Raw genomic sequence first — 138102 nt, forward strand, 5'->3', positions numbered from 1 at the left:
AGGTACACCTCCAATTGACTCAAATGATGTCAATTAGCCTATCAGAAGCTTCTAAAGCCATGACATAATTTTCTGGAATTTTCCAAGCTGTTTACAGTCAACTTAGTGTATGTAAACTTCTGACCCACTGGAATTGTGATACAGTGAATTATAAGTGAAATAATCTGTCTGTAAACAATTGTTGGAAAAATGACTTGTGTCATGCACAAAGTAGATGTCCTAACTGACTTGCCAAAACTATAGTTTGTTAACAAGAAATTTGTGGAGTGGTTGAAAAACGAGTTTTAATGACTCCAACCTAAGTGTAAACTTCCGACTTCAACTGTAGCTAGGTTAGACAACCACATATCACAGTCATAGTAAGTACATTTTTCCTCAATAAAGTAGCTATCAGCAAAGTCAGCGCTAGTACGGGGTGAAAAAGTTAAGTGTGAGTGTAAGTTCACTGCTGTGGGATTATTTCTGACACTCTTTGAAGAGGTAGGGTTTCAGATGTTTTCGGAAGATGGGCAGGGACTGCTGTCCTAGTTTAGGGGGAAGCTGGTTCCACAATTGGGGTGCTAGGACAGAGAAGAGCTTGGACTGGGCTCAGTGGGAGCTTCCCCCCTTAGGGGTGGGAGGACAAAGATACTCGAGGTGGCGGGTTGGGATGTAGGGTTTGAGCATAACCTTAAGATAGGGCAGGGCAATTCCTCTTGCTGCTCCATATGTGTAACGGCTGTCGTCTGAAGAAGTGGACCAAGGTGCAGCGGAGTTTGTGTTCATTATTAGAATTTAATATAAACAACATGAACACTATACAAAACAAGAAAAGAGTGAACCGACAGCAAACAGTCCTGTCTGGAACAAAACACTGACAGAAACAATTACCCACAAACCCAAAGGAAAAACATGCTCCTTATGTGTGACTCCCAATCAGCAGCAACGAGCTTCAGCTGTGCCTGATTGGGAGCCACACACACACGGCCCAAAACAAAGAAATACAAAAACATAGAAAAAGGAACATAGAACGCCCACCCAATGTAACACCCTGGCCTAACCAAAATAAAGAACAAAAACCCCTCTCTATGGCCAGGGCGTTACAGTACCCCCCCCCAAAGGTGCGGACTCCGGCCGCAAAACCTGACTCTGAAGGGGAGGGTCCGGGTGGGCCTTCTTACGGCGGCGGCTCAGGTGCGGGACGTGGCCTCTGCTCCACCCTTGACGTCGCCCTCTTAGGTGGCGCACCTGGCCGCGCCGAAGGTCTGGTGGGCGACGCTGACTGCGCCCGGCTGGCGGGCGGCGATGGTTGCGCCCGGCTGGCGGGCGACCCTTGTTGCGCCCGGCTGGCGGCCGGCGATGGTTGCGCCCGGCTGGCGGGCGACCCTGGCTGCTCCGACGGCACTGACCCAGGATTCACCAGGCTGGGGAGACATGACAGAGGCCTGTCCCTAGGCGTAGGCACAGGACTCACCGGGCTGGCGGGCGTCCCTGGCCACTCCGGCAGTTCGGGGCAGTCTGGCCACTCCGGCAGTTCGGGGCAGTCTGGCCACTCCGGCAGTTCGGGGCAGTCTGGCCACTCCGGCAGTTCGGGGCAGTCTGGCCACTCCGGCAGTTCGGGGCAGTCTGGCCACTCCGGCAGTTCGGGGCAGTCTGGCCACTCCGGAAGTTCGGGGCAGTCTGGCCACTCCGGCAGTTCAGCGCAGTCTGACCTCTCTGGCGACTGTTGACTGGCGGGCAGCTCTGACGACTGTTGACTGGCGGGCAGCTCAGACGACTGTTGACTGGCGGGCAGCTCAGACGACTGTTGACTGGCGGGCAGCTCAGACGACTGTTGACTGGCGGGCAGCTCAGACGACTGTTGACTGGCGGGCAGCTCAGACGACTGTTGACTGGCGGGCAGCTCTGACGACTGTTGACCGGCGGCCAGCTCTGGTGATGGTTGACTGGCGGGCAGCTCTGACGACTGTTGACTGGCGGGCAGCTCTGACGACTGTTGACTGGCGGGCAGCTCTGACGACTGTTGACTGGCGGGCAGCTCCGACGACTGTTGACTGGCGGGCAGCTCTGACGACTGCTGACTGGCAGGGCTGGGGACACGCACCTTGGGCTTGGTGCGGGGAGCAGGGACGGGCCGGACAGGACTGTGGACACGCACCTTGGGCTTGGTGCGGGGAGCAGGGACGGACCGGACAGGACTGGGGACATGCACTGTGGACTTGGTGCGGGGAGCAGGGACGGGCCAGACAGGACTGTGAACATGCACTGGTGAACTGAAGCGTGGAGCCGGTTTTGCCACTCGTCCTGGCTGGATGCCCTTCCTAGCACGGCATGTGCTGGGCATGTCCACCGGACGCACCGGGCTGTGCGGACGCACTGGCGACACAGCGCGCAACTCCGCATCCCATGGCTCCTCCTCCAGATCTTCCTTCAGCAGGTCCTCAATAAACCACCTCATCTGCGCCTCCTCCTCTGCCGTCATCCCCCACGAGAGCAGTGGTCTGGGCTCCTCCTCTGCCCTTCCGGACCACCCCATTAGCCCCCCCAAAAAAATTTCTTGGGGGTGTCTTCCGGGCTTCCTCGACCGACGCCAGCGACCCCGTCTGCTGGCCGGCGTCTCCTCCATCGCCCGGACCTCCCTCTTCCGCTGCTTGGTCCCTTGGTGGTGGGTAATTCTGTAACGGCTGTCGTCTGAAGAAGTGGACCAAGGTGCAGCGGAGTTTGTGTTCATTATTAGAATTTAATATAAACAACATGAACACTATACAAAACAAGAAAAGAGTGAACCGACAGCAAACAGTCCTGTCTGGAACAAAACACTGACAGAAACAATTACCCACAAACCCAAAGGAAAAACATGCTCCTTATGTGTGACTCCCAATCAGCAGCAACGAGCTTCAGCTGTGCCTGATTGGGAGCCACACACACACGGCCCAAAACAAAGAAATACAAAAACATAGAAAAAGGAACATAGAACGCCCACCCAATGTAACACCCTGGCCTAACCAAAATAAAGAACAAAAACCCCTCTCTATGGCCAGGGCGTTACAATATGCAAGTACTGTGGTCTTGCCTATGTTAATGCAGATTAAACAACATTTTATCTGCATTAACATTCTACTTTTTCAAATTAATCTCAGTTTAAGGAACTGTATAGTGGCATTTCATGGCACCCTTTTTCACTGGGATATAAAAAAGAGGTAACATGCATGTAAAATCCATTTGTCATCCATCACCATTAGGAAAGGCAAAGAAATCACAAATGAAAAGAGACAAATGGTCATTGACTTTCATAAACCAGGCAATGGGTACAAAAAAATATTGTGCTTTCAGAAAGTATTCACACCCCTTTACTTTTTCCACATTTTGTTGTGTTACAGCCTGAATTTAAAATTGATTCAATTGAGATTGTGTGTCACTGGCCTACACAAAATACCCCATAATGTCAAAGTGGAATTATGTTTTTAGAAATGTTTACAAATTAATAAAAAATGAAAAGCTGAAATGTCTTGAGTCAATAAGTATTCAACCCCTTTCTTATGTTAAGCATAAATAAATTCAGGAATAAAAATGTGCATAACAAGTCATGTAAGAAGTTGTATGGACTCACTCTGTGTGCAATAATAGTGTTTAACATGATTTTTGAATGACTACCTCATCTCTGTACCCCACACATACAATTATCTGTAAGATCCCTCAGTCAAGCAATACATTTCAAGCACAGATTCAACCACAAAGACCAGGAAGGTTGCAAAGAAGGGCACCTATTGGTAGATCGGTAAAAAAAGACATTGAATATCCTTTTGAGCATGGTGAAGTTATTAATTACACTTTGGACGGTGTAACAATACACTCAGTCACTACAAAAATACAGGTGTCCTTCCTAACTCAGTTGCCGGAGAGGAAGGAAACTTCTCAAGGCTTTTACCATGAGGCCAATGGTGACTTGAAAGCAGTTACAGAGTTTAATGGCTGTGATAGGAGAAAACTGTGGATGGATCAACATCATTGTAGTTACTCCACAATACTAACCTAAATGACCGAGTGAAAAGAAGGAAGCCTGTAAAGAACAAAAAATATTCCAAAACATGCATCATGTTTGCAATAAGGCTCTAAAGTAAAACTGAAAAAAAATGTGGCATAGAAATTAACTTCATGTCCTGAATACAAAGCATTATGTTTTGGGCAATTCCAACACAACACATCTCTGAGTACTAATCTTCACATTTTAAAGCATGGTGGTGGCTGCATCATCTTATGGGTATGTTTTTCATCAGCAAGGACTAGGGAGTTTTTTTTTTATAAAACAAAACAGAATAGAGCTAAGCACAGGCAAAATCCTAGAGGAAAACCTGTTGAGTCTCCTTTCCAACAGACACTGTGAGACAAATTCAACTTTCAGCAGGACAATAACCTAAAACACAAGGCGAAATATACACTGGAGTTGCTTACCAAGACGACATTGAATGTTCCTGAGTGGCCTAGTTACAGTTTTGACTTAAATTGGCTTGAAAATCTATGGCGAGACTTGAAAATGGCTGCCTAGCAGTGATCAACAACCAACTTGACAGAGCTTGAAGAATTTTTAAAAGAATAATGTGCAAATATTGTGCAATCCAGGTGTGCAAAGGTCTTAGAGACTTACCCAGAAAGACTCACAGCTGTAATGGCTGCCAAAGATGATTCTAACATGTATTGACTCAGGGGTGTGAATACTTATGCAAATAAGATATGTCTGTATTTAATTTTTTATATATATTTGCTAAAATGTCAAAAAATATGTTAACTTTGTCATTATGGGGTATTGTGTGTAAAAATCTATTTAATCAATTTTGAATTCAGGTTGTAACACAACAAAATGTTGAATAAGTCAAGGGGTATGAATACTTTCTGAAGCCACTGTATACCACTTACCACAATTAGGGCAACAATTAAGTTTAAAACTACTGGAACAGTGGTGAACTTGTCTGGTATTGGACCCAAGTGTATCTTGTCCCCATGCACAGTGAGGAAGATGGTTCAGGAGGGAAAGAAATCTCCGAGAGCCACAGTTGGAGAATTACAGAACTTGGTCGCATTTTGGGGTTGCCAAGTCTCCAAATATACAATTAGACGCCACCTTCATGCCAATAGGCTATTTGGAAGGGCTGCCATAAAAACCCTTTATTGACACACATACACACACACACAAATGTGAACAACTGGAGTTTTCTAAACAGCATTGGTACTTGGATTGGAACTGGGTGCTATGGCCAGATGAGATGAAAACAGAGCTCTTTGGCCATGCCAAAGAAGAATGCATATGCAGGAAGAAATATGGTTGTAGATGTTTGATGTTAAGGGGCTGTTTTGTTTCCACTGGTCCTGGGGAATTTTTTAAGGTCAATGGCGTCATAAACTATACCAAGTACCCGGACATTTTAGCCAAAGAACCCGGTTGCCTCTGCCACGAGGCGAAACTTGGCCACAAGTGGATCTTCCAGCAAGACAATGACCCTAAGCACATATCAAAATCCACAAAGAAATTATTAATTGACCACAAAATCCACATTTTGCAATGGCCATCTCAGTCTCTGGACTTGAACACCAACCATGTGGTTTGAATTGAAGAGGGCAGTCCATAAGTGCAAACTGTTGGATATCAAAGATCTGGAAAGATTCTGTATGGAGGAATGGTCTAAGATTCCTCCCAATGTGTTCTTCAATCTCATGCAATTTTTTGGAGCATACAATATAGCTGAGTAGTCTTTTTTTGCTCATCTTTATCAAATGTGCCAATAATTTCAGATGCGACTGTAACTGGTCAGCCAGGTATTGCTGTTCCATTTTCAACATTACAGGGAGTCCTTCTAATAGGAAAGAGAAAAATGTCAGTATTTCTTGTATGTGGCCATGCCACAACTTTCCATTTCTGTTTGTGTGCTTTTTCTCAAATGTACCTAAACCCATTTAACACAACACTAAACATGAAAACATGAAAAGGCACATTCTAAAATCGAAATGTTTTATGAAGTCTGAGTGGTCAACAAAGCTGTCTATAAATGCAGTTCATATGTGTGGCAGTGCTTACATTTAGATAGCTATGCATGCTACATACATCCTATAATTTAAAGGTTAATGACAACCACATGTGTTTGGAAAGTAAGTGATAAAGATATGGCTGGCATGAGGCTAGTATTGAATAAGGTGATGTTGGGTGGTGCATTTGTGTGCATGTGCAAGGTGTGTACATTTTGGGTAGAGGGTTGTTTTCTTTTAGGTGTGTCTCTAAGTGTGAGTGAGGGAGTTATTAAGACAAATAAGGTCTCGAATTTCAACCCATGACCTCTTTGCAAATTCTATAACTACGCAAACTGAACCGCTAATGCTAATATGCTCCATTTTTAACTGGGCTTTATGTTACAGTCTGCGTCCTGCGCTACACAGGGCCTGATGGAAAACACAGGCAGGTCTGTGGATGTGGCTGCTCTGCTACCCATGGCTCTGTGCCCAGATCCCAGTATAGTGTTCCGTGGTTAGCAGAGAGGGAATATCCTGGAATGGTTACTAGATCTACAAAACACAATGGGCTGAGTTTAATGGTGTTGGATGGTTTTTCTGACTGAAAAATTTATTTATAGTGAGGAGAACCATGGACGGAGAGTGAGAGAAGTTGTTCTTATATAAAGAACCTTTCTCAAACCTTTCTTCTCTCACTCAGTTGCCAGTAGTGGGACATATACAGATTACCTTTGGTCTTCACTGAAATGTTTTAGATTAATTGCATCCTTTCATCCATTTGTGGTTTTTAAACTATTTGACATTGGCTGGCTCAAAGTCTCTGATCCGTTGCCAGTTTCTTTATATTTCTGTTGGTAGCTATTGGCTTCTTAATAGTGCTTTGGTGATTGACCAGTTCGTTCAAACACTGTTCTAAAGGAGCCACTGTTCTAATGGATGTTCTATGACCTACACACACCAAAAAAAATATATATAGTGCAAAATAAGGGTTCTTTGAATTTTAACCAAAGTGGATCCCTTTTTGGTGGTATATAGAACCTTTTTAATGGTTCTATAAAGAACCATAGTGAAAACTTTATGGAGAATAGTTATATAAAGAACCTTTCTCAATCTCAGAGGTTCTACAAAGAAGCTTTTGGATAACCATGCAAGTTTTTTTTATTCTGGTTAGGCATGTTATATTACTAAAATTCCATAGGTGTTATTATTGTGTTATTTGACAAGTTGGATCATGCATGCCAGCTCTGGAATACCTAGTGGTCCCTGAGGGGAGAATTGAGAACAACTGATTTAGTCAACAGTTCTCAATTGACACAAGGCCATACGTGAGTCTTTCACAAGACACCGTCATTGGCCATAGTCATAATTATCATGTAAAAACATAACACTAAGGTTAGATCAACTGGAATGACACTCTCACTCACGGTAAAACCACACCCCAAAATATTCAAATGAACTGCCGCCACTACATTTTAATTATCACAAAAAGATAAACGAACCCTTTCCTGAACCGCAAAGAACCATTAAAGGGCACAAACCCTTACCAAATAATCCTTGAGGAAACCTATGTTCTAAGTGTGTAACCCTGTTTTTTGTTTTTTTATTTATTCACCACAGGGTTGGACCTTGTTGCCAAGAAAGTGGACTGAACTCATTTGTGTGAAGTATATCTGTGTTTTGTAATTGCTGGCTGAGCAGCCGTTGACAAAGCAAAACAAAGAAGCTGCCAGTGACAGTCACTCACCCCTCAGCAAACATCCTGTTTCCTCTGAGCTTGTGAGACCTGCCCAATCATAAAAAAAACTATACAGACTATAATTGTTACTAATTATAGGACTTAGGAAATAATGTGGGTTAAGTGAGAGTGCTAACCTATTTCACAGTGCTGTGTTCTCTCACTCCAACTTTGTATAGACATCTAGAAATGCAGAGGGGCCAGCACGGGATCTTGAGAAACGCCTGCTCCTTTCCTGTTTACTCTCAGCGCTGCCACAGTTAGGCACGCATGCCTTAGTGAAGTGCATTGCCGTTTTTTGAGGAGCAGTCACTGTGTCTCCAGGAAATCGTTATTTTTCTGACTGACTGAGCTTGGCGACAGCCAGAATGATAGAAGCTGCTGTGTTATCTGGACTGGAGTGAGCGGCTGCTGAGACACCTGACCATCACAGTGGGCCCTGCCCTCATCATCAGCCTCTATCTGAGAGTTAATGGCTTTTGAAAGATGTCACTACCCAGCTGACTTATTTGAATCATAAATCACTCAGGGTGAATCCATTGAAAGAGAGCCCCTCCAACTTTTGAAAACAGTGCATAATGCCCAAAGAGAGCCTCCTCTGACGGGCTGAGTAATTTTCTCTCTGTATAGATGCATCCTATTTTTCTCTCTTCTTTGTTTTTCCTCAGACTTCTGTTTGTTTAAATAAACAATTCCTTACACTCTGACACTCTGGATCCTCATTGGTGTTGTTGCATCTTTTGTGTTGATCTGAATCTAAAACAGGAAAATGCATAATCTCTTCCACATCATATTGGGACAATTAGAGGAGAATAAATTGCAGAGCAAGATTTGAATTTACTCATACCACCCATCCCTCTTTTGTTCTCTGTTATCCCCCAAAAAGTGAGGAAAGACACATTCTTTGTGAGGACAAAGGGTTGATTCTGCTGCAGCAGAGCCGACAGTGAGGCCCAAGTCAGAGATGGGGCTGTGGGTCTACTGGGTGAAGGCCAGTGTGGTTGTGCTGCACTGGGACAACGCATTCCACCACTGCAGCACTGGGCTCTGGAGCCCTCTCAATGCCCTCTCTGTTTCTGTCACCTCAGAAATGACAAGAATGATGTCTCCTCTGGACCTGGCCTGTGGCCGTAGTGCTTCTGAATGTGAGAAGCAGGGGAGGGCTTTGAGAAAATATGAGAACGAAAGAGAGATGGGGAGGGGGGAGAGGACGTGCTAAAGTTGTTTCAAACATCTATTTCTGAACATTAAGGCGCCTATGAATATCTAAAAACCAAGTAATTTATGTTTTTTTGTTTGTAGGCCCCACTGCTTTGGCTTCTGTGCTGTAGGCCCTTCTTTAGTCCAGCAGCTCTGAGACACTGGTCTGCTTGTTTATTCAGGGGAGGCCCAGGGACCGAGGGTAGGTTGACATTTCCTTTCAGTGTGTCAAGAGAAAGACACATTCGTTTGCCAGGCACCCCATATTTCCTGTCTCACATTGCACTGTAACTGAGAGACACATTCCCTTTTTATTTATTATTATTAAATGTTATTTTTGAGCCTTTTTTTGTAATTATCTTTCTTATTAGAATTGTATTACACAGACAACAAAACAAAGTGCACCACACAGATAGAGTACAGGGAGTTAACACCTTCCCAATTTAAACCCCCCCTACTGTGCTCAGGCCAGACGCACCAGCCTGTATGCCTCTGCAATGTCACTGCTGACTTCTGTTGTAATAACACAGTATCTGTCGAATTGCAAGCGTTAACACACTATCAGTCTTAACGGTGCGCGTTAAGTGGGCTTATCTAAATATAATTTCTAAGGTAGCAGCAGCCTTTCAAAAGCAATTACATAATATTGAAATTATGTGTTCCCTCTATTGTAGACTGCTACAGCAGTTTTAGGTAATAGGTTTTCATCATGGTTCAAGATCTTGTAGTAAAAGAGAGTCAGTGCTCAGTGGACCAGGCCAGGGTAAGTTACATGCTGGGCAAGAGCCCCAGAGTATAGCTATCTAACAAAACATAACATAGGACAAAACTGTCCTATATATTCAATAGAATTAATCAAAGATGTAATAAAAACAACTGGTGTTATTGGTGTGAGCAATGGAACTTCCAAAGATATTGATGAAAGAAAGAAAGGTAAATTAAACTGAGCAACATTTTAAAGCAGTGGGTGGATTGCTCCACCTTGTGGAAAAGCCCTTCTAAAAGCCCCTCTTCAAAAGCAGCTTTAATACCTAATTGAGTTGAAGGGAGTAAACTCTAAAAGTTCAACGGCAAAAATGACTGATCTTCATGATCTTAGATCTGTATGGCCTGTTGAAATGGAAGATGTCCTCCAGCCTACTGATTGCTGGTTACATTTGAACTATGGTAGGCTTTCCTTTTTAACAACATTTGTTTAAAGTTAACCATACACTGTGTGCACAGGAATATCGATTTCCAAAGACCAAGGCCACTTTATTGCAGGAAATTAGCTTTAACGGTCGACTTTGGGCATGAAAACGGTCCAACTCCTCCACTTTCTCAATTTTCAAACAGAAAATGTTGCCCTTGCGTTAACCAGAGATACAGTATTTGGGTTGACCTGGCTTTAACCTAAAGTAGCAGGCTTAAAAGAAAACGCCTGAGAGGAGTACCACATCCGGTTTTCATCAGAAAAGGAAGCCTATGTTGAATTAGCTGTATCCCTGAAAACCGGATACATCCGGTTGTTGGAAACTTATCCTGGTTTGGGCATCTGGAATGATCAGGACAGTTGTGAACAATTGCTGATTGGTGGAATATGGGATGTGCAGGCAATTGTGAGGAGGCGGGACTGCAAAGTTGGGGAGGGGAGTGATACTGCGTCCCAGGTACAACACAACCAGCTTCTCAACGCAATAGCATAGCCATAGTGGAATAGTAGTTTACGTTTCTATGGACTCATTCATCCTTTTATGATTGATCAAAACAAAAAGCGGAATATCTGTCTGAGGAGTTTGCTTACAACACGATCAATCCTTGACAATGAGTGGTAAGTGGGAAATTAAGATTTCTTCTTGTCATGTTTATTTATTAATAATTTTTTTAAAGATGACATTACAGCATTTCTTACCTGACTTTTTCAGAAAAAGTTAGATGACTCAATCGGGGTGAAAAGTTGCGGCACTGAATGACACTTCGATCTCCTTATTGTCTTGTCAGTCACAGTTATTTTTAGTATTGTAAGCTCCGGTCAATTAATGTAGTAAATATTCATATTGCCAAGTAGTCTGAGGGGTGTTTATTTTTATTTTGAGATGTTGACACTGCTCTGGGAAAAAGTTGCTCTTGATAAAAAGTATCTCATGTTTTCTATTGACTACATGAGTAGCCTGCATGGGAAAAAGAGAGATGTCAGGAAAAGATTCCACAGGACACAGATGTGTCTTGACCTGTCTGTCTGTTAGCCTATATTTGAGCGAGGGGGGCGTGATTATGGAGCACTTACTTACCCCTCATTGTCGGTAAATAGCTAACTTTAATAAAACATATACTATGTTGCTTTAGACTTCTGCAGAAAAAAGGGGGTGTCAGCTATGACACGGCACCTTGAGTTGGAAAAAATCTATTTTTGTTATTGAACTACAGTAAGTGAAGTGGATTTACACCGGGTAGCGGAATTAGATCATGAGTCCCTGATCTGTACTACTAAACGTGTCGAGAGTCTCAATTGAATGTGTTTTTTCTTAGTCCAGGGAGTTGGCACAACTGCTCCTCAGTAGTTGAGGAGGTCTTTGTCTGCTATCACAGTAGGTTTTTAAGTGTGCGATATGAATCACACCAGTGTTTGCGTTCTTGAGCTCTGAGACAGATTTCATGTCGTCCCTATCATTGTTTACGACCCACCAACCAACCTTGTGCAACACCAGGAGAAACTTGAGTAAATCATTGGTGCAGTTAAATGCACCATCAAATGTGTTCATAGTACTGAAAGTTAATCCTACAGCCTGTTACACAGTGCATTCGGAAAGTATTCAGACCCCTTGACTTTTTCCACATTTTGTTACATTATAGCCTTATTCTAAAATCAATTAAATCGTTTTTTCCCCTCATCAATCTACACACAATACCCCATAATGACAAAGCAAAAACAGGTTTTTAGAAATTTTTTGCAAATGTATAAAAAAACTGAACTATCACATTTCCATAAGTATTCAGACCCTTTACTCAGTACTTTGTTGAAGCACCTTTGGCAGTGATTACAGCCTGGAGTCTTCTTGGGTATGATGCTACAAGCTTGGCACACCTGTATTTGGGGAGTTTCTCCCAGTCTTCTCTGGAGATCCTCTCAAGCTCTGTCAGGTTGGATGGGGAGCGTCGCTGCACAGCTATTTTCAGGTCTCTCCAGAGATGTTCGATCGGGGTTCAAGTCTGGGCTCTGGGTGGGCCACTCAAGGACATTCAGAGACTTCTCCCGAAGCCACTCCGGCGTTGTCTTGGCTGTGTGCTTAGGGTCGTTGTCCTGTTGGAAGGTGCACCTTCAACCCAATCTGAGGTCCTGAGCGCTCTGGAGCAGGTTTTCATCAAGGATCTCGCTATACTTGGCTTCATTTATCTTTTCCTCGATCCTGAATAGTCTTCCAGTCCCTGATGCTGAAAAACCCACAGCATGTTGGTGCCACCACCGTGCTTCACCGTAGGGATGGTGCCAGTTTTCCTCCAGTCGTGACACTTGGCATTCAGGCCAAAGAGTTTAATCTTGGTTTCATTAAACCAGAGAACCTAGTTTCTCATGGTCAGAGTCCTTTAGGTGCCTTTTGGCAAACTCCAAGCGGGCTGTCATATGCCTTTTACTGAGGAGTGGCTTCCATCTGGCCACTCTACCATAAATGCTGGATTGGTGGAGTGCTGCAGAGATGGTTGTCCTTCTGGAAGGTTTTCCCATCTCCACAGAGGATCTCTGGAGCTCTGTCAGGGTGACCATCGGGTTTTTGGTCACCCACCTGACCAAGGCCCTTCTCCCCCGATTGCTCAATTTAGCTGTGCGGCCAGCTCTAGGAAGAGTCTCGGTGACTCCGAACTTCTTCCATATAAGAATGATGGAGGTCACTGTGTTCTTGGGGACCTTCAATGCTACAGATTTGTTTTGGTACCCTTCCCCAGATCTGTGCCTCAACACAATCCTGTCTCGGAGCTCTAGGGACAATTCCTTCGACGTCATGGCTTGGTTTTTGCTCTGACATGCACTTTTAACTGTGGGACCTTATATAAACAGGTGTTTCTTTCCAAATAATGTCCAATCAATTGAATTTACCACAGGTGGACTCCAATCAAGTTGTAGAAACATCTCAAGGATGATCAATGGAAACAGGATGCACCTGAGCTCAATTTCGAGTCTCATAGCAAAGGGTCTGAATACTTACGTAAATAAGTGTTAGGTTCTTATTTTTCAGAGTAAATAACTCAAGGACATTAGATAAGCTTTAACCAAGTTTAATTCTTCCCAAAGGTTCTGTACAGCTTTAATTCAGACAACCCAACATTTCTCCCATCACAGATATATATAGATATATATATATATCCTACTTAAGACACTCCTCCACTCCTCCACTTCTCTCCAATCCTTACATCTTATGGTTCTACAGGAAAAGAGTAACAGGATACCAAACCCTTATTACTCCCCTCAGGGGATCTGACCTCACCTCCTGACCTCAACCCCATCTTCACCTAATCCACAGATGTCCATCTGTCTCCCCTACATCAACACGTTGCTCTCCTCCCATCCACCCAACACATTCCAAAGCCATCTGTCTTTCTACAGAGAACCATTAACTTTTGACATAAAACCCAGTCTCTTTCACTATTCTATGCTTCTTCTCTATCATTTATTTAATATCTCAATGTTCAAAATGTCTAGGTATTTCTGTTTTTAAGCAAACATTTCTAAAAACCAGTTTTTGCGTTGCATTATGGGGTATTGTGTGTAGATTGATGAGGAAAACAAATGATTTAATACATTTTAGAATAAGGCTATAACGTAACAAAATTTGGAAAAAGTCAAGTGGTCTGAATACTTTCTGAATGCTCTGTATGTTAAATGCAAAATAATCCCCTCCAGCTTTCCTTGGAGCACAGCCAGAAAAGCACCTACTTTTGCTCCTTCTCAAAATGCAGCAGACAATGCCCATAAACTGTATTATCAACATAGTTTGAGCCTGTTCTCTTTATAACACAGAATGTTGGCTACTCTTTCAAACCAGTCCTCTATTAACATGCTTCCTCTGTACCAGGCATCACAGTATGGGTGAAGGATTATGACACGGGACAAGAAGAGGGGCGGCCGGTGTCCCCGTTCTCTGAGGAGTGCTGTGAGGAGCTGTGGGACCGGGTGGAGGGGGTGAGGCACAAGCTGACCCGCATCCTGAACCCAGCCAAGCTCACCCCCTACCTGAGGCAGTGCAAGGTCATCGACGAGCAGGATGAGGATGAGGTCCTCAACTCCACCCAGTACCCACTACGTATCAGCAAGGCTGGTGAGAGAGAGGGAGGGAGGGAATGTGTGGGCGCGAAAAAGAGAGGGAGAATGAGAGAAAAATTATGGAAGGGAATGAGAAGAGTGTAAAAGGTACTGTTGAAGTCGGAAGTTTACATACACCTTAGCCAAATACATTTAGTTTTTAGTTTTTCACAATTCCTGACATTTAATCCTAGTAAAAATTCCCTGTCTTCGGTAGGTTAGGATCACCACTTTATTTTAAGAATGTGAAATGTCAGAATAATAGTAGAGAGAATAATTTATTTCAGCTTTTATTTCTTTCATCACATTCCCAGTGGGTCAGAAGTTTACATACACTCAATTAGTATTTGGTAGCATCGCCTTTAAATTGTTTAACTTGGGTCAAACGTTTCGGGTAGCCTTCCACAAGCTTCCCACAATAAGTTGGGTGAATTTTGGCCCATTCCTCCTGACAGAGCTGGTGTAACTGAGTTAGGTTTGTAGGCCTCCTTGCTCGCACACGCTTTTTCAGTTCTGCCCACAAATGTTCTATAGGATTGAGGTCAGGGCTTTGTGATGGCCACTCCAATACCTTGACTTTGTTGTCCTTAAGCCATTTTTCTACAACTTTGTAAGTATGCTTGGGGGTCATTGTCCATTTGGAAGACCCATTTGTGACCAAGCTTTAACTTCCTGACTGATGTCTTGAGATGTTGCTTCATTATATCCACATAATTTTCCGTTCTCGTGATGCCATCTATTTTGTGAAGTGCACCAGTCCCTCCTGCCGCAAAGCACCCCCACAACATGATGCTGCCACCTCAGTGCTACAAGGTTGGGATGGTGTTCTTCGGCTTGCAAGCCTCCCCCTTTTTCCTCCAAACATAATGATGGTCATTATGGCCAAACAGTTCTATTTTTGTTTCATCAGACCAGAGGACATTTCTCCAAAAAGTACAATCTTTGTCCCCATGTGCAGTTGCAAACCGTAGTCTGGCTTTTTTATGGCGGTTTTGGAGCAGTGGCTTCTTCCTTGCTGAGTGGCCTTTCAGGTTATGTCGATATAGGACTTGTTTTACTGTGGATATAGATACTTTTGTACCTGTTTCCTCCAGCATCTTCACAAGGTCCTTTGCTGTTGTTCTGGGATTGATTTGTACTTTTCGCACCAAAGTACATTCATCTCTATGAGACAGAACGTGTCTACTTCCTGAGCGGTATGACGGCTGCGTGGTCTCATGGTGTTGATACTTGAGTACTATTGTTTGTACAGATGAACGTGGTACCTTCAGGCATTTGGAAATTGCTCCCAAGGATGAACCAGACTTGTGGAGGTCTACAATTTATTTTCTGAGGTCTTGACTGATTTCTTTAGATTTTTCCATGATGTCAAGCAAAGAGGCACTTTGAAGCTAGGCCTTGAAATACATCTACAGGTTCACCTCCAATTGACTCAAATTATGTAAATTAGCCTATCAGAAGCTTCTAAAGCCATGACATAATTTTTGGGAATTTTCCAAGCTGTTTAAAGACACAGTCAATTTAGTGTATGTAAACTTCTGACCCACTGGAATTGTGATACAGTGAATTATAAGTGAAATAATTTGTCTGTAAACAATTGTTGGAAAAATGACTTGTGTCATGCACAAAGTAGATGTCCTAACCGACTAACTATAGTTTGTTAACAAGAAATTTGTGGAGTGGTTGAAAAAGGAGTTTTAATGACTCCAACCTAAGTGTATGTAAACTTCCGACTTCAACTGTAAGTGAGAGGAGACAGGGAGAGAGGAGGTAGGTCGGAGAGAATGAGGTAAGTAGGGGTTTGTGCCGTGTGAGAAAAAGGTGGTTAGAAAGGATAGCAAGAGGGGAGTGAGAGAGAGGGAGTGGAGACAGGTATAAGAAACGAAGCAGGAGATCAATATGAAAGGAATGAAGGGGTGGCCACTAGCTAGGTAAAGGAGAGGGAGAGATAAAGGAGGAGGTAGACAGATGGGGAGTGAAAAGGACGGGGAGACAGGAAGAAACAGAGAGATGAGGTTAGAGAGGAAAAGATGACAAAGGGATTACCTGGAACATGAGCAGCTTTCACACTTGTGTCAGTACAGTACTTACAGTGAGTGTCTCCATCTTCAGGATGTATTGTTGTCTTCATCTTATAAACTTTAATGATGTCCTAACTGTTTATCAGGACGTTTGATTGACATCCTGCATGGGCGGGGCCAGCGTGGCCTGCAGGCCTTCATGGAGTCTTTGGAGTTCTACCACCCCGAGCAATACACTCAGCTCACTGGACAACAGCCCACCCAGCGCTGCTCCATCATCTTGGGTAAGGATTTGTCCCCAAATATCCCCCTTCCACTCCTGTATGACCAGTGTTTCCCCATCCCCCATTTACCTCCACTGCTGTGTCCCCCCAGATGAGGAGGGTCCAGAGGGCCTGACTCAGTTCCTGCTGCTCGAGGTGCGTAAGCTGAGGGAGCAGCTGCGGGGGAGCCGCGTGTGTGAGCGTCGCCTGTCCCAGCGTTGCCGTGTGGCCGAGGAGGAGCGCAGCCGGGCTGAACGCAAGACACTGGACCTACGACATGACCGGCTGCAGATGGAGAGGTACACCACACAGAACCACACATTCAGGGCTTAAAGCACTGTGAGACAAATGACACTATGAGAAGCATTAAAGTTTGATTAATTGAACTTCACAGGTAAAACCACACAAACATCTGGTTGTTATCCACAGGGCCCAACAATGTGCACTACACCCAAAGTGAATGACAGTATTCAGACTGGAACTTGAAACATCGAGAATGATATACATAAACTACATTCATGATGAGCCATGGTCCATGGCTGTCATAAAACATTTTAATAGGGATGTACAGTTTCTATGTCCAGTGTACTAAGAGCTGGCTGAATGTGTCTCCCACAGGCTGCGTCAGGACTGGGAGGCAGGCAGCAGGGAGCTGGGCCGGCTGAAGGACAGGCACCTGGAACAGGCTGTGAAATACTCTCGTGCCCTGGAGGATCAGGCCAAGGCCTCCGCACGTGAGAGAGAGCTACTGGAACAGGTATAGAGAGGAGAGGGGGCCAAAGGGTCTGATGGGTTGTTGAGGAGAGGGAGGGTGACTGGGACAGAAGAAAGCAGCTGGAGAAAGACAAAAGGATGGGTGGAGGGTATCATTTTTTTTAAAGAGCTGTTGGGACATGCCTTTATAGGAAGCCTTTTCCCTGGTAGGATTCCCTTGTAATATTCTTACTCAACCTTTTCTACAGATGGAGCAGCTGAAGACCAGACTGATGGAGGCAGAGAAAGAGACTGATGGTAGCCCTGCCTCTACGGCGCCAGTCAGAAGGAACAGTAGTGTCACCCATCGCACGAACGGCACCCCCGCTGTTCCGGAGAGGAGTGAGAAGCCACTACAGCACATTGACATTCAGAAGTCAGGTCACATTGAAACACAGGTGAGAGCCACCACTCAGAGGGAATCTGATTCACCCTCTGAGTTTCTGATGTTTTCCCGCTCCGACGGTGCTGCTCTAACTCTTGTGTTGTTCCATTTTGACCTCAGGCTCTGTTGGACATCCTGAAGCAGGACCGCAGGGAGGCAGCAGAGCAGAGACACGAGCTGTGTGGCAACATCGTCAGACTACAGGGAGAGCTGGAGAGCTCTGAGGATTTCAGGGACAAGGTGATAGCAGAGAAAAAGCCTATTCACACCATTCTGTCCCGTGATTCACTCTCAGAAGTCACTGAGCTGGTGACAGTTTTTCAAGTTGTCTTTGTTAAGGTTTCATAAAGTGTTAAAACATGCCTCTTGTATATCAACACAATTGTATTATTCTGTCTTTGATGGTATGGTGTGTTGTGTTGTGAAGCTGGAGTCTCAGTGTGAGCAGCTGCAGCTGAAGGTGAGGACTCTCCAGCTGGACTGGAAGACGGAACAGAAAAGGAGCATTTCCTACTTCAACCAGATTATGGAGCTGGAGAAGGAGAGGGACCAGGTCAGTAGGTCTGAGTAGGGATATGGGTTAGAATAAAGTAATCAATGTATGGTTAGGTTTTTGTTTCTGTTGGTTTAAATAGTCCATGGCTGTTTGGACACTGAATGCACATGCACATGCAGTTTGAGGCCTTTTTGCTGGATAATATAAGGCCATTCTCTGAATAGTTGCCCCATTACTCACCGTAATACATCATTTTTGTCTAGTCATACAGGGGTTTCCACTACTCAGTATCTCCCCCACTCTGTGTCTGTCTGTCTCCTCATAACTTATCTCTCTGGCACGTTCTCTCCTCCTCCCTCTGATACTGTATATCCTTCAGGCTCTGCGCAGTCGAGACAGCCTGCAGTTGGAGTATACTGACTGCCTATTGGACAAGAACCACCTGCGTAAACGCATCGCAGAGCTTCAGGCCAATCTAGAGCAGCAGCAGAGAGAGCTGGAGAAAGAGAAGGACAGGAGCAGGGAGCAGAGTTCTCCCTGTATGCACTGTGTGAGTCTCAGCTACTGTATGTACACACATTCTGTGTACACACTTTTGATTATACTTGCACAACACAAGTGTGTTTTCCCTATTCTGTCAGACATACAGTTTCACACACAAATTACAGTGTGGACCTGTTAGCCTTCTCCTGTACTCTTCTAATGTGATTATCTCTCTGTCCCTCTCCTAGTCTCACCTGTCTCTGTGCAGCGAGGACCAGTGCTATGGGCCCTGCTGCTCCCTAGACCTCAGCCCTCTGCCCAACGGCACTCACCAGCTGCTCTGCAAGGTCAGAGTTCACCGCCATCTTATCATCTTCATTGGCAGCAGCTAGAATATTAGCAACATTATAGTGTTACCATCAACAGCAGCCACAACATTTATCTCTTCATAATCATGTAATAAATAGTCCTTGAGGAGTATGGCAGTGTTGCTGTCCAACCCGTCTTTTCATTTGACTCATTCACAGAGTTGTACTTAAGTAGGTACCATTGAGCTGATCTCCATAATAATAATGATAATTTTACTTGGCATGGTTATTCATGGTCTACTTACAGAGAATATTATTTTTAGATCAGGGTGAAGCAACTCCTGTGTGCTAATTAGGTTGCATTGTTGTTTTGCATAGAGTTATCAAATCAAATGTATTTATATAGCCCTTCTTACATCAGCTGATATCTCAAAGTGCTGTACAGAAACCCAGCCTAAAACCCCAAACAGCAAGCAATGCAGGTGTAGAAGCACGGTGGCTAGGAAAAACTCCCTAGAAAGGCCAAAACCTAGGAAGAAACCTAGAGAGGAACCAGGCTATGAGGGGTGGCCAGTCCTCTTCTGGCTGTGCCGGGTGGAGATTATAACAGCACATGGCCTAGATGTTCAAATGTTCATAAATGACCAGCATTATCAAATAATAATAATCATAGTAGTTGTCGAGGGTGCAACAAGTCAGTAACACAAGAGTAAGTGTCAGTTGGCTTTTTCATAGCCGATCTTTGAGAGTATCTCTACCGCTCCTGCTGTCTCTAGAGAGTTGAAAACAGCAGGTCTGGGACAGGTAGCACGTCTGGTGAATAGGTCAGGGTTCCAGCAGGTCTGGGACAACAGGTCTGGGACAGGTAGCACGTCCGGTGAACAGGTCAGGGTTCCATAGCTGCAGGCAGAACAGTTGGAACTGGAACAGCAGCACGGCCAGGTGAACTGGGGACAGCAAGGAGTCATCAAGCCAGGTAGTCCTGAGGCATGGTCCTAGGGCTCACGTCCTCTGAGAGAAAGAAAGAAAGAAAGAAAGAAAGAGAAAGAGAGAATTAGAGAGAGCATATTTAAATTCACACAGGACACCGGAAAAGACAAGAGAAATACTCCAGATGTGACAGACTGACCCTAGCCCCCCGACACATAAACTACTGCAGCATAAATACTGGAGGCTGAGACAGGAGGGGTCAGGAGACACTGTGGCCCCATCCGATGAAACCCCCGGACAGGGCCAAACAGATATGATGTTTTATGTATTGTTTATTTATATATGTATTTTTATGTATTGTTTATTAAACTTTTGTTTATTACCTACTTCACTTCTTTGGCAATGTTAACATGTTTCCCATGCCAATAAAGCCCCTTGAATTGAATTGATGTTGCCAGAGAGGAATTTGTGTAACTGTCAGCATGTTGGTACCTGTAGGATACCTTTCAGTGAACAGATGTTGATGATGTCTCTATTTTCATTTCTGTGTCACAGTCTCCCTCTACAGGCCAAACCCATGACCACTCCGAAGGTAAGCCTATATTTCAATTCAAATCAAATCAAATGTTATTTGTCATATGCACCGAATACAACAGACCTTCCAGTAAAATGCTTACTACATGCCCTTAACTAACAATAAGGTTTTAAGAAAAATACCAACAAAAATAAGAAATAAAAGTAACAAATAATTAAAGAGCAGCAGTAAAATAACAATAGTGAGGCTATATACAGGGGGTAGAGTTGAGATGAATGCAGTGTTTCCCAACCAGGGGTACTTGGCCTATCCACAGGGGGTACTTGAGAAGACTCATGAGACCATAGACTTACTGGTAAATGCACACGAGGGGGTACTTTAAGGGTACTCTGGGCAGAGCAAAATATACTTGGTGGATGAGTAACGGAAAAAGGTTGGAAACCAGTGGATTAGGGGATTGGGGTTTTGCAAGGATAGCATTGAAGAAAAGAGCATTCCTGAGTTAATCCCTCTTTTTTCATGTTTGCTTTATTTATTCTAAATTTTTACATCACTGTAGCTGATGAAGGATAAACCTTGTATTTGAACTACTGTTTGAATAAGACATGGTAGAAATAGGCATGGCCAAAACAAATGTTTTTATTTGTACAACTTTGATGAGAGAGGATAGGCTTAGACTTCTAAATACTTTATTTTGTCTGCAGGTTCCCGCTCAAACTCAGAGGAGAATCTCTTGACACCAGTGAGTTGTTACATTACTCCACAACACTTTGTGACATGCCGACATATCAAAGCATCATGTCTCATCTTGTGTTCATCTATATTATATTAACAAATGTATTTTTCTCACTGAACAGTGTAGCTGTGAATACACACAGTATATGTGGATTATTGAATAATTAATCAACTTTTGAATAGGTTTAAATTGTGGGCCTGCATCGATACTTTAGTCATTCTCTATTTCACTCTTTGTTTGTGTCCTGTGTGTTTTACAGACAGTGGACAGTGAGAGGGATGTTAACAGGCTCTCCATCTTCCCCTTCCCTCCCTGTATGAACTCCATCAACCGCAGGGTCAACATAGAGTATGTCATACCCATAGAATTAGGAATTAGAGTTATTATTAATTTAATAGGATATCTATGGTCATACCATAGCAGATCAACTTTTAGATTATTCTCTAATATGGAGATATCACTCTCTTAAATCCCATGTTATGCTGTAAATGCATTTAAAACTAAATAAATGATGATGAAAACTCCTCTATCGTGATCTTATCCCTTTACAGGTTTGACCTGGACTCCTGGGGCAGTGACGAGAATGAGAACCTCACAGGTTTGGTTTAGTTCAGTACATCCCCTCCTGTCTAAGTCTGTAGCTACCTGTAACCCCTGCTAAGTATAGATGTGTGTAGTGATGTCTCATTATGTTGTATTTCAGGAGTCCAGAGTGAGGTCTCCCTGTCGAACTCCTGTAGCTCCCTGCATTCTCACCTCTTCCCCCCTGACCTCGTCAACCTGCCCCCTGTCCCACCTCACAAACCCAACTACAGCAGTCTCTGGTATGTCTCCATCTCTGTGCTGCCTACATCAGGACAGCTAATCCAACGTAGTGTAGGTACACTTGCTAACCCATTATGGTGTGAGATATAATCTTAACTGTATACTGATAAGTGTAATTACCATCTTTCTTTCCACTTCCTCTTTCAGTTTCGAGCCCCTGTCCCCCGTACCTAGTCCCCCCACCATGCCCAAAAGAGGAAGAGGCAGCCTGGCAGATGACATCACCATCATTGGGGGCAACCGCACAGGCATCTTTGTTAGCAGCGTCAGAGCTGGTTCTCCTGCTGAGCAGTGTGGTCTGAAGGAGGGCAGTGAGTTACTGGAGGTGAGAAACAAAGGCATACAGACAGATGGACAGGCAAACAGGTAGTAGAAAAACATCCACACAGGTCTGAGTATAACTGTCTCTCTCCTCCCTGCCCAGCTGGAGAAGGTTCTGTTTGGTGGGGGCAGTGTGCTGATGGGCCAGTGCACTGGAGAGGTGGCCCACTTCTCTCTGCAGTGGTGGACAGAGCCCTCTTCTCTCAAACACCAGACCAACACAGGGGGTGAAGTTCTGAGACAGCTTTTACAGTTGTTTTCCTTGACTGATGTGCTTTTTCAGTACAGTACACCTTTATAGTATATGGTCTTGGCCTTTATCCAGGCGTCAGACTGTTTATAGAACCAAAAAAGATAAAAGAATAGTGTGTGTAACTAACTGCCCACCCCTTTTCCTCTTCTCAGCCTACTCCAAGTTATGTGCCCAGCTCAATTCTCCTACCTTCTACGGTGCTGACTCCTTCTACATGCGCGTCAACCTGGACCTGGACCCTCATAGCGACCTGCCCTGTCTGGGGGTGCGCTGTGATGACATAATACACGTCACTGACACCCGTTACAATGGGAAGTACCAGTGGCGCTGCACCCTGGTGAACCCCCGCACAGCCAAGCCCCTGCAGGCGGGGGTCATGCCCAATTACAACCGGTAAGGGAGAGGTGCCATGTACTGTAATAATACCTTTGTGACAGAGTTCAAATGAACGGGTTATATAATGTAAGACATTTTAATAAGCATGAGAAGAAGATTAAACGTTCCATTCATCTATAACAGACAGTTGTGCAAATGTTTAGCTTTGTTAGACTGCACTCACAGACCGCACGGGACACGTAGTGATAAATGTGTGTCCCTCTAAATCTTTCTCTATCTCAGAGCCCAGCAACTGTTATTGGTGAGGTTACGTACCATAGCCCTGGAGCAGAAGGATTTCAAAAAAAAAGTAAGACTCCTCTTGTCCCTACTGTGTGTGAATCTCTGGTAACCAAGGGTAACCACACTACTGATTCCTCCATTCCTCACTGTAGGTATCCAAGAAGGGCTCCGAGCGTGTGCGATTGGTCAAGGCTGTGTCCCCCAGCTGTCGTGGGATTGGTTCCACCCCACAGGTCCTTTACACACTCAGCAACCGTAAGCTCCTCCCATATGACTTTATTGATATTTTTGTTTGTCCTTTGAAGACTATAGTAAGATAAAAAATGCATGAACCTAAATGTGTGTGTGTGTGTGTGTGTGTGTGTCTTTGCTCAGGTCATGAGGAGCACCTGATTCCTTACAGTATGGTCCAGCCAATACAGGTCAAGACCAAACGGCCTGTCATCTTCTCCCCCTCCTTGCTCTCTCGCGGCCTCATAGAGAGACTGCTTCAGCCAGCAGAGTCTGGACTGGACTTCAACACCTGCCAACCAGGTACACACACACACATGCAGACACACATGGTTATTTACATAGTGTCACTACACACTCAAATTTCAGAAGCACTAGTTGCATGCTTGTTGTCCTTGCATGATCGGCTGTGTTTTAAAGTAATTACTTGTAGATATGTTGTCTCTCTACCGCTTCTCATGGAGTGATGTATTTCAGAGCCAATCCAGGCCACAGAGAGAAATGATAAGAGTGTTTTCCTGCTAGATGCTTCCACCCCAGAGCAGGCTCTTGGAATCAGTCTGCAGTCTATTCAGGATGTAATAAGCCAGGTATACACTCTTTCATTCATTCATTCATTCTCTCTCTCACACACACACACAAACAAACAAACACTTCCCATGGGGCAAAAACTGGTTGTGTCAATTTGTATTTTTTATTTAACCTTTATTTAACTCGGCAAGTCAGTCAAGAATAAATTCTTATTTACAATGACGGCCTACCCCGGCCAAACACTCCTCTAACCCGGACGACGCTGGGCCAATTGTGCACCACCCTATGGGACTCCCGATCACCGCCAGTTGTTATACAGCCTGTAATCTAACCAGGGTCTGTAGTGACGCCTCTAGCACTGAGATGCAGTGCCTTAGACCGCTGCGCCACTTGGGAGCCTCAAAATGTTGCTTCCACGCTATTTCAACAAGAAAATGTTATGTAATGATGTTTAATCGACGTGGGAAACTGAATGGATTTCAAAAAAAGTCATCAACGTAAGGGAATTTTGTATTTTTTTCATCAAACATTTAACCTAAATCCAATGATATGGTGAAATGTTTTTGTTGATTTCACATTGAATTCATGATAGTTGACAACTACACCTAATGTAAATCAAAACTAGAGGTTGAACTGTCTGTGCCCAGTGGGTTACCTTTCCCATATAGGTTTCTGTGTCTTGTCTCTCAGGACAAGCACTGTCTGTTGGAGCTGGGCCTGAGTAGTGTGGAGGGCCTTCTGAGGCAGGGGGTCTACCCTATCGTCATTAATATCCGACCCAAGAACAAAAAACACAAGAAGCTAAAGTAGGTGCCTGACTGACTATCTGTATTTGTGTGTATTTACAATACACTTTTAGATCATAAGTTATTCTATTTTTGTAGTTGTATGTTCTCTAATCCAATTTATAAACAGTAGTTACAAAGTCTATCTATTTCGCCCCATTTACAGGAAGTTGCTGACCAGGCGAGGGGAGGATGGCGTGATGGAAGAGGTGTGTCAGGCGGACGAGCAGCAGCTGGAGACCCTGTCCCTGCTCTACCACACTTTGGAACCCAGCACCTGGAGCTGCACCGAGGATCTGCTTCTCGCCATACGCAATGTCATCCACAGCCAGCAGAAGGCACTGCTGTGGGTTGAGTTGGAAAGGCTACAATAGATCCCAATGTTTTCACCCAGTTTTATTGTTTAACTAAGCTAAATTTGATATAATTAAAGATACATTTCACACACACCCATTTAGAAACCTAGTTCTACCACAGTAAATATGAAGTTTCATGCTCATATGATGAATTAAACCTTACAAGCTCAGTAGTAACGTGTCTTTATGTTTTAATGTTGTATTTCTTGTCTACCTATGCTAAACATCAGCATTAAACAACCTTCATTAGTTAACAGAGCATCTTTTTTAATGATTGAATAATTCATAATAATACATGGAATTTGTATAGCGCTTTTCTAACACCCAAAGACATTAATATTAGTAGTTGGGGTTTGCCTACATTTGCCTTTGGCCACTAGTCACAATACAATAGCTTTTGAAAAACTTATGACTGCTTTATGGTTAGGAAAAACTTTGGCCTTTAGAATGTTGCTTTCAAGACAACTGGAAACTCGGGCAAAAAACGAGAGCTTAAAGGCGCTGCATTGTCTATACGTCATCTGCATTGACAATACAGTATTTACTGCGATGCGGCCTCCGCAGAAGTCAGAGCAAACATATTTTTTGCAGAGCAGCCCAGAGCTGTTGTGAAGGCAGTTGTCAAGAAAGTGTGTTTGTGTATATCTAGGACTGCCCCCCCTCCCATCTACTGTCAACCAACCAACCCTCCACTCAATTTGACCTCTGCATGCCTCTGGAGACTCCGCAATTGCGTCACAGCATCCTTACGGCGCCTCAGACCACATTTTCGGATTAAGCGTGGTGATACGGCAGAGGTATAATAATGCCGAGGTCAAAACATGACGTCAGTGATTTTAAGGCTGGAAAGTCGGAGCTCTAGAAAGAGGCACGAGTTCACGAGATGGAATTCCGAGTTGGATGACCGTTCAAATCTATTTTTCCGAGTTCCCAGTTGGTTCCAACGGACTGAAGTGGGAAGTAGGAGATTTCCGAGTTACTAGTTATTTTGAACACCGCATAAGTCAATACATTTTTCATTCATGTTGACGTTTTTGTTAAAGATATTTTAGTCGCGCGATTTTGCATTTGACTATGATATTTGGTGCAGTATTTCTCAAGTGACTTGCCGAGTTTCTCTTTGAGACCGCACATCATTGAAGTATCCCTACTGTTGACCAATCGCCGACGAGGGGGCGTAGACTTCATCGACCGACTTCCGCCCGAACTGCTGAAAAAAAACATGCCGAAGTCCAAAACAAATAAAAACGTCACAAAATGTAATCAAAATATATACACGAACGGTTCCGTCTGGGATGCATGCGGACGCCACTAGGCAACAAAAGAGAAAAACAACAACATGCTGGAAATGTTACATAACAAGAGGGTATAAATAAGCAGTCAAATGAGGCTGGGATGTTGAGGTCAGTCTTATGATACAGATAATACATTGTGTTCTGGAAAAGGTATGACGAAGAGAAGAGGGGGGATGCATTGATTATACTTATTATTATCTCATTCAGGTGCTGACTGTAAACCAAAAATGAGAACGGACTAGGTTATTGATGAGTTTTTGTTTCGCAATATCTAAGTTCACTGAGTTATGGTAGAGGTTGTTCAGTTTCCACTGTCTAGTTATGGTTCTGTACTGTTGCTTTGGCTTACAACTTTTTCTACCAAACTTGAGAAGTGTCATCTCTGATAACACTCTGGCTAATTGGATGTAAATGACGTCACGCTTGGGCGAGAATACGGCCCCTTGCTGCAGAGTGCAGATATCCATTCAGCCCCCCTCCCTCTGGTCAACAACACAAGCTGCACAGAGAAGCAAAATGGCCGATAGTAAACTAACCGACCTCACAGCGCTTTGCAACCACCAAGAGGTTATGCATGTGTAGTTTACAGCAAAAACTACATTCGTACGAAAGGATATACGTTAACTGAATTTCTCGATTGTTAACATTTCGCCTTTTGGTGATGTTATTTCTTATTTGGTTTAGCCTTGAACAACCGTTAGATTGCTAAACTAGCATTAGCTAAATCGGTTTCGAAGAATTTCACAAAGTACTTTATGTTTGTGATTCCTGAGGTGAGTAACTAAAACATTATTTCACACGATGTAACGTTAAGTTGTTCATTACAATGTTGTAAAATGTGTGTGCTATTTTTGTTTATCCATGTTAAGTTATAAGCGACAGCTAGCTAACGCCAGTCAGCTAAGTTAGCTACAGAGAACGTCACTGAAGTTTTATCGTAGCTTCTTTGGCCTTGTCAGTCACTTCAGTCCAAAAACGACAGTTGATTGTACAGACAAGTCATGCTATGAAGCAGTATTGCCTAGTGTGTGTGTGTGTGTGTGTGTGTGTGTGTGTATATATGCATGAATAATTTGAGAAACGCAATCAATTCAGTTAACATTGCTATTAACTATTTTCGATTACCACGGAGTACTCAGCTAATCAACAGTATATATGTGTGGATGATATGTATGGATATTTTTTTTTAACTATGTATGGAGCTTAACTATGGGAGCTGATTAGCAAGCCGGCAGCTGTACGTCGTGTTCCCTACTAGGCTTTACCGTTTGAGCGGCAGTTAACGAAGTCAAAGTTGCTCGCACGAAAGCGCTATCTTACTGCTAGTTAATGTCGATACTATTTTGACAATTTAGCTAGATAGGTTAACAAACGTTTGTGTCGTTGCGTGACTTTGTTCTCGCGGAGTCTGTTTCGTCCGTTTTTTCAAGTTTACCGTCACCGGGTGTCCAGCTTGGGGCTACTCTGTACTCGAGCTCGAGGCTGAAATAGGCCTTCGCAAACGTCAGCGTGATACCACCAGGCAAGCGTCTGCTAGCTGATTTGTATTAAGTGGCACTAGCTAGCATAATGTAACGTTAGCTATTATGGGAATTGTTTTTCATTAAATGCCGCGTATAGATCCACATAACAGTTTAACTAGTCAAATAGTTCTAGTAAAAACGAACATTAGATTGCTTGCTAGCTTGTTATTAATCTGACCATTTTGAGCGGCTTAATTTGACTGCTGTCCTTAAATTGTATTTACAGACTAGACTACTACTTCGCAATTTGGACAAGCTATGGGAGGCCAAAATGCCTCCCATAGCGCAAATTTGCTTTGTTTACGTTTCCCATACATACAATCAAAAGACCCCACATTTTCAGCTTACTAGCGTTTTCAGTGGAGGGCTTTTGTAAAGCTGAGTCAAACAGGGGGACTAAAACTAAATGCCACCCCGGTGATACCTGACCCATCTAGCCAACTAGCTCGCTCTATCCTGCACACACTCACCTTCTCGCCATCTCTACTAGCTCGCTAGGCCTTGATCTACGTGATAATTAAATATTTCTACCAGCAAACGGGTTCTTTTATCTACCAGTCAGGTACTGCCCAGTCTTACATTTCCTCTCTGTTGATGTGTGTTACATGTTGTTTGGAGTTGTAATCGTTTGCTTGAAAATGAATAATTCAGGATGTCTACCACAGATTGTTGTCAAGGTTGTCTGCTTAATACTATAGTTCTGACAACATTTACTAATTGTGTAAGAGTTCATTTTAATAAACTGTTGATAAAACGTTTTTAGGCAAGTCGCAGCAAATGTATGTAACTTGATGTTGATGCCTATCGCCCATTATCAATGCCCACATCCATTTAAATGTGTCCAGATAGGAGAATCAGGAAAGGGAACAGCAGTTCATGGAAGACAAGAAAAAGAAGAAAGAGGATAAAAAGAAAGGGGAATCTTCCCAGAAGGTATATAATATCCACTTTTCATCTGGAAATTAGGCCTACATAATTCAGAGTGCTCTGAAATGTTCCTCAAAACAGAATTGTCTGGTGTTTGATCCAGTTTCATGGCCCATTGAAAGTCAGAGCCACACTGTTCCGGCTGTGTTTTAATTGTAGTCGTGACAGCAATAATGATTTACTTGGCCTGCGCACCATAGTTGCTTGTGGTATTAGCACTTGACATTCGTTACAATAACGTGTTGGCTGTTTCATGGCACTGACGGTCTTCTATACTTTCAGGTGACTGAACAAAAAGTCAAAGGTACGTTTATTTATTTTTTTCCCAATTTTTATTTTTTTGTTGTCATGTATATACAGTACCAGTCAAAAGTTTGGACACACCTACTCATTCAAGAGTTTTTATTTATTTTTCTAAGTTGTAGAATAATAGTGAAGACGTCAAAACTCTGAAATAACTCATGGAATCATTTAGTAATCAAAGTGTTAAACAAATCAGAATATCATTTATATTTTAGATTCTTCAAAGTAACCACCCTTTGCCTCTGACAGCTTTCCACACTTGACATTCTCTCAACCAGCTTCACCTGAAATGCTTTTCCAACAGTCTTGAAGAAGTTCCCACATATGCTAAGCACTTGTTGGCTGCTTTTTCTTCACTCTGCGGACCAACTCATCCCAAACCATCCCAATTGGGTTGAGGTCAGGTGATTGTGGAGGCCAGGTCATCTGATGCAGCTCTCCGTCTTGGTCAAATAGCCCTTACACAGCCTGGAGGTGTGTTTTGGGTCATTGTCCTGTTAAAAAACAAAAGATAGTCCCACTAAGTGCAAACCAGATGGGATTGTGTATTGCTGTGGTAGCCATGCTGGTTAAGTGTGCCTTGAATTCGAAATAAATCAATGTCCCCAGCAAAGCACCATCACATCACCACCTCCATGATGCACAGTGGGACCCATGCATGGGGAGATCATCCGTTCACCTACTCTGCGTCTCACGAAGCCACGGCAGTTGGAACCAAAAATCTCAAATTTGGACTCCAGACCAAAGGGCAGATTTCCACCGGTCTAATGTCTATTGCTCATGTTTCTTGGCCCAAGCAAGTCTCTTCTTCGTATTGGTGTCCTTTAGTAGTGTTTAAAAAAAAAAAAAAAAAAAAACTATATATATTAATTATTATTTAACTAGGCAAGCCAGTTAAGAACAAATTCTTATTTACAATGACTGCCTAACCCGGACGACACTGGGCCAATTGTGCGCCGGTTTCTTTGCAGCAATTCGACCATGAAGGCCGGATTCACACAGTCTCCTCCTATTTGGGCTGCAATCTGAAGTACAGTTAACTCGAATGAAATTATTCTCTGCAGCAGAGGTAACGCTGGCAGTCCTCAATAGAGCCAGTTTCATCATAGCGCTTGATGGTTTTTGACTGCACTTAAACGTTCTTAATGTTCCTTATTGACTGATCATGTCTTAAAGTAACAGTGGACTGTCATTTCTCTTTGCTTATTTGAACTGTTCTTGCCATAATATGGACTTGGTCTTTTACCAAATAGCCTTATCTTCTGTATACCACCCCTACCTTGTCACAACACAACTGATTGGCTCAAATGTATTAAGAAGGAAAGAAATTCGACAAAATAACTTTTAACAGGGCACACCTATTAATTCCAGGTCACTACCTCATGAAGCTGGTTGAGAGAATTCCATGATGATAGCTTTGCGCAAAGGGTGGCTACTTTGGCGTCAGGTAGCCTAGTGGTTAGAGCGTTGGACTAGTAACCGGAAGGTTGCAAAATTGAATCCCCAGGCTGACAAGGTAAAAATCTGTTGTTCTGCCCCTGAACAAGGCAGTTAACCCACTGTTCCTAGGCTGTCATTGAAAATAAGAATTTGTTCTTCACTGACTTGCCTAGTTAAATAAAGGTTTTAAAAAAAAAAAAACTTAAATTATATAATTTTTATATTGGAGATTCTATTTTTTTGTTTCTACTGATTCCATGTGTTCATAGTTTTGATGTCTTCACTGTTATTCTACAATGTAGATAATAGTAAAAAATAAAGAAAAACCCTGGAATGAGTAGGTGTGTCCATACTTTTGACTGGTACTGTACATCTGTAATACCCCTTCGTTTCATCAAACAAGATAATGATGAGAGTGGAAATAGCCAAGTTTATATTATGTTACATAACATTATGATTAGGAAGCATTCCAGCTTTGACTTTATTGACTTGTTTCATTTTCCTTAAGTGCCAGAATCAACCAAGGCCAGCTTCACGCAGTCACTAGCCACTCCTGGCTCTGTGTCTCCCAGCCCTGGCCCCACTCCACCATTGTCCCCCTGCCCTGCAGCTGGGTTCGCTGTTCCTCCGGGCGGGAACAATGCAAACCGGGCGGCTGTGGCCAACGGACAGCCCCCCACCGCAACTCAGCGCTATATGCCCAGAGAGGTGCCCCCACGATTCCGCTGCCAGCAGGACCACAAAGTGCTTCTGAAGAGGGGCCAGCCACCACTGTCCTGCATGCTGCTGGGGGGAGGCAGCGGTAGGGGAGACGCACCCCCTCTTTCACAGGGAGATGCCCCCAATGCAACCACATCTGGATCCACAGGTGGGTCAACATTGAAAGGAAAGGATGTGGTTTGGATCTGAAGTCAGCAGCAAAATGAATATTCGTCCAAGTGTAATTAACATGCTGTTTTAACCTTCTTAACATGGTCCTCAAGTTAACAAAGTATGTTTGCTCATTATCTACAGATACCAATCCGGGTTCACCTTCTCCTTCACCCCCTCACTCCTCACCCTCATCTTCAGTCGCTGCTTTTTCAACTTATGCAAATTCCACATGGGGGGTGGGCTCTGGCAGCCAGCCCCCTTCTCAGGGCTGGGAGAAGGTGATAGTGGATGGGAGTGACCTTGAAGAGTGGCCCAGCATTGTGGGTGGGGATAGAGTGGGTACCGATGGAGCAGAGCTGGATGGCCCCAACAACAGCAGTGCCTCACGGACTGACAAATGCACCCAACAGCATCTGAGGACAGGAGGAGCAAGAGCTGGGAGTTCAGACAGTCCCTGCCCACCCCACTCTTCCCCCTCGTCACTCACTGAATGTGTCCTGTCTGGTGTCGTGTGGGGCTCTTCCAGTCAGCCTGGAATTGGAGTGGCCGCAGCAGCAACAGCAGAGGGGCCAGTGCTCAACAATTCCAAAGTCTCCTTTCTTCCTGGGACTCAGGAGAGCCCTCTTAGTGTGAACAGTGGGATTCCTGGTGCCAACTTCAACCCTAATGCCAACCCTTCAGCCTGGCCTGCCCTTGTGCAGGATGGAACGACAGGGGTTGGTGCAGCTACCACCGAAGCTGTGCCCTCATCCATCACAACATCCTTTTCTGCCAGTGCCACCCATACTCATCCACTCTCCTCTGTGAATCAAGCTAGCCATCAGCACCAACTCCATGAAATGCCTGCCAGGGATGGAGAACATCTCCATGGGGACTGGGGGGGCTTGGGGCCGGAGCTTGGAGAAGGACCAAATCAAGGAGGCAGAGACCTTGTGGACAGTGGGGTTGTTGGAGGGAGCGGGCATCTCTCTGCCTCGTCATCCTCCTCCACAACCTCTTCCTCTTCATGGGGAGCCTTGCATCCCCCCTCCTCTAACCTCAACACAGGTGCCTCTAAGACTGTCGGGTGGGACAGAGTAGGGGGAGATGCAGCTCAGGGGGAGGAGGCAAATGTGTGGGGCTTTGGCAGCCAAGGTGAGAAAGCTGGGTTGGCAGGAGATGAGGAATGGGTCAGGGGAAATGATGTTAGCTCAAATACCCCAGTGGTATCTCAGGGAGCATGGGATGGGGCTACAGAGGAGGTTTGGGGCGGTACACAGGGGTCGACAGATGTCAGGGGTTCCAGCAACCCAGCAATAGGAAGTAGCGGTGGAGGCGAGAGCAGCAGCAGCAGTGGAGGTAGCGGAGGTGGTGGTGGTGGCATATCCCAGGATTCTGCCTCACCAACATTTGCTACTATGACAACAGCTTGGGACAATCAGAAAGAGGTTGATGCTGTGGGGGAATGGGCAGGTCAAGGTGGCAGAGGAAGTGGAGACCCCTCATCCTCCAGTGGAGGAGGGTCCAGGGCTGGGAGTCACAATCGGCACCAGGAGCATTCCCGCCACCGCTCCAGCAACCCACCCCCCAACCCTGAAGTGGCCTTACAGAGCATGCTCAGCCGGTCGGACCTGGATCCCAGGGTGCTGTCCAACACCGGATGGGGGCAGACCCAGGTACAGCAGAATGTGGCCTGGGACCTGGATACAGGAGCAGCCAGTCAAAATGAGGGACGCAGTTCCCCTGCATTTCCATCTCAAGCCGTTAATTCTACTGGTCAGGCATCTACTTACCCCGCAAGCAACAGCACAATGACTACTGATCCATCTGCTGGGGCCCATATGCCTACTATGAACACTGGTCCTGGCCCTGTACCTTCAAAGGGTGGCTGGGATGACGAGTCAAATTGTGCTCCACCATCCAACATGCGGAATTCTGCTGCCTCCAGGATGCCAGTGGAAGATATTGATGGCAGCCAGGGAAAGACGAGTGGAGCCTGGGGCGACGTCAGTACTTCAGAGAGCCATGGCAAAGGCTGGGGCAGTGAGGAGCAGGAGGGGAGAGACCGCAGAGGGGGCGGAGGAAGTAACTGGAGAGATTTCGGGGAACAGGGTGGCGGAAGAGGGAGTGGCTGGGGAGGTGGTCAGGAGGAGAAGGGGACTGCAGGGGGTTGGAAAGAGATGGGTAGGGAGGGAGGTGGATGGGGACAAAGAGGGGGAGGCAACTGGGCGCAGCGTGAACCCAAGACAGTCAGTGGAGGCTGGGGGGAAGGGAGGGGCAGAGGTGAAGTCAACACGGACAAGGGATCTTGGGGTAACATAGATGAGGGAGGCCCACAGAGGAGTTGGGGAAGTGGAGGTGACATGGGCGGCAAACCGCACCAGGACTGGTGCATGAAACCGCATTCACCACAGATACCAAACAGCCAAGCGGCAACATTGAAAGCCCCAAATCAACAGCAACATCAATCACAGACCCAACAGCCACCAGGAGGCTTGGGCAGGTCAGGAGGTCCTCCTACCCAGAATCAGAACCAAAACTCGGGCTGGACTGCTGGCCCCATCCCTCAGATCCCTGTTGGGCCTGCTGAGGCCCCCGAGCCCAGCGGGTGGGAGGAGCCCTCCCCTCAGTCCATCAGCCGCAAGATGGAGATTGACGATGGCACTTCAGCCTGGGGCGATCCCACCTGCTACAACAGCAAGAATGTGAACCTGTGGGATAAAAACAGTGCCCCCTCTGGTCAGCCACCGCCACTTCAAGGCCAAACTCAACAGGGTCCACCTACATCCATACAACAGCCACCACCAAGGAGACAGCTTGCGATCCCAGCTAACCGGGACTCAAACCCTGGCAATGCACCTGGAATGGGTAAGCTATGCCCGATTTATTCCTTCGAAGGCCAACAACTTGCATTTCTGGCAGATTCTTTAATCCGATCTTCTCTGTATTACCAGGCCCAGGTATGTGGGGAGGGGGTGGCAACCTCGTTGGACAATCTGTGGATAATGGCACTGCTTCCTGGGGGCAGACTTCTGATGCACCATCTGGCTGGGGAGACCCAGATAACTCAAGCAAAGCTGCTGGTTGGGGAAACCCCTCATCTAAATCTGGTAAGACACTTCGAGTTTTCATTGTAAGGCAAATGTGTTGGTTGTTACTCTTTAGGACATTGCATGACAAATTTTTGCATGTCCCATAGGTTCAAAGTCGGTGCAAGAGAGCTGGGGCAAAGGAGAGGGCCCGGTTCCAGCCTCTCGACACTCCAGTTGGGATGAGGAGGAGGACGTTGGTGGAGTTTGGAACAGCACAGGCTCACAGACCAGCAGCAACTACAACTCTGGTGGCTGGGGGCAAGGCCCTGGGGGAAAGAGAGGCAACATCAAGGTATTTTTGTGATTAGGGTCTGCTTGCTCAATTTTGTTTTTATATCCTAAACTGTTGAACTATGAAAGACATCTTTCTTATTGAGAGATTATGTTTAGCTACATTGCAGGTTTCTGTTTGTTCCCTAAAGGGTGGAGGTGGAGACAACTGGATGAACCCAATGACACGACAATTCCAAAATATGGGACTCATGGTAAGCCCTATTAATTATGTCTCAGAAGAAAGGATGGTGACAATGCATTTTCTGTTGAAGGGTAGGTAGCATAAACGTAACCACATGTAAAATATGGATTTGCATTAGAATACTCATCAAAAGTCCCAATACAAAGTTGCACCTCACTTTTCAATTTTTCGAGTTATTACATAAAACTGATCAGAATGCCGGAAAAAATATTTGCGGGGTGTGACATATATTGGAGGACCCGGCAAGCCAGTCTATTCCCTATAATGCAAGCCCTCTGCCAATTGGCTACATAGCTTTATTCAAGCCTGTCTCGAAATACAACACTGCCCCTTTAAGACAAATAAGCTCTTTACCTGACTCGTCTTTTAAAGTTGTCTAGAAATGTACATGTTTTGTGCTATTGTAGGAAGCAATGACTCCCCTATTACTGACTACAAATTATCTATAACTGGGCTAATAACTTACTAACTAGCAAAGGACCTCCCGAGTGGCGCAGCGGTCTAAGGCACTTCATCTCAGTGCACGAGGCTTCACTACAGTCCCTGGCTTGAATCTAGGCTGTATCACATTCGGCCATGATTGGGAGTCCCATAGGGGTGTTTGGCCGGGGTAGGCCATCATTGTAAATAAGAGTTGGTTCTTAACTGACTTACCTAGTTAAATAAAGGATAAAAAAATATTAACAAAAATGTCCACGTGACTACATGAGTACCCTTACCTTACTCCTCCTCTGGTGATGTAGAGGTTAATCCAGGCCCTGCAGTGCCTAGCTCCACTCCTATTCCCCAGGCCCTCATTTGTTGACTTCTGCAACCGTAAAAGCCTTGGTTTCATGCATGTTAACATTAGAAGCCTCCTTCCTAAGTTTGTTTTATTCACTGCTTTAGCACACTCTGCAACCCAGATGTCCTAGCTGTGTCTGAATCCTGGCTTAGGAAGGCCACCAAAAACCCTGAAATTTCCATCCCTAACTATAACATTTTCTGACAAGATAGAACTATCTTACTATCCAGGTCTGTGCCCAAACAATTTGAGCTTCTACTTTTTTTAAATTCACCTACTGCCCCCAGCTGTGCCCTGGACACCATATGTGAATTGATTTCCCACCATCTATCTTCAGAGCTCGTGTTATTAGGTGACCTAAACTGGGACATGCTTAACACCCCGGCCATCCTACAACCTAAGCTTGATACCCTAAATCTTACATATATCAATGAACCTACCAGGTACAACCCCAAATCTGTAAACACAGGCACCCTTATAGATATTTTCCTTACCAACCTGCCCTCCAAATACACCTCTGCTGTCTTCAACCAGGATCTCAGCGATCACTGCCTCATTGCTTGCGTCTGTAATGGGTCTGCGGTCAAACGATCACCCCTCATCACTGTCAAACGCTCCCGAAAACACTTCAGCGAGCAGGCCTTTCTAATCGTCCTGGCCCGGGTATCCTGGAAGGCTATTGACCTCATTCCGTCAGTAGAAGATGCCTGGTTATTCTTTAAAAGTGCTTTTCTCACAATCTTAAATAAGCATGCCCCATTCAAAAAATTTAGAACCAGGAACCGATATAGCCTGTGGTTCACTCCAGATCTGACTGCTCTTGACCAGCACGAAAACATCCTGTGGCGTACGGCATTAGCATCAAATAGCCCCGCGATATGCAACTTTTCAGGGAAGTTAGGAACCATTATACACAATCAGTTAGGAAAGCAAAGGCTAGCTTTTTCAAACAGAAATTTGCATCCTGCAGCACAAACTCCAAAAAGTTCTGGAACACTGTAAAGTCCATGGAGAATTAGAGCACCTCCTCCCAGCTGCCCACTGCACTAAGGCTAGGTAACACTGTCACCGATATATCCACAATAATTGAGAATTTCAATGAGCATTTTTCTACGGCTGGCCATGCTTTCCACCTGGCCACCCCTACCCTGGTCAACACCCCTGCACCACCCACAGCAACTTGCCCAAGCCTCCCCCATTTCTCCGTCACCCAAATCCAGATAGCTGATGTTCTGAAAGAGCTGCAAAATCTGGACCCCTACAAATCAGCCGGGCTAGACAACCTGGACCCTCTTTAAAATTATCATCCGCAATTGTTGCAACCTCTATTACTAGCCTGTTAAACCTCTCTTTCGTATCATCTGAGATCCCCAAAGTTTGGAAATCTGCTGCGGTCATCCCCTCTTCAAAGGGGGAGGCACTCTAGACCCAAACTGCAAAAGACCTATCAATCTGGTTTCCGAGCTGGTCATGGGTGCACCTCAGCCACGCTCAAGGTCCTAAAAGATATCATAACCACCATCAATAAAAGACAATACTGTGCAGCTGTATTCATCGACCTGGCCAAGGCTTTCGACTCTGTCAATCACCACATTCTTATCGGCAGACTCAACAGCCTTGGTTTCTCAAATGACCTCCTTGCCTGGTTCACCAACTACTTCTCAGAGTTCAGTGTGTCAAATCGGAGGCCCTGTTGTCCGAACCTCTGGCAGTCTCTATGGGGGTGCCACAGGGTTCAATTCTCGGGCCTACTCTTTTCTCTGTATACATCAAAGATGTCGCTCTTGCTGCTGTTGATTCTCTGATCCACCTCTACGCAAACGACACCATTCTGTATACTTCTGGACCTTCTTTGGACACTGTGTTAACTAACCTCCAGACGAGCTTCAATGCCGTACAACTCTCATTCTGTGGCTTCCACATGCTCTTAAATGCAAGTAAAACTAAATGCATGCTCTTCAACCGATCGCTGCCCGCCCGACCGACCAGCATCACTACTCTGGACAGTTCTGACTTAGAATATGTGGATAACTACAAATACCTAGGTGTCTGGTTAGACTGTAAACTCTCCTTCCAGACTCACATTAAGCATCTCCAGTCCAAAATTAAATCTAGAATCGGCTTCCTATTTCGCAACAAAGCATCCTTCACTCATGCTGCCAAACATACCCTCGTAAAACTGACTATCCTACCGATCCTTGACTTCGGCGATGTCATTTACAAAATAGCCTCCAACACTCTACTCTGCAAATTGGATGCAGTCTATCACAGTGCCATCCGTTTTGTCACCAGAGCCCCATATACTACCCACCACTGCGACCTGTATGCTCTTGGTGGCTGGCCCTCGCTTCATATTCGTCGCCAAACCCACTGACTCCAGGTCATCTATAAGTCTATGCTAGGTAAAGCCCCGCCTTATCTCAGCTCACTGGTCACCATAGCAGCACCCACCCGTAGCATGCGCTCCAGCAGGTATATTTCACTGGTCACTCCCAAAGCCAATTCCTCATTTGGCCGCCTTTCCTTCCAGTTCTTTGCTGCCAATGACTGGAACGAATTGCAAAAAGCTGGAGACCCATATTTCCCTCACTAACTTTAAGCACCAGCTGTCAGAGCAGCTCACATATCATTGCACCTGTACATAGCCCATCTGTAAATATCCCATCCAACTACCTCATCCCCATACTGTTATTTATTTTTTTGTTCCTTTGCACCCTAGTATTTCTACTTGCACATTCATCTTTTGCACATCTATCGCTCCAGTGTTTAATTGCTAAATTGTAATTATTTTGCCACTATGGCCTATTTATTGCTTACCTCCCTTACCTCATTTGCACACACTGTATATAGACTTTAACTCTATTGTATTATTGACTGTATGCTTGTTTATTCCATGTGTAACTCTGTGTTGTGTCGCTTTGCTTTATCTCAGCCAGGTCGCAGTTGTAAATGAGAACTTGTTCTCAACTAGCCTACCTGGTTAAATAAAGGTGAAATAAAGAACATGCAGCTCTCGCTTTGATCTCAAACCAACCCCATTTGCTCATGACCGCTCATGCTGTAAACACAGTCCAGTTCAAAGTAAATGGCACAGATCCATATATGGCAATGGTCTATTTGCATATAGAGCTACTGCAGCTCTGATATGTTTATGCCGCACCGGACTGTGTAGCGTACGGGCTGAGTAGTGAGTGTCAATGCAATAGAATTTTACTCCGATGCGTTCTGCCTACATAAACATTTCTTGCGTAGTTATTGTTTCGGTATGCTACATTGAAAGTGGCTAATATTGCATTGATTCAATCACAATTGCCACAGTAAAGGGATACGTTGATGGTGTTAACAAGAAACTCTAGAACAGTGGTCACCAACCTTTTCTGAGTCAAAATGTAAGCTGAGATCTACTGCTCATATTTTTTTTTTTACCTAGCTAAAACAACCTATGCAACATTAACCAGTTGAAAACAGTACTGTAGCGATCAGGTTTGTGCAGTAGGCTATAAGCCCAATACGTTATCACCACATATTAGCTTTGCTTGAATTGCCCTGCCAATGCATTTTTGTTCAGGCCATTTAAAAAAATATATATATTTATTTTTCAAAGTTTGAGGTAGGCTATATGATCACACTGGTAATAGAGCCATTGTTGTATTACTTGTGAGACATAGCTGCGTGAGCATACATTTAAATAATTCGTTTTTTATTTTACTGTTCTTATGGGGCCGGCATCTGATGTTCAGTCTCAGCGGAGGGAGGGAGCAGCATACAGAGACTGCCTCTTAACACCCCTCCGTTCTCCCTTTCCTTCACTGACCAAAAAGGGACACGGTCTTCCAGCTGATTGCAAAACTCGAGTTGCACCGCATTATTGCACAAATTCATGTTACTCCTATGAACAGAGAAAGGGAAATATTCCTCTATTAAAATGACCCAAGCCGCTATTAATAACGCAACTCTCTATAGATACTTCCCTACTCATTCATTACTGCTGCAGTGCATGTTGTAGCACTGAGTGCAAATGGGATGAACTCTCATTTCATGATATTTCTGTGCAGCAGTCCCGGGGAGCTGTGTGGAATGCGTGCAGTTTAGAGGGACCATTGGTTAGCACTGCTTGAGTCAGCCAGTTGCTGTCCACACCTAACTTACAGCTACATTAAAGTAAACCAAATTTTGGCAACAATTTACGGCTGAGTTAGCTACCAAAGTCAAAGAGCCAAGGAGAGGACTTCAGAGGGAGAGTCTGCATGCTAATCCAATAGTGCGGTAAATCCACATTGAATTTGCATGGTTTATCTCATCACTGCTGACACTCGATGTACCAGTAGGAAATCGAGCAGAGATGGTCAACTGGATTTAGTCGCGGGGGCGATTTTTCTTTTTTTTCTTCTTCTTTTTTTCTTGAGTGGACGATCTGGGGGGCCGGAACATAATTACAAATAATTTGTAGACTGCAAATTATCCACGATAAGCCCAAACCGATATGTTTGACTAAAACAACAATTTCAAACCTTGCTTACATTTTTATACAATCACATGTCTTTTTATAATGCTTGGGAATACTTGGAACAGATTTCCAAAATTAAAAATCACTGAACTTATTTATTGTTTTTTTTATGTCCAACAATGAACCATTAAAAAAAAATATATATATATATATTTTGCACACAGAACTTGGTCCAAATAAGGCCACCAGTTGGGGAACCCTGAAATACAGCTTGCAGGCTTCACAAATAACGCTCGGCACAACACCTGGTTTCATTCCAAATCCTGCCTTCCACTGGTTATACTAAGCCATTGAAGTCCTCCGGGATGAAATGAGCACTGCATACAGTAGATGTGCGCACGGTTTCCATACTCCACCAAACACACAGGAGTAGAGGCGTTGCAGCTTTTGGCATTAATTTAAATGGTTTCTTATTAGTGGATGCACATAGTATCTCACCATGATTTGGAATGTAATTACATGCTAGCTTGGCTAGTAGCTAACGTTAGCCAACTGGAACTAGCTAGGTAGCATAGATTCTCAAGATGATGTTCTGAAGATGTTTTAAAAAATGGTAAAACATAACCGTGTTTGTAGTAATGGTTAACCAGATCATGACTACTAAGTCTTTGATCACTCTGTAAAAACTCAAGCTTCCGACTCTTTTAATAGGGCGAGGACTTGAGTCTTGATAAAAAGTTGGAAGGAGATAAGAGAGGGATGAACGACTACAGCGGTGAAATGCGGAGAGGAGGAAGAGGTGGCGGAGGCTACCGTATGCCCAGTTCCAAAGACATTGGGCCTGGAGACATGGGGCCTTACAGTGACAAGGTAAGAGAGTCATACTCCTGTCAAAGGGTTCAAGGTGTCCTTGAAGCTGTGCTAAGCAGTGTTTGCATGGTCTGTCGATTGGCCTAGGTGGAGGAGGCTAGATATGTTGACCCTATCATTAGCTAGCCAGCTAACATCAACTAGATTTTTTTGTCAACTAACTTTATAGATATTTTCCTTTTATCAGCTCTCACTGTTCCTTTATAATTTCATATTTAACTGTACTCTTCTGTATATCGTTCCAGATGGGTGGTCATGGTTTATTTGGTGGCAGCGGTGGGATGCCTCAGTCTCGGGGAATGCGCCAGTCTGGGATGCATCCCATGAACCCCTCCCAAGGGTTACGCGGACAAGTCCCTCATCAATTCTTGTCTGCGCAGGTACGTTGCTTGTGTTGTTCCACGTTGTGTATGAGCAGGTGCTCCAAAAGTCAATACCAATATACACTGCTCAAAAAAATAAAGGGAACACTTAAACAACACATCCTAGATCTGAATGAAAGAAATAATCTTATGAAATACTTTTTTCTTTACATAGTTGAATGTGCTGACAACAAAATCACACAAAAATAATCAATGGAAATCGAATTTATCAACCCATGGAGGTCTGGATTTGGAGTCACACTCAAAATTAAAGTGGAAAACCACACTACAGGCTGATCCAACTTTGATGTAATGTCCTTAAAACAAGTCAAAATGAGGCTCAGTAGTGTGTGTGGCCTCCACGTGCCTGTATGACCTCCCTACAACGCCTGGGCATGCTCCTGATGAGGTGGCGGATGGTCTCCTGAGGGATCTCCTCCCAGACCTGGACTAAAGCATCCGCCAACTCCTGGACAGTCTGTGGTGCAACGTGGCGTTGGTGGATGGAGCAAGACATGATGTCCCAGATGTGCTCAATTGGATTCAGGTCTGGGGAACGGGAGGGCCAGTCCATAGCATCAATGCCTTCCTCTTGCAGGAACTGCTGACACACTCCAGCCACATGAGGTCTAGCATTGTCTTGCATTAGGAGGAACCCAGGGCCAACCGCACCAGCATATGGTCTCACAAGGGGTCTGAGGATCTCATCTCGGTACCTAATGGCAGTCAGGCTACCTCTGGCGAGCACATGGAGGGCTGTGCGGCCCCCCAAAGAAATGCCACCCTACACCATGACTGACCCACCGCCAAACCGGTCATGCTGGAGGATGTTGCAGGCAGCAGAACGTTCTCCACGGCGTCTCCAGTGTGAACCTGCTTTCATCTGTGAAGAGCACAGGGCGCCAGTGGCGAATTTGCCAATCTTGGTGTTCTCTGGCAAATGCCAAACGTCCTGCACAGTGTTGGGCTGTAAGCACAACCCCCACCTGTGGACATCGGGCCCTCATACCACCCTTATGGAGTCTGTTTCTGACCGTTTGAGCAGACACATGCACATTTGTGGCCTGCTGGAGGTCATTTTGCAGGGCTCTGGCAGTGCTCCTCCTTGCACAAAGGCGGAGGTAGCGGTCCTGCTGCTGGGTTGTTGCCCTCCTACGGCCTCCTCCACATCTCCTGATGTACTGGCCTGTCTCCTGGTAGCGCCTCCATGCTCTGGACACTACACTGACACACAGCAAACCTTCTTGCCACAGCTCGCATTGATGTGCCATCCTGGATGAGCTGCACTACCTGAGCCACTTGTGTGGGTTGTAAACTCCGTCTCATGTTATCACTAGAGTGAAAGCACCGCCAGCATTCAAAAGTGACCAAAACATCAGCCAGGAAGCATAGGAACTGAGAAGTGGTCTGTGGTCTCCACCTGCAGAACCACTCCTTTATTGGGAGTGTCTTGCTTATTGCCTATAATTTCCACCTGTTGTCTATTCCATTTGCACAACAGCATGTGAAATTTATTGTCAATCAGTGTTGCTTCCTAAGTGGACAGTTTGATTTCACAGAAGTGTGATTGACTTGGAGTTACATTGTGTTGTTTAAGTGTTCCCTTTATTTTTTTGAGCAGTATATTTTTTAGCTTGTCTTTAGATTACCATTTTGGAATGTTGGCCAGGTTGTCTAAGAGAACTCTACATTCTATATCCAGAGAGCATTTTTTTTCTTTCTCCAGTGTCCACAATGCTAATACACATGGTGATGCTTTTTTCACGTCACAGGTGCCGGGCCCCATGCTAAAGCAGATACCCTCTCCTGGCAGCAGTGTTGGCGGAGTAGGTGTTGGAGGAGGGGTGTTCCCACCTCAGCTCTCACCACAGCAACTTGCCGTGCTTAGTAACATTTACCCTCATGTGCAGCAATTCCACCTGGTAAATATCGTCTCCGCCTCGGTGTTGTGGTTCAGGCCGTCTGAACCATTTATCACAATTTTCTAAATTGCTCAGTAATTCAAATAATCTTGTATTGATTGGATATCAAGTAATTGCAACTGTAAAACTGCTACTACACTAGCTCTCTCAGTGGAATAGAATAGTAAAACTACTTTGTGCCTGCCAACTCCATACCTTCCTCCACCCCCCCCCCCCCCCCTTTCCAGGCTTGTCAGCTCCTTCTGCAGCAGCAACAGCAGCAGCAGCTCCTGCAGAACCAGAGGAAGTTGCCTCAGCCTATACGCCAGCAGACTGATCCACAGCAGGTACTGAACGTCCCATAGTAGTGTAGTGCCTTATCACTATACCTATAGCAGTTCAGACTAATTTAAATATTAGATGCAATAGTTGTGCTAGACTTTCAGTATGTAGTAGCTTTCTAGCCAGCTTGTCTTTAGTCTCTTGATGCAGTGTTTGTTTATGTACATATTTTTCTATCTTTTCTCTTACCCTATGTCTCCATAGCTGGCTAGAATCATGGCTATTCTGCAACAACAGAGACAGCAACAACAGGGCGTGGTAGGCGGAGGCAGTGGGAGCTCCAAACTGTCCCCATCTCTTGGAGGGGCACCAAAACAGCCGATGGCAGACTTGATGCCCCACCCTGGTATGGGTGGGCCCTTGTCAGATCTTCATGCCAAAACACAGGGGATGTACTCTGGTAAGTTGCTTAGGTTTGGTCTTCGTTATTATCTCTCTGACGCATCTCAGTCCAATCTGTCAGTTTAGAGCAGTCTACTCAGTATGACGTCAAAGGCACACCATTACTAAATCATATCCAACTAATTTGTGTAAACAGTAGCTCGTATATCACTGTTGCCGTGACGAAAGTCTTTCATTTAAATCACCTAGCAGCTATTCCGTGATGTTCGATTTCAGGGGATTACACTGGCCCAAGTTTTATCAACACAGCCATCTTTGCTCATGACTGCATTGAATTAACCATCTGACCATGTTTTTTTCTGGTATCTCAGGTCTTGCTCCCGGAGGCAATCTGTCTGGGCTGGAGCTGGGCTCCATGGTGGGGGGGGTGAAGGATGGAGGAGGAGGAGGAGGGCAGCAGTCCCGCTTCAAATGGATGATGGAGGGTCACTCTCCGGCCCCCTCCCCCCCAGATACAGCCCATCACAAGAATGGTGAGTCATTAAAATCCAGTTTCTTGCTAATGACATGAATGATCATACCTATATAAAGCCATAAAAGGAAAAGCCATGTCAAACTGACAAATTATTTGTATTTCTGTTTTTGTCTTGTGTGCTATTGCAGGTCCTTTACCCATGCCCATGAAAGTTCGAGAGGGCTCCCCATATTCACAGTATGAGTTGCTCGGGGTTGATGGTTTGGGAATGCCCCCTCAGGGCCCTTCTGACAACTGGCACCGTACCCCTGGAAGCAAGATGGGCACCATGACTGGGACATCCAGCTGGCCCCCAGGTAAGTTGCTTTCAGTACCCCAAGTGCCTAATGCACAATTTTGAAATGCACATATGAAAGGCGGCAAAACATGTCAATATTGCCAGGCTCAGTAGTCTTCCCTGTGGTTTCTGCGGTGACAGAGTTCCAGCCTGGAGTGCCCTGGAAAGGCATCCAGAGTGCCGACCCGGAGTCGGACCCGTACATGACCCCTGGCAGTGTGCTGGGCTCCCATGGACCCTCCAGCCTCAGTGACTCTGACCACCAGTTACTGCGAGACAATACAGGTACTCACTGTTTAATCACTGCTTCTGTATAAGTATTGAATGAGATTAAACCTATTGGCACACCTTGGGCTGTTGCAGTGACCATATTACTGGCGGTCACGAGGGCAGTCAAACTGCCTGGTGGGAAAAGCATCCTCCATTCGCTATTTAAGTGCATAGATGACATTTAAAAAAATCCCGCTGCCCCTGTTTTGGTACAGGTGCACGACAATGGTCCGTTCTAAATCAAAACAAATTTCACAAAAATATATTATTTTGTATATGTAAAAATAAGATTAAATCAAGAATGGTCTGATGGGGGACAATTAGGGTTGCAAAGGGTCTATAAATGTACAGACATTTTCCATGGGAAGTTGAGCCCTGGAATTTTGGAATTGTGCTTAAATTCATCAAAAAAGTTAGCTTATAACAGTGAACCTTTTTTTTGTAGGATACATATAAGGCAATTGTAGGTCTTGTGGCATGTTTTGGTTAAACTATCCCCAATTCAATGAAATTGCAACCCTCTGCATGCACAGTGCATTCTTCCATCACATGTACAGCTGATTCTCAAGAACTTGCAACTACACTGTCCGAGCCAAGGACTACATGCTTTCTGGTAAGTTTTCATTACAGTACTGGGTGGGGTGAATATATTTTATGACATAAATTATTTTTTTAGTAGGTAGTAGCCTAGAGCAAAGTGTTTAAATAATTTCTAACTTGTTAACAATTTCTGCTAGTTAGTTTTTGCTTCCATGTGGGTTTTAGTTTGCTTGAGCCTGCTAACTGTGGAGTGTTAATTCATCTGTTTCCATACATGTTTCATTTTAAAACATTTATCTTACAAAGGAGTTGTTTAATCTAACTGCTTAACTATTTATCTGTACATGGAATTGTATTTGTTTTTATTTACTCCTTTTTTCCCTGATCTTCACAGGAAAATGCCACGGGCACTATCTGTGTGGAGACATTTCACTGCAGCTAATGTAGAAGGAAAAGCTGTCTACATTTGCAAATACTGTGCCAAATCATATGTGAAGAATGCAACAAAGATGCAGAATAATCTGGCCAAGTGCATAAAGTTTGCTCACAACAAGCAACCTCTGACAAAAGTACCTCTACTTCTATTCGAGGTGAAAATGATGAATCAGACACCTTATCGATAGCAACAGCTCATGGTCCTCCTGGAATCAGAAGTTTTTTTGACTCAATGGATGAACGTAGTCAGAGAAATGCTGATGAATGTCTTGCTCGAGCTGTGTATGCAACTGGTTCACCTTTGATGCTCACAGGCAATGTGTATTGGAAGAGATTTCTGAATGTTCTTCGCCCAGCATACACCCCTCCAACCAGACATGCTTTATCTACTCATTTGCTAGATGCAGAGTTCAAGTGAAGGTCAAGCAAATCATAGAGAAAGCAGACTGTATTGCAATCATCTCTGATGGGTGGTCGAATGTTTGTGGGCAAGGAATAATTAATTAACTACCTATCTCCACCCCTCAAACAGTATTCTACAAGAGCATAGACACAAGGGACAACAGACACACCGGTCTCTACATTGCAGATGAGCTGAAGGCAGTCATCAATGACTTTGGAACACAAGGTATTTGCACTGGTGACCGACAATGCGACGAACATGAAGCATGCCTGTTCTAAAGTGGATGAGTCTTAACCTCACATCACACCCATTGCCTGTGCTGCTAATGCATCGAATCTGCTCCTCAAGGACATCATGGCACTGAAAACAATGGATACACTCTACAAGAGAGCCAAGGAAATGGTTAGGTATGTGAAGGGTCATCAAGTTATAGCAGCAATCTACCTCACCAAGCAAAGGGAGAAGAATAAGAGCACCACATTGAAGCTGCCCAGCAACACCCGTTGGGGAGGTGTCATCATGTTTGACTGTCTCCTGGAGGGGAAGGAGTCTCCAAGAAATGGCCATATCACAGTCTGCCGATATGGACAGCACCATCAAGAGGATCCTCCTGGATTATGTATTTTGGGAGAGAGTGGTAAGCAGCCTGAAACTCCTGAAACCTATAGCAGTAGCCATTGCGTGGATTGAGGGAGACAATGCCATCCTGTCTGATGTTCGGACTCTGATTGCAGATGTATGAGAAAAAATAGGTACTGCCCTGCCCACTTCACTGTTTCTCCAAGCAGAGGAAACAGCAGTTCTGTAATACATCTAAAAGCGTGAAGACTTCTGCCAGAAGCCCATACACGCCGCAGCATACATGTTGGAGCCCAAGTATGCTGGCAAGAGCATCCGGTCTGGTGCAGAGATCAACAAGGCCTATGGTGTCATCACTACCGTGGCTCGCCACCTTGGTCTGGATGAGGGAAAGGTTCTTGGCAGTCTGACGAAGTACACTTCCAAGCAAGGGCTTTGGGATGGAGATGCAATATGGCAGTCGTGCCAACATATCTCATCAGCCACCTGGTGGAAGGGACTTTGTGGATCTGAGGCTCTTTCCCCTGTTGCCTCCACCATCCTCCAAATCCTACCAATATTAGCCTCCTCAGAGCGCAACTGGTCCTTGTTTGGGAACATGCACACCAAAGCACGCAACAGGCTGACCAATACAATAGTTGAAAAATTGGTGGCCATCCGGGCAAATTTGAGCCTTTTTGAGCCTGACAATGAGCCATCCTCAAGGTTGGAAAGTGACAGTGAAGATGAGGCCTCAGTCTGTTCAAGAGGTGGACATTGAGGAGGTCCAGGGAGAAGACATGGAAGACAACCAAAGCTTTAGTTTCTAGACTATCATTTTACAGATGTATGTTGAAAATGTTTTTGGGAGATGCGATGGATCATTCAATAGTCCCTTTTGTTGTTCAGTGAAAACATCCCATGTGAAGAGTCAATTCATTGAATTAAACTTCAATTCGTAACTAAACATTTGTATTTCTATTGAAAGGATTTAATCATTTACAATTGTCTACTTATGATAAGGTAAGGTTTGTTTCTGTCTACATATGATATGGTAAATATATCCAATTAAAAAAAGTGTCATGTCTTTGGCATCATTAGATTGAAGACTGTTATTTTATCCAATCAATTCTCTGTAATTATTATTACAGAGTTAAACTAATCATGGTGCGACGGGGGGGGGTGGCCCAGGGCTCGTCAGGAATGCGCACAATGGTAGCTTGTAGGCTATGTGTGGAAGCCAGGAGATGCTATATGTGTTCTTTAGTTAACGGTCAATTACTGTGAGACCGACAGTTACTTGATTGTAAGTCACCGGCTGACCAAGTTTCATGACCGCCACGGGCACACCATATGTTGTATTGCAGTATTTCTTGACACATCCTATCTCTGTTGCAGGGCCAAACCCCTCCCTCAACACCTTGCTGCCTTCACCAGGTGCCTGGCCCTACAGTGCCTCAGACAACCCCCTTGGCAATGCACACAGCACAGGTAGTGACATTCTCTAATATATGAACAGCTTTAAGGTCTAGTCTAATATGTGAGAGAATGAGCTGCTAACCAAAGCTCTGTAAATTGATGATATATTGAAATTAGCTGTTTCCCTTGGTCATTTATTTTGGTGTGTTGAAAGTTGTGCTTGTTTCCTCAGCAAAGTACTCTGAGTACAAACCCAGCTGGCCCCCAGAGCCCATCGGACACAATAAGCCGTGGAAGACCAGTCGCGTCAGTTCCCAGCTGCCACGCCCCCCTCCTGGACTGACCAGTCAGAAACAGGCCTCGACTTCCCTATGGGGCAGCGGAGCCCCGCGTTTGACCAGGGGCTGGGGAGAGGGCGGGGGCAGTCAAGATTCAAGATTTGGGACAGGTAATATTATATACCTGGATCAACCCTGTAGCGATTTTAACTTTTTCCTGGCCAACTTGATACAAAACCATTTATAGCTGTTGGGTTTTCAGAACTCATTGTAGTAAGATATTTATTAGATACTGGCTTTACAACAGAAAAAAGATTGAAAGACTACCCTTTGTTTCTGACTGCCCTCTTTCTCTCCGTAGTCTCAGCGTGGAATGATGGTGTGGCCTCCAGAGGCAGCTGCTGGCTACTGCTCAGCAACCTCACCCCTCAGGTACAGATGGAGAGAATTGATAAAGATGATAGCACTAGCACCAATGAGCAGGGAGGGAATGAACAGAAGGATGGGGTGGGGGGAGAGGGCCTAGGGATTATGTTGTGGGTGATTTGGAATTTTATGTTTTCTGACCCATCGATGTCATGTGTGACCCAAGTGTAATTGGATTGTGAAGTTGGCTGATCCATTTAATCAATTAAGGATTGCATGAATGACATTGGCATGAAAGGGTTGTTAAGGGAAAAACAATGGGGAAATGTTTAATTCTACTGCCCACCCTTTTAGTCTCACACTTCCCCACCGCAGACACACTGGTATCCCACTAAGTTTTCTGTTCTCCTACAGATTGACGGTTCCACACTACGGACTATCTGTATGCAGCACGGCCCCCTACTGACCTTTCACCTCGGCTTGACCCAGGGCAGCGCCCTGATTCGTTACAGCACACGTCAGGAAGCAGCCAAGGCCCAGGGTGCACTGCACATGTAGGCTACTATCCCTCTACACACTAACAAACACTGTGCTGCTGCCAAGTGTAATGCTAAATGCCTGTAATGAAATACTTACAAATTTGCCCTAATGTTAGCTCCATGCAACATGTTTTTTATTTTACCATTATTTAAGATTATAATGCTGAATTGGAGCCATTCAGTTAGTACAATTTCTACTACTTCACCTGTTTTACTAAAGGACACTGACATATTTTGTTTTCTCCAGGTGTGTTCTGGGGAACACCACAATCCTGGCGGAGTTTGTGAGTGAGGAGGAGGTGGCTCGCTATTTTGTACATTCCCAGGTTGGAGGTGTGGAGGGGGCCAGCCCAGGGGCAGGGGCGGCCCAGGGCTCGTCAGGAACGCACACAGCGGTGGGCAACAGCGGAGGGGGCTCCCCGGGGAGTGAACGAGCAGGAAACAATTTGGGTGGAAACAGCGGTGGAGGAGGGATTCTGGGTAGTGTGGGGCCTTCCAGCTCCGGCTGGCAAAGTTTGGACGGTACGGGCAGCTCTCCAGAGGCCACCTCAGCCCAAGGTCCTGGGCTTGGTATTTTTGCTCAGTGGAGCGCCAACGGGGCTGGGAAGGGGGTAGGGGGTGGGGTGGGACGGGTAGAGGCAGGGAGGTCTGGGCTCTGGGGTGGTGTGACCCCAGGTTACTCCAGCAGCACCTTGTGGGGTGCACCCCAAATGGAGGACAGGCACCAAATGGGCAGCCCAGCTGCCCTGTTGCCTGGTGACCTGCTGGGAGGAGGGGCTGACTCCATCTGACACCTTCACATAAGTATATATTTAGACACACTGACACGACATACACTGGGAAACGCACACAAATACATATATAAATTACTAAATATAACCACGTAAACACATAACCACGTAAGCAGAAATGTGAGACATGCTTACACACATTCTCATGGCCAGACTTAAGCTATTATATAAACAAATGCAGGGACTGTTAGACGTGTAAGGCCTTTTTCCACAGATGAAGATTTCAACTGCTAGACTTGAACCTGAAAAATGAGTCTGTCGGTCTGAGAGACTGGCTGGATTGCATTGTGCTTAGTAGGTGATTTGATGACGGACTTATACACATGCACACACCAAATACAAACTAGCCTTCGGACAGATGGGCACTGTAACAGCATTACTCGCGTCATATAGGAAAACTACGTGATGCAGGACAACCTGCAGTTTCCATTCATGTCCCTTATGGAGACTGAATCAAAACATGTGCAAACACACTGCTCTGATTGATGACAACTGTATCTTATTGTGTATGTTAGTTTCTGTTTTGTATGGTTGTTTTTATTTTGAACAGTGGAATACTGAAATGTAATTGTTCCTTTCAAATGCTGACCTCCTACTGTTGTTTTTCTCTCAATCACGTTTGTTACTGTTACTATGATAATTGTTGAAACTCTGGCAGTATGAGGCAACATTGCATTTCTCAGAGTGGGATACTGTGTGTGGAATACTCTGTGTGTGTGTGTGTGTGTGTGTGTGTGTGTGAGAATGAGACCAAGTGATAAACCCCTGTGTGAATGTGAGGATAATGTAGTGTGCATGTTACTGCCTGTCATGATTAGTGTGCGAGGCTGCTTACAGAAGGTCTAAAAATATGTTTTGAGTGCATTCGGTATACTGCTGACTGTGTTCAAGAACATTGGCACTAATGCTTTTTTTTTTCTCTCATTTTAAGATTATTTTTTTTGCAGACTTTTTTTTTTTTATTGTCCGAACTGCAATAATAAAACTTTTAATGACACAAAGAGCTGAAGGCATATGTATTGAGAAAAAGGACATGCCAAATCTTATCAAACTGTGGAGTGGTGGGGGGTTGTTTACAAGACACAGAAAAGAGTTACCGTGCGTTTATATGTTTTGTTGTGTATCGTTTTAAATTAAGACAGGCTTTAACACTCCTGTTCAGTGTTTCGTTTTGAGATTTTACAAAGAAATGTATTTAAACAGAACAAGATTACTAATAAAGATGAAAGTATTGGCTTCAACTTGTCTTGTGGTCATTGAGAATTGTCCATCTATACAGAATGGCCTTTTATCCTCAGGTGTCCCAACACCGTTCACACACGGGTTCCTGTGTCCACTCCACGTCACACACACTCAAATAATCCGGTGTCCATCTGCTATGCCATTTTAACCAATCCTATTTACTGTACAAGCCATACAGCCTGTAAGAAGCATGCGCTTCTCCAGCGATCTATCATTTGCGGTGCAATTAGTATGACAGTATTGAGTATTTAAATCCTGTATGTGAAAAACCAGAGATGGGCAACAAAAAAAAATTGAACTCGTGGCTGCAGTGGCTAGCAGGTCTGAATACCAACATCCATAGCCAGATGTGCAGTCAGAGCTGGCCCGAGCCAATTGGGGAACTTTGTTGGGCACCCCACCTTGCGAACAAAACATTTTGCCATGGGCCAGTGAATAGATTTTGCAATTTTATAACACAGTTCCTGCAATTTTACCAATTTTGTCATAGAGTGGAGAGAAATGTTTGTAGTTTTGAACGTGAGAGTGATTTTGTTAATCAATGGGGTAATCGGTAATTTGACCATGATTACTACAAGTTTAGATGGCTGGCTAGACTAATTTACCAATCTAAAAAATGTTAGCTGATTAATTGGACTAATTGAGTGACTGTCAGTAACTGACGTAACAACAAAAAATGTGATGCACTACCAAATTTGGAAATTGCATCATGTGTTCTACTATTCTGACTTTCAACATCAAGTTTAGACCCCAACTGAGTTCCACAAAAGGGGGGGCTGCCAGTTGCCCATCACTGTGCAAAACCATCAGGGTCTAGAGGTACCTTATGGGGACCTCCGCTGTTCTTTCACTTCTGCTGCTTGTGTCCAAACTCCAGGGTGCAGGACTATGGAGAACCCTTTGGTAATGTGCATGAGGACAAATGTCTGGATGGAATCTTCACTATCTCTAAACCAGAACCATTGCTATTTGTTATGATGGCTCTTGTCTTCACTCTATTATCCTTCATAACAATGTTCATAAGAATCGAATCATCCTGCAAAGGCCTATTCTCTGAATAACTGAACAAAAGCCAACTCTCTATGGTTGTGTTTACACAAGCAGCCCAATTCTGATCTGTTCATATCAGCTCTTTTTCAGCACTGATCTGATTGGTCAAAAGACCAATTAGTGAGAGAAATATCAGAATTGGGCTGCCTGTGTAAATGCAGCCTATTTTAACTAATTCAGTTGCATCTATTTTCTGAAGCTGCCTATTCCTCAAATGTGTAACATTTAAGAATGTCTACAGTTGTAGCTGTTCTATTTCTTTAAGGCAATCCGGGTACTTCTGACATCATCGATGTTGTCAATGGTGCGTTGCAAGTAACTAGAGGGGGAGACAGAACTCTGATAGAGACGGCCATTCGTATTGAAGCTTCACAGGGACTATAGCCGATGCAAAAGGAAAATTGTGGTATGAGAGCCACCAGAATCCGTTCCCATCCTTCGCTGCCCGGGGCCCAGTCTGACTGACAACCTTCGGATCAGCACCGCCACTGAACCACCTCTCTAATAAACCTAATATCGTGTGAGTAGTGTACTGGGGAACCGACGAAACCAGGGGGGACAGGGAACTTGATTCGACCGAACCGGAGTCTTGTATTCAGAGCGTCGCAGAGGGGGAGGGGGCGAATAGAGATGGCTATCACTGGAGACCATAGGGTAGGTACCCCAGTGTAAGGGTGCGGCTAGAATAAAGTCAAAATGTTACATGATCGTATACACTGTCAACTATTTGTGAAGCTTTATGGTATTTAAAATGGTGTGAATGACTGGTACATGGTTGAAGCGGCAAGCGTATTCTCGGGCTACTTACTAGCTATGCACAACCACTGCTGTATACGGTCAGTTGGTGTTGTCACAGTAGCAACCTTTTGTTTGAAGTGTACGGTAGATGTTGTTGTTTATTATTATTATTATTATTATTATTATTATTATTGTAACCAGTTCGACTTTTGAGTGATCGTAAATGTCACAACTATTCAACCTAGTTGAGATGCTTCCCTTTTGATTGTTACCAACGCAGCGACAGCTTTCTAAAAGGTGACGTAAGAAGATGTTTAGTTGGGTTGATGATACTCAAAACCGTAAAAGGATTTTGTCCATGCAAATGTTACATTTCACGTTGCCGTACCTAGCAAATACATTAACACTAGGTGAAATAGACTGCCATTATGTAGGCCTAGTTGTATTTTTTCTGAAAAAATTCTCTCTTCATGTGGTTTTGAAATCCTCCTAGCTTTTTGTTCCTCTTAAAGCGAACGCATTGTAATTCTATGTAGGTTACAGGCCCATACTGATGAAATGATTCAAGTCAGTAAATACTCTGTAGGGTTTCGTGGTAATGGTTGACTATTGCAATACATGATGCCGGAGTGTACGGTTTACACTGTAGTTACCGGGTCCTGATCGTTTCCTACCAAAATATAAAGCCTGGCTCTGAACTGTGATCTATTGATAAAACCTCTCACATGACCCAGTAGGATTAATCAACTGCTAAATAATTATCACAAGTCCCATGTTACAAACTGAATATCCAGCGGTAGACCATTGTGATTTTCTGCACTGTGACACACAATATTTGATAGTATTCCATAGCTGAATGTCATGCAAAGAGCAATGTCTGATATAAAGCAATGTCACTATTTCTGACAAAGCAATTCATCTATGGTGTTTAATACATGGGCCCTGATTAATGTTAGGCCTGAGCTGGGTCTCTACAGTTGAAACCCTCGTGTTGTAATGAAACCTAACCCTTTATTAACCCTAATCCATCTACTACCATCACATCTGTATTTCTGTCTGTCACCTGATGCCTCTTCTGACAACACTACAGGCAATGGGAAGAACCTCATGCCAATTTTTTGGAATCATTTCCGGAAATATATTTGGTCCCCCTTGGTAGTTTAAATATGCACAACTAGTCCTGCACAATTGATGACTTTTTCCATTCCCGAATTGGTATGCCCATTGCCACACAAAACGGAGTTTGTCCGAGAATGTTTCTTCTCGTTCTTCCTCATTCTGCTCTGTCATGAGCTACTTGCATTTCCAAAGTATTATGTTGAGAGGAAGTAGACCTGTAATCATGGTGAGGTATAATGTGGTCAGTGTTGTAGGATGGGCTAATCATAGGAAAAACATGACAAGTCATACACATACAATGAAAAGCTCTATAGTAGTTTAGTAATGAGAACTGACAGAATCATGCTTCCCATCTGTCTGTACTAAAAAAAAGCTTTTCTTAGGCCACCTAAATTGGTGTGGCGCTCTATAAATGATGCCTCATCCTTCTCCAGGTCTTGCTCTAAAGTTCATTGCACAGATTCCTTTCTGGGCTTTGACACACATACAGCCCACGCAGCAGCGCCTTTGCAGTGGCTGCAGAATATGGCGTGGTTGAGGGTGCTAAATAAGTGATGATCCTACTCCACTGTCACGTGCAGTTTGGCTCAGAAGACTCACTTCCTTCCCTCCCTCGTGTCTGCCAATTTCTACTATCCAGGCCCCAGCTGACTCTGGAGAGCTCTCCCGGGCCCTTCCAGGCAGATATGTTGTTGCTCTTTCTCTTGTCTCTCTTTCAGGCCTCATCTTCCATATTGCCCTCTGTATTTCCCACTTTCTCTGTACCACCTCTCCTCAGCAGCCCTACAAATGTAATTGTGTAGCCGATTGCTGGAATCCAGACAGCTGTCTGCTTATCAACCCGCTCAAGCTACACCCTCACTCAATTCATTTAGTTGTTTGCCGTTAATGGCCATCCTTTATTGGAATGTGCAAAATGACCATTGTAAGACGGCCTACCGCTGGTTCAGGAAGAAATGTTCCATTAGTCAAAGTTTGCCTTCGATTCGAGGTCTAGTGAATTATGTTGGATTTGCATCATTTCTGTTTCTTTTCATTTGCAAATTAGTCTATGCTAAGTGTAAAATATAAGACTGTACGGTCATGGTTGCCTCGTAACATCTTGGCCTCTTGTCTTCTGTGTCCATAGTGAACTTTCAACACCATGGATCTGAGAGTGGGGAACAAGTACCGACTGGGACGGAAAATAGGGAGTGGCTCCTTTGGAGACATTTACCTTGGTAAGTGGAAGTGCTCCATCTCCCTCTGTTGGCATTTCTCTTCTTCCTTGTCCTTTTCTCCATTTGTCTCCGTCTACTGGCCTAGTCCCCATATTGGCTTTTTCCTCCTCTTAGACTTTCTTTCCATTCCCTGGGTGTTCAACCGGAGTTTCTTTCCATGTTCATGGTTCACAAGTTGCTCTTGAGTCTAGTGTGTGTGTGTGTGTGTGTGTGTGTGTGTGTGTGTGTGTGTGTGTGTGTGTGTGTGTGTGTGTGTGTGTGTGTGTGTGTGTGTGTGTGTGTGTGCGTGCTTCCTCAGGTGCCAACATTGCCACGGGTGAGGAGGTGGCCATTAAGTTGGAATGTGTGAAGACTAAACACCCACAGCTGCACATCGAGAGCAAGTTCTATAAGATGATGCAGGGAGGAGGTGAGGAGAATGGGGGGGTGTGACTGAGAAGGAGCATTAGTAAATGCCATATTGACACTTATGAGTGTATTGGGATCAGTAAGTAGTGACTATCATAAATGGTCAAATGTACCCAGTTATTGCATTTATTTCATTTCAGAAGTATCATGTTCACCAAAATAATGTGTTGAGCACTGAAACACTCTTTTGCTGAAGCTGTTGTTGTATAACATTAGCCGTAAAGGATGTATGCGCAAGTAACTATGATTAGATATACACTAAAAGCTGCTACTTTGTGCCTGCCTGACAGTGGGGATTCCCTCGATAAAGTGGTGCGGGGCAGAGGGAGACTACAACGTCATGGTGATGGAGCTCCTGGGCCCCAGTCTGGAAGACCTCTTCAACTTCTGTTCCCGCAAGTTCAGCCTCAAAACGGTGCTACTGCTGGCAGACCAGATGGTACAGAACTCTTATGGTGTCATCTTTTCTCCTCAACGTTCATTGTGCTGTTTGTCCTCTATACCCTTTACCACTAACTCTTGTCTGCTGTCCTAACTTTGCTTGTGCTGCTGTGTCATCCTTTTCTCATAACTTTGCTGTGTAGTCGTATTACTCTTCTATGGTATTTGGATGTCCTTTCTCCACTTCCTGTCCTCCTCGTTGTTCTTCCTTTTGCTCAGATTTGTTCTGTTACTTATTGTTTCTGTTTTTACCGATGTTGTGCCCCCGAAAGGCATTGGCTGTTGGAGGGTTTAAATTACTGTTAGCTTACAGTAAGGTTTCAAGGCTTTTACAGACCATGCCAGCAGAGCTTTCTGTTGTCTCACTTGTCCTTTTCTTCTGAATCCCCCTCTGTCCTCTCCAGATCAGTCGCATCGAGTACATCCACTCCAAGAACTTCATCCATCGCGACGTCAAGCCCGACAACTTCCTCATGGGGCTGGGGAAGAAGGGTAACCTGGTGTACATCATCGACTTTGGCCTGGCCAAGAAGTACCGCGACGCCCGCACACACCAGCACATCCCCTACAGGGAGAACAAGAACCTGACGGGCACTGCACGCTACGCATCCATCAACACCCACCTGGGCATCGGTAAGGGACTTTATAAATCACCTCCTCCTGTTTGGCTGAAATGTCTTTATGAATGGGATTTCATTTTACCCTCCAATGCTCATGCCTAGTGTTGAGATGTAGTGACTATTGTCCCCTTGTCCTTAGCTTACATATTTTGATAGAACTCGATCCTGTCTATGTCCTAAATAGCAAATCATTCAAACCTGTCTCCCGTTCTTCAGAGCAGTCTCGGCGTGATGACCTGGAGTCTCTGGGATATGTCCTCATGTACTTCAACCTGGGCTCTCTGCCCTGGCAAGGCCTCAAAGCCGCCACAAAGAGGCAGAAGTACGAACGCATCAGCGAGAAAAAAATGTCTACCCCCATCGAGGTGCTCTGCAAAGGACACCCCTGTAAGTGACTGCTAGTATCTGTCTGGGCTGTGACATTTGTATCAATGTGTGTGGACAACTATTTTCCTTCCCCATTGTGTTGTAATAAACGTTTGCATATACCACAGTCTCTCAATCCTGGGTTTTTGCTCACCCTTCCCTTTTTATTGGCATCGCTTGTCTGCAGCCGAGTTCTCCACCTACCTGAATTTCTGCCGCTCGCTGCGCTTTGACGACAAGCCAGACTACTCATACCTTCGTCAGCTCTTCAGGAATCTGTTCCACAGACAAGGCTTCTCCTATGACTACGTATTCGACTGGAACATGCTCAAATTTGTGAGTTTGCCACACCAAAGCTCTTACTCTTTACAAGGAACTAAGTGCTACATTCTGTCTGTACACCAGGTCTCTCCAACCCTGTTCCTGGAGAGCTACTGTCCTGTAGGTTTTCACGCCAACCCTAATCTTGCACACCTTATTCTAATAATTAGCAGTTGATAAGATGAATCAGGTTTGTTACAACGGGTTGGAGCGAAAACCTAAAGGAGGGTAGCTCTCCAAAAACAGGGTTGTAAAGCAGTGGTATAGTGTCCACATAATCAGAATGATTTTGAAAGATTTGGATTTAGTTTTCTATGTATGGGTTTGCTGTAACCTGTGTGGTCTCCTCTCAGGGTGCCAGTAGGACAGCAGAAGACGGTGAGAGGAGGGGAGCTGACGAAAGGGACGAGCGTATCGTAGGAGGCCCTCGGGGATCCGCTGCACGGGGTCTCCCACCAGGGCCAAACCCACCAGCCGCCAACAGAGTTAGGAATGGACCAGAGCAGGCCATCTCTAACCCCGCCTCACGGGTGCAGCAGTCTGGTGAGCACACACCTGTGCTCTTTTTAACTAGAGCTATAGTTGAATGGAATAGGAACATTTAGGAAATTATCCAAAAAGGGCCAATAGAGCGAGAGAGAGAGTGTGTGTGTGACTAACACATTTCAGTTAATTACGATAGCTCCCTTCTGCCAATCAGTGTAATTTTGTAAATGCCGGATCTCTAATGCAAGACACATCATTCATCCAAGTTTCGTCAAAATCGTCCCAGTGCTGTCAGAGATTGCGTGTGAATAATTTACGAACGGAGACCGAGCCGCAGACCACTACCCGATTTCATTGTGGGGGACAATGAAATAACTTTTGATATAGATAAATAATTTGGTAAACACATTGACATAAATGATGGTTTGCAGTCAACAGTTCTATTTCTAAATGGCCTTCTCCCTTGTATTCTTCCTCTTTCAGGGAACACGTCGCCGCGGGCTATCTCTCGCGCTGAGCGTGAGCGGAAGGTGAGCATGCGGCTCCACCGAGGAGCACCCGCAAACGTGTCATCCTCTGACCTCACGGCCCGTCTTGACCAATCCCGAATTTCCACATCGCAGGTACGCTAACGCTACCCCATCATGCATCATCACAAACCCTAAAATCCAGGTGCCATGCACCTGAGCCCAACTCCTACGACCAACTTTTTGAGGGGGAATATCAACTGGAAAAATGTCCACCTTTCCAGAACAAGATTACATTTCTTGTCCAAGTTTCAGAGGACTTGTTTAGCTTTTATATTATGTAGCATGCAGTGGGTTGATTATAATTTTTATTTTGTGCCACAGTTGCAGCACTCACTTGATCGCCCTCTTATTTTCACACCAATTTTCGAAGTCATTTGTTCTCTCCCCTCCTTTTCTCTTTCTGCAGGTCAGCATGCCATTTGAGCACCTGGGGAAGTGAAACCTTCAGCTCCACATGCACTGGATACTGACAGGTGAGGATGTCTCTTCCCTAAGTTGACACCTGCAGGACTTAAGTAAATGTACCTAGTTTGTCAGACAGGTGATAAATAACAAAAAAACACTATCTACACATCCGACTAAATACGCAGTCTTCCATTGCAGGGCTTCAAGAGATCCTTTGTCCCAGTTTTGTTTCTGTTGTGAATTTTTGCCAATTGGACAAATAAGTGGATCTTGGAGGAAAGGACAGAGAATCATAAACCGATGAAAGGATGACAGTTGGTCAAGGACTGCAGGAATTTCTCCCCTCCACCCTAACTTTGATGGGATAAACCTGGCCTATAATAGTACAAGGATAAGATAGTGAATAACACCCTCCTCTCCACTGACCTATTTACCCCATGGTAGCTTGGATTATGCACCCCCTGCCACACACCTTTGTCCCTCCCCCACTATTCTCTGGGCGGCTGGCAGAGGTAGAAGACTGATTTGAGGGTCGAAAAAGACAAGCGGGTGCTCCTTTGCCAAATATAGTTGCGGGCACAAACGCGTTCCAAACCAAGAAAAGGTCAACTCGAAATTTGAGCTTGTGTGGATTTAGCCATTTCTGTTTACACCGCACACACAAATGTACCCATGTATGTTTTAGCCAGTTCATTTATAGAATAGTAAGGGGCTGTACTCATTGGTATGATTTACTGTGCATATTTTGTGAATAGATCATATTCATTTGATGGGGGTCCTGTTGAGGCTTGGGCAATTTTTGTTTCTTATTTGATGTTTTAACTCTGAAAGGAAAGGTACAGCTGAAGAGAAGGATGGAGAGATGGGTGGGTGGTAGATGAAGCCATGAGAAGAAAGGAAGAGCAAGTGAATATTAGCTGAAATGATGTTGGGTTCTTTTCCCCTACTTTACCTCTTACTGAATTGCTAATTCTCCACTTTAGCCTAGCATTTAGGCTACTTCAGCCCACTTTGGAACTGATGTTGCCCAAAAGCTGACACCTCACACAATGATTGAGGTGAACATGCATTTTCTACCCTTCTCCTGCTTTCACTTATTCACCACCTCATCCACACTTGTTTTTTTATCCTCCCTTTTTGCCCACTTTGGTCTCCTTTTGATTTGTGTTCTTTGGTCATAATATTTGGTAGGTCGGTAAGGTCAAAGCAACCATGCTTATTTTAAGACTGTGCAACACTCTTAAGACATGGGTATTTGACCAGAGACTGCGATGAACAAGTTGGAAAATGATGGTGGCTATGATTTTCATAATTGTTCTTAACGTCAACTTTTTATTTTAATGCGTTTCTTTTTGTAGGTCTGATGGGAATGGACGAGCTCTGTTCTTGATTGAAGGGGGGGTGGCGCATCAAGTGCCATGGCTTTTTTTTTTTTTTTTACTTCACTGTAAATATTTTTTATTTCTGTGTAAAGCCAAAATGTGGTTGGTTGTTTTTTAAGGTGTAATGTAGAAAAATACATACTAAATGCATAAATTGCAGCTGGGATCAGAATTTTTAAAAATATTAAGTACTAAATTGGGAAGGATTTTAGAAACTTTTACATCGCCAACTGGGTCGTGTGTGTGTGTGTGTCGTCAGAAGTGTAGGTCTGGTGCATGGACTCTCAGAATTCCATAGGTCCCCTGTTAAGATCACAGGGCTGCTGGGGACAAACTGCAGGCTATACATTTCTCATGCCTCATTATTTGAGATTGTCCATCTCGCTGTTATTTTTCCGAAACTCCATTTTGTTTCACTTGTGTATGAGAACTCTTGAAGTATTGCACTTTGTTTTTCCTATTTTATTCCCAGCAGGTTGTTCATAGCCTGTTGAGAATTTGTCACTACTCTCCCCATCACTCCGCTCAAAACCTTTCCTGGAGGCTGTCCATGTTCTCCACCAAGGACCTGATATAGGGCTGTCTACTTTTCCTTTTAAAACAAAAAAAGCACTCTTGAAAAAGGAGACGCTGACAGTGGGTTGATGTCATCGGAGCCTTCTATTGCAAAATAAGAGGTCCCTGGATGTCATTTACTAGCACCCTTGTTGTCATTGATAACTGGGACTCGGATGCAGTCACAGTGATGTCACAGTTTCTGGTAATGACCTGTGTTTGCGACGTGTCCCTTTGGCAAGCCAGTGTGACCCAGTGGCAATGTAACTACGGGGAGGGATAGCACTGGTCAGGTTATGGGGAGTATACACTTTATGTATTGTGTACCGATATCTTGTACAGTTCTTTAACACACTTTAACTTTATTTACAACAGTATTTGTGTATATTTTATGACGTAATAAAACTTCCTCACTCTTTAGTAATTTGTTGAAATGGCTCTATTCTACTTCAGTTCTATGCACTTGTGTTGTGTACTGTTTATTTTTGTAGCTGTATAGTCGTGGCCAGATGTTTTGAGAATGACACAAATATTAATTTTCACTAAGTCTGCTGCCTCAGTTTGTATGATGGCAATTTGCATATACTCCAGAATGTTATGAAGAGTGATCAGATGAATTGCAATTAATTGCAATGTCCATCTTTGCCATGCAAATGAACTGAATCCCCCAAAAACATTTCCACTGCATTTCAGCCCTGCCACAAAAGGACCAGCTGACATCATGTCAGTGATTAAGTCGTTAACACAGGTGTGAGTGTTCACGAGAACAAGGCTGGAGATCACTCTGTCATGCTGATTGAGTTTTAATATCAGACTGGAAGCTTCAAAGGGAGGGTGGTGCTTGGAATCATTGTTCTTCCTCTGTCAAACATGGTTACCTGTAAGGAAACACGTGTGTATGTCATTGCTTTGCACAAAAAGGGCTTCACAGGCAAGGATATTGCTGCCAGTAAGATTGCACCTAAATCAACCATTTATCGGATCATCAAGAACTTCAATGAGAGCAGTTCAATTGTTGTGAAGAAGGCTTCAGGGCACCCAAGAAAGTCCAGCGAGCGCCAGGACCGTCTCCTAAAGTTGATTCAGCTGTGGGATCGGGGCACCACCAGTACAGAGCTTGCTCAGGAATGGCAGCAGGCAGGTGTGAGTGCATCTGCACGCACAGTGAGGCGAAGACTTTTGGAGGATGGCCTGGTGTCAAGAAGGGCAGCAAAGAAGCCACTTCTCTCCAGGAAAAACATCAGGGACAGACTGATATTCTGAAAAAGGTACAGGGATTGGACTGCTGAGGACTGGGGTAAAGTCATTTTCTCTGATGAATCCCCTTTCTGATTGTTTGGGGCATCTGGAAAAAAGCTTGTCCGGAGAAGACAAGGTGAGCGCTACCATCAGTCCTGTGTCATGCCAAAAGTAAAGCATCCCTAGACCATTCTTGTGTGGGGTTGCTTCTCAGCCAAGGGAGTGGGCTCACTCACAATTTTGCCTAAGAACACAGCCATGAATAAAGAATGGTACCAACACATCCTCCGAGAGCAAGTTCTCCCAGCCATCCAGGAACAGTTTGGTGACGAACAATGCCTTTTCCAGCATGATGGAGCACCTTGCCATAAGGCAAAAGTGATAACTAAGTGGCTCGGGGAACAAATGTTTTGGGTCCATGGCCAGGAATCTCCCCAGACCTTAATCCCATTGAGAACTTGTGGTCAATCCTCAAAAAGCGGGTGGACAAACAAAAACCCAAAGCCTTTGACCCTTATGAAATGCTTGTAATTATACTTCAGTATTCCATAGTAACATCTGACAAAAATATGTAAAGACACCTAAGCAGCAAACTTTGTGGAAATTAATATTTGTGTCATTCTGAAAACTTTTGTCCACAACTATACACTGCATTTGGGAAATTACATGTTATTGTATCTAAAATTGGACCATTTGAGGAGACTGGAGGAGTGACTGGGCCTGAAATGCTTTTTTTTCAAAATGTAAATTAAATTGTCATTACAGTAATGAGACATCTCAGTACATACAATAAAGTATGTTTACAGATTGAAAAATAAGTCACTACACTTGAATACATGAAGATGTCAGGAATAATGAAAATTTTACATTCCATTTGCAGATACATTTTTAAAAGGATCAGGGTTTACATTTGTGAAATTATGTAAGAAAATATTGTCCTTGTCATTGACTAATTCTATAGATTTCAATAAATATTAAAGTAAAAATGTTCGGGTACGGATATATTACTGAAATTGACTGGAAGAAAGCTTGGTTGCCCCTTAATTTCTTTCACTTTGATATACAAATCAACTTTAAAATGGGCAAACTATTATCCAAATCTTTTGATACAAGTTATTTTGGAGCGAGCTAAGTAATTGCGTTTTTTATTTAATTAATAAGACATATGTATTTACAATGAAATGTGTAATATTATTCGAATGAAAACAAAGCTACCGAATGAATTAACTTTATACTACCTGGTAAATTTTTCATACACAAACACAAATACTTGAAATCTGGGTTTGTACAACAATACAAGACCAGCTGGCATGTACGAGTTACATCATGGGAAAGTGGCTCTGAAGCTACTGCGCCTGCGTGAAAGCAGAAACGGAGGAGTTTCGCTATTCTGCTACTGTAAAATCTTAGCGTAGTGAATCGCTAGGAGAGATACAGGGGAATAACGGAGCCGAATTCACGAGCGTTCCTCGATAATGCTATTTTGAAATTATAGTGACTGAATAAAGTTTTTCTACATGAGATGGACTATTAGTACAGACAAAAGTTTGTATTTGCCTAGGCTTTGAAGAGTTTGCGAGCAGCTACCTAACTAGCTATGCTAACGTTAGCTAGCGAACTAGATATAACTGTAAACATGGTTTAAATTGGTTTCTCACTTGACGTTATATTGCAGTAATTTTAATTTAGTATGAATTATTATTTTATGAATGTGTGTCTGTCGTAGATAACGTATTTAGGATACATTTATGCTTGGATTCAAACAGCCGCAGTGTGTACACAAATCAAACATCTGCAGCAGAGGCAGGTAAGCCACCGCTCGCGCTGTGTTTTTGTGTTCGGAATGGATGGAAAGAAACTGTTCCAAACGAACGACGAATGTAGCTTTCGCTTGATGACACAGCTGTAATTTCAGCTCCTGTTTTCACTTTGTTGTACAATGACAATTTTCATAATGAAATCATCCATAAAGAGGTTTTGGTTGCCTTTTTTTCTATTATGGAAATGGACAGCTGCTATTGTTTTAATGTTTTTTTTAATGTAGTCTTTGCATGGAAATTGTTATTCATTTATTCTCACTACAACGCCATATATTTTCCTAAGTATGTTATGCCTTTAGTATATCAGGAGAGGAAAACTGCAAAAATGTATCTCGTTTCATTTTGGCATCAATATCAAAAAGCCGATGTTGGATGACTGATTGGATTTAGGTCAAAGTACAACAGATGTTATGAAATACACCTTCAGGTTCAGTCAGCAGGACTTGATGGAGTCTCCCCTGTCGTGTCTATATGAATTATCTGGTCATTGAACCAAACGAAATGCACCAGACATGGCTCTCAATTACAACTGAACAGCAGTATACCTTATCAATGTAACATGTTTGCTGTTTTTAGAAGCCATCAATATTGACCAATACTTTCATTCTTTACTACTGTCTCAACCCTTTCCCTTTTTCTTGAATAATTAAGCATTTGTGTCATGGAAAAATCACACTATAATCTAATAGGCATTCATTCTCTAGGCCTATAAAGAATAGGCCTACATATTGTTGATTTTCAACCTCAATAGTCATCAGTCAATAGTCTATGCTTATCACAAACCAATAGTTACTTGAGAAACCCAACTTGAAGGAAACGAGTGTGACACTCAAATGTAACTGCCCCCTCAAATATAATACATACAGCAGGCTTCGTCCAGCAGCGTGAGTCACCCATGGCCACGACCCGCCTATATTTAGCCATGCATATTAATTAAATCCCCTTTTAAATCAGTTTTATTCTGAATGATTAGGTTATTGCCATCATTGGACTCCAGACTGATGCATCTAGCGATCACATTACCTAGTGAGCATCACTAATGCCAGAATTGAGTACAAGGGTGTGGAGAATCTACTGTCCATCTTTCTAATGGTCACTTAGCCTACAGTTTCCCATTAGAAAACTGCTATCTGGCTACTTTGCAATACATCAGTATTACAGACCTAATGAGCAATAGGGGTCAGTCACCTTGCTGACTTTGAGAATTGAACATGTGCTGCTGATGGCTAAAAGACTCAAACCAATCTCATAAATGTTTAAAAAAAAAATCTGTCATTAAATAAATTCCTCTCATTAGCTATACAGTTGAAGTCGGAAGTTTACATACACTTAGGTTGGAGTCATTAAAACTCATTTTTCAACCCTCCACAAATTTCTTGTCAACAAACTAGTTTTGGCAAGTCGGTTAGGACATCTACTTTGCATGACACAAGTAATGTTTCCAACAATTGTTTACAGACAGATTATTTCACTTATAATTCACTGTATCACAATTCCAGTGGGTCAGAAGTTTACATACACTAAATTGACTGTGTCTTTAAACAGCTCGGAAAATTCCAGAAAATGTCATGGCTTTAGAATCTTCTGAGAGGCTAATTGACATCATTTGAGTCAATTGGAGGTGTACCCGTGAATGTATTTCAAGGCCTACCTACTCAGTGCCTCTTTGCCTGACATCATGGGAAAATCAAAAGAAATCAGCGAAGACCTCAGAATTTTTTTTGTAGACCTCCACAATTCTGGTTCATTCTTGGGAGCAATTTCCAAACACCTGAAGGTACCACGTTCATCTGTACAAACAATAGTACTCAAGTATAAACACCATGGGACCACGCAGCCGTCATACCGCTCAGGAAGGAGACGCGTTCTGTCTCTTAGAGATGAACATACTTTGGTGCGAAAACTGCAAATCAATCCCAGAACAACATCAAAGGACCTTGTGAAGATGTTGAAGGAAACGGGTCTCGTTTTACTGAAGCCACTGCTCCAAAACCGCCATAAAAAAGCCAGACTACGGTTTGCAACTGCATGTGGGGACAAAGATTGTACTTTTTGGAGAAATGTCCTCTGGTCTGATGAAACAAAAATAGAACCGTTTAGCCATAATGACCATCGTTATGTTTGGAGGAAAAAGGGGTAGACTTGCAAGCCGAAGAACAACATCCCAACCGTGAAGCACTGGGGTGGCAGCATCATGTTGTGGGGGTGCTTTGTTGCAGGAGGGACTGGTGCACTTCACAAAATAGATGGCATCATGAGGGAAGAAAATTATGTGGATATATTGAAGCAACATCTCAAGATATCAGTCAGGAGGTTAAAGCTTGGTCGCAAATGGGTCTTCCAAATGGACAATGACCCCAAGCATATTTCCAAAGTTGTGGCAAAATGGCTTAAGGACAATAAAGTCAAGGTATTGGAGTGGCCATCACTAAACCCTGACCTCAATCCCATAGAAAATTTGTGGGCAGAACTGAAAAAGTGTGTGCGAGCAAGGAGGCCTATAAACCTGACTCAGTTACACCAGCTCTGTCTGGAGGAATGGGCTAAAATTCACCCAACTTATTGTGGGAAGCTTGTGGAAGGCTACCTGAAACGTTTGACCCAAGTTAAACAATTTAAAGGCAATGCTACTAAATACTAATTGACTGTATGTAAACTTCTGACCCACTGGGAATATGATGAAATAAATAAATAAAAGCTGAAATAAATCATTCTCTCTACTATTATTCTAACATTTCACATTCTTAAAATAAGTGGTGATCCTAACTGACCCAAGACACGGAATCTTTACCAGGATTAAATGTCAGGAATTGTGAAAAACTGAGTTTAAATGCATTTGGCTAAGGTGTATGTAAACGTCTGACTTCAACTGTATGTCCCACTGGCACTGATATACCCAGTCTGTCCTTCAATGTGCTCCATAGAGATTTATTTGTGGCTCTCCTACGTTTGCCCCTGCTCTCAAACCAGGAGGAGAGGAGAAGGAGAATTTGGGTCAGTGGGCCCTCAGCCCATGTCACGCCAATTCGCTCTGTCTGACTGATTCACTCTGTCCCTGTGTTCTCTCTCAACTTCCATCCCCCTCTCCCTCACCCTCACTCAGCTCCTTTTGGTTCCCCTCTCTTCCCCTCACTCAGCTCCTTCTGGTTCCCCTCTCTTCCCCTCACTCAGCTCCTTCTGGTTCCCCTCTCTTCCCCTCACTCAGCTCCTTCTGGTTCCCCTCTCTCACCCTCACTTAGCTCCTTCTGGTTCCCCTCTCTTCCCCTCACTCAGCTCCTTCTGGTTCCCCTCTCTCACCCTCACTCAGCTCCTTCTGGTTCCCCTCTTTCTCCCTCACTCAGCTCCTTTTGGTTCCCCTCTCTTCCCCTCACTCAGCTCCTTCTGGTTCCCCTCTCTCCCCCTCACTCAGCTCCTTCTGGTTCCCCTCTCTCTCCCTCACTCAGCTCCTTCTGGTTCCCCTCTCTCACCCTCACTCAGCTCCTTCTGGTTCCCCTCTCTTCCCCTCACTCAGCTCCTTCTGGTTCCCCTCTCTCCCCCTCACTCAGCTCCTTCTGGTTCCCCTCTCTCTCCCTCACTCAGCTCCTTCTGGTTCCCCTCTCTCACCCTCACTCAGCTCCTTCTGGTTCCCATCTCTCTCCCTCACTCAGCTCCTTCTGGTTCCCCTCTCTTCCCCTCACTCAGCTCCTTCTGGTTCCCCTCTCTCCCCCTCACTCAGCTCCTTCTGGTTCCCCTCTCTCACCCTCACTCAGCTCCTTCTGGTTCCCCTCTCTCCCCCTCACTCAGCTCCTTCTGGTTCCCCTCTCTCTCCCTCACTCAACTCCTTCTGGTTCCCCTCTCTTCCACTCACTCAGCTCCTTCTGGTTCCCATCTCTCTCCCTCACTCAGCTCCTTCTGGTTCCCATCTCTCTCCCTCACTCAGCTCCTTCTGGTTCCCCTCTCTTCCCCTCACTCAGCTCCTTCTGGTTCCCCTCTCTTCCCCTCACTCAGCTCCTTCTGGTTCCCCTCTCTTCCCCTCACTCAGCTCCTTCTGGTTCCCCTCTCTTCTCCTCACTCAGCTCCTTCTGGTTCCCCTCTCTCCCCCTCACTCAGCTCCTTCTGGTTCCCCTCTCTCTCCCTCATTCAGCTCCTTCTGGTTCCCCTCTCTTCCCCTCACTCAGCTCCTTCTGGTTCCCCTCTCTTCCCCTCACTCAGCTCCTTCTGGTTCCCCTCTCTTCCCCTCACTCAGCTCCTTCTGGTTCCCCTCTCTTCCCCTCACTCAGCTCCTTCTGGTTCCCCTCTCTTCCCCTCACTCAGCTCCTTCTGGTTCCCCTCTCTTCCCCTCACTCAGCTCCTTCTGGTTCCCCTCTCTTCCCCTCACTCAGCTCCTTCTGGTTCCCCTCTCTTCCCCTCACTCAGCTCCTTCTGGTTCCCCTCTCTTCCCCTCACTCAGCTTCTTCTGGTTCCCCTCTCTTCCCCTCACTCAGCTCCTTCTGGTTCCCCTCTCTTCCCCTCACTCAGCTTCTTCTGGTTCCCCTCTCTTCCCCTCACTCAGCTCCTTCTGGTTCCCCTCTCTCTCCCTCACTCAGCTTCTTCTGGTTCCCCTCTCTCTCCCTCACTCAGCTTCTTCTGGTTCCCCTCTCTTCCCCTCACTCAGCTCCTTCTGGTTCCCCTCTCTCCCCCTCACTCAGCTTCTTCTGGTTCCCCTCTCTCTCCCTCACTCAGCTTCTTCTGGTTCCCCTCTCTTCCCCTCACTCAGCTTCTTCTGGTTCCCCTCTCTTCCCCTCACTCAGCTCCTTCTGGTTCCCCTCTCTTCCCCTCACTCAGCTTCTTCTGGTTCCCCTCTCTTCCCCTCACTCAGCTTCTTCTGGTTCCCCTCTTTCTCTCTCCTCTCCATATCTTATTCAGATTTTCTCTGTCCACTAGGATGTTAGTTTCAGCTTTAATTGTTCAATTGAATAAAGAAGTAGGTTTTTATTGGTATGCCCGAGACAACCATCCATGTGTGATGTGTTCGATAACCTTGAAAGAAACTAGGCTTTTGGTCCCTTGGGAGGCACACTGTTCCTTAATGGAGCTCCACCTTTTCTACATATTTAGCTACTTCTGTTAATGTGATTGTGAATATCCGGAAAACCCTCCAGATGATGGAGGAGCTGTGGAGACGTGGCATGCCCCTGTCAGATCGAATGGAAAATGACTCCCCAGCCGATATTGGCCCAGGGTCCCCGACCACAGCGGCCCCGTCGGGCTCCAACGCCTCCTGGGTGCCAGACACCCCCCTGGTGACCCCTGAGGAACCATACTTCCTCATGACCTCCACTGCCCAGACCGTGTCAGGGTTCTTTGTCTGGACAGCCCTGCTAATAACCTGCCACCAGGTAAGCGGCTAATGAATTTTTTCTCACACATACAAACACATACACACTCCTATGTTTTTCTGCATGCTGCATCTAACATATGCTTCAACTGTGTGTACTCAAATAATATGTTAGTGTGGTCTCACTACTGCATAAGATGGATGCCTAGTGCCTACAGTAGTTTTCTCAGTATGCACAAATCAAATTGCAGATAGAAACTGCAGAAGCATATCAAGGCATCCCTTCAGATTCCTCACGCCTGCCAAGTCCAGGTTGATTATGCACTCAGGAACACACCCAGCGTGGAACACCTCAGGCTGTTCAGCCATGATAAAGTAGTTGTGGCAGGTCTTCAATATGTATTCATGTTGCCTGCAGACCACTAACCTCCTGTAGGTTCAGAGCTACTGAAAAGCCCAGGTTAATGATTCCTCTCCATTGTGTGTTCCTGGGTTAAAGATGAGCCGTCGCTCTGACAACAGGTGTACCTAGCTCTGCAGTGACATCAGAGAGCGGGGGCTGTTGCCTAGCAACAAAGCTGGGTACGGTGCTCTCTGTGTGCGAGCGCCCTACTGTTTGTTATTTTACCAAAGGTGTGTGTGCCCAGGCCAGGAAAGGTGATAGGTGTAGCATTGTGTAAGTGGGAACCTGGGACAGGATGAAGTAGATAAAAGGTACTGATGACAGAGCCTGCTCATCCGAATGGAAAAACACAACACAGATCCACTCATCACACACACGCATGATGTCGACTGCTCTCCCCAAGATGTGGGCAGGACCACAAAGTCACAGTCACTGAGCCCTAGTGAAAACACATTGATTTCATGAGATACTTGTTTCAGCTAGCCCATTTTTAGCTAGCCCATTTTTAGCTAGCTCACGTTGACAGAGCTGTGGTCCCTCTCAGGGAGAAGGAAGCTGTTGAATATTCAAACACAATTACCCTCCTTTCACTCCATTGTCTATTTAACTGTCCCGTTTATAGTTTTTAAATTGTTCTCCTACAATGAAGTACATTATAATCTAGCGAGGTCCTTTAGGAGCTGAGATTAAATGATGCCCTCTTCACTCTGTCCTTCTCTTTCTTGTCTATGTATCGTTCCCTATCTCTCTCCCTTTGATAGATCTACATGCACCTGCGCTACTACAGCTCTCCCAATGAGCAGAGGCACATAGTTCGCATCCTCTTCATCGTTCCCATCTACGCCTTTGACTCGTGGCTCAGCCTCCTCTTCTTCACTAACGAAGAGTACTACGTCTACTTTGACACGGTCCGCGACTGCTACGAAGGTGAGAACCTTCCCACCCTGTCAATGGTGTATGCCTCTTGTTAAAATAGCATTTTTAAATGTATTGGCATGAATATAATTTTTTACATTTTATTTCATCTTTATTTAACCAGGTAGGCCAGTTGAGAACAAGTTCTCATTTACAACTGCTACCTGGCCAAGATAAAGCCAAGCAGTGCGACAAAAACAACACAGAGTTACACATGGGATAAACAAACGTACAGTCAATAACACAATAGAAAAATCTGTATACAGTGTGTGCAAATTAAGTAAGGAGGTATGGCAATAAATAGGTCAATAGTGGCGAAGTAACTACAATTTAGCAATTTACACTGGAGTGATATGTGCAGATGAGGATGTGCAAGTAAAAATACTGGTGTGCAAAAGAGCAGAAAATAAAAAACATATGTGGATGAGGTAGGTAGTTGGTTGGATGGGCTATTTAAAGATGGGCTGTGTACAGCTGCAGCGATCGGTAGCTGCTCTGACAGCTGACGCTTAAAGTTAGTGAGGGAGATATAAGTCTCCAACTTCAGCGTTTTTTGTTTTTTTTTGCAATTCGTTCCAGTCATTGGCAGCAGAGAACTGGAATGAAAGGCGGCCAAAGGAGGTGTTGGCTTTGGGGATGACCAGTGAAATATACCTGCTGGAGCGCTTGCTACGGATGGGAGTTGCTATGCTGACCATTTTTTGTTCGATTAAGTTTATATTTATATCAAAAAACCCAATTTTTACATTGGCACGTGACGTTCAGAAAATGTTTTCTCCCCATAACCACCGGTGAATAGGCACATTTAATTTACAAAAGAACTCATAAACGTTGAAAAAATGTAGAACAATTATTTAAAGAATTAGAGATAATCTACTCCTTTATGCAACCACCTTGTCAGATTTCAAAATAACGTTACAGAAAAAGCACATTGTTCAATATTCTGAGTACAGAACTTAGCCTTCAATGCTAAGCTATACAGTTAGCCTACAACCACGGCGTCGACAAATCTCTAACAATATGTTCGAAATATTTACTTACCTTTGCTGATCTTCGGCGGAATGCACTCGGATGGGCACCCACTTCCACAAGAAATGTTAATTTGTTCTGCAAAGTCCATCATTTATGTCCAAATACATCCGTTTTGTTGACCCATCCAGAACACTTTACAATGCCATGTGGCGTGGATGCAAATCCATAGACGAAATGTTCAAAGTTCCATTACCGTTTGTAGAAACACGTCAAACGATGTTTTCAATCAATCCTTTAGGGTATTTTTGAACGTAAAATTGCGATAATTTTACAACCGGGCAATAGCTATTCATCCCAGAAGAAAAATATAAAAAGCGATGACGTCACGTGCATCATAAGACACCTCTCCTCAGACTGGCCAATGATTGACTGAGCCAAAATGATCTGCCCGGTAACAGCTGACGGTTGAAACCAGTTCCTAAAGATTGTTGACAGCCAATGGAAGAGTTAGGAGGTGTAACGTAAATCCTATGTCACTGTAGTTTTTCAAGGGATTCAAAACAAAAGCTACATTTCTAATTACTCCCACATCCTGATTCAATTTTTCTCAGGTTTTTTGCCTGCCATATGAGTTCTGTTATACTCACAGACACCATTCAAACAGTTTTAGAAACTTCAGAGTGTTTTCTATTCAAATCTACTAATAATATGCATATTCTATTTTCTGGACCAGAGTAGTAACCTGTTTAAATTGGGTACGTTTTTCATCCGGCCGTGAAAATACTGCCCCCTAACCCCTAGAGGTTATATGAACTGTAAATCTTTGAAATTGTTGCATGTTGTGTTTATATTTTTGTTCCTTATACATTCAAATAGAGCTGTGATAGACATGGTTTGTGGTCTGTTGCTCATCCTGCTGGTCTATGGTTGATGTTGCAATGGAAAAATGTATTTGCGCTAAGCACAGGTGCATTCTATTGTTTGCAGTACACTGTTAAGGCTGAAACCTTTCTGCTGTGCTACTACATGTTCTGTGTTTTTTAAGCAATATCACACACGTACTTTCTACTCCATCGGAGATGCACAAGTACTCACAACACATTTTTGGTGGACATACGTTCGATGATTGTGTTTTTGCATGTGCACTTGTTTTGTGTCCCGTAGCAGGAGTTGGAAACAAAATCCTTTTACAACCGTTTTGTTCTGAATAGAACCATTCTTTTTTTTTTGTTCCGTTCCACTTTTTCGACCTGCAAAATAAAATTCTGAACAAGTTCGACCCCAAAAGATGACAGGTTTATATTGTTCCTTTTTGTTCCTTTTTAAACCCCTGAAATCGTATATTTTTTACATTTAACTCAACATTAAATTACTTCACCAATTATGCAGTATGGATAGAGCAACTTACTATGGAGCAGGCAAGCTATAGCTCAATGAGTTGTTTACATGCTTGATGGTAAGACAAGTGTAGGACGCGAGGTGCAACTGACATTTTGTGGGTGGGGAGAGACTTGGCTGGAAGCGCTGAGCATCTTGTGATGACATGAATTATCTGAATTAGGCCCACAGAATAACTGAGTCAGGTTTGTATGCCTCCTTGCTCGCACACGCTTTTTCAGTTCAGCCCACACATTTTCTATGGGATTGAAGTCAGGACTTTGTGATGGCCACTCCACTACCTTGACTTTGTTGTCCTTAAGCCATTTTGCCACAACTTTGGAAGTATGCTTGGGGTCATTGTCCATTTGGAAGACCCATTTGCAACCAAGCTTTAACTTCCTGACTGATGTCTTGAGATGTTGCTTCAATATATCCACATAATTTTCCGTCCTCATGATGCCATGTGTACCAGTCCCTCCTGCAGCAAAGCACCCCCACAACATGATGCTGCCACCTCCGTACTTCACAGTTGGGATGGTGTTCTTCGGCTTGCAAGCCTCCCCCTTTTTCCTCCAAACATAACGATGGTCATTATGGCCAAACAGTTCTAATTTTGTTTCATCAGACCAGAGGACATTTCTCTCAAAAGTACAATCTTTGTCCCCACGTGCAGTTGCAAACCGTTGTCTGGCTTTTTTATGGCGGTTTTGCTGTCGATATAGGACTCGTTTTACTGTGGATACAGATACTTTTGTACCTGTTTCCTCCAGCATCTTCACAAGGTCCTTTGCTGTTGTTCTGGGATTGATTTGCACTTTTCGCTCCAAAATACGTTCTTCTCTAGGAGAGAGAATGTGTCTCCTTCCTGAGCGGTATGACGGCTGCGTGGTCCCATGGTGTTTATACTTGCGTACTATTGTTTGTACAGATGAAAGTGGTACCTTCAGGCGTTTGGAAATTGCTCCCAAGGATGAACCAGATTTGTGGAGGTCTACAATTTTTTTTCTGAGGTTCAGGCTGATTTCTTTTGATTTTCCCATGATGTCACGCAAAGAGGCACTGAGTTTGAAGGTAGGCCTTAAAATACATCCACAGGTACACCTCCAATTGACTCAAATGGTGTCAATTAGCCGATCAGAAGCTTCTAAAGCCATGACATAATTTTCTGGAATTTTCCAAGCTGTTTAAAGGCACAGTCAACTTAGTGTATGTAAACTTCTGACCCACTAGAATTGTGATACAGTGAATTATAAGTGAAATAATCTGTCTGTAAACAATTGTTGGAAAAATTGTGTCATGCACAAAGTAGATGTCCTAACCGATTTGCCAAAACTATAATTTGTTAACAAGAAATTTGTGGGGTGGTTACAAAACGAGTTTTAATGACTCCAACCTAAGTGTATGTAAACTTCCGACTTCAACTGTATGCTTCGGAGGGGGAGGGGCAAGTAGCCTACACGCACACTGGCAAACATTTTCAGCTGGCAGGCAGTATGTGTGTGCCGACATGGCCTTACTCGTATTTGTATCCATAAATTTACAGTTGATAGTCGGATCGGATGATACTGGTGATCGTAAAAAACGTAGAAGTTTTAATAGACTTAGGTATTTTGCCAACATCTACTTATCTCCCTGTACGTTTATAGACCAAACAAGTTTCAGATTAGGAGCGGTGTGTCTGTGTGTCCTCAATTTGTAGCGGGCAGACAAGTTTGCTATCAATCAGAATGCACGTCAGCATTTTTTATTTTACTTTGGCTGTGATGGGAGAAAACTGAGGATGAATCAACATTGTAGTTACGCCACAATATTTAAAAAAATATATATTTTTATTTCACCAGGTAGGCCAGTTGAGAACAAGTTCTCATTTACAACTGCGACCTGGCCAAGATAAAGCAAAACAGTGCGACAAAAACAACACAGAGTTACACATAAACAAACGTACAGTCAATAACGCAATAGAAAAATCTATGTACAGTGTGTGCAAATGTAGAAGAGTAGGGAGGTAAGGCAATAAATAGGCCATAGAGGCAAAATAATTACAATTTAGCATTAACACTGGAGTGATAGATGTGCAGATGATGATGTGCAAGTAGAGATATCGGGGTGCAAAAGAGCAAGAAGATCAATAACAATATGGGGATGAGGTAGTTGGGTGTGCTATTTACAGATTGGTTGTGTACAGGTACAGTGATCGGTAAGCTGCTCTGACAGCTGATGCTTTAAGTTTTTTAAGCTTTTTCGTCAAATGTAACATTTCGTAGCAGGTTTGGATAATTAACGTAGCACGTTAGGGAAAAGGGGTTAGCTAAAATGCAAAAATATTCAACTTTTGATGTAAATTTGACAAAAACGGGATACCTTCTAGCCATATGACCCAGTTATGTTTGGCTGTTTTCGACTGTTGACCCGGTAGCGAATGTAGGAGGGGTCATTCGGGTTACCCGCTCACGAACATGGCGTGGAGGGGTTGCGTTTTAAGATGGACTAGAGCTGACATCATTAGTACAGCAACCAGAGGAAACAGATTCACCCTCAACACTCAACAGAGATGTAGCTTCAGGAAAGCAGCGAAGGAGACAAATACCAAGAAGGGAGTCATAGAGTAGACATGGCCCTCACACACAGAGCCCAGTGAAAGGCTCATCCACAAGAGGGGTGCATCTCCCCCCGTGTAGCCCTCAGTGGCATACACACACCCCAGGAGCTTTAGCAGACTGGTCAAGCCCCTGGTGTTCACAATAGGGTTTACAGCCTGTTCATTTGGCACAGCGGCCATCTGGCAGTATGAGTCACTAAAGTCCCGAGTCCAGAGCTACTTTGACGAGGAACGGGCCAACTGGCTGGAGAAACTACGGCCGCAGAAACAGGGGGATCTTCGCAAACGGATCAACCAGTGGTGGAACAGCTTGAGTGAGGGACAACGTACTGTTACAGGGATCATAGCTGCTAATGCCGTGGTGTTTTGCTGTTGGAGAGTGCCATCCCTCCAGCGCTCTATGATCAAATACTTCACATCCAACCCTGCCTCCAAAACCCTGTGTTTCCCCATGCTCCTGTCCACTTTCAGCCACTACTCCTTCTTCCACATGGCGGCCAACATGTATGTCCTCTGGAGCTTCTCCTCCAGCATCGTCTCCATGCTAGGCAGGGAGCAGTTCATGGCTGTCTACGTGTCTGCAGGTGTTATCTCTACGATGTTCAGCTATGTGTGTAAGACAGCCAGCGGGCGCTTAAGTCCCTCTCTTGGAGCGTCAGGAGCCAGTCTTGGCTGCCGTCTGTACCAAAATGCCAGAGGCTAAGCTGGCAATCATCTTCTTCCCGATGTATGCTTTCTCTGCAGGCAATGCATTGAAAGCCATAGTAGCTATGGACACAGCAGGCCTAGTTTTAGGATGGCGGTACTTCGACCACGCGGCCCATCTAGGTGGAGCTATTTTTGGCATCTGGTACATCATGTATGGCCATGAGCTGATATGGAAGAATCGCGAGCCTCTAGTAAAGGTGTGGCACGACCTTAGGACGAAGGGTCCTGGTGGGGGAGGAAACGGTGGCAGCGGCCCCCTGTAGAGCGCACTGGACTGGGTGAATGCATATGGATGGACTGGCCTTGTTAATTTAACAGATGACAATAGATTGTCAATAGTAGGTCTTCCCTGTGGCTCAGTTGGTAGAGCATGGTGTTTGCAACGCCAGCATAGTGTGTGTGCAACGCCAGGGTTGTGGGTTCGATTCCCACGGGGGGCCAGTACAAAATAAAAAAATATATATATTAAAAAAATAACAAATGAAATGTATGCATTCACTACTGTAAGTCGCTCTGGATAAGAGCGTCTGCTAAATGTCTAAAATGTAAAAATGTAAATGTAAAGTTAGAGAGGGAGATATAAGACTCCATTTCATCTTTTTCCCCTAACCTCGCCCCGCTTGTTAGATATTATGCACATTGATAGCTTGATACCAAACTCCCTTTCCATTTGATTTATCATAGTAGCAGGCTAACAGGAGGCAGCAGCAGTAGTCTGAATGATCAGACCAAAACAGAGAAGTGAAAGTGATCGGGTGAAATTATGAAGCGAGTGGACAGCGAAATACATCTTCACTCTATCCAATTAGAGTAGCAGGATCAATGTACAGCCCACCCTTTTCTTTACAGACAGGCAAGCTGGCCAGTTGAGTTATTTAGACCATGTAGCACCTCACTTGAGATAATTACAAAAAATACTCTGATCAAGTCGTATCCAGAAAATGTCCCATATCTGTTACTATACTTGTTTTGTCCGACTACTCGGCACACCTCTAGCAGGACGACACTGGAAGAAGTTTCTGATTGACAGAGGGAGGGCTTTGCATAGGCACTTTGTTTATTTTGTGGGACTTTTAAAAGAAAAATGCCCGTAACGTTTTTAACCGGTCACCATGCTTTAAAATAATGGTTCTGTTCCAGAGAAGAATAGATCACTTTCGTTCCCTGTTCTGATTTTGTTCCTTGAAAAATGACGTTCTTTTCCGGTTTTCAGTTCTGTTCTCTGAACCGGTTCCAACCCCTGGTCGTAGTAACGAGTGTGTGGGAATCTGTTCTGTCCCCAGTGACAGATGGCCTTTGCGGTCTCTCTGCCTTTACGAGAGTGGCCATCTTTGTTCTCTTGTTGTTTCCAAGGCCTGCTGGGATTGCTGGGGAGGGGAAGCGTGTTCCCTAGCAACAGTATGCAAACGACTGAAGCCGTGAGAAGAGTTTTAGAAACCACTCAATTATGAACAGATAAATTGTCTGGCTGTTCTGTACCAGCCGGCTGTATCTCACCAGAAGTAACATCAACAGAAATTGGCATTAGCATTTTGTTACAGTGGTTACATAATACAGACAGGTGTGCCCCTTGGTTACCGGTCTCTGCCATCAAATTATGCCTGACAAACTCTATTGTACGTACAATGTACAACCCTATGTCTGTTTGTGCTCAATGCATGAACGAGTGCTTTGCTCTGCACATTTTGTCTACCGTGTGTCAAAGAGAGTTGTGTGAGTCTATGATGCGTGAGAGAATGCTGTGTGTGTGTGTACTGTATGATGTGTGTGAGTGCTGGGAGCGCATGGATTGATGGCAGGGGAGCTGACAGCTCAGCCAGGCTGCACACAGTGGGCTCTCCCTGCCAGCACATGGCACACCACACAGGCAGCAGCTGTGGCCCCAGGGCTCCACACTGCTCAATATAGAGGGTCCCAGTGCTGTCATAAAGTTACACACTCTCTCTCTCACACACACAGCAAAGTACACACACTGATGTTGTATATTTATACATGCATGCTTGCAAACATTCGAATAGCAGGAGTCATTACCATAAGGATGGCACTGGGATTCCCATTATTGTCTACTCAGACCTCTATGCAGCGATATGTGTGCAAATACAATATACAAGGAAAACAAATGGAATAGGTCCTTTATGGCTGAGTTTCCAATGCCAGAAAAGAGACAGAACAGGAGAAAGAGCAGCAACGCTTCAGGATTGATTCATCCTGTAGTTGCTTCACCACCCTCAAATTAGCATGGACTGAACACCTGGGACAGCAGCTGAAACCACATTCCTCCCAGTCAATGACACCAACAACAGTGTTCGCAGCCAAAGGAGAGACAGAGAGAAGTCCTGCAGCCTCTTCTGCCCTGACAAACTGGAAGTGATTCACTCTGACTGGAGAGGATTTTCCCTCAACTCTCCGTCTGTCCCAAGGAGTCGGGACCCACCACTGTGCTCTGTTCATTTGAAACCTCTATGAACCATTCAAATCTCTTAGATAAATAATTTATGCTAATGAATGGATTCAAATAAACAGGTGCGTATTAGATTATACCAGTACTGTACATGTGTTGTTAAATAGGATGGTAACTGAATAGTTTTGGACTAAACATTCAGCTGGATGGATATCAATATATGGGAATCGCTGGAATACACGTTGTCACACACACACACACACACACACACACACACACACACACACACACACACACACAGTGGGGGAGGGTAGCTTTGTGTGCACACAGTGGGACAGAACGATGTTGATCCAAGCTAGAATGGAGGGCGGTTTAGCCAGAGGCCATTGGGGACAATGACTCAGTCTCTCATCTTGTTTTGCTTTCTGCACTGACACAGCACATCAGCATTCTGCTCATGGGAAATAGGGACCAAGGCCTTAATACTGTAGAGAGGAACATGGCCAATGCCTCAAGGGATGCCCAGAGTCCAAACAGACCAAATACACACAGACAGACTGATTGGGGGATTGATTTTGGATATGAAAGCTTTGCAGGGTTAGCCGAAAGACTGCTGTAGTTGCATAGCGGCAACTACCCCCATATTCTCTTAACTCTCTGACTCTGCTTACATGTGTTTGTGTGTGTTTCCTCTGCAGCGTTTGTGATCTACAACTTCCTCAGCCTGTGTTATGAGTACCTTGGAGGGGAGAGCGCCATCATGGCTGAGATCAGAGGAAAGCCCATTGAGTGAGTCTCTCTCTATTATCACTCTTTGTCCTCTCTTATAAAAATTAAAGAAGACAATTCATATACAATCCAAGAATGTAATTCAAACATCCCACAACCGCAGAATAGTAATGTGTATCAATACTTTATTGTATGGTTTGAACCTCTTTTCATGCCATTTGGATCTTGAGAACACATACTACCAAATGATTGTGTCTTGGCTGTCTACAGGTCCAGCTGTGTGTACGGAACCTGCTGTCTCTGGGGAAGGACTTACTCCATTGGGTTCCTCCGATTCTGCAAACAGGTATAGTGAAAGCCTTCTTCTCACACATTATTTGTGAGAAACCCTTACATATGAACACAGAGTTGTTACAGCATTACATATTTTCTCTCTCTCTCTCTCTCTCTCTCTCTCTCTCTCTCTCTCTCTCAGGCCACTCTACAGTTCTGTGTGGTGAAGCCTCTGATGGCCATGATCACGGTCATCCTGCAGGCCTTTGGGAAGTACAGAGACGGAGACTTCAAGTACGTAGGGCTATGGGACACTCACTCATTCTACTCTATATTATATCAGAGTATTTGCTTAACCTGTGTTGACCTCAAAGTGAATTGTTTCAAAAGCCACAGAGGATTCATGTTTGTCTATAATATCTTTACTAGTCTGTACTTTTCTGTATGAACAGTTTAAATGTTATTTGTTTGTTCTCACAGATGATTTTTACATTTACACTCTTCTGGCTATAAATCTGTTTTCACCAAAATGTTGTGGTTGTAGTTGTCAAGCATCTCAGAGTAGGAATTATATTACTTAATCTCTAAAATAGGGATGTCTTAGCACAGACTTATGTGTTGACACTGTTCTGATAGCTGGCTGTGCCTCTCTCTCTCTCTCTCCAGTGTGGCCAGTGGGTACCTGTATGTGACCATCATCTATAACTTCTCTGTCAGCCTGTCTCTCTACGCCCTCTTCCTCTTCTACTTCGCCACCCGCAACCTGCTGGTCCCCTACAGCCCCATGCTCAAGTTCCTCATGGTCAAGTCTGTCATCTTCCTCTCTTTCTGGCAGGGTAAGGAAACCTCTCGATCGACACACACACGCGCAATGTATCATAGATAATACTGCATCCAAGTGTGCTGACCCTCTCTCCCAGATAATACACACATTGTGATTTGATAGGACTCTGATCCTCCATCCTCGATTTCTCTCTCCCTCTCTCTCTGGGGGATAAGGTATGCTGCTGGCCATCCTGGAGAAGTGTGGAGCCATCCCTAAAATCAACTCTCCCGAAGTGTCAGTTGGGGAGGGCACGGTCGCCGCCGGCTACCAGAACTTTATCATCTGCATTGAGATGTTCTTTGCCGCTGTGGCCCTGCGCCACGCCTTCACCTACAAGGTCTACATGGACAAGAGGCTGGACTCCTACGGTAAGGATACAGAGGGAGGGACTATCCATGCAGATTAGAGATAACTGTTTAAGTAAAAAGAAGTCATCACTAGCATATTAGTGTGTATTCCTGACACAAGCAGTTGCTTATGTTTCTGGAACTGTGTTCAGTGAGGATTCAGGACACTGGTTCTCCATGGTTGCTCTTCAAGTCTATTTCAGTGACTTTGTTCCACTGACCTGCTCTCTCTGTCTCTAAATATTTCTTCCTCTCTTTTATTCTCCCTCTCTCTCCTCTCCACTCCCTCGGTGTTTTACTCTATTTTTCTGTTGTGGAATCCTTTTTTCCCCTCATTTATCTTCCATCTCTTCCTTATTCTGCTGTTCTGTTCTCTCGACCATCTTTTTTATTGTTCAATATTCATCCGTGTATATTTTCTTATGTCCCTCCTCTCTCTCTTTATCTGTCTCTCTCTGTGCTGCACTATAAGGGTCCTTTCCTATTTATGGACAGTACGGTAGGTCTACCACTAGCTCAGCTGTGTTTGGCTTCTCACTGCCACAGTACTTTCTGGTTGACTCCATTTCTGTCATGTGCTCATATTTTGTTATTCTATTATTTTTAACTGTTTCTGAGATATAGAGTTTAATTTTGTACAAACAATTTATTTTGAGCATCCTAAGTGCTGTCATACATTTGTATTGCCATTATTGTACAGTATGTGCTGCTTTTATCAATGTATTATTTTGTGGTGTTTATGAGTTCTCCCCTTGCAATGCACTAGGAGCTCCACTGCCTGTTTGTCTGTTTGGTTCAGTAGTATTATGTGATCCTCCATTTTGTTTACTCATGGCATTCAGGTTGCTCACTGTAGGGTTCCACTCTTCCTTCCATTATCCCTTATTTCCATCCTCTCCCGGCAGGTCGCTGCGCCCCAATGAAGAGCATCTCCAGCAGTCTGAAGGAGACCATGAACCCCGGAGACATGGTGCAGGACGCCATCCACAACTTCTCCCCGGCCTACCAGCAGTACACACAGCAGTCCACCCTTGAGCAGCGCGGAGGGGCGCCGGTGTCCCGCAGCCACAGCAACCTCAGCACCCGCGACCATGAGAAGACCCTGCTGCTCAGCTCCGAAGATGAGTTCTGAGCCCCCCTACACACCGACCGGTGGTACTACTGGGGGGTGGAGACGGGAGGGGCTTTATGGACTCTACTATAGTGCCATACCAAATCGACAGGCTTGAGTCCTTTGGCTGATCCACTTCATTGCGTACATGAACATAGTACTCATATTCCTCAGTCTATATTGACAATACAAGCAACCTACTACAGAGGTCCATTGCCACATACCACTGCCAATATGGATCAATACAGATACACACGTGCATAGACCATTCCCAGGTGTCTTCAGGCTGTGTGTTAACACTACAAAGGCCTACCACACAGAGAAACACCCACTGCTGTATAATTGAAATATTGTCAATTATACAGCATCCCCCCTCACCCTCCTGCCAGCTCTGCCTCTTGCTGAAATGTTGCCAAATAGAGGGAGATCCCGCTTGGTCAGCAGGACCCTCTCTAACTTAAGATTTAGATTTCAGAGTGACTTGGATAAGACACCCTGAAATCACTGTATATTTTGATGTTTATTGACCTGATGGTATTCTTCTCATTTTAAACTAATCTATTATGAAGGGAGGTTATTATTATATGATGTGTGTTAGTGTGTGTTGGCATGAACAGGAAGGTACAGTGAGGATAATATAATTGGGGGGTTTTGGGGGTCATTTGGGGTGTCTCCCGGAATGTTATGGTTGTTGTTGACGACGTATTGAGGGAACAGCTGTTGACAGAGTTTTGGTGTGGGCGTCTAACATCACTCACGCGGATTACAGATGAAAGAGGAACGGGCTTCTTAGCAGAGCTGGACCCGGCCACAGCAGACAGGATTATAATCCCGTAATTGGGGCATTATGTGCGGTACAGATCAGGCATGTTTTTACCATCACGTTGGTCTAACGGTCATATCGCGCCGAACTGCGCATGTGCAGACCGTCTAATCAAATGATGTCTTTTGATGTTTTTTGGACGAAAATGAAAACGTCACTTTGACGAGGTTGGAGTAATAACATGTTCAACTACTTAAGACAGTGACTCGAATCTAGGTTGTGTCTTTAGATTGAGAAAATAAACAACTAAGTTCACTGTTCTCATCTCAAACCTCAGCCTGGTCTGTTTCACAAGCGTTCCTGGAAGACTTCAATGTTGCACCTCTGGGTTTAGAAACTCGGTGAAGTTGTCAAAGGGTATGGGGACCAAGCAATTCTTCCCCCTGGTGGCAAGAGGCAGAGAGATTTCCAGCCCAGCCTCTGGGAGGAGCCTGTTGAGCAGAAATAGTTTATTTGAATACATAGGCAAGGCTTGGCTATCTTCAGCACTAATATACGTCAGTTATGCCTGAATATACCTGTTTTCTTCATCATGGCTGTTTTCTTGTCTTGTTAGGGTTGCTATGTTGCTGCTTAGTGTCACTTGCCTCCTCATAGATTTTTCCTTTGGGAGGTCTTTTTGCTGAAGACAACACACAAACAGATAATTTTGAAACGTTTTACTCATAAAAAAAAACCCTCTCACTGAACTGTCAATTCCAAAGCTGCAGTTTTACAAAAAATGTAAATAGTAACACTACCCATATTTGAATACCTGAGGGAAGTGTTTTTCTACAGCAGGGGTTCTTAAACGTTTTCATTTCGAATCCCAAATTATACATTTTACCGTCCTCCCGTGACTCAAATCTTCCTCTAACGACCCAAATTAAGAAGAAATAGTGTGTTATTATGGATGTATTCTCATAACTCGCGACCCACCTCTCACATTCCCAGGGCCCACTTTGGGTTAAAAAACCCTGGTTTACAGGGTCCAATAAATACAGTACCAGTCAAAAGTTTGGACACACCTACTCATTCCAGGGTTTTTCTTTATTTTGACTATTTTCTACATTGTAGAATAATAGTGAAGACATCAAAACTATGAAATAACACATATGGAATCATGTAGTAACCAAAAAAAGTTACATTATATTTAGATTTGTTTATATTTTATATTTCTCAAAGTAGCCACCCTTTGCCTTGATGACAGTTTTGCATACGCTTGGCATTCTCTCAACCAGCTTCACCTGGAATGCTTGAAGGATTTCCCACATATGCTGAGCATTTATTGGTTGCTTTTCCTTCACTTTGCAGTCCAACTCATCCCAAAACATCTCAATTGGGTTGAGGTCGGGGGATTGTGGAGGCCAGGGCATCTGATGCAGCACTCCATCACTCTCCTTCTTGGTCAATTAGCCCTTACGTAGCCTGGAGGTGTATTGGGTCATTGTCCTGTTGAAAAACAAATGATAGTCCCACTAAGCACAAACCAGGTGGGATGGCGTATCGCTGCAGAATGCTGTGGTAGCCATGCTGGTTAAGTGTGCCTTGAATTCTAAATAAATCACTGACAGTGTCACCAGCAAAGCGCCTCCACATCACCTTCTCAATGCTTCACGGTTGGAACCACACATGCAGAGATCAATCCATTCACCTGCTCTGCGTCTCACAAAGACACACAAAAATCTCAAATTTGGAGTCATCAGATAAAAGGACAGATTTCCACCCGTCAAATGTCCATTGCTCATGTTTCTTGGCCCAAGCAAGTCTCTTCTTATTATTGGTGTCCTTTAGTAGTGGTTTCTTTGCAGCAAATCGACCATGAAGGCCTGATTCACGCAGTCTCCTCTGAACAGTTGATGTTGATGTGTCTGTTACATTTATTTGGGCTGCAATTTCTGAGGCTGGTAACTCTAATGAACTTATCCTCTGCAGCAGAGGTAACTCTTGGTTTTCCTTTCCTGTGGCGGTCCTCATGAGAGCCAGTTTCATCATAGTGCTTGATGGTTTTTAAAACTGCACTTGAAGAAACTTCAGATTGGCTGACCTTCATGTTTTAAAGTAATGATGGACTGTCATTTCTCTTTGCTTATTCGAGCTGTTCTTGCCATAATATGGACTTGGTATTTTACCAAATATCTTCTGTATACCACCCCTACCTTGTCACAACACAACTGATTGGCTCAAATGCATTAAAGAAGGAAAGAAATTCCACAAATTAACTTAAAGGCACACCTGTTAATTGAAATGCATTCCAGGTGACTACCTCATGAAGCTGGTTGAGAGAATGCCAAGAGTGTGCAAAGCTGTCAAGGCAAAGGGTGGCTATATTTTGATTTGTTTAACACTTTTTTGGTTACTACATGATTCCATATGTGTTATTTCATAGTTTGTCTTCGCTATTATTATACAATGTAGAAAATAGTAAAAATAATGAAAAACCCTGGAATGAGTAGGTGTGTCCAAACTTTGACTGGTACTGTATATTTCATACGTTTGAATGTTAAGTATAGGCTACATACACTTAAGTGATTGTTTTAATGATGTGCCCTATGCTGTGTCTTTTGATTAAAATGAATATATTATTCCTGAAAAGACAGGATATTGTATATAAAGTTGAACTAGATAATGGAATATGCTTATTGGTGGGTTTAATAATGATAAAGCACAGAATACTTACTTCTGTATCGTCTTTGCTCCATAATCCTTATATTATTTTGTTTCATACTTTTGTGTTCATTTGTATATTGGTATTATTCTGCTTTCTAGATTCTGGTGCAATTTTTTTGTCTTTGTGGTGTTTAAACAACCACAAAATAAAAAGACAGACAAAATTGAATATTTTCATTTGGTCCTTGTGTTGAGTGACTACAGAGTGAGAGGAGAGTCAGTGGGATTGATTGATATTGCGTTTGTTCACTTTTAGGTTGGCTGCATAAAAAGCTTAAAGTACTACTTTTAGGAGCTGGTCACTTCCCTATACAGAGAAGCTACAGTCTTCTGGTTCAGAGATGTATGATCCTACCAGACAATATAGTTGTTCTGTTTAGACGCCAAGTTTCGTCACGTGCACAAGTACAGTGAAATGCCTTTCTTGCAAACTCGAAAGCCAACAATGCAGTAATCAATATCAATGTAGTACTAAAAATAACAGGGTAGAATAAAAACACGAAAAATATAAATAAGAACACGAGAAAGTAAGAAACTATATAGAGGGTCAGTGCCAATACCATATTTACAATGTACAGGGATACTGTAGTGATAGAGGTAGATATTGTATGCACAGGGATACCGTGACTAGTCATCAGTATGTATGATAAACAGAGTAGCAGCAGCATAAATGAAGATTGTATGTAAGTGTGTGTAGAGTCAGTATAAAAGTGTGTGCATGTTCTATGTGTTGGCGTGTGAGTGTGCATAGAGACAGTGCAAAATGTTTAATAAATACCATGGTCAATTCAGATCTGTGTCTGACCAGCCATTTTGTTAGCTATTTAGCAGTCTTATGGCTTGGGGATAGAAGCTGTTCATCACTGCTTGCCATATCAAGCAGTGATGCAGCCAGTCAATATGCTCTCACTGGAGCAGCTGTAGAAAGGTTTGAGGATTTGAGGGCCCATGCTAAACCTTTTCAACCTCTTGAGGGGGAAGAGGCGCTGTCGATCCTCCTTCACGACTGTGCACGTGTGTGTGGACCATTTTAGGTAGAGCGCAGAAACAGCCAGACATCTGAGCTCACTGATACAGTCCTGAGACCAAGTGAAGGCACTTTGAGAACTCGAACTGGAAGAGTTGTGAAGCCTGTCAGAAGACTTTTAGAGTCAATGAGTCAAGTGATTGCTGAGCCGGACAAAAGAGAGCATCTAGCCGCCCTGATCCAAGCCTTATCAACTTTTGTTGAAGTGACAGTACCCCAGTGACACAGAAGCCAGAGGATAGATTAAGGAAATGAGAAATACTTTATTAGGGGGTCATAGGTTGTATGTATATGGGCATATTTCTACCTGGCAAAGTCTCTTTGCTGTCCTTCTGGACGACTCTTGGTCAAGGTTACCCCTGTGGAGGAAGAAGTCTTACCTTATGTCTTAAAGTTTGCTGAAATCAAGAAGGGGTGAGTGTAGTAGAGTTAAAATGGTTATTCCAGCAAACTTCAAGTTATTAGAATAGTACACAACGCAGAACAGAACAATCAGGTTGAGGGTCAGTGGCCAAAGCCCGCGAACAGGAATATTCCAAGTTCAGACAGAAGGGGGGAGTCAGATCGCTATGATCGCCAGGAACTTTACTTTTGGTTTCTAATTTTAATTGTTGCGCTACTGGTGATGCCTGTTGATGTTAGGTAGGCAGCTACAGTAGCTGAATGATGTTAACATCTTCAGGTTTTGTTTCATTAAATGTATTTTATTTTATCTGGGTGCTTACGTCACCTACTAACACCCTGGTACTACCCTTAGCTCCCGCTCTCCTCAGTCTGAGAAAACACTGAGAGAGAAAGGTACGGGTTGCAGATTACTCCTTTGTAGAAGTCCGTAACGTGAAATAAATAAAACGTCCCAAGGTTAATGCTGTAGATATTGTTATAAGGGGATGTGAGACTATCGAAACACATAACTTTCAGAGTTTTATTGTTGTTATTAATATAGTTACAGAGTGCTAAAAGTGTTGCTAGCTAGCATGACTTTCTGTGATGCAGAAGGCTAGCTGAGCTGCCGACTAGTGATGGTGGTGCATTATGGGGGATGTAGTTTTTGCCCTCTAAGGCGATTTTACGTTGTAACTTGTTTGTGTTGCAGTGGTTTTGTACATGAGTTGTTGTATTTTGCTACTATCAACACTGAAAGTACCTAGCAATGTATTGGGGATGTGAGACAGGATATGTGTTTTACCTTTCTTCATGCTCCTGTGTAGAACAACTTGTCAGGCGTTGCATTGGAGACTGATGTGTTCCTGTCCTGTCTTTTCATAATACTATTGCAGGTATGGTTCTATTGTCTAAGAATTAAGATTATACATTCTTTGTATTAAGGACTGGTTATTATTTTATACTATACATTATGGCTTTATGTATGAGTGTGATTGTGAGAGTCTGAGAAAACACTGAGAGAGAAAGAACAACTTGTCAGGCGTTGCATTGGAGACTGATGTGTTCCTGTCCTGTCTTTTCATAATACTATTGCAGCAGATCAACATAAAAGCCTTAAAGACAGCCGTGGTGTCGCTCTTCAATTCTGGGTTCTCCTGTGGTGCATAAGGAACCCGCTACAGATTGGTGCCGTGACATGAGGTTTTCCTTTTTCTCCTTTCCGCTTACTTTTCTGTCCTGCAATCAGACGAAACAGTGGTTTGGCTAAACCTGAGAAACTCGCAATGAAGTGGGAATAATAGTTTGCCATACCAAGAAATGATCTGACCTTGGTGGGTGAAGGTGTTTTCCCATCATTTTCCATCAGGTCAGCTGCTGTGATGTCGTTGATTGCAGACACTTTTCCTGGGTCGGTTGCAATGCCCTCTGCCGTGACGATATGGCCTAAAAACTTGACAGATTTTCTGAGGAGGTAACATTTTTTTTGCGCTAGCTTCAGGTTGTGTTCCTTAAGGCGGGAGAACACCATTTCGAGACGGTCCAGGGCTTCCTGCTCAGTCTTCCCGAAAACCAGGAGATCATCCAAGTAGCACAGGAGGGACAAGTAGTTCTGGTCGCCGAAGATCGAGGTCATCATTCTGGCGAATGTTGCTGGGCTGTTACATAACCCCTGAGCCATTCTGTTGTACTCAAATAAACCCGTGGGTGTTGTGCACGCTGTGTACTTGCGGTCATCTTCATGTATGGGGATGTTGTAGAATCCCGAAGTCAAATCCATAGTACTGAAGAAGCAGTTCCCCCCCAAAGCAGCGATAGCATCGGCTTGATGGGGCAATGGGTATGCATCTTTCTCTGTCCTCTGGTTCAACCATCTGAAATCAGTGCAAATTCTCAACTCTCCTGACGGCTTCCAAACCAGGACAAGGGGGGAGGCCCACTCACTACTGGACTTTCGGATGATGCCCCGCTCCTCCATTTCCTCCAGCGTCTGTCTCAGTTTCTGGTAGTCGGATGGAGAGACCCTCCTGTACGGCAGCCGGAAAGGCTTTTCATCTTTGAGTCGGATACGGTGGATGACGTTCTTCGCTTCTCCACAGTCAAGTCGGTCCCTGGAGAAGATGCCTTCATACTGAGCAATAAGGTCCACTAGTTTTCCTTTCCACATGTCAGACACTTCACAGGACCCTATGTCAACTTCTTTTCAGCCCAACTCTTCCAACTTTTGTAGATACTCCTTCTTTGCCCTTTTCCCACTAACTGAACATTCTTCCCCAGCTTGGGTGACATTCTGAAGGGCAGACTGGACCTTACTGGGGTTCTCAGCATGGCTGGCATAGAGCTCTAGGTCTTCTAGGGCTAGGCATGGGTGCACATCGGCCAACTTGGTGTTACGGCGGAGAATAATAGGGTGGTCCAACATGTTGATCACTTTCATGGGGACCCACTTGTCACCCCTCAAAGGACATACAGTGCGTCCTACTAGGACATTTCTTGGTGCAGATCGTGCTGTAGTGGCCTCTATGACTACAGTACTACCGACTGATAGCGGCACCTTTTCTTTCAGTTTTCCCCAGACCAAATGTTCATGTTGAGGCATGAGAGTCACACTCTGCTTGAGCATTACAGTTCCCACTTTGTCTGGTATTTTGTCACCGTGCCAACGGTTCACGTTGGCTAGCATGCTGAGTAAAAGTCCATGTGAATCTCCTTTGGCAGGTTTGGAGAGGCTGTCCCAATACCACTTTGTTTTCTTAACCTGTTGCATTATGTGTTTTATGGCGTTCGATCCAACTATCATGTCATCTGTCTGTCCAGGTACAACTAAAACAGACACTGCCATCTTGCAATCTAAAAGATCAATGTTCAAGTCATATTCATACTTAGGCTGTGCCTGGTTGCCCCCACAGCCTACAAGAACTACTTGAGTTGGCTTTCTAGACTCTGGTTTTATCACATTACATCTCAGAAGTGTGTCTTCAGCTGACTCACTTAACGTGCAGGTCATAGACCCACTATCGATCAGAGCTTGAAGTTCTACAATTTCTTGCACCATTACTGGAACATAGAAAAGACTGTCATTACTCTCTATTTTTGGATAAATCGCCTCGGTTTTCATTGTGTTCCCAGTCCTTATATCTGTAGTGTTCTGTGGAGGTGTAACATGTTCGCCCACACCGCCCCCCTCTTGGCGTGAGCATGTTAGTTTAAAGCGGGGCCAGGGGGAGCCTCGGCAGTTGCCTCTCCAACTTGTTTTCTTGCTGGACATTCAAAGCCTCTGTGGCCTGTCCTGTGACACTTGAAACATAACCCCTCCTTAAAGCAGTGCGACTGAGTTGAATGGTCTGAGGCCTTACAAATTCTACAGGGACCAGCAGCAGTATTAGTTTGTGGCGTTCTGGCTGAAGTTCTCCTTTGATTTTGTTCCTGGGTTGACAGGAGCTTTTCCAGGAGAGAAATCACTTTGTTCAATGGAGCCTGATCACTGTTAGTGGGTGTGGCTGAATTATTTTGACCGACTGCTTGTTGTTGAGTCATACACCAAGCGTCGGGGGTCATCACAACTTCTACCTTGGCAGTACTTTGCGCCCTGTGTCTGGCTGATTGTTTGTCTCTGTGATGGCTGTCAATCATTGCCTGCAAATCTCCAACGGTCCAATTTTCAATAGGCCTGCACCTAAGAGCGGCATATAGTGCCGGATCAGGGCAGTGCTTAACAAACATCATGGTCACCTCGTGACCTGGATCATCCACTCTTTTTCCTTGTCTTTACAAACACTGAATGGCAAGGTCAATTGCTTTGTTCAGTCTAGCCCAATAATCCAAGCAGCTCTCTGACTGTCTTGGTAAGGTTTCATAGAAGTATCCTAATGGGATTGTTGATGAGATTGCCTCTCCAAAGTGCTGCCTCAAGATATTGTATATGGCTTCAGGATCTCTGCTTATGTTAACAAGAGGGTTTCCACGGAGCCCAATTCTGACTATGTCTTTAGCCCGCCCCATTAGTCTGTCCTGTATTTCTTGTCCCTGTTCTGATATACTGCATCCCTTCTTTTTCAAGTAAGCTTGCATAAGTTCTTGCCATTCAGTCACTGTGCACCGGTCTGTGCTATCACCCCGGAAGTGGGGTGGTTCTCTGACGTCTGACTTCAGAATTAGGTTGACCTTTGACCAATCAGGTATTTCTACTATTGGTTGGGGAGGGGAAGTGCTTGGACCAGCCCCTGCTAGACTAGCGGCAACTTGATTACCTATTTCACTGCCCAGTTGTTTGACTAACTCTGCTAGGGCTTGCAATTGGGTTCGGTTTTCATTTTCACCCCCTATGGCCTTCTGGGACTCTTCACTGTCATCGTTGCCTGGTTGGCTACTGCTAACATGCTCTGGTTGGCTACTACTGACACTTGGCACTCTAGTGTCGACTGCTGGGTATCTAAGAGGACTGGCTCTAGCACTATGTTCCCCCATACTGGCCAACTGAGCCCCCCGCCCCACCCCAGTGGCCATACCTTGTGAACCTCTCACAGTAACACCAACCGGAGTAACATGTACATTGTTATCACCAACACCTGATATGTCTTCTCTCTCCTGTTCTGTAATCTCACACAACTGAGGCATATGCAACATATTGTCCAAAGTTCACCTTGCCCTCAAATGTTTTAAACGTGTGATGTCGATCCAGTTCTGTGTAGGAGTCCCCCGGCGATCTGCTGCAGCTGATCTGTTGATCCGGGTCACGGCACCAATCTGTAGCGGGTTCCTTATGCACCACAGGAGAACCCAGAATTGAAGAGCGACACCACGGCTGTCTTTAAGGCTTTTATGTTGATCTGCTGCAATAGTATTATGAAAAGACAGGACAGGAGCACATCAGTCTCCAATGCAACGCCTGACAAGTTGTTCTTTCTCTCTCAGTGTTTTCTCAGACTCTCACAATCACACTCATACATAAAGCCATAATGTATAGTATAAAATAATAACCAGTCCTTAATACAAAGAATGTATAATCTTAATTCTTAGACAATAGAACCATACCTGCAATAGTATTATGAAAAGACAGGACAGGAACACATCAGTCTCCAATGCAACGCCTGACAAGTTGTTCTACACAGGAGCATGAAGAAAGGTAAAACACATATCCTGTCTCACATCCCCAATACATTGCTAGGTACTTTCAGTGTTGATAGTAGCAAAATACAACAACTCATGTACAAAACCACTGCAACACAAACCAGTTACAACGTAAAATCGCCTTAGAGGGCAAAAACTACATCCCCCATAATGCACCACCATCACTAGTCGGCAGCTCAGCTAGCCTTCTGCATCACAGAAAGTCATGCTAGCTAGCAACACTTTTAGCACTCTGTAACTATATTAATAACAACAATAAAACTCTGAAAGTTACGTGTTTCGATAGTCTCACATCCCCTTATAACAATATCTACAGCATTAACCTTGGGACGTTTTATTTATTTCACGTTACGGACTTCTACAAAGGAGTAATCTGCAACCCGTACCTTTCTCTCTCAGTGTTTTCTCAGACTGAGGAGAGCGGGAGCTAAGGGTAGTACCAGGGTGTTAGTAGGTGACGTAAGCACCCAGATAAAATAAAATACATTTAATGAAACAAAACCTGAAGATGTTAACATCATTCAGCTACTGTAGCTGCCTACCTAACATCAACAGGCATCACCAGTAGCGCAACAATTAAAATTAGAAACCAAAAGTAAAGTTCCTGGCGATCTGACTCCCCCCTTCTGTCTGAACTTGGAATATTCCTGTTCGCGGGCTTTGGCCACTGACCCTCAACCTGATTGTTCTGTTCTGCGTTGTGTACTATTCTAATAATTTGAAGTTTGCTGGAATAACCATTTTAACTCTACTACATTAATATTCAGCTAGTATGAACTGCATGTGTAGTAAACATTGTATCTTGTTCTGTCACTAGGGAGATTGTCCACACTCTCCACCAGTCTCAGGAGAGTGCAACTAGAAACACCATGCTGGGAAGAGACGTGTTCAAGGAAGATGTCTATGCTGGATCAGTCACCTTTGAGTGTCAGAAGGAGATGGCTGACATCAATGGGAGACATCGTAACAGTGATTGACACTCCAGGGCTGTTTGGCACAACGGTGGATAATGTGGAGATCATGAAAGAGGTTGTAAATGCATCTCTATAGCTGCTCCTCAACGTCTCTCTCCTGGTCCTAACTGTGGGATGCTTCACTCAAGAGGAGATAGAAACAGAGAAGATGATCCGGAAGATGTTTGAATACAACACGTCCATGTACACCATTGTACTGTTCACTAGAGGAGATGACCTCAAAAGGAAAGATCATTGGAGAGCTTGTTGAAACAGCGAGGAACGACATACACAATTCAGAAGTGCAGGGACTCATATACACACACACACACACACACACACACACACACACACACACACACACACACACACACACATACATACAAAAATATATGGACACCCCTTCAAATTAGTGGATTCGGCTACATCAGCCATACCTATTGCAGACAGGTTTATAAAATCGAGCACACAGCCATGCAATCTCCATATTAAAACATTGGCAGTGGAATGGCCTTACTGAAGCTTAGTGACTTTCAATGTGGCACAGTCATAGGATTCCACCTTTCCAACAAGTCAGTTCGTCAAATTTCTGCCCTGCTAGAGTTGCCCTGGTCAACTGTAACTGTTGTTATTGTGAAGTGGAAACGTCTAGGAGCAACAGCGGCTCAGCCTCAAAGTGGTAAGCCACACAAGCTCACAGAACCGGACCGCCGAGTGCTGAAGCGCATAAAAATTGTCTGTCCCTGGTTGCAACACTCACTCCCGAGTTCCAAACTGCTCCTGGATGCAACGGCAGCACAATAACTGTTCGCCGGGAGCTTCATGAAATGGGTTTCCATGGCCGAGCAGCCGCACACAAGCCTAACATCACCATGCACAATGCCAAGCGTCGGCTGGAGTGGTTTAAAGCTTGCCGCCATTGGACATTGGAGCAGTGGAAACGCGTTCTCTGGAATGATGAATCACGCTTCACCATCTGGCAGTCCGACGGACAAATCTGGTTTTGGCGGATGCCAGGAGAACAATACCTGCCTGAATGCATAGTGCCAACTGTAAAATTTGGTGGAGGAGGAATAATGGTCTTGGGCTGTTTTTGATGGTTTGGGCTAGGCCCCTTAGTTCCAGTGAAGGGAAATCTTAACGCTACAGCATACAATGGCATTCTAGACAATTCTGTTCTTCCAACTTTATGACATGTTGGGGAAGGCCCTTTTCTGTTTCAGCATGACAATGCCCCCATGCACAAAGCAAGTTCCATACAAAAATGCTTTGTCGAGTTCGGTGTGGAAGAACTTGACTGGCCTGCACAGAGCCCTCACCTCAACCCCATCGAACACTTTTGGGATGAATTGGAATGTTGACTGCGAGCCAGGCCTAATCGCCCAACCTCACTAATGCTCTTGTGGCTGAATGGAAGCAAGTCCCCACAACAATGTTCCAACATCTAGTGGAAAGCCTTCCCAGAAGAGCGGAGGATGTTATTGCAGGGGGGGGACCAACTCCATATTAATGCCCATGATTTTGGAATGAGATTTTTGACGAGCAGGTGTCTACATGCTTTTGGTCATGTAGTGTACCATTTACTTAACAACAATGATAGACACCACGCTCAGGTCACAGAGCTCCTGGGTAAGATAAACATCATGGTTAATGGAGGGAGTTGCTACACCAATAATATGTTCCATAAAGTACAGGCAGCCCTAAGGGAGGAGCAAATGAGAATACTGAAGGAGAGGAAGGAAAAGATAAAAAGAGAGAAGGAGTTGAGACAAAAACAAGAGGCAGAAATTGCTAAGTTGAAAGAAACCATTCAGAAGGAGGTAAAGTGAGAGAAATCAGAGAGAGAGAGAAAAGGGAGCTGAATTCAAAAAGAGAGAACAGAAGATACTAAAGCTAAGAGATGCTGAGAAGGAAAAGAAAATAAAGTTGGAAGAGGAGTTCAAAGAACAGATGTTTGATGAGGAAAACAAAGAAAAAGAGGAGAAAGAGCAAGTCTTGCCTGTAAAATAAATGCATGAAAAATAGATAAAAGACCTGAATATGGAGAGTGAGAGAGCAGCAAGAAAGAAAGCAAAAAAATAATTCTGTGCTCCACTGGAGAAAGAGATTACAAAAACTAGAGAAGAGATGGGGGAGGTGTATAAGAAGGGAGGAAAGGATGGGACGAGGCAGGGCAGGGAATTAAGATGGGGAGAAGGAAGGGTTTATGAAGGGAGAGGAGGGTAAAATGGAAGGATATAGGAAGAGTATCAGAAAGGAGAGGAGGAAGGGAAACTAAAGGGATTTAAGAAGGATGATAAAGTAGGGTATGGGACGGGGAACAGGAGGGATATGATGAAGGAAAAAATATGCAATATCCAAACTAATGGGAAAGAGAGCAGTTGAGTTGGGTAGAGATGCAAAAGAGTACATATTTTGCTAAATCTGTGATTGGAGTCATTAATGAGGGTAAAAGGGAAAAGTATGAAGAGGCATGGCATGAGGAATGGCAAAGATAGCAGAGGGCTATTGCATTTTGTACAGTCCAAGGCCCTTGTGGTTGAGAATAGACCATCTTTTGAGTATTTGCATATGAGCATTTGAGTATTTGTACAAGCAAACAAGAACATGCAAGCCACTCTTTTTAAAATAGCTAAATTAATCTAAATCAACTTTACAGTTGATTTCAACCTCGACAAAACTGAGCTGCTCTTTCTCCCAGGGAAGGCCTGCCCACTCCAAGACCTCCATCACGTTGACAACTCCACGGTGTCCCTCTCCCAGAGTGCAAAGAATATTGGCGTGACCCAGGACAACACCCTGTCATTCTCTGCAAACATTGGCTTGCTCCTGCAGGTTCATGTTCTACAACATCCGTAGAGTACGACCTATCCTCACACAGGAAGCAGCGCAGGTCCTAATCCAGGAATCTTGGAATCTCCCATCTAGACTACTGCAATTCTCTGTTGGCTGGGCTCCCCGCTTTGCATTCAGACTAAAAAGTAAATGTTTTGTCTCGTCAGACCACAGCATCTTTTTCCTTTCGCTGTCAGTCTTTCACGTACCTTTTTGAAAACACCAGGTGTGCTGTCATTTGCCTTTTTCTCAGGAGTGGCTTCTGTCTGGCCACTCTCTCATAAAGTCCAGATTGGTGAAGTGCTGTAGAGACAGTTGTCCTTCTGACAGGTTCTCCTATCTCAGCCAAGGAATTACTTATGTCAGAATGGTCATTGGGTTCTTGGTCACCTCCCTGGCCAAGGTCCTTCTTGCTCAGCAGATCAAGCAGAGATGGAGCTGGTCTAGTATGATCACCAGCAAGGAAGGTTGTTGAACAAAAACCCAGTATGAAACCCTAAAATGTTGTAGTCTATAGTCCTCTTCAGAAAACCCCCCTGATGGAGTTTAAGATACAAGAATCATTAGAATAGTTTGCTACTACAGCGGATGAAGGAGTGGAAAGAGCGTGGAAATGGACAGCGAGGAAGACGGAAAAGAGCTGAGTGAAGAGGGAAGCGGTGTGGTGAGGAAGATTGGCGCCAAGTATTAAAACAAAAAACATACACCAGTAGCTAAGACATTGAACATGACTAGAATGAGGATGAATTACCTGCGGTGGCAGGTGCAGTGAAGACCGGCAAGTTCTAGCCTCGTCCGATGATGGTAAAGGGTATTCTGGCCTAGTGGAAGTGAGATTTTGAGAGAATGGATCCTTGCCTTCTGGCTGATCCATATGTGGTGTCTAGTTGGGTGGAGAAGAGGTTGGGGACTTGAAAATCGGTGAAAGTAACTTGAAGTGGACTCGTGATGATTGTGTGTCTTCCGCCCAGAGGGATGGGGCGTTCTGCAACACGTTTCTCGGGATAAGAACGGTGATTTGCTTTGCTCTCCGGAGCAGGGCACTGTTGAAAAGAGTGATAACTGGGGTGGCGTTAAGTGTTGAGGAGGATCAACTGAAATTGAAGATTCCTGGTGTCTGTGACGCCCGCCGTTTGGTGCAACGCAGCCCTGGTGGAGAGCGTGGTGAAACAGAGAAGACACCGTCTGTCCTGCTGAGTTTTAAAGAAGTGTCTTTACCCGACAAAGTCAAGTTAGGATGTGTCAGTTATTTTTTATTTCACCTTTATTTAACCAGGTAGGCTAGTTGAGAACAAGTTCTCATTTGCAACTGCGACCTGGCCAAGATAAAGCATAGCAATTCGACACATACAACAACACAGAGTTACACTTGGAATAAACAAAACATACAGTCAATAATACAGTAGAAAAAACAAAAAACAAAAAAAGTCTATATACAGTGAGTGCAAATGAGGTAAGATAAGGGAGTTAAGGCAATAAATAGGCCATGGTGGCGAAGTAATTACAATATAGCAATTAAACACTGGAATGGTAGATGTGCAGAAGATGAATGTGCAAGTAGAGATACTGGGGTGCAAAGGAGCAAGATAAATAAATAAATACAGTATGGGGATGAGGTAGATAGATGGGCTGTTTACAGATGGGCTATGTACAGGTGCAGTGATCTGCTCTGACAGCTGGTGCTTAAAGCTAGTGAGGGAGATATGAGTCTGCAGCTTCAGAGATTTTTGCAGTTCATTCCAGTCGTTGGCAGCAGAGAACTGGAAGGAAAGGTGACGAAAGGAGACATTGGCTTTGGGGGTGACCAGTGAGATATACCTGCTGGAGCACGTGCTACGAATGGGTGCTGCTATGGTGACCAGTGAGCTGAGATAAGGCGGGGCTTTACCTAGCAGAGACTTGTAGATAACCTGTAGTTATCCCGTAAGAGCTTTTCTCCCAAACCCATTACGGTGTTTTAGGTGCCAAGCTCATGGTCATATTGCAGCCGTGTGTAGGATGGAGATTCCTAGATGTGAGAAGTGTGCAGGAGGGCATGAAACAAAGGAATGTGTAGTATTGGTGGAAAGAGCTGTGTGTTACCTGTAAGGGTACACATGGTGCTGGAGATCAGAAGTGTCCGGGGAGAGAAAGGCAGGTAAAGAGATCGGGGCGAGTGATCCTAAGAGAGTCCCTGTGAGTAGGCTGAGACCAATACAGAGTGATAGGAATAACGTGCTTCAGTATGGTTGGTTTCTTAGCGTTCATTGCCAATCAACTGTACCACAGAAATGGAATGTAAATCACAGAAAATAGATGTTGTGGTGGCAGCTGCAGAGAAGTACTTCAGTGTACGAGATTTTACTGCAGAAGTGTCCCGTCCACACAGGCTGCCGGCCTAGTGTAGGATCAGATTTGGCCAAGTAGTGAAAAAGTGGTGAAGTTTTAATGGGAGTAGAGTTAGTTAGTAGGGCAATTTCTCTTCCCTTTTCCCCATGTCTTTTTGTGTCACAAAGTGTAATGAACTCACATTCCAGAACAGTAGGCGGAAACACAGGACTAGATAAGAGAAATAGATGAATAGGGAGGACGTGACCGGCCTCACAATCCAGTACCGTAGATGGCGGTGTATTTACCTTTCAGTTGGTTGCGATCCGCCAATACAAATTTAAAGAAGAACTCTAGCTAGCACAGGGGAAGCAGAGTCAATGAGGGGTAATTTGTTTCCAATGGATCTGGCTGTCGAGCTGGAAGAACAAGGACAAGGGCTTGAGGGAATGGCGATGTTAGCTAGCTATAATGAGAGGACGAGAAGGACAAAGGCTCCCGGAGTGGAGGAATATGGAAGGTGGATGGATGAATTAGAATCTATCCTAGTGGTGGCAGGTCATGTAACGCCAGAAGCGAATGCAATGTTTGATTTTGTTGGCTTGAGTGGAGTTGGTGAGAATGATAGGTGGACAACGGTGAGAAAGAAGAATGGAGCTAAAAGGGCTAGTTGGAAATTAAGATACATTTATTGTTGGAGTGCGTTTCACCAGCAAGGATGTTTTTTGGGTAACCCGTTTGTGGTCTCAACGATGGTAAAGGACGCATTGGAAAAAGTGGAGTTGGTCAGAGGGACCAGAAGTGGTATGTTGTTGATTTTGTGTGTGTCACAAGAACAAAGGGAGGAAGTGCTGTGGCTCTACAAACTATCAACGTATGATGTGGAAAGCTATGATTTTCCAAGTAGGACACCTGAAGTGGTAGACGCACGTCGACTGACCCAAATGATAGATTGAAAGAAAGGAAAGCCTATTGTTATTGTCTTTTGATCAAGCGTTTCTCCCGACTCATGTAAAACTTGGGTATGTGAAACATGCGGTGAGACTGTATCTACAGAAGCTGCTACAGTGTTACAATTGTAAAAGAAAATTGGACACATGGCAAGTGTTTGTCGAAGGAATAAATATGTTGTAGTTGAAGAGTCAGATGAAGCACATTGCTGTAATTGTGATGGGAATCATGTTCCCAAGTTCCTGGAGTGCCCTGTAAGGATGAAAGAGGTCGCGGTAGCTAGGATCAGGACTATCCAGGAGGTCTCCTGGATGAGCGAGTGTAGACGAGATGGCAGTGGATGCCCCACAGCCTGCAGTGAATGCAGTTTAGGAGAAGGATCCCAAAACACTAACAGTGAAGAAGGTGGACTTTGTTGTGTTTATTGTGCAAATGCAAATTGCACAGGACAAACTATTTTTATTTTTTATTAAAAGAAACTAGACTTCATTGTGACGACGGCAAACATATTTCTGGATCTCCAGGACTTTACAGCCAAAATGTTACAGGGAATACTGAATGAATATACTGAACCTTTGTAGGGATCTAAATATAGATTTGAATCTGACTGAAGGAGTACAGTTTGTTTTATTTACATTTGAATATTATAAGTATATTTGTTTCACCCTTCCCTTCTCCCTATTATTTTTGGTTAAAGCTTATCAGTTTTCACCCCATCCAGGAGGTGGAGACATGCACCTCTAACGTTGTTTGTGGACCGCCGTAATACCATAGAAGAAGAACTCTAGCTAGCTGAAGTTAATAACAACAACACTCGCTGCAGCGTAAATAAATATTTGGCTGCAGTTTCTGAGACGTTTAGCTACCACCTGTTTGCGTTGGTTTGTAGTAAAAACAAAAACTAGCTACTTGTTCATTTGTCGAAATAACACTTTATACACGTTCGTTCAATAATATTTAAACTAATTTAGACTCAGATTCACATTTTTGTATCGCTAGCCAGCTAACGTTAACACAATAAGGGCCTTAACTAGCTAGAGTTACTGTAATGTTGATAGCTTGCCGTTTTGAACGCGAGAATCTAAGGCTTGCCTGCAAAAACTTGGCCCTGTTCCAGCGGAGAAATATATGTTTTATATATATATTTAGCCAACTAACTAGCTAGGTAGAAGTCGAGTGGTTTTCAAAATGAGGGGCGGTTCGTCGTATGGAGATCGGGACAGGGACCGTGGTCGCGATAGGGGGTAAGTCAGGCAGCTAACTTAGCTATTTACCTGGAAACCCGAAGATTAATTGCATTGATTTCTACGTCAGCATAAATTTGCGTTTGAATCAAGAAAGTTTCCTCATACGACCTCTGCCAGAATGTTGAATGAAATATTTTAACTAACTTTACCGGTTGGTTCTTTTGCAGGTAGGAATGTGAGAGTCGTCAATATATCCACAGGAAAGCATACGCTAATTAATTCAACTTTTCAAAGCTTTGGTAGTGCGTTCAGATTTCTATCACCTGAAACATGGGCACAATATGAAAATACATGTGTAACAGTGTTGCTTCCGTACTTCTCCTCGCCCCTACCTGGGCTCGAACCAGGGACCCTCTGCACACATCAACAACTGCCTCTCACTAAGCATCATTCCACAAAAGCCCTTGGAGATCAAGGGAAACAACTACTTCAAGGTCTCAGAGCGACTGACGTAACCGATGGAAACGCTATTAGCACGTACCCCACTAACTAGCTAGCCATTTCACACCGGTTACACCCCCCCTTTTGACCTTTTTTTCCGCATCAACCAGTGATCCGTGTCACGGCACTAAATGTAAGCTAGCCATTTCACACCAGTTACACATGCACGCCATGCAAGCATACATGGTTCTGGGCACGTTACAGGTGATATAAATCTGCATGTGTTTTGATAAGGTGATTTTATTATACTTTACTGTGGGTTCAGTGCATTCTGGAAGTATTCCAACCCCTTGACCTTTTCCACATTTTGTTATGTTACAGCCTTGTTCTAAAATTGATTAAATTGTTTGTTTCTCCTTATCAATCAACACACAATACCCTATAATGACAAAGCAAAAATAGGTTTTAATTTATTACAAATGTATATAAAAAAAGTTATATTACATTTACGTAAGTATTCAGACCCTTTACTCAGTACTATGGTAAAGCACCTTTGGCAGTGATTACAACCTCAAGTCTTCTTGGGTGTGACGCTACAAGCTTGGTACACCTGTATTTGGGGACTTTGTCCCATTCTTCTCTGCAGATCCTCTCAAGCTCTGTCGGGTTGGATGGGGAGCGTCGCTGCACAGCTATTTTCAGGTCTCTCCGGAGATGTTTGACTGGGTTCAAGTCCGGGCTCTGGCTGGGCCACTCAAGAACATTCAGAGACTTGTCCTGAAGCCACTCCTGCGTTGTCTTGGCTGTGTGCTAAGGGTTGTTGTCTTGTTGGAAGGTGAACCTTCACCCCAGTCTGAGGTCCTGAGCGGTCTGGAGCAGGTTTTCATCAAGGATCTCTCTGTACTTTGCTCTGTTCATCTTTCCCTTGATCCTGACTAGTCTCCCAGTCCTTGCCACTGAAAAACATTCCCGCAGCAGGATGTTGCCACGACCATGCTTCACCGAAGGGATGGTGCCAGGTTTCATCCAGACCTGACGCTTGGCATTCAGGCCAAAGAGTTCAATGTTGGATTCATCAGACCAGAGAATCTTGTTTCTCTTGGTCTGCGTACTTTAGGTGCCTTTTGGCAAACTAAGCGGGCTGTCATGTGCCTTTTACTGAGGAGTGGCTTCTGTCTGGCCACTCTACCATAAATGCCTGATTGGTGGAGTGCTGCAGAGATGGTTGTTGTTCTGGAAGGTTCTCCCATCTCCACAGAGGAACTCTGGAGCTCTGTCAGTGACCATTGTGTTCTTGGTCACCTCCCTGACCAAGGCCCTTCTCCCCCGATTGCTCAGTTTGGCCGGGTGGCCAGCTCTAGGAACAGTCTTGGTGGTTCCAAACTTCTTCCATTTAAGAATGATGGAGGCCTTTCTGTTCTTGGGTACCTTCAATGCTGCAGGAATGTTTTGGTACCCTTCCCCAGATCTGTGCCCCAACACAATCCTGTCTTGGAGCTCTACAGACATTTCCTTCAACCTCATGGATTGTTTTTTACTCTTGCATACACTGTTAACTGTGGGACCTTAGAAAGACAGATGTGTGCCTTTCCGTGTGCCTTTTCAGATCATGTCCAATCAATTGAATTTACCACAGGTGGACTCCAATCAAGTTGTAGAAACATCTCAAGGATGATCAATGGAAACAGGATGCAAATGGCTACCCAGTTTATTTGCATTACCCCCCCCCCCCCATGCTGCTGCTACTCTCTGTTATTATCTATGCATAGTCACTTTAATAACTCTACCTACATGTACATATTACCTCAACACCGGTGCCCCCGCCCATTGACTCTGTACTGGTACCCCCTGTATATAGCCCCGCTATTGTTATTTTACTGCTGCTCTTTAATTATTAGTTATTCTTATCTCTTACTTTTTTTAGGTATATTCTTTAAACTGCATTGTTGGTTAAGGGCTTGTAAGTAAGCATTTCACTGTAATGTCCACCTGTTGTATTCGGTACATGTGACAAATAACATTTCATTTGATTTGACCTGAGCTAAGTTTCAAGTCTCATAGCAAAGGGTCTAATTAGTTATATAAATGAATTATTTCTGTTTTTATTTTTTCTAAGTTAGCAAACATTTCTAAGAAACAGTTTTCTCTTTTTCAATATGGGGTATTGTGTGTAGATTGATTTTAGAATAAGGCTGTAACGTAACAAAATCAAGGGGTCTGAATACTTTCCGAATGCACTGTATATTGTCTTGCATTCCTACTGTAAAAAGGACCAACAGTGGTAACGGGTAGAGTATGTTTCAATGTCATTTTGTTCAACATACTGGTTTGTAGAGGTTGTGAGTGGAAACTTTCCTGATCCAAACTCACATTTTTGCCCGTTGTAGAATTCAATACAATTCATTGTATTCAAAACAATTCATTGTATTGTGTTTCCAGTCAAGATAGCTATATCGCTATTCACTTTAGCTACAATAATATTTAACCAAAAATGGATAGCTACAATGAATCTATAAAGACCAGCTACTTAGCTAGACAGCTATGTAATCCTCTTCATACCCTTTGGGACCAATGGACAAAATGTGATCCCTCCAATTCTTTCTGTCCTTGGCAAATGTTGTGTACAGTGAGTCTAGCTTGAGGTAATCAAATACTGATCTATGTATTTGTCATCTTGTTAGGAGTCCTCGTTTTGGGTCTAGCAGAGGTCCCCCTCCCAACAAGAAGTTTGGGAACCCAGGGGATCGTTTGCGCAAGAAGAAATGGGACCTAAACGAGCTTCCAAAGTTTGAGAAGAACTTTTACAATGAACATCCAGATGTCCAGCGCATGAGCCAGGTATTTCCCCACACCAGTGTGCTTCAGTCATGGAGAACCACAGGTGTGTGTGCATTTTTTACAGCACAGTCCAGTAGACCTACTATGACATCTGATTCAACTAATCAAGGGTTTGATGTTTAGTGAATCTGGTTTATTTGTGCTGGGCAGTCTGCACACTCTTGGCCCACACTAAGATTGAACAGCGCTGCCCTACACTCTTATTGACTTAGTCTGCAGTTGTTGCCAGATGTGCCACCCGTGACACTATTGGTGGACAGTTTTTTTTCTTCTTCCTTATTGTCTCAGATATTGTTTTCTGTCTTTCAGTATGACTTGGAGGAGTTTCGTAGGAAGAAGGAAATCACTATCAGGGGGTCAGGCTGCCCGAAACCTGTCAGTAGCTTCTCCCAGGCCCATTTTCCCCGTAAGTACAAACACTTTTCAGTACAACTGAACTGCCCTGGCGTCATTGTGAATATGCATATCGTTTTCACCTCTGGGAAACATCTATTCTGGCAGGTAATGTGGCCAATTGAACCTTAGTTTTGGTAACCAATGCAATTAATTATTTAGTTATGCTTATAAGATGTTCTTTTCCACTTCAACCAGAGTATGTGATGGATGTGCTGATACAGCAGAACTTTAAGGAGCCCACAGCTATCCAGGCACAAGGCTTCCCTCTGGCCCTGAGTGGCAGGGACATGGTGGGCATCGCACAGACAGGTTCTGGGAAAACCTTATCGGTGAGATGCAGCTGTAGCTCCGTCTGCATACATTCACAAGAACAGAACAAGATGAACAAAAAGTTACAGCAACACTTAGGAACAATAGCAGCATGCACAGTGTTCATATCTGTAAACATTTTTATTAATTTGTCTTTCTGCCCATTTTTACACATACACCTGTGTTGACTGCCATACAATATCCTCAGTTGTCTTGTCTTCCTTCTAGAGCCTGACCGATATGTGTTTTTGGGGGTCTGATACCGATTCAGATTTTTTTGAGGGGGACAAAACGTACCAATATGATATACCTGCAGATATACTGTTTTACAGTGGACAAATTAATGTGAACATTTTCCACACTGACTTCAGAAATGGCCATCCAAGAGAGCAATTGTCTAAGAAATATGCTGCAAATGTTGATTTCTTACATTGTGACAGTAATGGCACATCATGAGAATGTCCACAAGTGTCCCTTTTTTCATCCTATTCATTGAATATTGGTTATAGTGGAATTGATCGGGCTCTACTTCCTTCTATTATTAATCTCTCCTGCTTGATGTGGGCTGTTTATCCCCTTGTTGTTGTATCTCCTCAGTATCTCCTGCCTGCCATTGTGCACATTAACCACCAGCCCTACCTAGAAAGAGGAGACGGACCAATCGTAAGTAATCCATTTTGGATGAATCTTACAGCATGTTTCCTATAATTGTTCATATGAATGGATATCAGCCACTTCCAAAATGTATTATATTCAGGGAGTGTTTTTTTTCTATCCCTGTCCTGTCTCTGTGCAGTGTTTGGTTCTGGCACCAACTCGAGAGCTGGCCCAGCAGGTTCAGCAAGTGGCGCATGAATACGGAAAGTCATCACGCATCAAGAGCACCTGTGTCTACGGGGGAGCGCCCAAGGGACCCCAGATCCGGGACCTGGAGAGAGGTAAGGAGGCTCCTCTGGAAAAAGGCCTACACACTTGTCACTATAACCTATACGCTGAAGAAAATCCATACTCTTTTTCCATTACGCATGTCTGTCTAAACCAGAGAAACCTACCCTGCTCTCTTTCTCCCTCCCAGGTGTTGAGATCTGCATCGCCACCCCGGGTCGTCTCATTGACTTCCTGGAGGCAGGGAAGACCAACCTACGGCGCTGCACCTACTTGGTGCTGGATGAGGCTGACAGAATGCTGGACATGGGCTTTGAGCCACAGATCCGCAAGATTGTTGACCAGATTAGGGTGAGCAGGGTTCTCTAGTCACTCAAGCAAAGTGACCCTCATTTTACAGCTGTTATAACCTTATCTCTTTCCAATGCATTAGCTACACATTGATGCATTTCAGGCCTGCTTAAGACCATATACACTGAGTAGGGCTGTCCCTCACAACAACAAAAAAATATTGGTTGACGAGAGTTGTCCTGTTCCTTCGACCAATCGATTGGTTGAAATGTTTAAACTTATTTTTCCATATATAGACACACACACCCTATTTGTTTGAAAAAGATCTACTACATACAGTGCCTTGTGAAGTATTCGCCCCCCTTGGCATTTTTCCTATTTTGTTGCCTTACAACCTGCAATTAAAATTGATTTTTGGGGAGTTTGTGTCATTTGATTTACACAACATGCCTACCACTTTGGAGATGCAAAATATTTTTTATTGTGAAACAAACAAGAAATAAGACAAAAAAACAGAACTTGAGCGTGCATAACTATTCACAAAGTCAATACTTTGTAGAACCACCGTTTGCAGCAATTACAGCTGCAAGTCTCTTGAGGTATGTCTCTATAAGCTTGGCACATCTAGCCACTGGGATTTTTGCCCATTCTTCAAGGAAAAACTGCTCCAGCTCCTTCAAGTTGGATGGGTTCCGCTGGTGTACAGCAATCTTTAAGTCATACCACAGATTCTCAATTGGATTGAGGTCTGGGCTTTGACTAGGCCATTCCAAGGCATTTAAATGTTAACCCTTAACCACTTCAGTGTTGCTTTAGCAGTATGCTTAGGGTCATTGTCCTGCTGGAAGGTGAACCTCTGTCCCAGTCTCAAATCTCTGGAAGACTGAAACAGGTTTCCCTCAAGAATTTCCCTGTATTTAGTACCATCCATCATTCCTTCAATTTTGACCAGTTTCTCAGTCCCTGCTGATGAAAAACATCCCCACAACATGATGCTGCCACCATGCTTCACTGTGGGGATGATATTCTCAGGGTGATGCGAGGTGTTGGGTTTGCGTTAGACATAGCGTTTTCCTTGATTTTCCAAAAAGCTAAATTTGAGTCTCATCTGACCAGAATACCTTCTTCCATATGTTTGGGGAGTCTCCCACATGCCATTTGGCGAACACCAAACGTGTTTGCTTATTTTTTTCTTTAAGCAATGGCTTTTTTCTGGCCACTCTTCCGTAAAGCCCAGCTCTGTGGAGTGTACTGCTTAAAGTGGTCCTATGGACAGATACGCCAATCTCTGCTGTAGAGCGTTGCAGCTCCTTCAGGGTTATCTTTGGTCTATTTGTTGCCTCTGATTAATGCCCTCCTTGCCTGGTCTGTGAGATTTGGTGGGCGGCCCTCTCTTGGCAGGTTTGATCTGGTGCCATATTCTTTCAATTTTTTAATAATGGATTTAATGGTGCTCTGTGGAATGTTCAAAGTTTCGGATATTTTTTTATAACCTGATCTGTACTTCTCCACAATTTTGTCCCTGACCTGTTTAGAGAGCTCCTTGGTCTTTATGGTGCCGCTTGCTTGGTGGTGCCCCTTGCTTAGTGGTGTTGACTGAGCCTTTCAGAACAAGTGTATATATACAGAGATCATGTGACACTTAGATTGCACACAGGTGGACTTTATTCAACTAATTATGTGACTTCTGAAGGTAATTTGTTGCACCAGATCTTATTTAGGGGCTTCATAGCAAAGGGGGTGAGTATATATGCACACACCACTTTTCTGTTTTGTATTTTTTTTTGTATTTTTTGAAACAAGTATATTTTTTTCATTTCACTTCACGAATTTGAACTATTTTGTGCATGTCCATTACATGAAATCCAAATAAAAATCAATTTAAATTACAGGTTATAATGCAACAAAATAGGGAGAACGCCAAGGGGCTGAATACTATTGCAAGGCACTGTATGCACGGAGCTTGTCTGACGCTTTAAGCACACTAAATAATTAAGACACATGACTGGCGCACATTGTCTCGCTCTCCTCCCTACTGTTGCAAAATGGCACCAGAGCACAGCAAGTGTTAATTTCGCTGTCCGTGCTGAAGCTGTAATGTAATTTCAGCCTTTTAGTTTCTTACTTGTTTCTGACCGAAAAGTTCTGTTACCAAAATCCCTAATTTGTTTTGGAAATATATTCCCTCAACCCTCGTTCTCTTAAGGATAGCATCCTTTTTTTCAATTTTTGCCTAAATGACGTCTAACTGCCTGTAGCTCAGGCCCTGAAGCAAGGATATGCATATTCTTGGTACAATTTTAAAGGAAACACTTTGAAGTTTGTGGAAATGTGGATTGAATGTAGGAGAATATAACACACTAGATCTGGTAGAAGAAAATACAAAGGGAAAAAAAACAACCTATTTTTTCTACCACCGTCTTTGAAATGCAACAGAAAGGTCCTACTTCCAGCCATCACTCTGGTTGTATTTCCGATGGTGTCCACAAGATGGTAGCAGTGTATGTGCAACGTTTCAGATGTATGAGCGAACTATATGACATTTAGTGTGAAGTCACCCAGGTACATTTGGGCAAATCGTGAAGGAGACATTTGCATTCAAATTATATTTTTCTGCAAGAATATCGTCAAATCTGTATACTTGGACTTTGATTTAGCGTTTCCAGTATTAGTAGCCATATTATAAGTTCAACATTTGCAAAACAACCAGTTTTCATAACTCCATAACTCTGAATATTCGTATAATTTTTGTCCAAAATGAAAAGGCATGCTGTCGTACAAGGTTAGTAGCTACATTTTACGACAGATACATGGTTTCCAGATACTCCCGTAAAGCCCAGCTCATTGGCTATCTGGCTAGCTTGGTTTGACCTCAATTGGTGCTTATTTGACAAAGTTAGTCGTTCAAGTGAAGACCGCCTGCGTCATCGACATGCCATGAAGGCATCGCTCTCTGACCAAATATGGTGTCCTATAGGATATACTACACCCCTAATGATTTAGTGAAGTTTCGTTACGTTCTAGGATCTCTGAGGAATACATACAAACGCGATTTGACTGGTTGAAACAACGTTTAGGTTGAGATTTTCAGATTCCTTTCTTTGCAAATTGAACGAGTGGAAATACAAACTCGATCGTGCATGCTATATGGACCTTTTTAGGATATGGAAAAGGATTTTATCTAACAAAACGACACTTAATGTTATCTCTGGGACCCTTTGGATGATAAATCAGAGCAAGATTTCAGAATGTAAGTACACATTACACCTTCAGAGGTGAATTTATCAAACCTATCGCGGTGAAAAGTGTTTTGTTGTTAGGAGCTCTCCTCAAACAATAGCATGGCATTCCTTTGCAGTAATAGCTACTGTAAATTGGACAGTGCAGTTATATTGACAAGAATTTAAGCTTTCAGCTGATATAAGACACTTATATGTACCGACATTTGTTGTCTCTCTAAAATTTGCGATGGTGACACAAGGTGCTGCATGATTTATAACTGTCCCGTAGGCGGGACGCCGATCCCTAAGAAGATTTATTTAAGTGAAACATGTAAGCATCGCATGCATGTGACCAATAGGGCCTGACCTATAGCCTATCATAATCACATCAATAAATTGATTATAACAGTTGCTGTTAAATTACAATATTATTACCTTTTCTGACCATTTGGAACAGTGTAAACAGAAACTGTTCTAACGGGGGAAAAATATATAAAGCCTTTATTACAGCAGACTAAAACCAGTTTCATGCATTCGTAAATTGCGGTTTATTTCTTGTTTAGGCTAATTATTCAAAGCTCCCTTTGTTATTTAATTTGAAAACTAAAATGCTTGATTGCATTTCAAAACAGGAGTGTATCATATGCTGTGTGATGGCATGAATGATTGATTGATTGATACAGTAGCCTATATATTGAAATATAGGCCTAAGTAAGTTACGGTGTTAAGACTAAACAGGATGCACTCTCAAGCCTACAGCTCGATAGTGGTTATACAAATCCTACTAATGATAACGACATTACTAATAATTGTAATATCAATAAAAAGAAGGGTATAGAGGCGAGAGCTGCGTGCATATTATGTGTGACAAACAGGTGCTGTTAGATTACAATCACATTTTTCTGCCTGTTTGGAACAGTGTTAACAACACTAAATAAGTAATACCAGTCTGTTCTAATGGGGAAAAAATGTAACGCCTTTATTATAGCATAGCAAAGATTAAAAACAGCCGAATCTGTGAAATTGCTTTATCTGGCATTTTGCCATTGCATGAGGCTTGGTGCTAATGGAATCATTAGGCTATGAAACAAACACTCCAACAGGCAACAGAAGCAAGATCGGTCTTATTTCTGTAGATATGTATGGATGATTTATAAAGCCCGGCACATTTAACAGTTAGGCTATTGATTATAGACCTAATTAAGTTGGTGTTTCCTCAATTTTCTTAGACAATCAGGTTAAGGCTGTTTCCTCGTTGCTGCTGCTGCATCTTCCGCATTGTTCTCAATCCCAATATGCTGGTTAACTTTGCTATTATGCACATAGCAACATAGGGAAAGGTGCTGATTCTACAGCGCACTGAAGATCGTTTCAGAACCGCGAACAGCAACTGTAGCCAACACGGGAGAAAGCGCATTTGTTATAAAAAAAATATTAGATTTATTAGTGTTGCACTATTATCTTTTACAGTATCACATCTTACAGTGATGGAGTGTGCTCTTTCCATGACAGTTTTCACCTGGTCAGTCTATGACCCCTTATTGATGTCATCCACTATAATCAGTGTAGATGAAGGGGAGGAGACAGGTTTAAGAAGGATTTTTCAGCCTTGAGACAATTGCGACATGGATTGTGTATGTGTACCATTCAGAGGGTGAATGGGCAAGACAAAATATTTAAGTACCTTTGAACGGGGTATGGTAGTAGGTGCCAGCCACACCGGTTTGAGTGTGTCAAGAACTGCAACGCTGCAGAGTTTTTCACGCTCAACCGTTTCCCATGTCTATCAAGAATGATCTACCACCCAAAGGACATCCAGCCAACTTGACACATTAGATTCTATGTGGACCGCTTTCGTCACCTTGAGTCCATGCCCCGATGAATTGTGGCTGTTCTGAGGGCAAAAGGGTTGCCACTCAATATTAGGATGGTGTTCCTAATGTTTTGTACACTCAGTGTATATTTCAGTAGATGGACTACTACAAATTCTTTATTCCAAATGGCTAGTGGTTTCTAGTCTATATCCCCAAACTGCTGCTATACTGTAATAAAACATCTGATACTGCTGCTAGCTACTGCAAAATGTGCTTATGTTTTTTATCAAGAGTTTCTAATGCCGCTCTCATCCCAGCCTGACAGGCAGACCCTGATGTGGAGTGCCACCTGGCCCAAGGACGTGCGGCAGCTAGCAGAGGACTTCCTGAAGGACTATGTCCAGATCAACGTAGGAGCCCTGGAGCTGAGCGCCAACCACAACATCCTGCAGATTGTGGACGTGTGCACGGAGAGTGAGAAGAACAACAAGTGAGGCTAATACTTCACTCTACTCCACTGAAACATTAGCGTTAGTGAATGGGACTGTGTTGATGTAAACTGAGGCTTGGTCGTAGACCGATGTAACTAACTCTCCAAAGAGCTTTCATTGGCTAACATGTTCACTCTCCTTCTCCCCAGGCTGCTCCAGCTGATGGAGGAGATCATGGCTGAGAAGGAGAACAAGACCATCATCTTTGTGGAGACCAAGAAACGCTGCGATGATCTGACCCGCAGAATGAGACGCGATGGGTGAGCGAGGGAAAGGAACACACACACACACACACACTGGGAGTAATTAATTGATTTTATTGAATATAAAATACTTCTGGTCATTGGGTTGTACTACTTCATAACAATTCCCAGTTCTCTGATCAAGCTGACAGGTTGGTTTGCTCCTCAGGTGGCCAGCGATGTGTATCCATGGTGACAAGACTCAGCCAGAGAGAGACTGGGTGCTGACAGGTAAGACGTGGTTTATTAGGAGTATTATATGGGCTAGTATAGGGCTAATTGGTATTGGTTGTTGTCGTGACGCCTTCCTTTGTGTCCCTCAGCTGATCTCTTGGCATTTCCTCTCTCCTTCTCTAGAGTTCCGTAGTGGCAAGGCTCCTATTCTTATTGCTACTGATGTGGCCTCACGTGGTTTGGGTATGTACTGTGTGCTCAGAATAAAAGCACAGTCCCTCGGCATGAATACAAACACAGACATATTCCCTCAATGGGCTATGAGTAGGACACCTAATTGTGCTTAGATGTACAGTATACTAGCCTCATTGCATGTAAGAAACCCAAGAAATGTATAGATTTATTGAATTCATGAAATGACCTCCACAAAACACATTGAAGCAGATTTCTGTGAGTACTGTTGCCACTTTGTTTAATATGAAGTGTGGCTTCTTGTCAGTAGTACTTCTTAGATACAGAGTATGTATTTAAGAAGTATGCCTTATTTCTGGAACTAATTTTCCTTTGTGGAATGCCAGGTCCCTTGACTAATGGAAAAATCCAACCATTGAGTAGATCTAAAAGCATATAGTAATTTGAGCTACCTTTTATCAGTGTGTGAAATATTAACTTAAAATAATGGGTATGGAGAGTGATGCACCCCCGTATGGCAATCAATTTTTATAACCAAATTTTGTTTTGTTTCTGTGTTCATTTATTTTCTTTCATTTTGTTTTTGTTTTGTTTCCAAGTCTCTCTTCCGGCACTAGAAGCGCACAGGCCCACTGGAGCCTGCAGCCGGACCTAGGCATGACTAATCGAGCCTGAGTTGCGGAGAGAAACACAGGGGAGAGGAGGCCTGATTTATCAATCCCAGGCACAGACATCTCTCAGAAAACCCAGAACAGACCCCTCAAAAAAACTCTCCCCCTTCCAGCAAACTGACTGCCTGGACGACAGGGGGGGATGGGGGGGGGGGGGGTTCTGCTGGGATTCCAAATTTTAAACTGGGGCGGGGCGATCAGCTCAGAGGGCCAAGAGGGGGGCGGCCTCCCACAGGCTATGCCATCAGCCTCCAACAGTAACGCACCATATGTAGGTCCTTTCATGAATGACACTAATATAGCTACACAATGCTAAGCAGGTTTCTTTCGCGAAACAGCTTTAACGTTTTCAAAGGATTTCACCATGCCCTTTGCTAATATGGAGCATTTTCAAAAAGCCCTAGTTAGACATCTTTGAAGATACTAAATGAGGTTTGGCATCATTTGAGATCAATTGATTGATAAGTAGTTTGCCATAAACATTCTTAAAGTAATTCTACCATACAGTAAAGCTACCAGAAACATTCTTCAAGTAGTTCTACCATACAGTAGAGCTAGTCTTAAATGTAGACAAATCATTTCCCCAGAGGTTAATAGATACAGTGGTGCGTTACAAGAAGACAGGAAAAGGTGGCAGGCCAAGTATTTGTTGCTTTGCTGGAGGCTTGTCTCTAAACTGCCCCTGCAGCCCCCTATGCAGCCTGACACCCCCACCACTGGCTGTGCCGGCCTCTCCCTCTGCGGGCGTCATGTCTGGTCCTGGCTGGCAGGAGTCCTGGCCTGAAGGAGCCTCTCTATATTTCCCCCCTCTCTCTGTCTATCCCTCCTTCTCTCTGCCCACCCCTTAATCTCTCACACTTCACACTGTCCATTTACCCGTTTATAGTCCACTGTTTAGAGATACATTCTCTTTCTACCTCGCCCTATGCTTATTCTTATGATCCCTTGGCCTTCTTCCCAAATCTTTCATGCTTTCATCTCTACTTCAAATATCGAATGACTCTTTGTGTGCATCATGCAAAGACAACCCAGACCTGTAGATTCAGAAAAATGGAAACGTTCTACCTGCACTCAGCAAACCCCAGTCAGAATCATGTCCTGACAACATCTCTATATTCACCCCTCTACAAATGCTCATGTTCCCTGGCAAAGCCCCTTAATGTTGAGTATTTTAGCTCCCCAAAACCTCCACATCGCCACCCCAGTGTCTGTTTCTTGTTACTGCACTTGAACCCCTGGGCTCCTGGACACGCTGTCAGTCTGGGAAGGACCCGGGGGGACTTCCCTGGGTCTCTTCCATTTGTCTCCTCTGCACAGATTTCTACCAAAGACCTTGGATAATCTCAACAACCCCAGAAAATATCCCCCAAACTAGAATTAAACATCAGGTATTCGCTAGAAACAGGAGAGGATGCTTACCATACAGGTAGTTACAGTAAGTCCATATTTAGACCCCTGAAGTCACATTGAAGTACCCAACAGTACAGAAACAGTAGCCCAATTTCCCCTATTCATGCCCCTGATGACGTGAAGAGGCAGAGCAAGGGTGTAGTGTCAAACCCAGTCCAGCCTGGGTTCTGGCTCTGCCACTCCAGTTGGGAGGGATGTGTGGAGGAGTGATGGGAGGGGGGAGGACCCATGTTGTCCTCCTCACTCTCCTACCCCTACAGACCTCCCAGGACTGGTCAGGGGGGACAGAGGGTGCTAACCTTGTAAGTCATCTCTAATACGGGGTAAGTACCTCACCCCACCTTCCCTGTTCCCATCCACCTCATCGGTCTGTAAGAAAAAGGAGACATTTTTAACCCACAGCAGTGTTTTCAGAGCCCTATGTCAACTGTAATGAGAAACAGACTTAAAAAAAAGTTAAATGCCACCCTTTAAAGAAATCTTACCATTTGCCAGTTTTGTCAATGGATACAGATGTACCCCATTTATTTATTTGGAGTTTCAGCCCCACTCAAAATGGGGATGTTCAAACCCTATTTGTAATTATTTAGTCCATCTGGTATTGATTGGCTGTATTGTAACGTTTTGGTCGCGAAGAAGCAGTATATTCAGTCCTTGACCAAAAGCATTTGAAATATATAGGGGCTGGAATACTGAGGAGCCCATTGTATTTTTCAAGGAACATAGTGTATTGGTTAACAAATAATATTGACAGTATTGTAGTTATGTTGGGGTAAGTAGGATTTAAGTTTTTCTGCATTATGTACGAATTGGTGTTCACTAGACAGGTAAGTGAGGTTTCAGAGTTTGATCTGTGTCTTATGGGTATTGTCTGTACCAAGTACATTTCTAGTTTTGCTTGGTGCACAAAGCAAACATCTTAAAATAGGAATAAATGAACTCTCCATTCCTCTCCCTGACCTTTCCACAGGTGGCATATTGTTGTGAAATGTTTCTATCAATCAATGCTGCTTTTCCTAACTTGTCCTTGTCTCTTCTCCCTCCCCATTGACTAACCCTCCCTACCCAACTCCTAACCCAAGATGTGGAGGATGTCAAATTTGTCATCAATTATGACTACCCAAACTCCTCTGAGGACTACATCCACCGTATCGGCCGTACGGCCCGTAGCACCAACAAGGGTACGGCCTACACATTCTTCACCCCGGGCAACCTTCGTCAGGCCCGTGAGCTGATCCGTGTGCTAGAGGAGGCCCGGCAGGCCATAAACCCCAAGCTGCTGCAACTGGTCAACACTGGCCGTGGAGGAGGTGGGAGAATGAGGGAGAGCCTTCAAGGGAAATGTCTGGGGGGAAAGAGTTGCCCCTCTAGATTTGAAGTGATTGACAGTGGGCTGTTGACTTGAGGTTTCTTCATTGTACGTTGAACAAGCTAGTTTTTTATAGTGTGTGTCCAGGTATTTGCAGAATTTTATAACTCAGACTTCATCTTCTCTCTTTGGAATGCAGGAGGCAGGTCACGTTTCCATGGCAACGGCTCCAACGCAAACAACCCCAACCTGATGTATCAGGATGAGTGCAACCGGAGCATGCGCACCGTAGGCAGCAAGGACAGCCGGGGGAGCAGCGGCAGCTTCAGCCGCGACAGCCGAGATGGAGGGAGCAGCCGCGCCGGGGACAGGTCGTCCTCTTCCTACAGGGACAGGAGGGACAGCCGCAGCTATGGCTCCAGCTCCTCCTACAACAAGTACAAGTCCGGGAGCAGCAATGGGGGGCAAGACCAGTCAGCGGGACAGTTTGGTTCAGTCAGCAGGTCCAGTCAGCCCCCTCCACCCCCCTCAGGGCCGCAGCCCCTCATGGCCCAGAAGTTTACCCCAACCCAGCCCATGATGGGATTAATGGGGCACTCGCCCTTCCAGTTTGCTCCCCCACCCACTCCAACCTCACAGAGGAAGTAAAGCTGGGGCTAGCCCTCACCACACATGCATACAATCCCCAACATCAACCAGAAAAGTCAGTTGTGTTAGGATTTAGATTGTCATGTTTTGAGATTCTGGAGTACTGTGCTTGAAATCGTGGCCTTAGCTGACATAAATCCAGAGGTGTTAGATTGGTGAGCATTAAAAATAAAGTCAGCCGATTTGTTGTGGACATTCAACATTCCAATAATGAACTTGCCCGACTAACAAGTAGTTTGACATCAGTGCTTTGAAAGGATTTTTTTAAGCATTAAAATAGCTGTACAAATGCAGATTGTCCTTTGAGTAGGAATACACTTATACTGAAATGTAATACTTATACATTTGTAGGTGATGAAAGCATTTTTGAAGTGCCGTCAAATTTGTTTCATGTTGCTTTTCCCACAAAATGCATATCCAATGCTGTCAACAGTTAAGTAACTTTTTCAGCATATTGTCCTCAAACGTAAAGGTTATTTCATTGTACAAACCGGCTTTTACATTGTGAACTAATGTGCTATTTTTGCCTTTTGGTGTATGAGGCAGGTGCTACCGTTTCTCTACAACTTTTTTCAGCTCATTCAGATGTTGCGCTTTTGGTTTTTCAGCTTTAGTTTGTACATACGTGATTATTTTCCCATTTAGAATTTCTCTGTTAAAGGTGATCAGTAATTCAGTTCCAGGACAGTATTTTGAAATATGGATTGACATTTCCTGTCATGAGGTAGTTATTTGACTTATGTAGGTTACATTATTTTGTGGGATCATTCCAACCCCTCGGTAGCCGAACCATATGATTTCATTTTTGTTTCATGGTCTTGGGAAATTGTTTCTCTATTGAACTCTGTAAACCTGTCACACATGCTTGTTTCTTCCTAGTGTAGGGATGTATAGGTTTGTGCTTCTCTGTCCTTTCCCTCTGTAGTTGAATCATTCTAGTATGTAGACAAGACCAACCTGTAAAATCAATTTTTTACTGTCTGGTTTTGTTTTTCAGGTTTCAATAAAGCTTTTGAATGTTTAAAGTGTGTCTTAACATTTTGTTTCTGTACTCCACTAGGTGAGGTATTGATGGTGCTCCAACTAGTGCTGTTAAAACTACCAGTGTGAATGAGCTTGGTTAAGATTGTCAGACTCCTACATCTTAATGACAAGAACAGTTTAAACCCCAAGAAAAATAACTTAATAAATAATGTTCTCATTGCAAATGTAAATAAGTTCCATTGGAGATTCCTGGTGGAATGAGCTTGGGAGACTCAAGCCTTTGAGGAAATAGTGATTCAGCAAGACAACTTGATATACATTCATCTTTCTTCCCGGGAAAGATAATCTATGAAGCAGCGAGGAGTAAAAGATTTATGGATCAACCGAGTAACAGGTAAAACCAACAAACCATCCAAAGGGACTTGATAGTGAAAACAATCCTTAAATAGGCACAAATGGCAGATTAAATAGGACTTCAGTGTTAGAATGTCTAATTCTACATGACAAGGATTTCAGGCAAACCATTCTCCGTGCAGGAGAGGAAGAATGATCCTTCATTATCACAGTCAGCAAACCTGGGAGCATGGTGGGGTAAACGCAACGTCAACTAATTCAGCAGGGCATTCAACAGGATAGTCTACAGCTATTTAAACAAAAAAAGATAAAGACAAAACTTCCCAAAGGGCCCATTGCATGAAAGGAAACAAATAGTATAAATTCTATGAATGAAGGACAACCTATTTGTTAACAAGACATGGCTGTGACACACTGTCTGCTGTGCAATAGTACTATGTATGTTTAAAGCAGCCAAATAAAGTTCTGTAAAGCTGCACAGAGAACATTACTCCAAAGCATAAAGGGAACACACAGTTGAGATTGGCTAAGCAAGGTAATCAATAGAAATAGAAGCATTTTTAAAAAGCAAGGTTTATGCAGTGTCTGAGTGAGATGCCAAATCTTGTCAATCTGTTGAATGTTAAAGATTGCCCCATGTGTCTGAAGGTGGAAACTGTGCTACAACTGCTCTTTCATCATGGTCTTCCTCTCCTAGCGTGAAGGTTAGCTTGTATTGCAACTGCACCTTCTCCTGGAAAAGAAGAGAATTGAGGGTTGCAGAAGTCTATTTGGCTTTATAGTTTATAATTACAATAAAATGTTAATGTTGGGGATGCCACAGGGGTATATAACAAGCCTTAAATGAGTGTCTACACAGTCTAGTACCTTGTGAGGGTTGGCCAGCAGCAGGATCTGTGTGATGGCAGCAGGTGGGAGGATTGGGTTGAAGGCTGGAAGCTCCGTTCCTGATGGGGGCTGTAGCTTCACTCTCATTGTCTACAACAGAGGACAGAGGTCATGATGTCAACCCTACACTGACAATGGAACTGAAGGTGAAAAGGGCAGATTAAGAGAGAAGAGGTCTTACGTCAGGGACAGAGGCCTGGAAGAGGATGTTGCTGACTGGAACCGGGGCGGAGGAGAGCATGGAGATGATCACCACCAGCACATCAGCAAGAGAGGGCGGAGAGTCACGTGCAAAGTGGAAGAGCACCCGCAAACTGTGGCTATCAAACACCGTCACAGGCAACAGGCTGCCTGGATACAACAGAGTTTAAAACACTGTTCAATTGTGATGCACTATTAGCATAGCAAGTAGATACTAGAAATATTATAGATACTTACTGGGCTTAATGGACTCAAGCGGCACAAAAACATCTGTCAGGGTCGTTTCTATAGGGGGAATGACTGTGTGAACCGGAGAGGTGTCCAACAACCTATCACCTAGGAGAGCCACCGGGTGCTCAGGGGAGAAGGCCGGGGTAGGATTAGTTCCAGATTTGTTCTGGAGATCTCGTAGAGTAGGTTTGAACGGTTGCTTGTCCCTGAAAATAGATAAAAGGTACTACATAAAAGGTTGAATAATATTGCTGAGTGTCTGTCATGTTGTTATAACAAGTTGGCATGGTCAGCGCCTCATGGTCAGCGCCTCATGGTCAGCGCCTCATGGTCCTTCATATATGGTTTCGCTTCTTCATATATTGTTTTGCTTCTACAGCACTTGAAGTGACTTCAAATCGTAATGAACACAGTGGTCCATCAATACTGTACTAAGCAGCAACATAACTGGCAGACTAACACGAATACTTGACACAAACATCTCCTGCGCTGTAAAACCATCCCATAGTGAAGGGTTAGTTACCATTTGACCTGCAGGCCCTCTGGAGGTAGGGACTGCTGCAGCAGCGTCTTCCCCAGCAGATCCAACTCATCTAAGGCTGAGCTTCCAGACGTAGCTCCAGTAGAAAGAGGCTGGGTGTAGGGGAGCGGATCTGGACTCAGTAGTACACTAGGCGCTGCTGGGATATCAGTAATATCCACACTATCGGAAGACTGTTGCAAAGAAAGCGATACCATGTGTAAGACACAGTTGTGACACTTGTTGTTAAGGTACAATCATGAACCTGCCTAAGTAATGGCAATCTATCAAATCAAATTCTATTGGTCACATACACATGGTTAACAGATGGTAATGCGAGTGTAGGGAAATGCTTGTGCTTCTAGTTCCAACCATGCAGTAATATCTAACAAGTAATCTAACAATTTCACAACAACTACCTTATACACGCAAGTGTAAAGGAATGAATAAGAACATGTACATATAAATATATGGATGAGCGATGGCCGAACGGCATAGGCAAGATGCAGTAGATGGTATAGAATACAGTATATAAATTTGAGATGAGTAATGTAGGGTATGTAAACATTATATAAAGTGGCGTTATTTAAAGTGACTAGTGATACATTTATTACATCCGATTTTTAATTATTAAAGAGGCTAGAGATTTGAGTCAATATGTTGGCAGCAGCCACTCAATGTTAGTGATGGCTGTTTAACAGTCTGATGGCCTTGAGATGGAAGCTGTTTTTCGGTCTTTCGGTCCCAGCTTTGATGCACCTGTACTGACCTCGCCTTCTGGATGATAACGGGGTGAACAGGCAGTGGCTCGGGTGGTTGTTGTCCTTGATGATCTTTTTGGCCTTCCTGTGACATCGGGTGGTGTAGGTGTCCTGAAGGGCAGGTAGTTTGCCCCCGGTGATGCGTTGTGCAGACCTCACAACCCTCTGGAGAGCCTTGTGGTTGTGAGTCGGAGCAGTGGCCGTATCAGGCCGGTGATACAGCACGACAGGATGCTCTCAATTGTGCATCTGTAAAAGTTTGTGAGTGTTTTTGGTGACAAGCCAAATTTCTTCAGCCTCCTGAGGTTGAAGAGGCGCTGTTGTGCCTTCTTCACCACGCTGTCTGTGTGGGTGGTCCATTTCAGTTTGTCCGTGATGTGTACGCAGAGGAACTTAAAACTTTCCACCTTCTCCACTACTGTCCCGTCGATGTGGATAGGGGGGTGCTCCCTCTGCTGTTTCCTGAAGTCCACGATAATTTCCTTGGTTTTATTGACGTTGAGTGGTTATTTTCCTGACACCACACTCCGAGGGCCCTCACCTCCTCCCTGTAGGCCGTCTCGTCGTTGTTGGTAATCAAGCCTACCACTGTAGTGTCGTCTGCAGAGTTGATGATTGAGTTGGAGGCGTGCATGGCCTCCAAGTCATGAGTGAACAGGGAGTACAGGAGAGGGCTGAGAACACACCCTTGTGGGGACCAAGTGTTGAGGATCAGTGGGGTGGAGATGTTGTTTCCTACCCCTCACCACCTGGGGGCGGCCCGTCACAAAGTCCAGGACCCAGTTGCACAGGGCGGGGTCGAGACCCAGGGTCTTGAGCTTAATGATGAGTTTGGAGCGTACTATGGTGTTAAATGCTGAGCTGTTGTCGAACAGCATTTTTACATAGGTATTCCTCTTGTCCAGATGGGTTAGGGCAGTGTGCAGTGTGATTGCGTCGTCTGTGGAGCTATTGGGGCGGTAAGCAAATTAGAGTGGGTCTAGGGTGTCAGGTAGGGTGGAAGTGATATGATACTTGACTAGTCTCTCAAAGCACTTCATGATGACAGAAGTGAGCGCTACGGGGAGATAGTCGTTTAGCTCAGTTACCTTAGCTTTCTTGGGAACAGGAACAATGGTGGGATAGGGATTGATTGAATATGTCCGTAACCCACCAGCCAGCAGGTCTGCGCATGCTCTGAGAATGTGGCTGGGGATGCCGTCTGGGCCGGCAGCCTTGCGAGGGTTAACACGTTTAAATGTTTTACTCACGTTGGCTGCAGTGAAGGAGAGCCCGCAGGTTTTGGTAGCAGGCCGTGACGGTGGCACTGTATTGTCCTCAAAGCGAGCAAAGTTGTTGTTTAGTTTGTCTGGGAGCAAGACATCGGGGTCCGCGACGGGGCTGGTTTTCTTTTTGTAATCCGTGATTGACTGTAGACCCTGCCACATACGTCTCGTGTCTGAGCCGTTGAATTGCGACTCTACTTTGTCTCTATACTGACGCTTAGCTTGTTTGATTGCCTTGGAGGGAATAGCTACACTGTTTGTATTCAGTCATGTTTCTGGTCGCCTTGCCATGATTAAAAGCAGTGGTTCGCACTTTCAGTTTTGCGCGAATGCTGTCATCAATCCACAGTTTCTGGTTAGGGAAGGTTTTAATTGTCGCCGTGGGTACAACATCACCGATGCACTTGCTAATAAACTCGCTCACCGAATCAGTGTTGTTCGACACTATCTGGAACATATCCCAGTCCACGTGATTGAAGCAATCTTGAAGCGAATCAGATTGGTCGGACCAGCGTTGAACAGACCTGAGCACGGGCGTTTCCTGTTTTAGTTTCTGTCTATAGGCTGGGAACAACAAAATGGAGTCGTGGTCAGATTTGCCAAAAGGAGGGCGAGGGAGGGCTTTGTACACGTCGCGGAAGTTAGAGTAACAATTATCCAGAATTTTTCCAGCCCAGGTCGCACATTCAATATGCTGATAAAATTTACTAGGCCTTGTTTTCAGATTAGCCTTGTTAAATTCCCCAGCTACAATAAATGCAGCCTCGGGATATGTGGTTTCCAGTTTACATGGAGTCTAATGAAGTTCTTTCAGGGCCGTCGAGGTGTCTGCTTGGGTGGGAATGTACACGACTGTGATCATAATCCAAGAGAATTCTCTTGGTAGAGAAGCTAAAAGGGACTCAATGGATTTGGTGTTAACTGTGAATATTATGCATTGTCTTGCATCATGTCTCCCTGTGTGAAGTGCTCAGTTCTCCCCTCACCTGGAAAGAGTCCCATGCGGTAAAGTCCTCAGGCTGGGAGGCCAGGTTGGAGGTGTGTGTCCCCTCACTCAAACCTGGGAAAGATAGACACAAAGTCACCCACAATTAACACACACAACATGGAAGTAGCAGAGGTCTTGGAAGACTTGATGTAAAATGCTGTCTGCCCTTACCCAGTGACATTAGCTCATCGTCAAGGAAACTGATGCCCATCTCCTGAGAGGGAGCATTTAGGCTGTCTGTTGGAGTGGGGAATTCTGGGTAGGAAGGAGGTGACGTGTCCAATCCCGATAGATCAAGTAGCGCCGCACTACTTCCTGGAAGAGATAAGTGTACAGTGAGAGGAAATCTTTAGCCCATGCATGTAATCATATACTCTAGTCCCCTCCTACCAAGCTTGTGTCAAGTGACCCTATCGTCCCTATGGATGCATGTGTCATTGACCCATTGTTGCTCACCTGTGAGCCTTTGTGTATTAGCTGAGTTGTTCCCGTTCACCACCTCTCCCTTCACCTGCTGCCTGTACAGGTTGATGACCTGAGTCAGGCTGTCATTGGCCTGGAGGATCTCCGCTGCCCGCCCACACACACACAATTGTAATAAACCGTATATCGTCACCCACATATTCTTCTCTCTCTGTGTATCATACACTTAAACACATTGAGGAGTGTCTGAAACCTCACCCAGAGCCTCATCATTGTCCTCTGTATCACTGGCCAGTCTGAACAATGTGGGTCTCATCTTCTCACAGCGCTGGTACAAGTCCTAACACACAAATACACACTATCAAATGTCTGTATCTGCATGCAGTGCTTTGTATACATCATATATAGGTGATGCTGTTATGGCACTGTGGGAGGTGTCTCTGGTTTGTCATAGCATGGTGTTGCTTGTGTAAAGGTGCCACAGACCTGGATGAGCTCTGCATTGCTCTGGGGGTTGGTGGTCCTGTCATAGTCCTCCAGCAGCTGAGTCAGTAGGCTGACACTCTCGTTCACATCCTGGATGGCATTCACACGCTTGGACAACTTCTCTGCCCGCCTCTGGTCCTGAAACACACACACAGGTCAGGAAGAAGAAACCAGGGAGGGAGGAGGGGGAAGAAAAGTATCCTTTGTCCCTAAACTAAAGGAGTCATGAAAGCACTGAATGATTCTGACAAGGAGACAACCCTCAGGGCAAAGCACCCACTTTCTCACTCAGTCCCCTTACATGACAGTATAATACTAAAGCACTTAGGCATTCACTTTCTCTCCCATACTAACACACACAGACCAGATAATACTGTTCACACTGTGCGATGTACATATCTGTATTACTGTAATGTAACAGCATATATATATATATATATATATATATACACACACACACTTTATTCATACATTTAGGTGAGCTTGAGAAAAGAGACTACCTCCTGCACCATTTCCTGGATCAGTTTGTTGGCTGCTTTCAGGTCCTCAGGGTGAGTGCTGTTCAACAGGCGAGTCAGTGTCTACCAAGACACCAGGGAGGAGGAAGAATTTAAAGTTAGGGAGAGGGGAGGTAAATGGAGTGCAGAATGCATGGTGAATCACATTTCTAATGCAAAATTTGAAAGAAAAAAAATTGTTGTACGTTTCTTTTGTTTAACAATGCCTTACCTTTGACTTCTCCTCATCCTCAAATATGGCATTTTTTGGTCTGGGAGGTGGAAGCAGGAGGAGTTTGTCAGCTGGAAGAACAGGGTCCTGTTTGACAATGCCTGGTTAAAAATAAAAAACATTAACTACCTAAACAACAACTGTGCGTCCATCACTATCATAGCTACACTGCAGCTCACCCTGTTTTTTAAGCATCTGGTAGGCATCAGCGATCTTTGCCTCGTCAGGCAGCCCCAGTGTCCAACTATAGATGAGCTCCAACACCTTCTTCTTCACTGTCTCTGGAGCCCGGGTGCCGAGGTACTGAGGGAGAGAGCAGGAGCATGCTGAGTGAGAGCTTATCCAATTTTAACAGACTCGCTCAGTGAAAGGCACAGACAGAGCCGATCATTACCTTTGGAGAGACCACTTTGATGAGCTCGTTGAGGAAGCGAAACTTGCCCACCTCACTGTGGAACCTTTCCCCACAGCTCTTCATGCACATCTCCAGCACCTGATTGTACACACATCACCAGTGAGTCAAACAATTAAGTTATTCAATATGAATGTAGGTACACACACTAGACAGAAGGCTGTCAATTGTATTGGCTCTGATTCCTATTACAACACACTGCCATCACTCAACTCACCACAAGTGCCTGCATGGCCTCCCACTCCTGAGGTGATTGGATCTTGTGAGCCAGTAGCCTGGTGGCCAGCTGGGGTCTGAAATGGAACATAAAGAGTTTGATTTGCTGCCAACTTTAGCCACATCAATCTACCATTGACTATTGTATGACATGCAATTTTACCTCTCCCTCTACTCTAGACAACACCATGTTTTTTATTGAATGACACAGATGTCAGCACAGGGTCAGTGTCAGAAATCTTAAAATGTGGAATATGAAGAAATCGCTCCCCCATTTCCTTTTGCAAAAATTTGAATAGTTTACCTAATTTCAGTTTATGTGGCAGAACAAGCAATGTGTAGTATAGAGAACCATTGTACCATCTAAACCTCTGAAATATATTATAAATAACTACAAATACTGTATTTTCAGCTGTATGAAGCTGGCGTACAAAACCAAAAGTAAGACGCAAAAACGAAAATTTGGAATGGGTCGCATAGAAATAACACACAAAGAACAAATCTACCACTTCTTAGACTTGTTTTCAATGAGAATGACAGATTTCTAGAACTCACATTCCTATGTGAATTTGGACATAGCCCAAAAAGTTCCATATTGTAGCTTTAAGTAACAAGCATGTACTCAGTACAGCTACTCCTGAGGTGAAAGTGCTAAGATGTGTACATGTTATGACATTCACATACCCCTCCAAATCATTGTTGAGCTGGTCACAGAAGGCCTGGATGCTGTCCCAATCTGTGTCTCTGTTTAGTGGGTTTGTGGCCTTGTCTAATGGGAGAATGAAGGAAATTGGGAAACGGGGAAATAAAGGTTCATCTGAATACTTTAACCTTCCAACAGTACTTTGGACACGACTTTGTAAGGGACTCCAACTCCAGTTCTCCCACTGACCGAGTGAACTAGGCTTCCTGCATTTCACAGCACTGTCACATAGCTAAGCGTATAGTCACCGGCAGGATATGAATTCGCGATAGGCGGCTTGCTGGTTCCCGTATCTAGCAAGAGTTCGATGCATTCTCTCTAGTCTAGATGGTTCTGGGAATCTATCTGGATAGCTAGTTATCTTTACAGCTGGCTAGCTTGCTGTTTATGAGAGGTCTAACGCCATAGTCCCTCTCAGTTTGCACCTTGATTTTGCTTAAACTGTCATCTCGGTCGACTGCGACACGGTTATTTTTCCAAGGATGCATGCTCCAATAGCTCTCAATACAACCTAAATAACTTTAAAAAATACTTACTGATACGTGACTCCAAACTCTCCGTGTCAGGCGGCGCCGCCATCACTACGAGAATTATCTTTACCATGAACGTGTCTCGCGAGCACTAGCGGTTCTGGGGGGGAGTGCCCCGGTGACAACAATTTTGGTCCCCCTAAATGTGGAGTATGAAATAATTTTTGCTATCGTTCCTTTTTTTTACATCCGTTATTAGACAGTGGCAACGCGGAACACTAATTTAACCCACACATTTTCTAGAGGGACGGCTTTAGGCGGAACACAACAGTATCGTACCACATGCAAAGCGATATGACAACAATAACGTCTAATGTAACTGGCCCCTCTAACAGTACAACTGGCCCCAGCTTGCCCCCCCCGGTTGAAATGGTCTAGACCCGCCACTGCTCGCGAGGAACAAATTTGAGAGCTCCCCTTCTCACCTCTCCAACAGTGATGGGTGGATAATGAACGCAATTGCAGCTGGCACTGGCGCATAAGAATATATAACACAGAAAAAAGGTTATCATACTTTCTAATGAACCTTCTCGATCACACTGAAGTTGTTTATTGCAAACCTGTGCAGACAGTGCAACCAGTTTCAGATTTCTACCGGTTTTCTCTACCCTCTAGCGGCACAAAGGTGTACTGCTGTACATGTGTGTAGTCAGTACAGTTACCGTGTGGTACAGTAACGGGTTTGTTTTGGTGTTTATTCTGTGTGAGCACCTCTTCGGGATAGTACAATATCTCGGAAAGCCACGATCGCCAAACAACGTAACACATTTATTAAAATGTAACCCAAAAGTGATTCGAACGAAAAAAAATACTTGAGTAAAGAGATTTATTGTTGTGTCAACATTTTACAGCAAATCATCCCGCGAAAGTGGACGTTGCTCGCTATTTTTTACTTCAAGGATCTACTTCGCTGATATTAGAGAATTTTGGGGAACAACACATTGGAAGCAAGTTACAGTGAAGTCACATTGGTTTTCTCAGTAAAAACAATGTTGAACTTGGTTTGACTTGGTCGACAAATAGTCAACAAGCTAACGTAGCTAGTGGGTGTGCTAAACAGGTTTGAATATCCAGGATCTGACAGGTTGAGGTTGAAGTGGTTGTTGACTTTCTCAATTTAACATGGGAGAATGAAATTCTATCATGGGGACATTGAACGCTTTACAAGAATGGTGTGGCATAAAATGCGAAAATTACCCCAATGTGGAGATAAGGAACATGTCTTCTTCATTCAGAGATGGATTGGCGTTTTGTGCCATTATCCACAAACACCGACCTGATTTGATGTAAGTATATAAAATAAATTAGAATAGGAATGTGAACTCTCCTGTGAGCTTCCCCATCCTCTCTACTACTGTGGGCCATCACTGGCACCCAAGTCTCCCACACAATCCTACCTCTGTTACTCTGCCCCAGTCAGTGTGTTGTATGTGAGTACATTGTTGACAGTAGGCCTATAGCACGCACAGTCAGACTCAGTTCCTGCCTGTCCTTATGCTGATCCAGAGCGGCTGGCCAACTCTAATCTGTAGCTGTAGCAGGGACCTGAATCCTGTCACAGTGGGTTTGTCTGCCCTGATACACGGAACCACAGCATGGCCTAAGCTCCAAGTTAACTCTCCTTAATCTGCCTCGCTATCTTTTCCTCTTCCTCCTCCATTCTTTAATGGAAATGTCGCTAACGTTAAACATGTAAAGTGTGGTGTGCCGCAGGGCAGTTCTCTTGGCCCTGTTCTTTTTTCTATTTTTACTAATGACCTGTCACTGGCGTTAAACAAAGCCTGTGTGTCTATGTATGGGGATGATTGAACCCTTCATGCTTCAGCAACCGCAGCTAGTGAAATTACTGGAACCCTGAACAGAGATTTGCAGTCAGTTTTAGAATGGTTGGCCAGTAATAAACTAGTCCTGAACATCTCTAAAACTAAGAGCATTGTATCTGGTACAAATCACTCCATAAATTCTAGATCTCAGCTGAATCTGATAATGAATAATGTGGTTGTTGAGCAAGTTGAGGGGACTCAATTACTTGGTGTTACCTTGGATTGTACACCAAGACAGTCCTCAGATACTCAAAAGGTTCTACAGCTGCAACATCGAGAGCATCCTGACTGGTTGCATCACTGCCTGGTACGGCAACTGCTTGGCCTCCGACCGCAAGGCACTACAGAGGGTAGTGCGTACAGCCCAGTACATCACTGGGGCTAAGCTGCCTGCCATCCAGGACCTCTACACCAGGCGGTGTCAGAGGAAGGCCCAAAAAAAATTCAAAGACCCCCAGCCATCCCAGTCATAGACGGTTCTCTTTACTACCGCATGGCAAGCGGTACCGGAGTGCCAAGTCTAGGACAAAAAGGCTTTTCAACAGTTTTTACCGCCAAGCCATAAGACTCCTGAACAGGTAATCAAATGGCTACCCGGACTATCTGCATTGTGTGCCCCCCCCAACCCGTCTTTTACGCTACTGCTACTCTCTGTTCATCATACATGCATAGTCACTTTAACCATATCTACATGTACATACTACCTCAATCAGCCTGACTAACCGGTGCCTTATGTAGGCTCACTACTGTTATACCCTCGCTACTGTATATAGTAGAGGTCGACCGATTATGATTTTTCAACGCCAGTACCGATACCGATACCGATTATTGGGGGACCAAAAAAGCCGATCCCGATTAATCAGCCGATTTTTATATATATATTTGTAATAATGACAATTACAACAATACTGAATGAACATTTATTTTAACTTAATATAATACATCAATAAAATCAATTTAGCCTCAAATAAATAATGAAACATGTTCAATTTGGTTCAAATAATGCAAAAACAAAGTGTTGGAGAAGAAAGTAAAAGTGCAATATGTGCCATGTAAGAAAGCTAACGTTTAAGTTCCTTGCTCAGAACATGAGAACATATGAAAGCTGGTGGTTCCTTTTAACATGAGTCTTCAATATTGCCAGGTAAGAAGTTTTAGGTTGTAGTTATTATAGGAATAATAGGACTATTTCTCTCTATACGATTTGTATTTCATATACCTTTGACTATTGGATGTTCTTATAGGCACTTTAGTATTGCCAGTGTAACAGTATAGCTTCCATCCCTCTCCTCGCTCCTACCTGGGCTCGAACCAGGAACACATCGACAACAGCCACCCTCGAAGCAGCGTTACCCATGCAGAGCAAGGGGAACAACTACTCCAAGTCTCAGAGCGAGTGACGTTTGAAACGCTATTAGCGCGCACCCCGCTAACTAGCTAGCCATTTCACATCGGTTACACCAGCCTAATCTTGGGAGTTGATAGGCTTGAAGTCATAAACAGCGCAATGCTTGAAGCACAGCGAAGAGCTGCTGGCAAAACGCACAAAAGTGCTGTTTGAATGAATGCTTACAAGCCTGCTGTTGCCTACCACCGCTCAGTCAGACTGCTCTATCAAATCATAGACTTAATTATAATATAATAAACACACAGAAATAACAACATGTTTTTCTAAGATTCCTGCATAACAACATTGTCCCTATACTGTAGGTTATAGCCTACTCGAGATAGCTGCTTGGACTGTGTGTGCTTGAATATTACAATTGTGGATTTCCCAGAAATGTCTTCAATCTCCAATTTAGCAGGTATGTAAGGAGAACCCTTTCAATCGTAAAGTCTCCCCCTCTTGAGTTCCCTAAATCCAAGCCTGCCCCTGGACATGGCTTCCCCCTCATCAAGAGGAAGGTGAGAGGATATCTCAGTATAATGAAATTAACCCATTATCCAGTGTTTTCTCCAAATCAGAATAGTACCCTAGTACACATGCATGTCTCCTCAGGTGCAGACAGACAACTATGTCCCAGTGGAGGAGCTGCAGGTGGAGCTGGGGGAGCTGGAGAAACAAATGGACAGGCTGGAGCTGAGAGGGGTGGCGATGGAGAGAAGCTTGAGAGACTGCCAGAATGGTGAGTGTCTGTAGTGTGCTTGTTATTAACATCCAAGTAATTCTTCCGGTTATCATATAAAGTGTTGTTGTTAGAGATGAATTGTTATTGAGAAGACTAGTGTCATTCACCTGTTTGTTTCAGACCAGGAAGAGGAGGACATGTTGGTGGACTGGTTCACTCTAATACATGAGAAACACATGCTTGTGCGCAGGGACGCAGAGCTGGTATACATGTAAGTGTACTGACCTGAAATGATATCAAAGCAAGACAGCACCTTCATAACACCTTTATTATATCTGCTTCTTTTATCATTCCCAACATATGGACGGTGTTGTAAATGAAATATTTATGGACCTGATGTATTTGTATGTGCACTCCAAGGGCCAAGCAACAGAATTTAGAAGAGAGACAGGCAGACGTGGAATATGAACTGAGATGTCTCCTCAACAAACCAGGTGAGGGGCCAGTTTTCACACGACCCTCCCTCAATTATTTACTACTCCTCAGCAATTATCAGTCTGCTATTATTAATTATGTGTTATGTGTTGTTATTTGACTAATCTAATTGTTTGTCTCTCCTCATCTCCTCCTCAATCATCATCCCCCCCAGAGTGTAAGTGGAGTAAGGATGACTGTTATAGGGACCAGCAGTTGATGGAGGAGCTTGTCACCATCATTGAACAGAGGAACCACATCATCAACAGCTTGGATCAGGACAGGCAAAGGTGCATGAAACACTCATAGATGAATACCGAGGGCCATTTATTCAGACAAATTTCATTAAGCAGATAATTGATGCTCTTGCTCATACCTACCAATGGTTTGTCTTTTTCAGGGAAAAAGAAGATGTTTTGTTTTCCATGATCAAGAAGAAAGATGAGGGAAAGTATTTTCCTAGAGTGTTTATTTTGTTGTTGTCTTTCCTGTTTTCTCATGTCTGTTCACACTCTCTTTCATTCCTATTCCCTCAATACTACACCTCAGACTCCTTCATTTCTCAGAATTTGATCATGGTATCACTATTTCTCCCTCCTCAGATTTAAAAAAAGAGTCTCGGAAAGACCTGAAGACGTTAAGAGCAAAGTTCAAGCCCATGAAGATGCTGAAGATGCTGAGTCATAAAGACTCTAAGAGCAAAGGCTCTCTAAAGAAGAACTGAGTTGGACTCGGGCTCACCCTATAAGGAAGGAACAAATAGGTTTATATTTGTTAACAAATACTCATTGAGCCACAATGGAATGTCTCATAATTGTACAAATAAATTAATGAAGATTGCGGGTAAGAGATGAAGACTCTTGGACTGTGGATGAGAGTGGATAAGAATTAAGAGAAGCCTCTGATGCAGAGTATATGGATTTTCTTCCCAAGTGAAAAAAATATCCCCATTATACCTCCCCATTACACTGCACTTTTTGCACAAGCTGTGATTGCTCCTGCATTCAGTAAAGCCGTAGTCAGCCTATGATGAGTTGCTGCATAGAATCATTCACTAATGGGATTTATTTTTGTAGTTCAACTTTGTTATATTATATTTAATAAAACATTGTACTTTGTATGAACAGAATGCATTTGTATGATCATAATCTTTTGATAATGTTTATATTTTAAATGTCATTTTAATGTGTTTTTTTCAAATGTACCTCATACACTTGTCTAGTGTATATTTCAAGAAAATAGTACAGGCTAAACAGGGTCTTTGCTACTCCAGATTGTGGCGATGCATTCCATTGCCTGTACAGTCTGATTTATTGGACAGGGTCATTGTGAGATTGAGATTCACACTGTATTCAGATCTTTGTTATTTATGTCTCGCCAATGTGGGAATTAACCACTTCTTGATGATAGGTATTTTATCATGCTCAAAACTACATTATACGATCTAAAAAAAAATACATGTTTAGTTAGTATAATACATTTGGCAAAATAAACCTAAATATATATTTTTAACTATATATATATATATATTTTTTTTTTAAACTATATATATATATATTTTTTTTTTATTTAATTAATTATTTTGTATATCTCGTTCATGGGTTGAGTCGCTCTGCGGAACTATATAATATAGTGCAGTTGATAGTCTACCAATTAAGTCGACGCACTACTCGACCGGAAGTCGGTTAAACGGATTATGTCTAGATGTTAACAACAGCGTCTTGAAATTCGCTATAAAAAACACTCGTTTTTTACCAAACTAAAGTAAGGGAACATGTCCGACAACGAAGGAGAGTAAGTATATAGAATATTGTTATCTAAAAAATTAAAAAAAGGCACAGCGATATATGTCCATGTTTTTTTTTAGACTCAACGTAGGGACCTTCCATGTTCTCCCAGTGATTTTAGGTGAACGTGGTGACCTTTTCATTTTTCTCCCAGTGAGAACATGAAAGGTTCCCACGTTGAGAGCCCAAAAAGACATACGACCCACATTAATTGTACTTAACCAATCTAACTGGTTAAGTTAGCTCACGTTGCCTCAACACTCCTGTTCATTTTTTCGTGTATTATTCTTTACACTCCTCTTGTTACCTCTGCAGTTTTGATGATGGAGACTTTGATGACGCTGAAGAGGATGAGGGATTGGATGACCTGGAAAACGTTGAAGATGTGAGTTTGCCACCTATTTGTTCTTCCTAGTTAGCAAGGTATTAACTCTTAACGTTATATAGTAAGCATCATTGTATCTGGACAGATTTATAGTGTTTTAGTAATCTCTTGTGATCTGTCATATTCCTCTGATGCTTTTTATTTCACTACAATCAATCCATTACTGTCTGTCACCTATTCAATGTTCACCAATTCAAACTCAATTTATAAAAATTCTCCCAACCTCTTCGCTCGCTCTGTCTGTTTCCTGTTGTCCTGATCTGTTACTAGGAGGACCAAGAGAATGTGAAGATCCTGCCTGCAGGGGAGGGGTCGCAGGCCAACCAGAAGAGGATCACAACCCAATACATGACCAAATATGAAAGGGCCAGGGTGCTGGGGACACGTGCCCTCCAGATAGCGTGAGTACACCTCAGCAGTGTTGCAATATGCTAGGAAAGTCAAACTTCTGCTTCTTTCCAGAAATGTCTTTCTGCCCTTGAGTCCCTGTGAATATGGTCTATTAAAAAGAGCCCGTGTCAAGCCTCTTAGCTGAGAGCAAGTAACCATCTATGGGTTTCTCAAATGAGCATTTCGGAAGTTAATTCAAATATGATTCATTGATTTCCTTTGTCTCTTACATGGATGTAATGCATATGTATGATTCCACCCATGTCGTGCCTTTACTCAAGACAGTCATTTGTCTAAAGGTGAATATCAATATTGAAACAGAGAAACTAGGACTCAACTAGCTAAGAAAACAACAATAATACACATGACAACTGACTGCATTCTAAATGATCAAATACAAAGCTGAAGCTAGCTGTTTTGGTAAAGAATTGCAACAAAACATTCCAAAGCCAACGTGAATCACATTACACCGTAATGTTTGAAGGAGCTTGGTGCCTACAGCATGGCTGACAAGATGTACAACAAAGGGTAAAAATGACAGCAGTGGACACGGAAGACGAATCTCCCACGTGGATGCCACGTTCCCAGCATATTACAACAGATGTTTATTTTTGCCACTACTACAGGTACCACTCACCTTGTGCTCTTGCCATATTCTCTACCTCAGGTGTCAACTGCTGCTTTAGTTGGAGACCGGTGATCTGCTGAGTATGTGGAGGAATGTATAGTCTCTCTGTCATGTTGTCTCTCACTATTCATAACTTTCTCTGTGATACAGCATGTGTGCCCCAGTCATGGTGGAGCTGGAGGGAGAGACAGACCCTCTGCAAATTGCCATGAAAGAGCTAAAGTAAGCTATGCTTAATCTCATAGTTTTTCCTAGTTTCTGATGGAAGGAGTCTGTACAGTTTGATACTTGGAGAGTGCCTGTTACTCTTCTGTATATGATTGAGTGTGTTTTTTTCTGTCACCGTTACAGGTGCAGGAAGATCCCCATCATCATCCGGCGGTACCTTCCTGATGGCAGTTATGAAGATTGGGGCTGTGACGAGCTCATCATCACAGACTGAGCCAGACCAAACCGGACTGGCAGGGCCAGACCACCTCGCAACCCACTAGGCTGGTGTGATGCAAGCTTTTGTTCCAGAAAGCATTAACACACCTTATTTAACTAGTCAGGGTCTATTTAAGACTATGACTCATTGATTAGTCAAATCTTGTGTGTTACTGCTTGGCTGGAACAAAAGCCTGCATACATACTGGTCCTTTGCTATAACCTCACCTACATCTGCACTGGGCCAACCAGCTCTACAGGCAACCTGCAGAGTGAAGTCATCAATTAATAAGACTTTTTACATTTTAGGCCTGTGATCATTTATTTTGAAAGCATTGAAGCATATACACACTATGAAGTGAAAGTAGGGCTTCTAAAAGCTATGTACTGTTATTACAGCTGTCATTCACAAGGGAGAATTGTAACTCATGTCTACATTTACATTGTGTTAGGTAAAAATGTCATTGTGATTATGAATAGTTTTATGATGGGGAAGAGCAGTTGTTGTGAAAGAGCTCTTTGTTTTATTGTTGTGATTTAAATTGTTTTGTAAGAAAGTACTTATATTATTTTTCTTACCAACACAATTGATTTATTGCATGCAGGTCTCAATATGTGACTGTTTTTATTAGGTTTAGAGCAAAAAAAGTATTTTCAAATTTTTTTCATGCAGTGTTAATTGCGAAACATCTAATTAAATATCTGCTACAAATGGTGCAATTCACAAATGAATTTGAGTGAATAACTTGCTGAAACAATTTCAACGATGCTCTGAGCAAAATGTCTTTAAATAATCCTCCCAAGAACTGAGATTTCTAAGAAATCTGTGTCCTATTTCTGAGATATTAACATCATATGTTTTTCTTGGAGGCTGGCTGAGGTACTTAGTCACACTGACATGACCCAAACACAATTATAGACTGAAGGAATGTGTGTTGCGCTGGATTTTACTGTATCAGTTGTGTCCTTTACTTTGTACCGTACAAAGCTCTTGCACCTAGTTCTTCTGAATTGTACACTAAGTACAGATAAAACACCTATCCAACCCAACACCCCTGATTGCATGGGTATGTTTTCACAACAGTCAGTGTTCTTTCTCCAGTTTGAGTTCCAGTCAAACAGCTCTTTTATATTATCATGAAAGTTGTACCCATACCTCCCAATGAGGGACAGATACTGAAACTGACATAGCTCTCACCCTCTTACTTGTTCTATCTACACACTCAAACAGACACAGTCAGTTCATTGTTTTAGTGGAAATGGGTTGTTACTGAGGCAACGATCCCTACCCAAGGTTGGGAGAGGGGGCTGAAGAGGGACCCTTGCCCAATTACCAGATTTGGTGGAAGGGGCCATGACACCCCAGTCTGGTTTTACTCTAGTCCTTATACGGTGGGCCGACATTCTCCTACAGGCCGAAGGAGTAGAAAGAAAGCTGTTGGAAAGCGGATGAGGGATATGCCCAGGTCAAGCAGGAAGAAAAAAATATTCTTTACCTTAGTCAACCAGTGCTGTGGAGTTTCTGGCCTGTGACGCTTTTTATAGGAAACCATTTCATTTTAGCCTCGCTCAACCATCCACATTTCATTTCTTAGCTATATTTAGCGTGATTTAAGAGGTCCACAATGGGGAATGACATTGGCGGTATCTTTTTTTGCTTGTTTTTTTGGGTCGCAATGAATTTGGAAGACTCCCTGCCTGAGGATGACATGGCATTCCTTTCATGTGGGACCCAAGATTTTCACATGACCATTTCCTCAACCACAGAAAAGGGGGCATCACTAGGGTAGATCCACTCTGATGATTGCGTATGTGCCTAATGTCTGTCCTCTGCCCTGGGCCTACACTTACCTAACACCCTCCTTCTGTGTTCTCTTGTCTCCCCATTCACCTCTGCTTGGAAACTTCTGTCCATTTTTATACCCATTCCACGAAACGACACCATTTGAATATCCTGCAGCCTCCCTCTTTTCCTCCATCATACAAGCATTTTGCCCACATCTCTATCTCTCTCCAGTTTTGGAATGTTTTAATCCCATTACAGTCCCAACCTGAGCAGGGAGGGGAGTTTGGGGATGGGTGGGGGTGCAGAAACTGTGCAGCCAGTATGAGAGTCCCTTTGTATCCCAGCGAGCTACAGGCCAGGCAGTTATGGGTATGGCTCCCTCATTGCCCCGTTTCCCTCCACTCCCTGCTCCCTCTCAATGGCTCTCTTTGTCTTACCAAAGTATCACACAGCCGATTAAATAGAGGGAATTAGAGTCAGGCTTAACCCACAACACACAATCACACACAAGCATGGACATAGGCATATACACACATGATTTAAACTGCTGAAGTGCATGTAGTGGGACCAGTCAGAGCAGTGGACCATAGTGGGGTTCAGTGTTGTCTGTATGGTCCTGTGTAGCCTGTGCAAAGAACAGCAATATCCAGAAAAAGGGTTCTGTGCCTAGAGCTCATGGATGAGGGCTGCCATGGTTTTCAATATTCTGTAATCATACTCAGCCTAACTGAATTAGCCATGATCCATTCGCTGAAATTGCTTTTGTCAAGTGTATGAAACAATGAATGAGTCACTGCAAGCTGTGCATAACTGCTGTTGTTGCATTGCCTAGCCCAAGCCCTGACCCTAGCCTAATTATGTAATGTGAGGAAAATAAGAAAATAATTCACGTTGGCAAGTAGCATTTATGGTATATTGGAATTCACTGTTTGTTGTCCAATGTCATCTTACCTTTGTCAAAGCAGCCGGTATAAAAACATTAGTAGAGACAGACATTTACAAAAGCAGAAAGAATACAGTTTTATTTAGTGTGAGAGAAATTCATTAGTCATCACGTCGCTAAGGTCTTGTTTCCGCTAGTATTTACAGGTTGTTTTGTTCGGCTGGCAACACTTACGGAGAAAACACAAAAACAACAATAACAGTCAAGAGTTTTCAACACGGTGAAGAAAACCTGTTAACAGCACATAAAAACATAATACCAGCAAATATAAATAATAATTGTAATATTCATAAGAACAAGCAATTCCTAAAGCAAGACGTAGGATTTAAAATGAAATGTCATGTGCTTCTAACACTCAAGACATAATGTACAAAAACGGCCCAAAAGTAGTTCTGGGCCAAAAGGAAGCACTACCATTATTTAAAATAATAACATTGAAATCACATATATTAGAATAAAGTAAACATACAAGGTATTATTTCACATTACAAGATGAAGGGGCATCCAACTTTAACAACAGGTACTGTTATTTTGGAGTTGTCTCTTGGTACCTCTTGGATTGTTGCTATTCTGTTGCAAAAAGGGGTTGGTATTTCATTACAGAAAGGCCAGTTTGAGATCTTACTCTCTGTAGACTCGACAACTCATTCATGCATGCTATTACTCACTCAATCTCAGGCAACTGTGTTTCTATGATGGCATTTCAGAAAAGCCATAAACAGGTAGCAAAAAATGTTACAACAACTATCTACAAATCTAACATTTTACACTGAACACGGTACACTGAGTGTACAAAACATTAGGAACACCTTCCTAATATTAAGTTGCAGCCCCTTTTGCCCTCAGAGCAACCTCAATTCGCTGGGGCATGGACTACAAGGTGTTGAAAGCATTCCACAGGGATGCTGGCCCATGTTGACTCCAACGCTTCCCACAGTTGTGTCAAGTTGGCTGGATGTCCTTTGGATGGTGGACCATTCGTGATACACACGAGAAACTGAAACTGTTGAGCATGAAAAACCCAGCAGCGTTGCAGTTCTTGACACATTCAAACCGGTGCGCCTGGCACCTAGTACCATACCCCGTGCAAAGGCACTTAAATATTTTGTCTTGCCCATTCACCCTCTGAATGGTACAGATACACAAACCATGTCTCAAGGCTTAAAAATCCTTCTTAAACCTGTCTCCTTCCCTTCATCTACACTGATTGAAGTGTATTTAACAGGTGACATCAATAAGGGATCATAGATTTCACCTGGTCAGTCTATGTCATGGAACGAGCAGGTGTTCCTAATGTTTTGTAAACTCAGTGTATAGACACATTTTGAATGTCAAACAATTAAGAAAAATGTGAGGGCAGTGGTGCAGACTTTTCAGTGTAGTAATGGCAAAACATTGACAATATAATGACATTAATAGTAAAGATTATAACAATGAAAATAATGTATTATGTCTACTGAAGATACATACTTAATGACCTCAATTTTGGTTAATAAAAGATTATTATATAAAATCATTATGTAGTATTGTCTTCTTATTCGCTATTCAGTTTTGAAATGGTCTGTGTTGAAGAGACAATGCTGAATCAACATAATAGTCAGTGCCATGGAAAAAAATATTGAGGTTGATAAATCAATATAGTGTTGAGGGTATGTCACCAAAGAGCTGTAATCAGGTCAGAAAAAATGTGTTGTAGTTAATTCAACATCAATGTAGTACTGTAATACAGTGTCATACGGAGAGAAACAACTTAAATAATATTTTTCTCTGTCTTTAAAGTTTTGGTTTCAAAACTTTGGTCATTTTAATTTATAAAACATTTGTAGAAACAGATT

The 138102-nt window shown here is 43.8% G+C and overlaps 8 protein-coding genes and 1 pseudogene across 17 annotated transcripts; 8 read left to right on the forward strand and 1 right to left on the reverse strand.

Moving 5' to 3' along the window:
- Positions 1 to 10416: 10416 nt before the first annotated feature.
- Positions 10417 to 25273, forward strand: LOC115171302 (caspase recruitment domain-containing protein 10-like). The gene is made up of 24 exons (XM_029727995.1): positions 10417 to 10724; positions 13963 to 14205; positions 16357 to 16494; positions 16586 to 16772; positions 17092 to 17230; positions 17436 to 17624; positions 17732 to 17851; positions 18039 to 18164; positions 18487 to 18657; positions 18839 to 18937; positions 20384 to 20420; positions 21068 to 21105; positions 21359 to 21447; positions 21651 to 21697; positions 21803 to 21923; positions 22072 to 22249; positions 22349 to 22472; positions 22651 to 22891; positions 23117 to 23183; positions 23269 to 23371; positions 23492 to 23650; positions 23825 to 23937; positions 24569 to 24684; positions 24830 to 25273. Exons 1-24 carry the CDS (start codon positions 10718 to 10720, stop codon positions 25035 to 25037), a joined length of 3060 nt encoding a protein of 1019 aa, XP_029583855.1. The 5' UTR covers positions 10417 to 10717; the 3' UTR covers positions 25038 to 25273.
- An 899-nt stretch (positions 25274 to 26172) lies between these two features.
- LOC115171303 (trinucleotide repeat-containing gene 6B protein) lies at positions 26173 to 51626 on the forward strand. Of its 4 annotated transcripts, none has more exons than XM_029727997.1 (21): positions 26173 to 26422; positions 28683 to 28770; positions 29047 to 29068; positions 31016 to 31375; positions 31522 to 34227; positions 34314 to 34469; positions 34559 to 34743; positions 34874 to 34936; positions 40869 to 41027; positions 41273 to 41407; positions 43162 to 43311; positions 43539 to 43637; positions 43837 to 44032; positions 44346 to 44507; positions 44638 to 44805; positions 44928 to 45071; positions 48391 to 48483; positions 48644 to 48859; positions 49051 to 49121; positions 49470 to 49609; positions 49842 to 51626. In XM_029727997.1, the coding sequence occupies exons 2-21, from the start codon at positions 28714 to 28716 to the stop codon at positions 50383 to 50385; spliced, it is 5826 nt and encodes a 1941-aa protein (XP_029583857.1). In that variant the 5' UTR covers positions 26173 to 26422; positions 28683 to 28713; the 3' UTR covers positions 50386 to 51626. The 4 variants fall into 4 exon arrangements, with proteins under 4 accessions (XP_029583857.1, XP_029583856.1, XP_029583859.1 ...); XM_029727996.1 differs by lacking the exon at positions 26173 to 26422 and adding an exon at positions 26672 to 27087; XM_029727999.1 differs by lacking the exon at positions 26173 to 26422 and adding an exon at positions 26672 to 27087 and having other exon boundaries at positions 31022 to 31375.
- Positions 51627 to 52990: 1364 nt separating this feature from the next.
- On the forward strand, positions 52991 to 61692 carry LOC115171304 (casein kinase I). Of its 2 annotated transcripts, none has more exons than XM_029728001.1 (11): positions 52991 to 53331; positions 55664 to 55754; positions 56053 to 56163; positions 56453 to 56601; positions 57008 to 57236; positions 57440 to 57610; positions 57777 to 57925; positions 58264 to 58453; positions 58880 to 59019; positions 59333 to 59399; positions 59530 to 61692. In XM_029728001.1, the coding sequence occupies exons 2-10, from the start codon at positions 55679 to 55681 to the stop codon at positions 59363 to 59365; spliced, it is 1248 nt and encodes a 415-aa protein (XP_029583861.1). In that variant the 5' UTR covers positions 52991 to 53331; positions 55664 to 55678; the 3' UTR covers positions 59366 to 59399; positions 59530 to 61692. The 2 variants fall into 2 exon arrangements, with proteins under 2 accessions (XP_029583861.1, XP_029583860.1); XM_029728000.1 differs by having other exon boundaries at positions 52991 to 53197.
- A 2195-nt stretch (positions 61693 to 63887) lies between these two features.
- On the forward strand, positions 63888 to 83786 carry LOC115171305 (transmembrane protein 184B). Of its 2 annotated transcripts, none has more exons than XM_029728003.1 (10): positions 63888 to 64314; positions 69404 to 69684; positions 70788 to 70953; positions 79700 to 79790; positions 80001 to 80076; positions 80206 to 80297; positions 80670 to 80839; positions 81003 to 81197; positions 81649 to 81675; positions 82082 to 83786. In XM_029728003.1, exons 2-10 carry the CDS (start codon positions 69448 to 69450, stop codon positions 82306 to 82308), a joined length of 1281 nt encoding a protein of 426 aa, XP_029583863.1. In that variant the 5' UTR covers positions 63888 to 64314; positions 69404 to 69447; the 3' UTR covers positions 82309 to 83786. The 2 variants fall into 2 exon arrangements, with proteins under 2 accessions (XP_029583863.1, XP_029583862.1); XM_029728002.1 differs by lacking the exon at positions 81649 to 81675 and having other exon boundaries at positions 63888 to 64052; positions 64274 to 64314; positions 69448 to 69684.
- On the forward strand, positions 75446 to 77005 carry LOC115171306 (presenilins-associated rhomboid-like protein, mitochondrial pseudogene; annotated as a pseudogene).
- A 16321-nt stretch (positions 83787 to 100107) lies between the features above and the next one.
- Positions 100108 to 116890, forward strand: LOC115171309 (probable ATP-dependent RNA helicase DDX17). Of its 3 annotated transcripts, none has more exons than XM_029728005.1 (13): positions 100108 to 100590; positions 103656 to 103812; positions 104122 to 104218; positions 104404 to 104537; positions 105115 to 105180; positions 105314 to 105455; positions 105593 to 105753; positions 111046 to 111218; positions 111369 to 111479; positions 111631 to 111692; positions 111819 to 111878; positions 114991 to 115218; positions 115417 to 116890. In XM_029728005.1, the coding sequence occupies exons 1-13, from the start codon at positions 100535 to 100537 to the stop codon at positions 115863 to 115865; spliced, it is 1896 nt and encodes a 631-aa protein (XP_029583865.1). In that variant the 5' UTR covers positions 100108 to 100534; the 3' UTR covers positions 115866 to 116890. The 3 variants fall into 3 exon arrangements, with proteins under 3 accessions (XP_029583865.1, XP_029583867.1, XP_029583866.1); XM_029728007.1 differs by having other exon boundaries at positions 114991 to 115325; positions 115417 to 115511; XM_029728006.1 differs by lacking the exon at positions 100108 to 100590 and adding an exon at positions 100629 to 101167.
- Positions 116891 to 117203: 313 nt separating this feature from the next.
- Positions 117204 to 125749, reverse strand: LOC115171308 (ADP-ribosylation factor-binding protein GGA1-like). Its single transcript, XM_029728004.1, has 17 exons — positions 125563 to 125749; positions 125008 to 125092; positions 124325 to 124400; positions 124090 to 124188; positions 123875 to 123998; positions 123696 to 123796; positions 123467 to 123547; positions 122967 to 123104; positions 122739 to 122820; positions 122514 to 122627; positions 122229 to 122372; positions 122056 to 122129; positions 119047 to 119237; positions 118530 to 118729; positions 118273 to 118442; positions 118071 to 118181; positions 117204 to 117936 (listed from the first exon to the last, which is right to left on the reverse strand). The coding sequence occupies exons 1-17, from the start codon at positions 125627 to 125629 to the stop codon at positions 117826 to 117828; spliced, it is 1968 nt and encodes a 655-aa protein (XP_029583864.1). The 5' UTR covers positions 125630 to 125749; the 3' UTR covers positions 117204 to 117825.
- A 97-nt stretch (positions 125750 to 125846) lies between these two features.
- On the forward strand, positions 125847 to 131051 carry LOC115171310 (MICAL-like protein 1). 3 transcript variants are annotated; one of them, XM_029728010.1, is made up of 8 exons: positions 125847 to 126842; positions 129182 to 129284; positions 129379 to 129505; positions 129629 to 129719; positions 129869 to 129942; positions 130098 to 130212; positions 130323 to 130369; positions 130525 to 131051. In XM_029728010.1, exons 1-8 carry the CDS (start codon positions 126700 to 126702, stop codon positions 130644 to 130646), a joined length of 822 nt encoding a protein of 273 aa, XP_029583870.1. In that variant the 5' UTR covers positions 125847 to 126699; the 3' UTR covers positions 130647 to 131051. The 3 variants fall into 3 exon arrangements, with proteins under 3 accessions (XP_029583870.1, XP_029583868.1, XP_029583869.1); XM_029728008.1 differs by having other exon boundaries at positions 130323 to 130617; XM_029728009.1 differs by having other exon boundaries at positions 129185 to 129284; positions 130323 to 130617.
- A 516-nt stretch (positions 131052 to 131567) lies between these two features.
- Positions 131568 to 134266, forward strand: LOC115171311 (DNA-directed RNA polymerases I, II, and III subunit RPABC2). Its single transcript, XM_029728011.1, has 5 exons — positions 131568 to 131716; positions 132025 to 132094; positions 132365 to 132495; positions 133263 to 133334; positions 133464 to 134266. The coding sequence occupies exons 1-5, from the start codon at positions 131697 to 131699 to the stop codon at positions 133552 to 133554; spliced, it is 384 nt and encodes a 127-aa protein (XP_029583871.1). The 5' UTR covers positions 131568 to 131696; the 3' UTR covers positions 133555 to 134266.
- Positions 134267 to 138102: the final 3836 nt, after the last annotated feature.

Source organism: Salmo trutta, chromosome 32 (genome assembly GCF_901001165.1).
Source record: "Salmo trutta chromosome 32, fSalTru1.1, whole genome shotgun sequence".
Classification (NCBI taxonomy): Eukaryota; Metazoa; Chordata; class Actinopteri; order Salmoniformes; family Salmonidae; genus Salmo; species Salmo trutta.

What these genes read in the sequence shown, in the direction of transcription:
- LOC115171302 (XM_029727995.1), top strand. An exon ending in GACCGGCTGCAGATGGAGAG is followed by an intron (nt 16,773 to 17,091) that starts GTACACCACACA and finishes TGTCTCCCACAG; the next exon opens with GCTGCGTCAGGACTGGGAGG. An exon ending in AGGGCAGTGAGTTACTGGAG is followed by an intron (nt 22,250 to 22,348) that starts GTGAGAAACAAA and finishes CTCCCTGCCCAG; the next exon opens with CTGGAGAAGGTTCTGTTTGG.
- LOC115171303 (XM_029727997.1), top strand. Translation starts at nt 28,714, where the DNA reads ATGGAAGACAAGAAAAAGAAGAAAGAGGATAAAAAGAAAGGGGAATCT. An exon ending in ATCAATTCTTGTCTGCGCAG is followed by an intron (nt 41,408 to 43,161) that starts GTACGTTGCTTG and finishes TTCACGTCACAG; the next exon opens with GTGCCGGGCCCCATGCTAAA. An exon ending in AGATTCAAGATTTGGGACAG is followed by an intron (nt 48,860 to 49,050) that starts GTAATATTATAT and finishes TTCTCTCCGTAG; the next exon opens with TCTCAGCGTGGAATGATGGT.
- LOC115171304 (XM_029728001.1), top strand. Translation starts at nt 55,679, where the DNA reads ATGGATCTGAGAGTGGGGAACAAGTACCGACTGGGACGGAAAATAGGG. An exon ending in TACTGCTGGCAGACCAGATG is followed by an intron (nt 56,602 to 57,007) that starts GTACAGAACTCT and finishes TGTCCTCTCCAG; the next exon opens with ATCAGTCGCATCGAGTACAT. An exon ending in CCCGAATTTCCACATCGCAG is followed by an intron (nt 59,020 to 59,332) that starts GTACGCTAACGC and finishes CTCTTTCTGCAG; the next exon opens with GTCAGCATGCCATTTGAGCA.
- LOC115171305 (XM_029728002.1), top strand. Translation starts at nt 64,025, where the DNA reads ATGAGATGGACTATTAGTACAGACAAAA. An exon ending in GACTATTAGTACAGACAAAA is followed by an intron (nt 64,053 to 64,273) that starts GTTTGTATTTGC and finishes GGATTCAAACAG; the next exon opens with CCGCAGTGTGTACACAAATC. An exon ending in AACATCTGCAGCAGAGGCAG is followed by an intron (nt 64,315 to 69,447) that starts GTAAGCCACCGC and finishes AAAACCCTCCAG; the next exon opens with ATGATGGAGGAGCTGTGGAG.
- LOC115171309 (XM_029728005.1), top strand. Translation starts at nt 100,535, where the DNA reads ATGAGGGGCGGTTCGTCGTATGGAGATCGGGACAGGGACCGTGGTCGC. An exon ending in GACCGTGGTCGCGATAGGGG is followed by an intron (nt 100,591 to 103,655) that starts GTAAGTCAGGCA and finishes TCATCTTGTTAG; the next exon opens with GAGTCCTCGTTTTGGGTCTA. An exon ending in GAGAGTGAGAAGAACAACAA is followed by an intron (nt 111,219 to 111,368) that starts GTGAGGCTAATA and finishes CCTTCTCCCCAG; the next exon opens with GCTGCTCCAGCTGATGGAGG.
- LOC115171308 (XM_029728004.1), bottom strand. Translation starts at nt 125,629, where the DNA reads ATGGTAAAGATAATTCTCGTAGTGATGGCGGCGCCGCCTGACACGGAG. An exon ending in GAGTTTGGAGTCACGTATCA is followed by an intron (nt 125,093 to 125,562) that starts GTAAGTATTTTT and finishes TTCTCCCATTAG; the next exon opens with ACAAGGCCACAAACCCACTA. An exon ending in TCCAGGCCTCTGTCCCTGAC is followed by an intron (nt 118,182 to 118,272) that starts GTAAGACCTCTT and finishes CCTCTGTTGTAG; the next exon opens with ACAATGAGAGTGAAGCTACA.
- LOC115171310 (XM_029728008.1), top strand. Translation starts at nt 126,700, where the DNA reads ATGGGGACATTGAACGCTTTACAAGAATGGTGTGGCATAAAATGCGAA. An exon ending in AAACACCGACCTGATTTGAT is followed by an intron (nt 126,843 to 129,181) that starts GTAAGTATATAA and finishes TCTCCAATTTAG; the next exon opens with CAGGTATGTAAGGAGAACCC. An exon ending in TTGGATCAGGACAGGCAAAG is followed by an intron (nt 130,213 to 130,322) that starts GTGCATGAAACA and finishes TGTCTTTTTCAG; the next exon opens with GGAAAAAGAAGATGTTTTGT.
- LOC115171311 (XM_029728011.1), top strand. Translation starts at nt 131,697, where the DNA reads ATGTCCGACAACGAAGGAGA. An exon ending in ATGTCCGACAACGAAGGAGA is followed by an intron (nt 131,717 to 132,024) that starts GTAAGTATATAG and finishes TTACCTCTGCAG; the next exon opens with TTTTGATGATGGAGACTTTG. An exon ending in ACACGTGCCCTCCAGATAGC is followed by an intron (nt 132,496 to 133,262) that starts GTGAGTACACCT and finishes TCTGTGATACAG; the next exon opens with CATGTGTGCCCCAGTCATGG.